This window comes from Panthera pardus, unplaced genomic scaffold (assembly GCF_024362965.1).
Source record: "Panthera pardus isolate Hobbes unplaced genomic scaffold, ASM2436296v1 HiC_scaffold_17, whole genome shotgun sequence".
NCBI classification, from domain to species: Eukaryota; Metazoa; Chordata; class Mammalia; order Carnivora; family Felidae; genus Panthera; species Panthera pardus.
The window spans coordinates 148921585-149042718 of record NW_026526732.1 but is presented as its reverse complement, the minus strand read 5'-3'; the positions used below and the strand labels follow the sequence as shown (position 1 = coordinate 149042718).

The 121134-nt window shown below is 36.6% G+C and overlaps 1 protein-coding gene across 1 annotated transcript; it reads right to left on the bottom strand.

Moving 5' to 3' along the window:
* Window positions 1–1849: 1849 nt before the first annotated feature.
* On the bottom strand, window positions 1850–115637 carry LOC109260713 (uncharacterized). The gene is made up of 15 exons (XM_053905165.1): window positions 115624–115637; window positions 106265–106285; window positions 95247–95270; window positions 92558–92578; window positions 86336–86356; window positions 85962–85982; window positions 67729–67749; window positions 55871–55891; window positions 54976–54996; window positions 48698–48718; window positions 44551–44634; window positions 42392–42412; window positions 41813–41833; window positions 39861–39878; window positions 1850–3228 (listed from the first exon to the last, which is right to left on the bottom strand). Exons 8-15 carry the CDS (start codon window positions 55887–55889, stop codon window positions 2177–2179), a joined length of 1257 nt encoding a protein of 418 aa, XP_053761140.1. The 5' UTR covers window positions 55890–55891; window positions 67729–67749; window positions 85962–85982; window positions 86336–86356; window positions 92558–92578; window positions 95247–95270; window positions 106265–106285; window positions 115624–115637; the 3' UTR covers window positions 1850–2176.
* Between the last annotated feature and the right edge of the window lie 5497 nt (window positions 115638–121134).

The window sequence follows — 121134 nt, the reverse complement described above, 5'->3', positions numbered from 1 at the left end:
AGCGTCTGACTTTGGCTCAGGTCATGATTTCATGGTTCATGGTTTTGAGCTCCACATCAGGCTCTGTGCTGAAAGCTCAGAGGCTGGAGCCTGCTTTGGATTCTGTGTCTCCTCTCTCTCTGCCCCTCCCCCACTCATGCTCTGTCTCTCTCTTTCTCAAAAATAGAACAAACAAAGATTCTGAGAAATACATAGCAGGTAAGAACAAAAAGAATAAAAACTTGAAGGAGGTCTAAAACAATTGCAAGTAAGCCCTTGGAGATATTTTAGGAGCATGATGGATAACAAATAGGAGCAAATTGACAGCAAATGAGATGGCAGTAACTGCCTAAGAAATAGTTCAATGTTAGTATAAGTAGACCTCATTTTATTTCACTTCACTTTGTAGCACTTCACAGGTACTACATTAAAAAAATTTTTTTTTAATGTTTAGTTTTGAGAGAGAGAGAGAGAGAGAGAGAGAGAGAGAGAGAGAGCTTTTTCCCCTAAGTTTCAACAAAGCACAAGTATTTAGGATTATAGTCTCCCTTCTGGAGATTTGATTTAATCCTCATTATTTGAATATCTCTTCCTTAGAAATGACCCTTTAATCTGTACTCTTAAGTGGTTCTCTCTTCCCTTCTGAGATCTAGTTTGTATCTATAATGACATCTCTCTTCAAACTGAACAATTTATTATCTTTCTCCCTGTGGATTTCCCTTCTGTGATTGGTGTTTTCATGTTATCAGTTACCAAATACCAAATTGGAGTCATCTTGAGTTTCTCCATGTCACATATATTCAGTTTGTTGTCCAAGTCAGTTCATTTCTCTTTTGAAATGTTCTCACATCTGTTCCTTTCATTTTATTCTTATTGCCTCCAAATGAGTTAGGTTGTTGCCTTTTTCTGGCTGTATTACTACAATAGTCTTCTAGCTGATCTCTCAGTCTCCTTTCTGTTGTCTAACCCACCAGATTACTCTTTCTGAAAGACAGCTCAGCTTATACCTTTGCCTATCAAATAATGGAATAAATGCTCAAGTCCCCCTAGAACTCTATTTTCTTATTCCCACCCTGTTTTCTTTTAATACCCTCAGTTTTATACCACCCCCCCATTTGTCATAGTTTTTACTATGCTAATATTTTTACTTAAAAATATTTTAATTGACTCACCTTTTAACTTAATCTCATCTTAATTTGTAATTCCAGAAATCATGGGTTTGATGGGTTGGATATACATTTGTTAATTCACATAAAAGTAAATATTAAATATTAATATTAAAATGATTACTCGGGGCCAGCTGAAATCATCTACATCAGCAGGGTCCTCATCTCCCTTTGTGTCTTTTTCCTTGGGGAAATTTGTTGCACACAGATTCTCTGCTCTACTCTCTGCCTTTAAAATAGACTTTCCATATTCTAAACTTTTACTTTTTTTCTCTCACTTCCTTTCCCAGTCAATTCAATTTAGTAAACATTGTGGTAAGCACTGAGGGTGGAGAGCATGGTAAGATATAGATTTTCCTTCAAGGAGTTTATACTCTAGTAATGGAGTTACTAATCCAGGGGCCTCAAACGACATTCAAACCTATCCATCTTCTTTTGATGCCCAGCTCAAATTCTACTGCCTGTGAAAATCTTTCATGTATTATCCCTATCCAAAGGGATTTTCCTCTTCTGAATTCTTTCTTGTTGTATTTACTGCTCTGAATCATTTTTAAAATATTTATATATTTTAAATGTTTTTAATGTTCTTATTTATCTACTTGATAAAGATATTTTTGCATGCCTTTATGGATATTGAACTTAGTAGGGACCAAGTAAATAGCTATTTGGTTAGACAGGGAAATACCACACTTCTTTGAGAAAAATAAATCTACATTGCTTTAATCAGAGTTTTAATTAATTTTTACTTAATTGTATTTTCCCAGCAATGGTTCATAATGAACATACATTTTGAAAACTTGTGTTTGGAAACTGAAGTTTGAGACAGAGATCTAAATAGAAGCAATCTCTGAAAGATCTTCTTCCAGATTACAAGCAAAGGAGCAGAAAATTTGTGACTAAAGAGAATGTAAGGAGTGTATCATTTTAACCTACATCATAGAAGACTGGGAGCTAGTTTTGAAGTTTATGAGTTAGAGCAAAATTAATCAATTCTGTTTTTTTAGTTTATGAAATCTAGTGTTACTTTTTCTTTAGTGTGATCTTTTTTTTTTACTGCCCATTTTCTTTCCATAACCTTCTTTTGGGTCTATGTTCTTCTTGTCCTCTTTACCCACTTTTTTTTTATCCTTTTTTTTCATAGAATCTCCTTTTATATCCTCTGTCTTGTCTTCATCTTCCTCCTTGGACTTGTCCTCTGTCTTGTCTGGATCTCCCTCGTCCTTGTCCTCTGTCTTGTTTTCCTCTTCTTCCTTGTCCTCATTCTCACCTTCCCTTATGTCCCCATTTCCCTTCTTGTCCCTATCCTCTGTCATGTCTTTATCTCCAATATTGCCCATGTCCTCTGTCTTGTCCTCATTTCCCTCCTTGTGCTTGTCCTCTGTCTGGTCTTCATCTCTCTTGTCCCTATACTCTATCTTGTCTTCATATCCATTATTGCCCATGTCCCCTATCTTGTCTCCATCTCTCTCCTTGTCCTCATTCTCACCTTGCTCTATGTCCTCATCTCCCTTCTTGTCCCTGTCCTCTGTCTTGTCTTCCACTCCCTCCTTGTCCTTGTCCTCTATCTTGTCCTCATATCCTTTCTTATAGTTCTTTTTGTTCTTTTCCTCTTCCTGGTATTTTTTCTCCTTTAAGTCTTTGTCTTCCTTCTTGTCTTCATCTCCCTTCTTGTCTTCATCCTCCTTGTCCTCATCTCCCTTCTTTTCCATGTTCATCCTTTCTTCTTCTTCACCTTTATATTTTTCACCACCTCCTTCCATTGATTGGGCCTTATCTATTTCTTTTTTCTTATTCATGTCCTTCTTAGTATCTTTTCTTTTGTCCTTTGTTTCTCTTCTCTCTTCTTTACTCTGAGTTTTCTTAGGAAGCTCTTCAACTTTCACTCCAGTTTTCTGTTTTTGTCTCTTTTCATAGGTCTTCTCAAGGCTACTTACTCCTCGCTTCTGCTGCCATTTAGGACCACTCTGGCTATTTTGTAAAGGGACTCCCTGAATTATCAAATAAATATCCTGTTTTGGGGTCATATTCCTTGCTTCTCTAGTGCCACTTTTTACTTCTGATTTTGAATCTTCTTTCAAATTACCTGAAAATATAATAGATAATATAATAAAAGTGCATAATTCATTCATATCTTAATTTTTCTCTATTGACATTTTTTGCTATCAAACACTTTTACTTTGTTTTAAGGTTGAGACAATAAATTTGTTCTCCCAATAATATAAAATTTGTGAAGGATACACATACAAAGGATCAGGAAAGAGGTTCTTGGAATACAGACTTTTCAGGAATTAAACCAAGAAAAGGAAAAATACAACACAAAGGAATTGGAAATTCCTCAATAGAACATGACTAGAGTGTATGATTAGAGATGTATGCTGAAAAGAAAAACTGTTTCTGAGAAGATTTATATTATTATATAATATTTATATGATTCCTTAAGGAAGCTCCACCTCCCTTTGAGTGATAAAGAGAATTACTAAGCCAGCAATTTGAGAGACAATGAGGCTGGAGCTTTCCTTAGCTATCTCATATGTTTTCAGGAACTCTGCTTTAAAAGTGATTTAGAGATAGTAGCATTACTTAAGGTGGCAAAACAGCTGGTTCTTGTAGTACCTGTGTCAATAAAAGGAATATCTATTGCTGTGTGATCCATAGCAAGCTAAAATTAATATTTTTATAGAAAGGAAAAATAGAGCACGATAACTTGTTTTATTGAAGTCCAGATTCCTTTGGTTAATCATTTCATTATTAACTTATCTTTTAATTGATTTTGAGTATTTGTCTATATTAAGTTTCAATGCATCTTTCCATATTTAATCTAGAGCAAATAGGACAAGTAGTTACCAAAATATGATAGATAATATAATTTAAGCAAGTAATAAGAGTTAGGAGTCTACCCAAATTGGGAATGGGTCAAGAGTTTAATGAGAGCCCATATGTTATGCATCATAGTGGTAACCCTTGGTAAGAATACCAGATATTTGTCACTGGACACACAGATTTATTCGGTTGTTTCTGCCCACCTATGTATGTACTCTTTAATTGGCTCTTCTCTTTGGCTGTAGTCTAGGTGGATGTTTTGAGTTTGGGTGTTGCATTATCTGTATTGGGCAACCCCCATCCACATTTCCCCCACTATCTATTCTATTAGTAAAGGAAAATTAACACTTGGGGAGCTGGAACACACAGCAACTTAAAAGTTTTGGGAACCAAAGATGTAATTTATGAAACTGGACAGGTGATGTTGAGGGTAAAGAGATGAGGGAGGATATTATGAAAGACATTTTCAACAGGGCTTCCAACCTGGATGGAATGTGGGAATTTTGGAATAGGCCTGTTGTTTTGAGAAGGCTTGTTAGACTGGATTCAGGATAACAGAGCAATCATTGGACGAGTTTAAAAATATTTGAGTTCTATTACTTATTATGTGGCCTTTGCCAGGCACTTTTAATCTTTTTGTATTTCAACTTTTTCATATGTACAATGGAGTTAATAATACTGGCCTTGTTTACCTCATAGAGTTATGCAAGGACAATGTGAGAAAAAGCACATCAATGAGCTTTTAAAATTGCTAAAATAATACACAACAAATATATTTGAGGTTAACAACTCACAACACAAGAAGAAATTCTGTCAAACATAATACAGTGGTCTTTTAACTTAAAACATTTCAGGGTTCTGTGTCCACAATATTGATTGGTATAATCATTTAAAAGTTTGAGTAATATTTCATTTATATAAACTCATAATTTTAAGCCAATGTCCTATTGATGAACATTATTTGCAAACTTTTTTGTAAAAATGATGCGATAAGCCATCGAATACATATACCTTTGAAAAGTTGTTCTTTTTTTTTGAGAAAAAAATCTATAAATATGTTAGTCAAAGTACATGCACATTATGTATTTTGAAACATATTGTCAGAAATATAAATACAACCAACCCCCCCAAAACATTATGCTTTGTAAATCTTTCTAATCTTTCACAAATAGCTTCTTTAAAAAGCTCTTATTTATTTGTATTTCTTTGATTAACTAGTATTTTTGGATTTTTAAAAAAAATTTTTAATGTTTATTTATTGTTGAGAGACAGAGAGAGACAGAGCAGGAGCATGGAAGGGGCAGAGAGAAGAGATACAGAATCCGAAGCAGGCTCCAGGCTCCAAGCTGTCAGCACAGAGCCCGATGTGGGTCTCGAACTCACAAACCGTAACATCATGCCCTGAGCCAAAGTTGGATGCTTAACCGACTGAGCCACCCAGGCGCCCCTAATTTTGGATTTTTAGCATTCATTGTTTGATATGTTTCCTGTACCTTTTGCTTTATTTCTTTTATTCCCCAGAGATCATTATATACTGAGGCTATAATATTTATATATTTATCATGTAAATTATATTAAATATTAATAATGAATAAATTTTTATACAATTATATTTGTATTATATTTGTAATATTATATTAAGTTATATAACATTATTATGTTTACACTATTTATAATTTTTAGTATTTATTTTGTCTATTCATGATTTCTAACCATTTCTTTTTTTCTTCTTTAAAAATTTAATTTAATTTATTTTTTTAATTGACATCAAAGTTAATTAGCATATAGTGCAACAATGATTTCAGGAGTAGATTCCTTAATGCCTCCTACCCACTTAGCCCATCCCCCCTCCCACAACCCCTCCAGCAACCTCTGTTTGTTCTCTATATTTAAGAGTCTCATATGTTTTTGCTCCCCTCCCTGTTTTTATATTATTTTTGCTTCCCTTATCTTATGTTCATATGTTTTGTATCTTAAAGTCCTCATAAGAGTGAAGTCATATGATACTTGTCTTTCTCTGACTGGTTAATTTCACTTAGCATAATACCCTCTAGTTCAATCCATGTAGTTGCAAATGGCAAGATTTCATTCTTTCTGATTGCTGAGTAATACTCCATTGTTTATATATAACACATCTTCTTTATCCATTCATCTGTTGATGGGCATTTGGGGTCTTTCTATAATTTGGCTATTTTTGATAGTGCTGCTATAAACAGCAGTTGGGGTGCGTGTGCCCCTTTGAAACAGCACACCTGTACCCCTTGGATAAATACCAAGTAGTGCAATTGAAGGGTCATAGGGTAGTTCTTTTTTTAATTTTTGGAGGAACTTTCATACTGTTTTCCAGAGTGGCTGCACCAGTTTGCATTCCCACCAGCAGTGCAAAAGAGATCCTCTTTCTTTACATCCTTGCCAACATGTTGTTGCCTAAGTTAATGTTAGCCATTCCGACAGGTGTGAGGTGATATCTCATGGTGGTTTGATTTGTATTTCCCTGATGTTGAGTGATGTTACATGTTTTTTCACGTGTTGGTTGGTCATCTGGATGTCTTCTTTGGAGAAGAAGACATCTATTCATGTCTTTTGCCCATTTCTTCACTGGATTGTTTGGTTTTTGGGTGTTGAGTTTTATAAGTTCTTTATAAATTTCAGATACTAACCCTTTATCTGACATGTCATTTGCAAATATCTTCTCCCATTCTGTCGGTTGCCTTTTAGTTTTGCTGATTGTTTCCCTTGCTGTTCAGAAGCTTTTTATCTTGATGAGGTCCCAGTAGCTCATTTTTGTTTTTGTTTCCCTGCCTCCAGAAACGTGTTGAGTAAGAAATTGCTGTGGCCAAGGTCAAAGAGGTTTTTGCCTGCTTTCTCCTTGAGGATTTTGATGGTTTCCTGTCACGTTCAGGTCTTTCATCCATTTTGAGTTTATTTTTGTATATGGTCCAGGAAAGTGGTCCAGGTTCATTTTTCTGCATGTCACTGTCCAGTTTTCCCAGGAAAACTTACTGAAGAGACTGTCTTTATTCCATTGGATATTCTTTTCTGCTTTGTCAAAGATTAGTTGGTCATACGTTTGTGGGTCCATTTATGGGCTCTCTATTCTGTTCCATTGATCTGAGTGTCTATTCCTGTGCCAGTACCATACTGTCTTGATGCTTACAGCTTTGTAACAGCTTGAAGTCTGGGATTGTGATGCCTCCAGCTTTGGTTTTCTTTTTCAAGATCGCTTTGGCTATTCGGGGTCTTTTCTGCTTCCATACACATTTTAGGATTATTTGTTCTAGCTCTGTGAAGAATGCTGGTGTTATTTTGATAGGGATTGCATTGAATATGTAGATTGCTTTGGGTACTATTGACATTGTAACAATATTTGTCCTTCTTATCCAGGAGCATGGAATCTTTTTCCAATTTTTTGTGTCTTCTTCAATTTCTTTCATAAGATTTCTATAGTTTTCAGTGTATAGATTTTTCACCTCTTTGGTTAGATTTATTCCTAGGTAGTTCATGTTTTTTGTGCAACTGTAAATGGGATGGATTCCTTGATTTCTCTTTCTGTCACTTCATTGATGGTGTATAGGAATGTAACCAATTTCTGTGCATTGATTTTATATCCTGCAACTTTGCTGAATTTATGAATCAATTCTAGCAGTTTTTTGATGGAATCTTTTGGGTTTTCCATATAGAGTATCATGTCATCTGAGAAGAGTGAAAGTTTGACCTCCCCCTGGCCAATTTGAATGCCTTTTATTTCTTTGTGTTGTCTCATTGCAGAGGCTAAGGCTTCCAATACTATGTTGAATAACAGTGGCGAGAGTGGACATCCCTGTCTTGTTCCTGACCTTAGGGGAAAAGCTCTCAGTTTTTCCCCACTGAGGATGATATTAGTGTTGAATCTTTCATATATGGCTTTTATGATCTCGAGGTATGATCCTTCTATCCCTACTTTCTTGAGGGGTTTTATCAAGAAAGTATTTTTTCATATGCTTTCTCTGCATCCATTGAGAGGATCATGTGGCTCTTTTCCTTTCTTTTATTGATGTGATGAATCACAGTAATTGTTTTGCAGATATTGAACCAGTGCTGCATCCTAGGTGTAAATCCCACTTGGTCATGGTGAATAATTTTTTTAATGTATTGTTGGATCCAGTTGGTTAATATCTTGTTGAGGATTTTTGCATCCATGTTCATCAGGGAAATTGGTCGTTAGTTCTCCTTTTTAGTGGGGTCTCTGGTTTTGGAATCAAGGTAATGGTGGCTTCATAGAAAGAGTTTGGAAGTTTTCCTTCCATTTCTATTTTTTTGGAACAGTTTCAAGAGAACAAGTGTTAGCTCTTCTTTTTTTAAAATATTTTTTAATGTTTATTTTTGACAGAGAGAGACAGAGCATGAGCAGGGGAGGGGCAAAGAGAGAGGGAGACAGAATCCAAAGCAGGCTCCAGGCTCTGAGCTGTCAGCACAGAGCCCAACGCGGGACTCAAACTCACAGACCATGAGATCATGACCTAAGCTGAAGTCAGACGCTCAACCGACTGAGCCACCCAGGAGCCCCAACTCTTCTTTAAATGTTTGGTAGAATTCCCCTGGAGTGCCATCTGGCCCTGGACTTTTTTTTGGAAACAATTTTGATTACTAATTCAATTTCTTTCCTGGTTATGGGTCTGTTCAAATTTTCTATTTCTTCCTGTTTCAGTTTTGGTAGTGTAAATGTTTCTAGGAATTTGTCCATTTCTTCCATATTGCCCATTTTATTGGCATATAGTTGCTCATAATATTCTTTTATTATTGTTTTTATTTCTGCTGTGTTGGTTGTGATCTCTCCTCTATCATTCTTGATTTTATTTATTTGGGTTCTTTCCTTTTTCTTTTTGATCAAACTGGCTAGTGGTTTACCAATTTTGTTAATTCTTTCAAAGAACCACCTTCTGGTTTCACTGATCTGTTCTACTGTTTCTTGTTTTTTTTGTTTTGATAGCTTATTTCTGCTATAATCTATATTATTTCCTGCCTTCTGCTTGTTTTGGCTTTTATTTGCTGTTCTTTTTCCAGCTCTTCAAGGTGTATGGTTAGGTTGTGTATCTGAGACCTTTCTTTCTTTTTTACGAAGGCCTGGATTGCTATATACTTCCCTCCTTTGCTGAGTCCCAGAGGTTTTTGGCTGTGAAGTTATCATTTTCATTGGCTTCCATATACGTTTTAATTTCCTCTTTAACTTCTTGGTTAGCCCATTCCTTCTTTAGTAGGATGTTCTTTAGTCTCCAAGTATTTGCTATGTTTCCAAATTTTCTTGTGGTTGATTTTGAGTTTCATAGTGTTGTGGTCTGAGAATATGCATGGTATGATCTTGATCTTTTTGTACTTGTTGAAGTCTGCTTTGTGTTCCAGTATGTGATCTATTCTGGAGAATGTTCCCTGTGCACTGGAGAAGAATGTATATTCCACAACTTTAGGATGAAATGTTCTGAATATATCTGTGAAGTCCATCTGGTCCAGTGTGTCCTTCAAAGCCATTGTTTCCTTTGTTGATTTTTTGTTTAGATGACCTGTCCATTGCTGTAAGTGGGTGTTGAAGTCCCCTACTATTATGGTATTATTATCAATGAGTTTATGTTTGTGATTAATTGACTTATGTATTTGGGTGCTTTCTTATTTGGAGCATAAATGTTTACAATTGTTAAGTCTTGTTGGTGGTTAGACCCATTAATTATGATGTAATGCCCTTCTTCATCTCTTGTTACAGTCTTTATTTTGAAGTCTAGATTGTCTGATATAAGTATGGCTACTCTGGCTTTCTTTTGTTGACCATTAGCATGATAGATGGTTCTCCATCCCCTTACTTTCAATCTGAAGGTGTCTTTAGGTCTAAAGTGTGTCTCTTGTAAACAGCATATAGATGGGTCTTGTTTTCTTATCCTTTCAGTTACCCTATGTCTTTTGATTGGAGCATTGAGTCTATTGGCATTTAGACTGAGTACTGAAAGCCATGAGTTTATTGCCATTATGTTAGTTGTACAGTTGGAGTTTCTGGTGGTGTTCTCTGGTCCTTTCTAGTCTTTGTTGCTCTTGGTCTTTTTTTTTTCTTCATCTTTTCTCCCCTCAGAGAGTACCCCTTAAAATATCTTGCAAGGAGGGTTTAGTAGTCACGAATTCCTTTAATTTTTGTTTGTCTGAGAAACTTTTTTTATCTCTCCTATTTTGAATGACAACCTTGCTGGCTAAAGAATTCTTGTCTACATAGTTTTCTGATGCAGCACATTGAATATATCCTGCCACTCCTTTCTGACCTGCCAAGTTTCAGTAGATAGGTCTGCTGCTAACCTGATCTCTCTTCCCTTATAGGTTAAGGGCTTTTTTTCCCTTGCTGCTTTCATGATTCTTTCCTTGCCTGAGTATTTTGTGAATTTGACTATAATATGCCTTGTTGATGGTCGGTTTTGTTGAATCTTATGGGAGTCACTGTGCTTCCTGGATTTTCCCAGGTTAGGAAAGTTTTCCACTATGATTTGCTCACATAACTCTTCTACCACTTTTTCTCTGTTTTCATTTTCTGGGACCCCTTTAAGTCTAATGTTCCTTTTTAATGAGCCACTGAGTTCTCGAATTCTTAAATTGTGCTCTTTTGCCTTAGTCTCCCTTTTTTTTCTGCTTCATTATTCTCCATAAGTTTGCCCTCTATATTGCTGATTCACTGTTCTGCCTCATCCATCCTTGCTGCCGTGACATCCATTCGAGCTTGCAGCTCAGTTATAGCATTTTTTATTTCGTCCTGACTAGTTTTCACTTCTATCTCTGCAGAGAGGGATTCTAATCTATTTTCGACTCCCACTGGTATTCTTATTATGGTGATTCTAAAATTCTGGTTTGGACATCTCACTTGTATCTGTGTTTATTAAGTCCATGGCTGTTTCTTTCTGCTCTTTCTTTTGGGGTGAATTTCTTCATTTCATCATTTTGAAGGGAGAAAAGGAATTGATGAGAAAAAAATTAAAATTAAAAAATTAAAAACAACACACACACATACAAATCAAATAAATGATGGTAGATTCTAGGTGTGTTTTGGTGGTTACTGAAAGGAGCTTGATAGATTAGGGAAAAAAGGGAAAAGGAAATAGGAAAACATTTGAAAATATGAGAAAATGAATACAATGAAGTGGAATAAAATGAAATGATGGAAGTAAAATAGAATTTGAAAAAATTACAAATGGAAAATCACAACACACATCTGGCACCAAGCTTCACCTTTAATGAACTTGTTCCAGCACCAGCAAACATGGTTGTTCTCTGGGGTCACCTGGGACTGGGTGGCCTCACAACCTCTACCAAATGTCTTTCCAGCACTGGAACTTCTTCTCCCCATATAGCCTGAGAACTTTCTGGACCCTACTCTGCTCCTGGGGATTCGCCCTTCCCACCAGAACACTGCCAGGTATTGAGTTGCAGAGTTTCAGATGCTGTTCTCCCCCTGTTTATAGGGTCTTGATGGAATTTAAACCCTCCCCTTTCTCCCTTTTTAGTTCAGTCCCTGTGGCTGTTTCCACATTTCCACTTTTCTTTCCAGCTGCTTTTCGGGTGGTGCTTTCCCCAAATTCTCCCCCTATCTCCTTCCTCTCTCCGCAAGCAAAAACAATTCCCTGCTCTCCGCAGCTTGTCTCTCCCCCAGTTCACCTCTTTGCACTGCATACCTGCTGAGTTCTGTGGTTCAGGTTGTGCAGATTGTTGTGTTAATCCTCAAATCAGTTTTCTAGGTGTGCAGGATGGTTTAGTGTTGATCTGGCTGTATTTCATGGATGTGAGATGCAAAAAAAAAATTCATTGCTATTCTGCCATCTTGGCTCCTCCCTGGTTTCTAACAATTCCTTAAGTGGATTATTCACTTTTTGGGTGTTGAGTTTGCTAAGTTTTTTATAGAGTTTGGATACTAACCCTTTAGTAGATATGTCATTTACAAATATATTCTCCCATTCTGTAGGCTGCCTTTTAGTTTTGGTGATTGTTTTCTTCTCTGTGAGAATCTTTTTATTTTGGTGAAGTCCCAATAGTTGGTTTTTGCTTTATTCCCTTGCCTCTGACTACGTGTCTGGTAAGAAGTTGCTACAGCTGAGGTCAAAGTGGTTGCTGCCTGTGTTATCCTCTAAGATTTTGATAGTTTCCTATCTCACATTTAGGTCTTCCATCCATTTTGAATTTATTTTTATATATTGTGTAAGAAAGTGGTACAGTTTAATTCTTCTCTATGTTGTTGACCAGATTTCCCAAAACCATTTGTTGAATAGACTCTTTTTTCCATTGGATATTCTTTCATGTTTTGTCAAAGATTAGTTAACCATATAGCTGTGGGCCCATTTCTGGGTTCTTTATTCTGTTTCATTGATCTATGTGTCTGTTTTTGTGTGAGTACTATACTGTCTTAATGATTATAGCTTTATACTATACATTGAAATCCAGAATTATGATGCTTCCAGTTTTGTTTTTATTTTTCTGGATTGCTTTGGCTATTCAGGGTCTTTTGTGTTTCCATACAAATTTTAGGATTGTTTGTTCTAGCTCTGTGAAAAATGCTGGTGATATTTTGATGGGGATTGCATTAAATGTGTAGATTCCTATAGGTAGTATAGACATTTTAACAGTATTTGTTCTTTCAATCCCTGAGCATGGAATGCTTTTCCTTTTCTTTATGTTCTCTTCAAATTTTTTGTATAGTTTTCAGAGTATGGATCTGTTGTTTTTAAAAATTTTTTTTTACATTTATTTATTTTACATTTTATTTATTTAGACAGAGAGACAGAGCACAAGTCGGGGGAGGGGCAGAGAGAGAAGGAGACACAGAATCGGAAGCAGGCTCCAGGCTCCGAGCTGTCAGCACAGAGCCTGACGTGGGGCTCGAACTCACAAGCTGTGAGATCATGACCTGAGCCAAAGCCAGGCACTCAACTGACTGAGCCACTCAGGTGCTCCTCAGAGTATGGATCTTTTACCTCTTTGGTTAGGTTCATTCTCAGGTATCTAGTTGTTTTTGGTGTAATTGCAAATGGAATCAATTCCTTGATTTCTTCTTTTGCTAATTGGTTATTGGTATATAGAACTGCAACAGATTTCTGTACTTTTATGTCATATCCTGCAACTTTGCTGAATTTATGTATTAGCTGTAACAGTTTTTTATTGGAGTTTTTTGGGTTTTCTACATAAAATATAATGTCATCTGCAAATAGTGGAAGCTTGACTTCTTCTTTGTCAGTTGGATGCCTCTTATTTCTTTTTATTGTCTGATTGCTGAGGCTAAGACGTCCAGTAATATATGAAGTAGTATGGTGAGAATGGGCATTCTTGCCTTATTCCTGACCCTAGGGGAAAGGCTCTCAGTTTTTCCCAGTGAAGTTGATATTAGCTGTGGGTCTTTTGCATATGGCCTTTATGATGTTGAGGTTTGTTCCTTCTATCCCTACTTTCTTGAGGATTTTTACCAAAATTTGATGTTATAATTTGTCAAAAGATTTTTCTGTATCTGTTAAGAGGATTGTGTGGTTCTTAATCCTTTCTTTTATTGGTGTGCTTTATCCCATTCATTGATTTGCAAATATTGAACCAGACCTGAAGCCCAGGAATAAATCCTACTTGATCATGGTGGATAATTCTTTTAATGAATTGTTGAATTTGATTTGCTAGTATCTTTTTGAGAATTTTTGCATCCAGGTTAATCAGGGATATTGGCCTGTAATTCTCCATTTTGGTGGGGTCTTTGTCTGATTTGGAATCAAGGTAATCCTGGCCTTGTAGAATGAGTTTGGAAGTTTTCCTTCCATTTCTATTTTTTGAAACAGTTTGAGAAGAATATGTATTAACCCCTCTTTAAATGTTTGGTAGAATTCCCCAGGGAAGTCATCTGACCCTGGACTTTTGTTTATTGGGAGATTTTTGATTACTAATTCAGTTTTTTGCTGGTTATGGTCTGTTCAAATTTTCCATATTTTTCTGTTTCAGTTTTGGTAGTGTGTAAGTTTCTAGGAATTTATCCATTTTTTCCAGGTTTCCCAGTTTGTTGGCATATAATTTCTCATAGTATTCTCTTATAATTTTATTACTTTAGTGTTGGTTATAATATCTCTTATTTCATCATGATTTTATTTGGGTCCTTTCCCTTTTCTTTTTGATAAGTTTGGCTAGGGGGTTATCAATGTTATGAATTCTTTCAAAGAACCAGCTCTTAGTTTCTTTGATCTAGTCTACTGGGTTTTTTGTTTGTTTGTTTGTTTCTATATCATTTATTTCTGCTCTAGTTTTTATTTACTTTCTTCTGCTGGCTTTAGGCTTTATTTGCTCTTCCTTTTCTAGCTCCTTTAGGTATAAGTTTAGGTTGTATATTTGAGAGCTTTCTTTCTTCTTGAGGTAGGCCTGTGTTCCAATATATTTCCCTATAATAACTGTGTTTGCTGTATTCCAAAGGTTTTGGACTATCGTGTTTTCAGTTTCATTTGCTTCCATGTATTTTTTTCTATTTCTTCTTTAGTTTCTGGTTAACAAATTCATTTTTAGTAGGATGTTCTTTTTTTCTTTTCTTTTTAGAGAGAGAGTAGAGAGAATATGAGCAGGGGGAGGGCCAGATAGAAAAAGAGAGAGAATCATCAGCAGGCTCCATGCCCATGCTGAGTCCAACTTGGGGTTTGATCTCATGACCTGAGCCAAAAGCATGAGTCAGACACTTAGCTGACTGCACCACTCAGGTGACTTTTGTAGGATGTTCTTTAACCTTCAAGTATTTGTTGTCTTTCCAAAATTTTTCCTGTGGTTGACCTCAGGTTTCATAGCACTGTGATCTGAAAATATGCATGGTATTATCTCAATCTTTTCACACTTGTTGAGGGCTGATTTGTGACCCAGTATGTGATCTATTCTGGAGAATGTTCTGTATGCACTAAAAAAATGTGTTTTCTGTTGCTTTAGGATATAATGTTCTGAATATATCTGTTAAGTCCATCCAGTCCAGTGTGCCATTCAAAGCTATTGTTTCATTGCTGATTTTCTGCTTAGATGACCTGTCCTTTGTTGTAAGTGGGGTATTAAAGTCCCCTCCTATTATTGTATTATTATCAATGAGTTTCTTTAAGTTTGTTATTGATTTATATATTTAGGTGCTCTCATGTTGGAGGCATAAATATTTACAACTGTTAGATCTTCTTGATGGATAGACCCATTCATTATGATATAATGCCCTTCTTCATCTTTTATTACAGTCTTTGTTTTAAAATCCAGTTTGTATGATGTAAATATGACTTTTCCAGTTTTCTTTTGGTGTCCCTTAGTATGAGAGATGATTCTCCATTCTCTCACTTTCAATTTGTAGATGTCTTTAGTATAAAATGTGTTCCTTGTAGGCAGTATATACATGGATCTTGCTTTTTAAAATCCATTCTGATACCCTATGTCTTCTAATTGGATCATTTAGCCCATTTACATTCAGGGTGATTATTGAAAGATATGACTTTAGTGCCATTGTGTTACCTGTAAATTTGGTGTTTCTGGGATTTTCTCTGTTCCTTTATAGTCTTTGTTGCTTTTGGGTTTTTTTGTCCCTCACTCTAAGAGTTCCCTGTAATATTTTTTGTGGGACTGGTTTAGTAGTTAGTTTTTAGTGGTTTAGTTTTTGTTTGTCTGGAAATCTCTCCTTCTGTTCTGAATGGCAGCCTTGGATAAAATATTCTTGGTTGCATATTTTTCCCATTCAGCACAGAAGTGCCCTTTTGACCTACCAAGTTTCTGTGGAAATATCTGCTGATAACATGATCTGTCTTCCTTTGTAGGTTAAAGACTTCTTTTTCCTTGTTGCTTTCAGGATTCTTTCCTTGGCTGTGTATTTCATTAATATTATATGCCTTGACGATGGCTCGCTTTTGTTGAAGTTAATGTGAGTTCTCTGTGCTTCTTGGATTTGATGTGTGTTCTTCCCCAGATTAGGGACGTTTTCAGTTATAATTTGCTCAAATAAACTTTCTTCCCCCTTTTCCTCTCTCTTCATCTTCTGGAACTCCTATGGTACAAATATTATTCCATTTTAATAAGTTGCTGAGTTTCTTAAGTCTGCCTACATGATCCATTATCTTTGTTTCCTCCTTTTTTCAGCTTCATTATTTTCCATAATTTTATCTTCTACATCACTAATTCGGTCGACTACTTCATCCATCTTTGTTGTTATGGCATCCATTTAAGTTTGCATCTCAATTACAGCATTTTTAATTTCAGCCTGACTAGATTTTAGTCAGATTTCTTTTATCTCTACAGTAATGGATTATTTAGTGTCTTCTATGTTATTTTTTCAAGCCCAGATAGTATCGTTACAATTATTATTTTAAATTCAAGTTCAGATAGCATATATATATATATATATATATATATATATATATAATCCCTGGCCATTATTTCTACTTTCTGTTCTTTCTTTTGGGATGAATTCCTCCATCTTGCCATTTTGTCCAGAACCACCCCCCCAAAAAAAAAAGCTAGATCCTAGGTGTGTTTTGGTCTGATTATTAAAATAAGCTAGGTTTTGTCTCAGGTCATGAACTCATGGGTGGTGGGATTGAGTTCTGTGTCAGGCTCTGTGCTAAAAGAATAGAGCCTGCTTAGGATTCTCTCTCCCTCTCTCTCTTCCCCTCCTTGCTTGCTCTCCCTGCCTCTCAAAATAAATGAATAACCTTTATATATATAAATAAGAAGGAATAAAAGAAAATTTTAAACAATTAAAAAAATTTAAAAAAGATAAAAAGGATGCTAGACCCTATTTCCCCTAGAGCTGAAACTTTGCAGCACTATATGATCAGTAGACAGTGCATGAGAAGGGTTTGTGCTGGTCTTCTGGGGGAGGGTTTTTTACATTGATTTTCAGGAGAACTTGCCCTCGTGCAGATGCACCCATGGGGTCCAGGGACATGGGGCTTTGTGTAAGCAGCTCGGGTCTCCAATTGGTGGTGTTATTTAGCTCAGTGAGATCAGTGCTTGATGATGGGAGTGGTGCTAAATAGTTTTGCTGTGCACTCTTTTCCCAGGAGCAGAGAGTTTGAGCCTGATACTCTTTGGGAAGCTCTCACAAAAGAGCAAGCAATCATGCCTCTTGTGTCCCTGGCTTTCCTCTGATCTTTGCCTTTGCTCTTTCTGGGTCCAAGCCATCCACTTCCAGGTGGCATCTTACTCCTGTTTTATCCCAGGCACATGACTGCATTTCTGAACTCCAACTTTTATAGCTTCCCATGGTGCAAACTTGTGTAGATCATTTGGGCGAGGGTTTACCTATACTTTTGCTATTTGCCAGCCTGTTCCAGGAAAGCAGATACACAACTGCACAGGAGTTCAGAGTTTGAGATAAAGGGGTATCCAAAATCTGGCACCTAGGCTCTCTGTACTCTCCAGGCATTCTCTGCTCCTATGCCTGTAAACAGTGCAGCATGTTGGCACCCATTCTTCTTGCAACCCAGAGAATCCTTAGAACATGCTGTCTGCTCCTGGGTATCCACCCTCTCTCTACCAGAGCACCTTTAAGCCAGGCATGGCCCCTGTAGTGGTGAACTTCTAAAATCAGATTTTGTGCACTGCTGCTTATAATACCTTGTGGTAGCTTCTGTAAGCAGGGCTCCCTCCCGTCCTCTTCAACTGCAGTTCTTATGTCCCCCAAATCAACTCTCCCCACTTCCTACCTTTCAGAAGGTGGTCACTTTTCTACTTGTAGACTTACAGTTTTGTTCTCTCAGTCCTCAGATTGATTTCTTGCATGTTCAGAATGATATGATAATTATTTAGCTGTGTTTGAGGGAGGAGGCAAGCTTAGGGTTCCCCTACTCCTTCACCATCTTAACTCCTCCTCTCCACCATCTTAGAATTCCTCCTCAATCATATTTTAAATTATAGTTTCTATATTTTATATCATTCTTAGAAAATAACTTTGTCAAGAGAGCACTGTAAAATGTTAGTTTACAAAGTAAAAATTATTTTATAATGTGCGTCAATGATCTAATAATCATTTTTGAAAAATTAAAAATAGAAATACCATATGATTCAGTAATTCTACTGCTGAGTATTTACCCAAAGAAAATAAAAATATTAATTTGAAACGATATATGCACCCTCATTTTTACTGCAACATTATTTATAATAGCCAAAATGTGGAAGTAACCTAAGTATAATCAATAGGTGAACAGATAAAGAAGGTGATATGTATGTATATATATATATATATATATATATATGTATATATATATACACATTGTATATATGCATATTGTATATGTATATATGAACATTGCATATATATAAATATTGTATGTATACATGTGTATATACATACATAGATGTATACAATGTATACATATACATATAAAATGGAGTATTATTCAGCCATAAAAAAGAATGATTTGCAACAACATGGATGGACCTAGAGGTATTATGGTAAGTAAAATAAGTCAGACAGAGAAAGACAAATACCATATGATTTCACTTATTTGTGGAATCTAGAAAATAATTCAGAAAACAAAACTCATGAACAAACAAACAACCCCAGGCTTTTAAATACAGAGAACAAATTGGTGGCTTGCCAAAGGAGAATTGTGTGGGCAAAGGTGTGAAATAGGTGAAGAGGATTAAGAGTACAAACTTCTAGTTATAAAATAAATAAGTCATGGAAGTGAAAAGTACAGCATAAGGAATATAGTCAAGAATATTGTAAGAACATTGTATGGTGACAGATGGTGAGTACACTCATCACAATGAGAACTGAGTAACATAATTTTTTATATGTTTATTTTAAAAAATTTTTTAAATGTTTATTTTTGAGAGAGAGAATGTGAGTAGGGAAGGGCAGAGAGAGAGGGAGACACAGAATCTGAAGCAGGATCCAGGCTCTGAGCTGTCAGCACAGAGCCCAATGTGGGGCTTGAACTCATGAACCGGGAGATCATGACCTAGGCTGAAGTCAGATGCTCAACTGACTGAGCCACCTAGGTGCCCCAATATTAATTTTCTTTTTAATCACGAGTGAATTTTTTTAAAAATGGCACTACTTCAGGAAAAGGGAATTATGAGTTCTCATTTTCCCTGCATAAGTGATAATAATACTAGTCTCTTAACACTGCTTTGGACCAAGGTACTTTTACACTAAGACATGGAAGAAAAAATGATTTGGCATTACTACAGACTTCTCTAAAGTGAAAATTTTCAGGCATCCAAATCGGCCAGGAAGAGATCAAACTTTCACTCTTCGCAGATGGCATGATAATCTATATGGAAAACCCAAAAGAGTTTGAAAAAACTGCTAGAACTGATTCATGAATTCAGCAAAGTTGCAGGATATAAAATCAATGCACAGAAATCGGTTGCATTCCTATACACCAACAATGAAGCAACAGAAAGAGAAATCAAGGCATTGATCCCATTTACAGTTGCATAAAAACCATAAAATACCTAGGAATAAATCTAACCAAAGAGGTGAAAAATCTATACACTGACAACTATAGAAAGCTTATGAAAGAAATTGAAGAAGACACAAAGAAATGGAAAAAGATTGGGGTGCCTGGGTGGCTCAGTCGGTTAATTGGCCGACTTCGGCTCAGGTCATGATCTCATGGTCTGTGAGTTCAAGCCCTGCATTGGGCTCTGTGCTGACAGCTCAGAGCCTGGAGCCTGCTTCTGTTTCTGTGTCTCCCTCTCTCTCTGCCCCTCCCCCATTTGTGCTCTCTCTCTGCCTTTCAAAAATGAATAAATGTTAAAAAAAATTAAAAAAAAAAGAAATGCTCCTGGATAAGAAGAACAAATATTGTTAAAATGTCGATACTACCCAAAGCAATCTATATATTCAACACAATCCTTATCAAAGTAACACTAGCATTTTTCACAGAGCTAGAACAAATAATCCTAAAATTTGTATGGAACCAGAAAAGAACCCAAATAGCCAAAGCTATCTTGAAAAAGAAGGGGCGCCTGGGTGGCTCAGTTGGTTAAGCGTCCGACTTCAGCTCAGGTCACGATCTCGCGGTCCGTGAGTTCGAGCCCTGCGTCGGGCTCTGGGCTGATGGCTTGGAGCCTGGAGCCTGCTTCCGATTCTGTGTCTCCCTCTCTCTCTGCCCCTCCCCTGTTCATGCTCTGTCTCTCTCTGTCTCAAAAATAAAAAAAAAATAAAAAAAAAGAAAAAAAAAAAAAGAAAAAAAAAAAAAGAAAAAGAAAACCAAAGCAGGAGGCATCACAATCACAGACTTCAAGCTATACTACAAAGCTGTAATCATCAAGACAATATGGTACTGGCACAAGAACAGACACTCAGATCAATGGAACAGAATAGAGAACCCATAAATGGACCCACAAACATATGGCCAACTAATCTTTGACAAAGCAGAAAAGAATACCCAATGGAATAAAGACAGTCTCTTCAGCAAGTGGTGCTAGGGAAACTGGACAGCGCCATGCAGAAGAATGAACCTGGACCACTTTCTTACACCATAAACAAAATAAACTCAAAATGGATGAAAGACCTCAATGTAAGACAGGAAGCCATCAAAATCCTCAAGGAGAAAGCAGGCAAAAAACTCTTTGATCTTGGCCACAGCAACTTCTTACTCAACACGTTTCTGGAGGCAAGGGAAACAAAAGCAAAAATGAACTACTGGGACCTCATCAAAATAAAAATCTTCTGCACAGGGAAGGAAACAATCAATAAAACTAAAAGGCCACCGACAGAATGGGAGATGATATTTGCAAATGACATATCAGATAAAGGGTTAGTATCCAAAATCTATAAAGAACTTATCAAACTCAACACCCAAAATCAAATATTCCAATGAAGAAATGGGCAAAAGACATGAATAGAAACTACTCCAAAGAAGACATCCAGATGGCCAACCGATGCATGAAAAAATGCTCAACATCACTCATCATCAGAGAAATACAAATCAAAACCACCATGAGATACCACCTGACACCTGTCAGAATGGCTCACTTTAACAACTCAGGCAACAACAGATGTTGGCAAGGATGCAGAGAAAGAGGATCTCTTTTGCATTGTTGGTGGCAATGCAAGCTGGTGCAGCCACTCTGGAAAACAGTATGGAGGTTCCTCAAAAAACTAAAAATAGAAGTACCCTACAACCCAGCAATTGCACTACTAGGCATTTATCCACGGGATACAGGTGTGCTGTTTCGAAGGGACACATGCACTCCTATGTTTATAGCAGCACTATCAACAATAGCCAAAGTATGGAAAGAGCCCAAATGTCCATCGATGGATGAATGGGTAAAGAAGATGTGGTATATATATACAATGGAGTATTACTCGGCAATCAAAAAGAATGAAATCTTGCCATTTGCAACAACGTGGATGGAACTGGAGGGTATTGTGCTAAGTGAAATTAGTCAGAGAAAGACCAAAATCATATGACTTCACTCATATGAGGACTTTAAGAGACAAACAGATGAACATAAGAGAAGGGAAACAAAAATAATATAAAAACAGGGAGGGGGACAAAACAGAAGAGACTCATAAATATGGAGAAGAAACTGAGGGTTGCTGGAGGGGTTGTGGGAGGGGGGATGGGTTAAATGGGTAAGGGGCATTAAGAATCTACTCCTGAAATCATTGCTTCACTATATACTAATTTGGATGTAAATTTTAAAAAATAAAAAATAAAGTTAAAATATATAAAAAAAAGAAAAAAATTAAGTAAAAATTTTAATTTTAATGTTTTATTCTTGCACATGGTGATTATTTAATGTTGATAATCTTCTTTTGTTAAGAACATCAGTAGTCTTGATCCCATGGCGGGTTTTAGTCCTGTCATAGATAGAACTTAAGAGGGCTGGGCAGGAGGCTATCGCTATTCCCCAACAATCACCTTTTTTCACCTCACCACCTTATTGGAAATTGATACTCTGGAATATTGTAACTGTTGTCTTACTTTAACCAATTTCCCTAAATACATCAATTAATTTCTTTCAATTATCTTATTTTCAAGTTAACCTTTTACCTCTATTCTTTTTTAAACATGTAAATACACTGTGTTAAATATTAGGAAATGCTTCTGGTATTTCTTGTTTTTCCAGTTAGTTAGATTTTAACATTTCACTTTCTAAAAATTTCTCAATGAACTATGGGACTTCTGGATAAAAAGAAAGGAAAGGAGACCGAGATATGTAAGCCTGAGTTGAAATAGGCATTTTGTGAAAAGTTCCCTGGATTCTATAGGCGATTGACATATACTACAATTGAGAGATGCAAAGGAAATTACTTGTGGGTACTGGAGTCGATCCTAAAAAACAAAACCAAGAATAATATAGTCAAAATAAAAATATACCTTTTTTGGGTATAATACACTGTTTTCTACTATATTTTTCAGAAAGAATTTTTTTTTAAGCAGGACACTTACAGAGCACCAGATCAACCTTATTTGTATTTTTAAAATAATCTGGCTATTTTGATGGGCTTAGGGGAAAGACAGTATATAGCACTTATTCTACACTTTCTTCATATATTTTTTACCATTTAACTATTTCATTAAAAAAATTTTTTTAATGTTTATTTTTGAGAGAGAGAGAGAGAGAGAGAGAGAATGAGCAGGGGGCAGAGAGAGAGGGAGACAGAATCTGAAGCAGGCTCCAGGCTGTGAGCTGTCAGTACAGAGCCTGATGTAGGGCTCAAACCCACAAACTGAGATCATGACCTGAGCCGAAGTCGGATGCTCAACTGACTGAGCCACCCAGGCACCTCTTAACTATTTCACTTTTAATTGAACTATTTATGAAGTAAAATTTTTCAACATTTGAATTTTCTTACCATCACTTAATTCTCTCAGTTTTCCTCATGTAGTCTGTTCCTTCTCCCTTTCTTAGCCTGGGGATTCATTTGACTTTTGTTTACTTGTTTGTTTCTTTGTTTATTTATTTATTTATCATACATGGGTCACAGAGTGGAAAATTAAGATGTTGCTTACAAATAGGCTTAACACATTTTCCCTGGTGATGTTATTACACACCACAGTGAATACATGTATTTTTCTATCAATAAGGAGTACATGCTTTCTGGAATTTATCAGCAATCTATGTATTTCAAAACAATTAGAAGAGCGTTCCAAGGGCTAGAAATGGCACTCCTTAGATAGTATGGAATACCAAAATATATCATAAGGAGACAACAGCAAGGGAGCCAACGAGTAACACTAATTCTCTCAAAAGAAAAACAGAACTATTTGAGGTCACTTTGTCTGGCATATATTGAATATAATTGATACTGGTTATCTTCTGTTCCTTCTTTCCTCCATTCTTTCAATGTTAATTCAAGAAATATTTGTTAACCATCCCTTGTGTTCCAGGTACTGTGCCCAGCACAAGGGACCCAGCTGTGAGTGAGAATTACAAATTTTCTGTCTTTCAGGAGCTTTTAAACAGAGGTGTCAGGCTTAAGCTTCAGGACATTTGCAGAGATTTTTCACTTCTATTTAGGGTAAAATTAAAATTCAAAGTGAAAATAGTTTCATTGAATCCATAAATGTATATTTTTGTACCTTTAATTTAGTATTCAGTTGAATGGAAAAACAAATAGGAAAACTAGCAGTATTTCAAAGGGATGAAAATGATAATATCCTGGTCTTTTATTTTAGAAATGGCTATACACAGTCAGCTGTGTTTCCATTCTGAAATAAGACCCTAGGTTATTTCATGAAGCAAAGATGAGTTTGCTCAGCACTCCTCAATAGTGAATTGAAATTCAGGCTCTCCTAAATTGAAGCATCAGTTACAGTTTTCTTCTTCCATTTGCTTTCTCGCTTCCTTCATCTTTTTCTTTATTCTTTTCATAAACTACATTTAAATGGAACATCTGCTCTTTTTATTATTATCAGTCTATTATAGGTAGCCATAGGAGAGTTACATTTTTAATTCTATATTCATTCTATTAATCAGGTCTCCCCTCCCCTTCCCCCTCGCCCCCGGCACCGAGAGAATGGTTTCTTATGAAAGTCGTCCTAAGGTAGATTTTACATCCTTCTGCTGACCTCTTTACGATCTTTGGCTTATGCTTCCTAGGATATCCCACTTTAATTCCACCCCTTTCCCATCACAAGCAATGAAACATGGTTCCATGTCAAAATCCACTTTATTTTCCATGAGAGAGGTCATCTGATCATGTAAGTGGCTGTCCTCTGAGTCTAATGACACATTTCAGAGTCATTTTTTTAAAATGCAATTCTGATCATTTATTCTTTGAAAACTTCTTCCAAGACCCAAACTCCTAGTATGACTTATGAAATCCTTCATAATTACTCCCTATACACTACTCCAGACTTCTTTCTTTCTGACACCCCCACCTCCCTCCCTTTACCAGTCTCTGAACCCAACACAGAATCAAGGGAGAGGATATTGAGAACTTGAGTACATTCAGTTTATAAAATTTTAGTGAGTGTTTCTCTCACTGAGATAGACTTAGAGCAAGACATTGCCTGACTTTCATGAAGTATATAATGTCTTTTCTCAGTAACATCCTAGATGCTTCTCTCCAAATGATCTTTACTGCCTCCTGTATCATTTTAAGTTGTTTTATTACCCCCAGGACACAGGGATTCTCAGATTTCTAACAAAACTATCCATACTTAGGATCAGATATTTGAAGTCTGCTTTCAGAGTAAGTTTATGTGATGACTAACATTATCTGCATTTCACTCATGTAGCAAATTGCCTAAAGTTCCCTAACTCTTAATTGGATTTGAACCCTAGAAGCTTGGCTCCAAAACGCTTGCCTCTGACACTGCTGTTTTATCCCCATCTTCTCCCCAACTCCATGTTGACTCCTTTGACACTTTAATCCCTGACTTCCAAATCTCTTTCTTTGAATTTTACTTCTCTGACACTTTTTCTGTACATGATTTTTAATTTCTCTCTCTTCTTCTTTCTGTTCTGTTCTGCTGTCTGGCATTCTTTCAATCCAGAGAGGATTGTTAACCTCTCTTTAGTAAAAAACAAAGAGGTGATAAATCTGTTCTGGGAATCCAGGTTTGACTACACATCATTCTACCTCTTTCTGAGATTTATAGGCAAATGAAAAGAACGTAATTTTCTTCTTTCTCTAAAACAAATGCTTAAGTGTCTACCATATTGTATGTGGTAGTATAATATATACTGGGGATGGAGAAATGAACAGAAGAACACTGTTCCTGTACTTGCAGATATAACAGTTAAGTAAAGGAATAAGCAACATTAAAAAATAGTTTCACCAAAGTGAAATTCAAACTAAAGGAACACTCAATCTATAAGGTATCAAAACCCTTAAGGAATTACTAAGATCCTTTATGGAAGACAGCTAGTGTGCTGGGATATCTGTCTTTAGTGGCCAGTCTTTGGCATAAGAGCATTAAGAGGTATATTAAAATCCTAAATGTGGAGATAAAACTTTAAATATAATAAAATAAAATTGTGGAAAACACCTCTAATGGTGTTGTGTGGAGCAAAGTCTTTCTTTGAATCCCCAAAACACATAATGTGAAAAAACAAGTATATTTAACTCCAACAGAATTGTTTCTGTTTAACCAAGAACACCATTAAGTTCACAGACATGTAACAAATTAAGAGAAGATATTTTCAAAGTATAAAAAATAGTAAAAGATTATATCCACAATATGCAAGAGGTGCCTGCCATGTAAAAAGAAAGAACTGGAAACATGAATGGAAAAATGGGCAGAGGATATGAATAGGCAACTTAGAAAAGGAAAGCCTGAATGGCTAGATATACAAACTCACCAGTAGACACCAGAAAGCAAATTAAAATAACAACAAGGAGCTTTCTTGTACCAACCAGATGGCCAACTAGGGAGATAGATAAAATGAAGTGCTGTACAAGATGTGAGATGAAGGGAACATTCCTCCAACAACTAGTGAGAGTATGGATTGTTACATTAGTTCTGGAAAGCAATCTAATGATGAAATTAAGTATCTGTACATCTTATCAGTGGAACTACTCCCAAGTATAACTTCTAGAGAAATAACTCACAAGATATAAAGAGGACACACTCCAGATCACTGATGTGAGCTGAGAGTTGTAGAGACCATGCCATCTGTGGAAAAAGGAGTGAATAAATACACTGTGGTTGATGTATATGGGGCAGTAAATAGTATGCAGTACTTAGAAACAACTAGTGAGTCCAAGGATAGATTTTTGAAAATATAGTTCAAAGCAACTAACAAAGTAATTATAAAGTGATATAAATAGATCTCAAAAATAAAGTGATAAGTGAAAAAAGTAGGGAATTAGACTAGTTCTCAATCAACATACTTTTTTTAAAATGATCAAAACCACCTTTGATCCCCAAACAAAACTACCTATTTTAAAGTGATAGTTGTAGGGCAGAGTTAAGATTGTGAAGAAATAGGGGGACCCTGGGCTTTCCTAGTCCCTCAAACACAGATGTATTGAGGTCAGATCACTTGAAACACACAGGAAATTGATCTGGAAAAAGAATCTCTATAGTTGGAGGGGAAGAGTATCAGGTGCAAGGTACAAGAAAGTCCAATGGGGGAGAGAAAAACAGTAGTGCCATGGAGAGGAGGAACGCTTTCCATGGAAAGACAAAAGGGAGAGAAAGAGAGAGGCTTTGATGTAGTGCAACATTGAATTAGCACAAGAGGAAAACCTCTCTGGATCACAGACTGGGAGTCAGAAGTATTGAATGTCCCAGTTCTTTTTTGCAAACAGATTTTGGAGCTCAAACTATGAGGTTTTGGAAATGCATGACTTTCTCTGGAGTGGAGCTGTGGGGAGTGCTCCTGCGGAGGAGGGAGCTGGCCCCTGAGTGCATAGCACAGTGTAGCTATCTCAGGGGTGCATTGGGAGAGAACTTTCCCCTTTCTGCAGTACTTTTGGAAGAGGATATATTCCCTTCCCAAGGACAAAAGGCCCCGCAGGTGCCAGCCAAAGGCCTTTCATCAGCAGGGGACAGAGGCACACTCAGAAGGAATATAACCTTTGCTGCTTTTAGTGGTATTACATCATCAATTCCATGTACTACGCTGGCTTGAGACGGTTTTTCAGGGACAAAGGACTTGAGACAATTAATGGAGAGGCTCTACTCCAAAGAAAGAGGGGGGTGGATCCATTAGGTTCTGGGCACTTTAAGGCTTCAAGTTTTGAGTGCCAGCTACATGCCACAGAAAAACACCAGAGAATTGAGGCACAGGGTGAGATGACTATTCTGTGAAGGCTGCCTGAACAGTGGAGGGTGTGAGATCCCCTGTCCAGAGATGGAGGTTGAGGTAGCACCATTGTCTCCCAACACCAACATGGAGGGATGTCAAAAAGCAACACAGCAGCCCCCAGTGGGGGCAAGATGCGCTTACACAAAATCCCAAATCTCTATGCCTGCAACTAATTATTTGCTGGGGCAAGACTGACTCTGAGCCAATGCAGCAGGCCTCTCCTCCAGAACAGCCAGGACACCGCATGCACCAAGGGTACTGAAAATCCAGTGCTTCAAAATGACACCTGCAGTTTTTGTGGAAATAGGACCAGGCTTTCATTCTTTTCTTCTTTCTTTTTTTTTCTTTCTTCTTTTTTTTTCCTTTGCAATTAGGCTTATAGTTTCTTGTTTGTTTTTTTCATTTCATTCCTCCCCCCCACCAACACTGCCCCCGTTCAGGCTTCTTTGTCTTTACTTTTTCTTTTCTTTTCTTTTCTTTCTTTTCTTTCTTTCTTTTATTTCCTTTCTTTCTTTCTTTCGGAATCAGCATATAGTTTTTCAATTCTCTGGGTTTTTTGTTTCTCTCTCTCTCCCTCTCTCTCCACATAGACAAACAAACTTTAAAAAATTAAAAAAAGGAAGATCCAACATTTGTAAATATTTATGTCCCCAAATTGAAAACACCCGAATATATAAATCAATTAATAACAAATACAAAGAAACTCACTGATAATAATACCATAATAGTACCCCACTTACAGAAAAGGACAGATCACCTAAGCAAAAAATCAATAAGGAAACGATGGCTTTGAATGACACACTGGACCAGATGGACTTAACAGATATATTCAGAACATTTCATTAAAAAGCAGCAGAATTACACATTCTTCTCAGTTGTATATGGAATATTCTTCAGGATAAATCACATACTGGATCACAAATCAGCCCTCCATGGGTACAAAAAGATCGAGATCACACCATGCATATTTTCAGATCACAACATGCTATGAACTTAAAATCAACCACAAGAAAAAAAATTGAAAACCATCAAATACATGGAGGTTAAAGAACATCCTACTAAAGAATGAATGGGACAACTTGGAAATTAAAGAAGAAATTAAAAAAAAATACATGGGAGCCAATGAAAATGAAAAAAAACTACAGTCCAAACCCTTTGGGATGCAGCAAAGACAGTTCTAGGAGGAAATTATGTTGCAATTCAGTCCTATCTCAAGAAGCAAGAAAGGTCACCAAAACACAATCTAATCTTACACCTGAAGGAGCTAGAAAAGGAGTAGCAAAAAAACCTAAAGCTAGCAGAAGAAAGGAAGTAATAAAGATTAGAGAAGAAATAAATAATATAGGGACAAACCTAAAAAACTCTGGTAGAACAGAAAATGAAACTAAGAGCTGATCTTTTGAAAGAATAAACAAAATTGATAACCCCCAAGCCAGATTTATCAAAAATAAAAGATAAAGAATGCAAATAGATAAAATTACTAATGAAAGAGGAGAGATCACCAACAACACCATACAAATACAAGGAATTATAAGAGCATACTATGAAAAATTATATGCCAAAAAAACTGGGCGATCTGGAAAAATGGTCAAATTCCTAGAAACTCACAAACTACCAAATTGAAACAGGAAGAAATAGAAAATTTGGACAGATCCATAACAAGCAAAGTAATTGAATCGGTTATCAAAAATCTCCCAACAAACAAGAGTCCTGGGCCAGATGGCTTTCACCAGATATTTAAAGAAGAGTTAATACCTATTCTCAAACTTTTCCAAAAAATAGAAATGGAAGGAAAGAAGGGGTGCCTGGGTGGCTCAGTTGGTTAAGTGTCTGACTTTAACTTTAGCCCAGGTCATGATCTCACAGTTCGTGAAATCATGCTCTATGGTGGCAGCGTGGAGCCTGCTTTGGATTCTGTCTCCTTCTCTCTCTGCCCCTCCTCTGCTTGCTCTTTATCTTTTTCTCAAAATAAATAAAACTAAACTAAAAAAAAAAAAAAAGAAATGGAAGGAAAGCTTCCAAACTCATTCTATGAAGCCAGCATTACCTTGATTCCAAAACCAGACAAAGACCCCACTAAAAAGAATTAAAGGCCAATATCCCTGATGAAGCTGGTTGGAAAAATTCTCAAGATTCTAGCAAATTGAATTCAACAGTACATTAAAATAATTATTCACTATGATCAAATGGAATTTATTCCTGGGATGCCGGGCTAGTTCAATATCTGCAAATCAATCAACGTGATACACCATATTAATTTAAAAAAAAGGATAAGAACCATATGATATTCTCAATAGACGCAGAAAAAGCATTTGACAAAATACAGCATCGTTTCTTGATAAAAACGCTCAAGAAAGTAGGGATAGAAGAAACAAACCTCAAGATCATAAAGGCCATATGTGAAAGATGCACAACTAGTATACTTAATAAGGAAAAACTGAAAATTTCCCCCCTAACTTCAGGGATATGACAGGGATGTCCACTCTCACCACTGTTGTTCAATGTAGCATTGAAAGTTCTAGCCTCAGCAATCAGACAACAAAAAGAAATAAAAGACATTCCAATGATCAAGGAAGAAGTCAAACTTTCACTCTTCACAGATGACATGATTGCCTACATGGAAAATCCAAAGACTTCACCAAAAAACTGCTAGAGCTGATATGTGAATTCAGCTAAGTCGCAGGATAGAAAATCTATGTACAGAAATCAGTGGCGTTTCTATTACCAGTAATGAAGTAGCAGAAAGGGAAATCAAGGAATTGATCCCATTTACAATTTCACTGAAAACCATAAAATACATAGGAATAAACTTAGAGGTAAAAGACCTATATGCTGAAAACTATAGAAAGCTCATGAAAGAAAGTGAAGAAGATACAAAGAAATGGATAAAAATTCCATGCACATGGATTAGAAGAACAAATATTGTTAAAATATCTATACCACCCAAAGCAACCTACACATTTAATGCAATCCTTATCAAAATAACACCAGCATTCTTCACAGAGCTAGAACAAACAACTCTAAAATTTGTATGGAACCAGGAAAGACCCCAAATACTCAAAGTAATGTTCAAAAACAAAACCCAAGCTGGAGGCATCACAATTCTGGACTTGCCCCTGTATCACACAACAGATGCACGTAGGGGAAGGGAAGGAAAAATAAGATAAAAAAAAAAAAGAGGGGGAGGCAAACCATACAGACTCTTAAATACAGAGAATAAACTGAGGGTTGCTGAAGGTAGGGGGATGGGCTAAATGAGTGATGGGCATTAAGGAGGGCACTTGTTGGGATGAGCGCTGGGTGTTACATGTAGGTGATAAATCACTGAGTGCTACTCCTGAAACCAATACTACACTGTATGTTAACTAACTTGAATTTAAATAAATAAATTTAAAATACTAGCAAACAATATGTTTAAAAAAAATCATTCAACATAATCAACTGGGATTTCTTCCAGGGTTGCAGGTATGGTTCAATATTTGCAAATCAATCAACATGATAACCACATTAATGAAAGAAAGGGAGAGAATCATGTGATCCTTTCAAGAGATGCAGAAAAAGCATTTGACAAAGTACAACACCCACTCATGATAAAACCCTCAACAAAATAGGTTTAGAGGAAACATACCTCAACACAATAAAGGCCATCTATGAAAAACCTACAGTTAACATCACTCTCAATGGGAAAAAACTGAGAACTTTTCCTCTTAGGTCAGGAACAAGACAGGGATGTCTGCTCTCAGCACTTTTATTTAACATAGTACTGGAAATCCTAGCCTCAGCAATCAGACAACAAAAAGAAATAAAAGACATCCAAATCAGCAAGAAAGAAGTCAAATTGTTGCTATTTGCAGAGATGACACGATATTCCATAAAGAAAACCCAAAAGACTCCACCAAAAAAAACTGCTAGAAATTATTTAACAAACAGTAAAGTTCCAGGATACAAAATCAACATACAGAAATCTGCTGCATTTCTGTACACCAATAATGAAACAGTAAGAGGAGAAATTAAGGAATGAATCCCATTTATAGTTCTACCCAAAGTAATAAGAGGCCTAAGAATAAACCTAACCAAAGAATTGAAAGACTTGTACTCCGAAAACTACAAAACATTAATGAAAAATTGAAGATGACACAAAGAAATGGAAAGACATTCCACACTCATGGATTGAAAAGACAAATATTGTTAAAGTGTCTATACTACCCAAAGCAACCTGCATTTTTTTTTATGTTTAAAATTATTTTTGGGGCGCCTGGGTGGCTCAGTCGGTTAGGTGGCTGACTTCGGCTCAGGTCATGATCTCACGGTCCGTGAGTTCAAGCCCCGTGTCGGGCTCTGTGCTGACTGCTCAGAGCCTGGAGCCTGTTTCAGATTCTGTGTCTCCCTCTCTCTCTGACCCTCCCCCGTTCATGCTCTCTCTCTGTCTCAAAAATAAATAAATGTTAAAAAAAAATTTAAAAAAAATTATTTTTTAATTTTAAGTTTATTATTTAATTTTATTTTTTAAAATACATGATTTATTGTCAAATTGGCTAACATACAGTGTGTAAAGTGTGCTTCTGGTTTTTGGGGTAGATTCCTGTCCAACAAGTGCCCTCCTCAATGCCCATCACCCATTTTCCCTTCTCTCCCACCTCCCCCATCCACCCTCAGTTTGTTCTCTGTATTTAAGAGTTTCTTATTATTTGCCTCCCTCTCTCTCTGTAACTATTTTTTTCCCTTCCCTTGCCCCATGGTCTTCTGTTAAGTTTCTCAAGATCCATATATGAGTGCAAACATAAGATATCTGTCTTTTTCTGACTGACTTATTTCACTCAGCACAATACCTTCCAGTTAAATCCATGTTGCTGCAAATGGCATGATTTCATTCTTTCTCATTGCCAAGTAGTATTTCACTGTATATGTAAACCACATCTTCTTTATCCATTAATCAGTTGATGGACATTTAAGCTCTTTCAATAATTTGGCTATTGTTGAAAGTGTGGCTATAAACATTGGGTACATGTGCCCCTATGAATCAGCACTCCTGTGTCCTCTGGATAAATTCCTAGTGGTGCTATTGCTGGGTTGTAGGGTAGTTCTATTTTAATTTTTTGAGGAACCTCCACACTGTTTTCCAGAGTGGAAAACATTCCCACCAACAGTGCAAGAGGGTTCCCATTTCTCCACATCCTCGTCAGCATCTGTAGTTTCCTGAGTTCATTTTAGCCATTCTGACCAGTGTGAGTTGGTATCTCAGTGTGGCTTTGATTTGTATTTCCCTGAGGATGAGTGACGTTGAGCATCGTTTCATGTGTCTGTTGGTCATCTGGATGTCTTCTTTGGAAAAGTGTCTATTCATGTCTTCTGCCCATTTCTTCACTGGATTATTTGTTTTTCACGTGTGGAGTTTGGTAAGTTTTTTTAAATATATTTTGGATACTAACCCTTTATCTGATATGTCATTTGCAAGTATCTTTTCCCATTCTGTCGGTTGCCTTTTAGTTTTGTTGGTTGTTTCTTTTGCAATGCAGAAGATTTTATCTTGGTGAGGTCCCAATAGTTCATTTTTGCTTTTAATTCCCTCGCCTTTGGGGATGTGTTGAGTAAGAAATTGCTGTGGCTGAGGTCTAAAAGGTTGTTGCCTACTTTCTCCTCTAGGGTTTTGATTGATGGTTTCCTGTCTCCCATTTAGGTCTTTCATCCATTTTGAGTTTATTTTTGTGAATGCTGTAAGAAAGTGGTCTAGTTTCATTCTTCTGCATGTTGCTGTACAGTTCTCCTAGCACCATTTGCTAAAGAGACTGTCTTTTTTTACATTGGATACTCTTTCCTGCTTTGTCAAAGATTAGTTGGCCATACATTTGTGGGTCCAATTCTCGGTTCTCTATTCTGGTCCATTGGTCTATGTGTCTGTTTTTTGTGCCAATACCATGCTGTCTTGATGATTACAGCTTTGGGGTAGAGGCAAAAGTCTGGGATTGTGATGCCTCCCACTTTGGTTTTCTTCTTCAATATTATTTTGGCTATTTGGGCTCTTTTGTGGTTCCATACAAATTTTAGGACTGTTTGTTCTAGCTTTGAGAAGAATGCTGGTGCAATTTTGATAGGGATTGCATTGAATGTGTAGGTTGCTTTGGGTAGTATTGACATTTTAACAATATTTATTCTTCCAATCCATGAGCACGGAATGTTTATCCATTTTTTTGTGTCTTCTTTAATTTCCTTCATAAGTTTTCTATGGTTGTCAGCATACAGATCTTTGCCTCTTTGGTTAGGTTTAGTCCTAGGTATTTTATGATTCTTGGTGCAATTGTGAATGGGATCAGTTTCTTTATTTCTCTTACTGTTGTGTCAGTATTGGTGTATAGAAATGCAACCAACTTCTGTACATTGATTTTGTACCCTGCAACTTAGCTGAATTGATGTATCAGTTCTAGCAGCCTTTTGGTGAGTCTTTCAGGTTTTCCATGTAGAGTATCATGGCGTCTGTGAAAAGTGAAAGTTTGATGACTTCTTTGCCAATTTGATGCTTTTGATTTAATTTTGTTGTCTGATTGCTGATGCTAGGACATCCAACACTATGTTAAACAACAGTGATGAGAGTGGGCATCCCTGTCACGTTCCTGATCTCACGGAGAAAGCTCTCAGTTTTTCTCCATTGAGGATGATATTAACTGTGGGCTTTTCATATGTAGTGTTTATGATTTTTAAGTATGTTCTTTCGATCCTGACTTTCTTGAGGGTTTTTATTAAGAAAGGATGCTATATTTTGTCAAATGCTTTTTCTGCATCTATTGACAGGATCATATGGTTCTTATCCTTTCTTTTATTAATGTGATGTATCACATTGATTGCTTTGTGAATATTGAACCAGCTCTGCAGCCCGGGAATGAATCCCACTTGATCATGGTGAATAATTCTTTTTATATGCTGTTGAATTCAATTTGCTAGTATCTTGTTGAGAATTTTTGCATCCATGCTCATCAGGGATATTGGCCTGTAGTTCTCCTTTTTTGTGGGGTCTTGGTCTGGCTTGGGAATCAAAGTAATGCTGGCTACATAGAATGAGTCTGGAAGTTTTCCTTCCATTTATAGTTTTTGGAACAGCTTGAGAAGGATAAATACTAACTCTGCTTTAAATGTCTGGTAGAATGCCCCTGGGAAGCCATGTGGCCCAGGATTTTTGTTTGTTGGGAGATTTTTGATAATAGTCCAAAGTGTTGGACTATTCATGTTCATTTGTTTCCATATGTTTTTGAATTTCTTCTTTAATTGCCTGGTTGATCCATTCATTCTTTAGTAGGATGTTCTTTAACCTCCATACATTTGGAGGTTTTCCAGACCTTTTCTTGTGGTTGATTTCAGGTTTCATAGCATTGTGATCTGAAAGTATGTATGGTATGATCTCAATTCTTTTATATTTATTGAGGGCTGTTTTGTGACCCAGTATGCAATCTATATGGAGAATGATCCATGTGCTCTCGAGAAGAATGTGCATTCTGCTGCTTTAGAATGAAAATTTCTGAATATATCTGTCAAGTCCATCTGGTCCAGTGCATCATTCAGGGCCATTCTTTCTTTATCAATTTTCTGTCTAGATGATCTGTCCATTGTTGTAAGTAGAGTATTAACCACATTCTTACTAATAAGATTGCTTATGTGTGTGATTAATTGTTTTATATATTTAGGTGTCCCTGAATTGGATGCATAGACATTTGTAATTGTTAGCTTTTCTTGATGGGTAGACCCCATAATTATTATATAATGCCCTTATTCATCTCTTGTTATAGCCTTTAGTTTAAAATCTAGTTTGTCTGATATAAATATGGCTACTCCAGCTTTCTTTTGACTTCCAGGAGTATAATAGATGGTTCTCACCCCCTCACTTTGAATCTGAAGGTGTCCTTAAGTCTGAAATGTGTCTCTTGTAGACAGCAAATAGATGGATCTTTTTTTTTTTAAATCTATTTGGGTACCCTATGTCTTTTGATTGGAGCAGTTAGTCCAATTACATTCGGTGTTATTATTGAAAGATATGGGTTTAGAGTCATTGTGTTATCTGTAGATTTCATGTTTGTAGTGATGTCTCTGGTCTCTTGTGGTCTTTGCAACATTCCACTCACAGAGTCCCCCTTAGGATCTCTTGTAGGACTGGTTTAGTGGTGATGAGGTCCTTCAGTTTTTGTTTGTCTGGGAAAACCTTCTATTATCTCTCCTTCTATTCTGAATGACAGGCTTGCTGAATAAAGGATTCTTGGTTGCATATTTTTCCTATTCAGCACATTGAAATTTCCTGCCACTCCTTTCTGGCCTGCCAAGTTTCAGTAGTTAGGTCTCCTACTACCCTTATGTGCCTACCCTTGTAGGTTAAGGTCCGTTTGTCCCTAGCTGCTTTCAGAATTCTCTCTTTATCTTTGTATTTTTCAGTTTCACTGTGATGTCATGCAGAAGATCAATTCAAGTTATGTCTGTAGGGTGTTCTCTGTGCCTCTTGGATTTCAATGTCTGTTTCCTTCCCGTTTGGGGCAGTTCTCAGCTATGATTTGTTCAAGCACAACTTTGGCCTCTTTGTCTTCTTCTGTAACTCCTATGATATGGGTATTATTATGTCATTGAATCACTTAGTTCTCTAATTCTCCCCTCATGGTCCAGAATTTTTTTTATCTTTTTCCTCAACTTCATCTTTTTCCATAATTTTATCTTCCATTTCACTTACTCCCCTTTGCCTCTTCAATCCTCACTTTCACCATCTCTAGTTTATTTTGCACCTCACTTACAAGCATTTTTTATTTTTATTTTTATTTTTTCAACGTTTATTTATTTTTGGGACAGAGAGAGACAGAGCATGAACGGGGGAGGGGCAGAGAGAGAGGGAGACACAGAATCGGAAACAGGCTCCAGGCTGTGAGCCATCAGCCCAGAGCCTGACGCAGGGCTCGAACTCACGGACCGTGAGATCGTGACCTGGCTGAAGTCGGACGCTTAACCGACTGCACCACCCAGGCGCCCCTACAAGCATTTTTTAATTCATCATGACTATTTTTTAGTTCCTTGACCTCTGCAGCAATAGATTCTCTGCTGTCTTCTATGCTTTTTCCAAGCCCATCAATTAATTTTATGACTATTATTTTAAATTCTTGTTCAGTTATACTGTTTATATCTGTTTTGATCAATTCTTTAGTTGTCATTTCTTCCTGGAATTTCTTTTGAGGAGAATTCTTCTGTTTCATTATTTTGGCTAGTTTTCTGTCCCTCATGCATTTTAAAAGCTTGTGATGTATCCTGCACCTGCAAGCACTACTATATTAAAGAGGGATCATACACTGTACAGGGCCTGGCCCTCCAGGAGGTGTTTTTTGGAGTGTGTTACTTGTTCTCTGTTGGTGTGACTCTGGTTGCTTTATCTCTGTACTGGTAGTGATGTTTTGAACCCTCCACCTGGTGTGCTTTGATTTGATGATTGAAGTAGCCCTGGAAAAGAAAATAAACATACAAAAACAAAACAAAACAAAACAGAAAAAACCAAAAACACCAACTACAGAAAAACAACGGGGTGGGGGCATTGTTGATGGAAGAGGCCTTATCCCATACAAAGAGAGAAATGACAGGGGCTCAGAAAAAGACAAGATCATTGACCAGGCAGAGAAACTATATGGTTTAATCCAGAAAGAGAGAGAGAGAGAGAAAGAGAAATAAAGAAGGAGTTATAGAACAGAACAGGTATAAAGAGAATAGATTAAATATGTCTGCTTAAACAAACCAATAACCAGAATAACCAGACTAGGAGAGGGAAGAAATAAGAAGGATAAAAGGGAGAAAAAAATATATATGTATAATAAGAATTGTCTGAGAATTAAATCAGAAAATGCAAAACCGCTGGGTGCCTTGCAACTTGTGGCAGTGCTGGTCTGGAGGAGGGGCTGTCTGGTTTATCAGTGTCCATTCCATTCCACTAGACATGAAGTTACCAGGCAAGGAGGGGTGTGGTTTGGTGTAAGCGGGTCCCACCTCTATTGTGGGCTCACTGTCCCTTCCCTGAAGCCCCGCCTTACTGGTGATGGGGAGAAAAATGGCAACACCCCACTCTCCTCCATGAACCAGTTGTCCCAAACTATTCTGTACAGGCCATCCTCACAGTGCCCTGGGCACGAATGAGGCGGTTTGTCTCATTCCGACCACTCCAGTGCCTCCCTGGTGCTCAGCTGGGATGTAAATCCCGGATGTCTTAAAGGGTCTCACACTGTGCACCCTGGTTCCGGAGAAGTGCTGCTCCATGCCGCTGATATATGGCTTCTGGCTGGCGGGCACAGGCAGTCTTGCCCTTTGAACCGTTATATACCCTCTTCCCACAGTACTCCAGAGAAGGGATTGCTTTTTCCCACTGTGGACTGTGCCTCTGAACTAGTTAGCCCAGACTGGCTCCCCTCCTCCTCAAAGGTGGGAACAGGGCAGCCAGCCCCAGTCCGGAGCAAGCCCCTCAGTTAGATAATGGATCTTTGTCCATTCCGGTCAGTGGTTTTTCTTTTGTCCAGATACAGTCCTATACTCCCCCCAGCTTCTCTTTCTCTTCCCTTTGTCTCTCCACAGAAGGGGATCCCTCCCATCTGTGCTTCTGCAGCCCATTTTATCTCTACCCAGTTTGCAGTCATGTACCTATGGCCTGCCAGATTGTCCCCTTGGGCTCCTGGAGACATCTTTGTCACTCTGCAGCCTGGACTCTTGAAATTCAAAGTTCTTTGGCCTCAACACTGCTGTGTTTGAGGGACCAGGGAACTTTGGGTCCCCCTACTTCTCTGTCATGTTGTATCTCCTCATAATCTGCATGTTTAATTCAGTCCCTATCAAAATACCAACAGCATTTTCTATACAAATTTTAGAAAAATTTCTATGCACATTTTAGAAAAATTTGTATAGAACTTCAAAAGACCCCAAATAGCCCAAGCAACCTTGAAAAAGAAAAGCAACTCTGGACGCATCACAATTCCAGACTTCAAGTTATATTCCAAAGCTATAGCGATCAAAATAGTACAATGCTGGCAGAAAAATAGGCATACAGGTCGATGGAACAGAATAGAAAACCCAGAAATGAATCCACAACTGTATAGTCAATTAATGTTCAACAAAGCAGTAAAAAATATACAATGGGAAAAAGAGAGTCTCTTCAACAAATGGTGTTATGAAAACTGGACAGCAGTATGCAGGTTCCTCAAAAAGTTAAAAATGAAACTACCTTATGATCCAGCAATTGCACTACTAGGTATTTACCCAAAGAATAGAAAAATACTAATTCAACGGGATACATGTACCCTGTTTATAGCAGCATTGTCTACAATAGGCAAATTATGGAAACAGTTCAAACTGATGAATGGATAAAGAAGATGTAGTATACATACACAATGGGATAATACTCAGCCTTTGAAAAGAATGGAATCCTGCCATTTCAAATGACATGGATGGAGTTAGAGAGTATTATGCTAAATAAAATGTCAGAGAAAGATAAATACCATATGCTTTCTCTCATATGTGGCATTTAAGAAACAAAACAAACAAGTAAAGGAAAAAAGAGAGAGAGGCAAACCAAGAAACAGATTCTTAAGTATAAAGAACAAAGTGATGGTTACCAGAAGGCAGGAGGATGGGGTGATGGGTGAAATAGGTGATGAGGATTAAGGAATGTCCTTGATGTGATGAGCACCAAGTATCACATGCAAGTGTTGAATCAGAATATTGTACACCTGAAATTAATATTACACCATATGTTACCTAACTGCAATTTAAATACAAACCCATCCTGCGAGGGTCCAGAAGACCTATCTTTCACCAATACTTCAAGAAATAAGTTTGCAAGGGGTGCCCCAGCTAAAAAAAAGAAAATGTGGTACACACACACATGCACACACACACAGAGGAATATTATTCAGCTACAAAAAAGAAGGAAATCTTGCATTTGCAACAACATGAATGGACTTTCAGGGCCTTATGCTCAATGAAATAACTCAGAGAATGACAAATAATGCATGATCTCACTTATATGAGGAATCTAGACAAACAAAAACCTGAACTCTTGGATACAGAAAACATCCTGTAGTTGCCAGCGATAGTATAGAGAGTGGGTAATATGGGTGAAGGTGGTTAAAAACACAAACATCTAGCTATTATTAAATAAAGAAGTCAGGGGGGGTGTGCCTGGGTGGCTTCTGTCAGTTAAGCAACAGACCCTTGATTTCAACTCAGGTCATGATCTCACAGTTCGTGAGAAGGAGCCCTGGGTCAAGTTCTGCACTGACGATATGGAGCCTGCTTGGGATTATTTCTCTTTCTCTCTTCTGTCCCTACCCTTCCTCCTCTCTCTCTCTTTCAAAATAAATGAACCTTAAAAAAAAAAAAAAAAAGGAGTCATGGGTATGTAATGTACAGAATGATGACTACAGTTAATAATACTCAGGTATATTTGAAAATGCTAAGAAAGTAGGTCTTACAAGTTTTCATGACAAGAAAAAAGATTTGTAACTATGTATAGTGATCAATGTTAACTAGACCTATTGTGATCATTTTGAAATATGTAGAAATATCCAATCATTATATGGTATACATATAACTAATATCATGTTAAATATTAATTATTTCTAAATAAAAAACTATTGGCATAAATTCTAGACTATTATTTAAACTGAAAATATAATAATAGAGGAAAAGGAAAAAAAACCTTACCAATTGGTTCAGCAAATCCTGATTCAGAGAAAAAACTACTGTCAGTTCTAATTATAATGTCATATATTATCATATTAACAAACAATTCTCCTGTGGCTAAGTGTCTGGACTCTTTTTTAGATTTTAGCCATATTCATTGCAAATATATTTTCAGAAATTATTTTCCTTTGTTTTATATTATTAATAATGCCCAAATTGGAATTTTGGGCTAAAATATATGCATAATTAATTATTTTAAAGACTTGTTCCTTAAAAAAATTTTTTTTAATGTTTTTTTTGAGAGAGAGAGACAGAGTGCGAGAGGGGGAGGGGTAGAGAGAGAGAGAGAGAGAGAGGGAGACAAAGAACCCGAAGCAGGCTCCAGGCTTTGAGCTGTCAGCACAGAGCCCAATGTAGGACTCAAACCCACAAATGGTGAGATAATGACATGAGCTGAAGTCGGATGCTTAACGACTGGGCCACTCAGGTGCCCCAAGTTGTTACTTGTAAATCTAGAGGTAACTAAATCTAGAAACATACATACAAAAACATACATTTTTTTGTCCGATAACCTCTCTGATCTGTTTATGCTCATGAAATACAAATTAAGAAACATATCAGAGTAGTTACAATTGGAATTCATTTAGTGACCTTTGAGGCTTGGACATTCTCCAGATATTTAGTTTGACTTTTCTGTTGGGTGAGTTAACTGTACATGTTCTACTGTTTCTCAATAGGAATGTTGCTAACCTATAAAAATGACACAAACATTTTTGGTAGGTCAAACTTGCACTAGCATCTACAGTATTATTTCTACATAGTTGGTGTTGTTGGTGTCCCTGCTGTGTTCTAAGGGAAGATCTGGATGGTTAGGGTTAGGGTCTCCTTACTCTGGTAGAAGAACAAAGCAAATGGTCTTTCTGGAGCCTATTAAGCTCTTACATTATTGCCTATTACAACAGGTTTATATCATTTTTGAGCAAGTCAAGAAGTTATACCTCTTAGTCTCTATTCTTATTATATTTTTTGTTAACTTTCCCCATCTGTTTGCTTATGTTTATGAATATCACATTGGATTTGGTATCAAAGACAAGTTTGATAATGGCATTTCTTTTAATATGTATGATCTACTAATTTTTATTCTTAATTTTTTACAATATCATTTATTATTTATCACTATCACACAGAGAGGAAGAGTAGAGAAATACTAGAATTGAGTTTTAGACCATTGACATGGTAATAGCAATAGGGAGTAAAACTAGTTTACATTCTATGAATTTTAGGATTTCAAAAGGAACTTACTAATGGATGATGCAGGTTCTTTAAAACAGAAGGGAAAAAAACAGAAAAATAAAGACATAAATAAGGTGTAGTATATGAAAATATATCCAATAAAGGAATTTCTCTACGTTTTGAGTCAGAACAAAATTGTTACTTATGCAATTTTCAGAGGGTGCCTCCAAAAAGAAATGCAAAGGGATTTCAAAACAATTGAAACTACTTGTGTTTAATGAAAGATTATTTTAATACATGATTAATCCTGGACATTTGAATGTTCTGTTTGAAGGACCTCTGTTGAGACAGACTCTTCTTTGTGTATTTCATCTTTCTTATCCAGGGCAAAGAAATATTCAAATCTTTTAGGAAGGTGGGATGATGTTACAGTAGTATCTATCACTCTATCTTTTTCTTTCAAAACTGGACTCTTGTTTTCTTTACCGATTCCTTATACATTTTGTTTTGAAAAGGATTTTTATTTGCTTTGTGATCTTTAGTCATATAATAAATGCTTTTAAGCTTTCCTGCAAATTATCAGTAATCTCTAAAAAAGGCTCACTAATGTGAGAGGAATACAGGAAGTAAAACAATAACATTAAGATTTGCAAAGTGGATTATGGCTATGCCAGACTTATTTATCAAAAGATCTTTAGGCACATATTTTTCCAGATAGTATCCACATAAAAGTAACTTACTGGAAATGTTCTCAATGGTTCCTGAAAAACAAAAACAAATAAGGGAGATTGGTTTGACCTACTATCATAGGCCTCCCAAAAATACTCCTTTGTGTTGTTTTAACATCTAGCTTCTAAGCCATCTACGATAACCTTTCATTTTGGAATTTCTTGCAGAAACATAGGTCTGTGGACTATTCTTGTATTCACCTCCTCCTCAATGTCTTTACTGACGTTTACTGTACTGTATGTAAAGTTTATTTATCTCTTTAATTCCTTCTTTCTTCCCTCTCCTTTAATTCAAAGACTAATTTCCTTCCCTGTGTCCATTGCATTTCACCTAAAATGTTGGTATTTTTTTCTGTCCTAGTATGGACATTTAATTTTTTTAAATATACAAACCAGTTCTCTTGATATAAAAAGAACAGTGTATTTCTCAGTTTATTCTTTCTACAAACCAGTTGTACAAACCAGTTGTTAATCACTGATGACTCTAAATTAACTTTTGATCTTCTGAAAGTGAAAAATCTATGAATAAAATGTTATGCACGTTGCAGGAGTCTAGTACATACGGGTGTTACAAATAAGACAAAAACTTACTGGGAAGTGGTACAGCTCTACCTGAAATACAAAACAAGTAAACATTAGCCCTTTTCATTAGCTTATTATTGGACTTAAACACTTGGGTATCTTTTGAAATGATGTGCCAGAAATACCAAAACTACTGTCATCTTGTCCTTGTAAATCCAGAGAAGGAAGCTGTCTATTAGGGGTGTAAAATACACAGTCCTGGGATAGGAAAGAATATTAGAGGAATGAAGTCTGTGTGCTCAAAATATATTTAACTCTCTCCCCCCCCCCCCTCCACACACACATCACAGTGACTGATTAAGTTTTTCTTCCCAGCCTCTGAGAACTTTCAGAGACTGGAAAACCACTGCTTATCTAACCTTGGTTGTTTGCTATTTTAGTGCATTTATTTTTTCATTTCCTTTTTTATTTTCCTTTTTTTCCAGGTGTCCTCTATTATTTTGAATTTAAAAAGTGGACTAATACCAAAATGCTTTTAGTCTGTGTTTCATTTCTCCCTTTAAGAACTAGTAGACTTTTTTTCCTTGTCAGGAAAAATTCAATGGGGGATGCTTGGAAGTTGGAATGGAAGTCAATGAAAATTAGATCTGTTTCTGCATAACATAATCATGGAATATAATGCCAAAGTAATCAGTTTTGACTCTTCTTTCAGCTTGAAGCACTCAATAATTAAAAAAAAAAAAAGCCAAACAAATGACGACTTGTTGGCTGATTCAGAAAATCTTAATTTATAGAAAAACAATTGCCATTTATTATTAAAATATAATATTTTATTACCTTAGCAGGCTAGCTATAGTTTGCTACTTGGGACTTTTCCTAAATTATGCTTAAAACATCTCATGCAGTTGCAAATAGCTTGCTACAATTTTTTTCTTTTGTACTATTTTCTTGGTTCATGTTCAGTGAGTAGCTAGAGGTTAATGATTTTGAAGTCTTGTTAGTTACCTTGAAGAAAAACATAGAGTCTTTCCTACTCCTACAACATTTTTAGCCTTGCTCACTTATTTTTTTTTTATTTTTTTAATGTTTATTTATTTTTGACAGAGAGAGAGACAGAGCATGAGTGGGGGAGGGGTAGAGAGAGAGAGAGACACAGTATCTGAAACAGGCTCTGAGCTGTCAGCACAGAGCCTGACGCAGGGCTTGAACTCACGGACAGCAAGATCATGACCTGAGCTGAAGTCGGATGCTCAACCGACTGAGTCACCCAGAGGCCCCTCACTTATTTTTTTAATGTTTATTTATTTACTTATTTATTTATTTATTTATTTATTTATTTATTTTTGAGAGAGCATGAGTGGGGAAAGGGTACAGAGAGGAGTCAGAGGATCCCAAGTGGGTTCTGTGCTGACAGCAGTAAGCTTGATGTGGGGCTCAAACCAGGGAACCTTGAGATCATGACCTGAGCTGAAGTCAGATGTTCAACCAACTGAGCTACCCAGGTGCCCCTAGTCTCACTCATTTAATAAGCACTAAATCATAAATTAATGAAGTTATAAATTGCATTTATTTAATGCTTAATGTTTATTCTTGAAATTTTTCTCTTGACTGATTTCAGGGCTCATGTTCATTAACTACATGAATCTCCATATGTTCCTTGTTGACATACAATGACAACATTTGAGATTCCAAATGGACTGAATCTGGCTTCTCACAGATAACATGCTTTTTTCTTCTGAATATGATTATTTCATGGTCTCACTTTTGTGGGGGAAAAAAAGTGAATTTTCTTTCTGGGGACCATTTAATTTATATTCTTCACCTTTTGCTGTGGCTAAAAACCACTTAGGAGCCTAGCAAAAATCTTATTTAGATTCCCTGCTCATTCCACTTTTATTCACTTTGAATTCAGGATTAAATTATGTTTGATGTTGATAAGAAATTTAGTTGATTAGAATTTCTCATAACTCATATCATCCAATAATCAGTATGCTTAATTCAGAAAATGAACAGCCTCATGGATGGGTGTTTCAGGATCTTCTCAGATACAAAGAAAACATAACAAAAAATGTTACTTGTCTAGGACACGAATGCCTTCTTAGAGGCATGGTAGGTTTCCTGGATTAAAATCAAAGTTACTATTTTTTCACTTCCCAGAAGATGTCTTAGAATACAGAAAACGAGAGTAGAGTGAAAGCTCTTTTTACTACTTGACCCATTTTACTGACCTTTGTGTTCTTTGTTGGAGGACATCTGCTGAAACCTCTGTAGAAGTGGGCAAATTCCTTTGGGTGCCCTTATGTCCCCATCTACTGCAGGAAGAAGGTAGAAAAGCTATTAGAAAAGTAGTAAGTTGTTTAAACATTTCAATTTTAAAAACAAAAACAAACTTCTTATGTCTCAAATTGGACTCTCTCTATAGATTCCAGTATATAACAGTGAGGCAAGGTTTTATTTTTATTTTGCATGGATGTGTGTTTCTGTTAGTTAACCTGGTATTTAAACTCTCTTGTAAACCCTCACAATCTAAAAAGTTCTGATTAATAGATGTGTAACCTAAAATGGAAAGTAATATTATGATTTGCAAAGTGATATTATACAGGTCTTCATATACTTGTTTTTGAAATATTCAGATTGAGATAAATGAAAATGACTTACTGTAGGCTTCTTAGAGATTCTTAAAATACAAAAACAAATAGAAGAGTGTGGTGGATTGACTAATGGTCTCCCTATTGTGTTTTCCAAGGTGAGCTTTAATATCTAATTCCTTAGTGCCCCACAGCTTGGAGTCCTGCTGTCATGGCCAAGTAGGGACAGAAATATTGCTTTACACTTAGGTGTATGCATTATGTTTATGTTAGTTGTTAAACTTTCTTGCTAATTACAAAAACAAAAGATCTTAGTATGAAGGAAAGGCAGAAGGAGAAATAAAACATGGATATATATAAAGCTGGACATCTTAGGAGCTAGCATTAACAAAAGCAAATCATATAACTAAGAATTAATTCCAACTTTTCTCAGCTCTTCCTAAGTTAAGGCAGAAACACATGCCTGGGAGGAGACTTCAGGTTTTGATTACACTGGCCTTTAGCAAAAGTACAGCATAAAATCATAATAGTTAATTTTATAAATCACTTGCTAAGTGTTGTTCTACTCTTCACAACAATCCTATTATTCTTCCCATTTTACTGATAAGAAAACTGGGTCCAGTAAGGTAAAGTAAGTTGCCTGAAGTCACACGGTTTTTAATTTGAGCTAAAGCATCCAAGCCTCTGTGAGCCTGCCTTCCAGCATGCGGAACTGCTTCCCTGCATCCCAGTTAGCTGTGTCGGTGCTATAATATTGCAGCTTTGTCTTTCCTTTTTGAAACACTTTATTTTGTAGATGTTTAAAAGTCACACTTTTGGGGCATCTGGGTGGCTCTGTTCGTTGAGTGTCTGACTCTTGATTTCAGCTCAGGTCATGATCCTGGGGCCAGGGGATCCAGCCCCATGCCAGACTCCATACTGAGTGTGGAGCCTGCTTAAGACTCTCTCTCTGTCTGGGGCCCCTGGGTGGCTCAGTGGGTTGAGCGTCCAACTTCGATTCGAGTCATGATCTCATGGTTCATGGTTTTGAGCCCCACATTGGGTTCTGTGCTGACAGCTCAGAGCCTGGAGCCTGCTTCAAATTTTGTGTCTCCCTCTCTTTCCCCTTCCTCTACTGTTCACGCTTTGTCTCTCTCTCTCAAAAATAAATAAACATTAAAAAAATAAAAAAAGATTCTCTCTCTGTCCATCTGCCCTCCTCTCCCCCACTTACACACACACACTCTCTCTAAAATAAAAAAAATAATAAAATAAAAAAGAAAAGTCACGCTTTCTCCCTCATTTTTATTTTTAAAATTAAATGGCCTTTTGGCCTCTTTTGGCCTTTCTGAGAGGCCACAGAATTGTAAACTAGGAGCCTGTCAAACCTAATTAATGCCAGATCTGGGATTGAAATTGGGTTTGTTCTATTCTTAGGTTTCCCCCATGTTTCTATCCCTCTTCAAGCTTTCTAGTAGTGGGAAAAGTGAGAATGGTAAGCCTCTGCCATTTCACAAATGTTTATTAAGTATCTGCCAAGGTCCAGGCACCATCCTTGGTACTGAAAAGAGTAGAGCAGAGTGAACCTACCCTTGAAGGACTTGATAGTGTCATAAAGTTGAAGTCGGCAGTTATGTTAAATGATTACAGAAATGTGTAATTACTTTATTAAAGTGTGGAGCAAGGTACTAGTGGAACACTAAAGAGGACCCCAGTTAGGATATCTTTTAAGACCACTTCTTAGGTAGGAGAGCCCGGTTCAATGTAAAGATGCCTTGGGGCTTAGTGCAGTGGAAAGAGTATGAATATATGGCATAAAGACACGAATGTGGAAGGTGAAACTGCGGCAAAAAAGAAAAGGTGGACGCTCTTATTGGTCTTGAAACTTTCTTAAAACTTTCAATCACAAACAGTATTATGAAAAGTTGATGTATTTGACCTCAGGATTTTTGTTCAAGACCGTTCACTTTAGATAAAGTTCAGGGACACATGATTCATTGGGAGAAAATATTTTCAATGTGTTAAGAATCACACAGAATGAATCCCTGGAATGCATAAAATGCCAGAAAATCAATAAGAAAGGTTCCAGAAATGTAATAGGAAAATGGGCAAAGGATGCGACTGGATTACTTTTAAAAGGTAAAAGCCTGAGTGGCCAATAAGTACGTGTAGAGAAGTGCTTCACCTCGGAAGTGGTCAAGGAAATGTAAATTAAAACAACCAGGAAGGAGGAAGTACCCATCAGAAAAGCAGAAATTAATGTTCCTGCACCTGCTATTTTCACTCTGACCACCAGAGTTCTGTACTTCAAACTGTTTTACATCTGTGGCATTCCTAAAGATCATTGATGATTTTTTAAGAAAATGAAAACCCCAAGGAAAAAAATATGAGATTACTTATGGTGGCTTTCTATCCAACAAAACAGTAAGATGTGTAAAAGATGTGGGGTGAGGGACACTTTCTCTTACAGTTGGAATATGTGTAAATTGTTGCATTCTGCAAACAACTGGAAATAAAAAGACTGTCTATTGGTATAAATTCTAGAGAAATCCCTCCTGGACACATGAAATGACAAGGGCTAGATGGTTGACCTCTGTGTTGTTTGGGACTTCAGGGATTTGGTGCCACCTTTGGAGTCTATCATTGAAGGGAAAGGACGAGGACAAAGTATTTTGGTAGGCAAAATCTCTATTCTTTTAATTCCTTCCATATACACTGCAAAGTTCAGGCATCCTAATGATATTATCAACATTAAATATTTGTAATCTTAATTTCTATTTCTTTTTTCTCCTTGCTAATTTACTTACTTAACCTTTTAATTTTTTGTACCCCATGAGTATTGTTCTTTATTTGATGTGAACTTTATATATGTTACTGACCTATTATTGTTCCTCCTTACTTTCAGTATAGTTTATATTTCCCCATAATCTTTAATAATAGATTCTGTAACAAAAAGAGTGGGATTGAATAATATGAATTTATCTAGAATTGAAAATGCCAGGGAGAGGGAACATTCTGGCAACTGGAAAATGTAAAATAAACCAGAAATTGGAAGTTGAAAACAGTTTACTATATGCTGGAACATTTTGTATAATTCAAAGACAAAGAAGCACGTTACTTTTTTCCCCTTGTGAGTTGTAGAACGTTATCACTGATAGCCCTCTGGGGAAGGAGATTGTATCCGTCTGCTGCACACTAAACCTTCTATTAGCTGAGATGAAAGAGCCATCCTCTCTCCTTTTCTCTGAGATTCTAACAGAAGAAGTACTTTAGAAACTTATCAAAGCTCACTTGGTTTCAACCTTGCTACTACCTTCACCTCCTATATTTTACTCTCCCTGAATTCTTATTCCTCTATAATGAGAACCAAGTAATTTGGAATTCCTGGTGGAGATACTGTTAATGGTCAATTCAAAAATTCACTCCCCCTGCTGTCTAGCTTTTTAATAGTAATACATTAGGGTGCTACATTTAGAGTTTATTGGTTGCTTCCACAGTTTACTTTTCATGACTTATTTCTTGTTTTTTGCCTCTTTATTTCCCTGGCTAGCTTCCTTTTCCTGCTTCCAATTCATCTCACCCAAAATTTCATGGTTTGTATCTTTTCCCGGGGTGAACCTTTTTTGACACTGGAAAGAGAGTTGATTTAACAAAGTCCTCAATTTATTCAGTAAGATTAAATTTTAAGCACATCATTAAAATTTGGTACAATGTTATCTTTTATGCTACTGAAAAGGAAAACTCAGTTTAATAAAAGTCTGTAATACTGCAGTATATATGAAAATTACAAAAAAGATAATAAACTTACTTAAGAGTGGAGCTGATTTTGCTGAAATACAAATACAAGCAAAAACATTGTCAGTCTTTTGTGTGTACAATACATTTACCCATTGTTAATCTTTCTCCAGGGGTCTTTTAAATACATTTTAAATATTCATTTGTTTTTGAGAGAAAGAGCACATGAGAGCACAGGAGGGGCACAGAGAGAGGGAGACAGAGGATCTGAGGTAGGCTCTATGCTGTCAGCTCAGACCCTGATGTTAGGTTCAACAGACACGGGGCTGGAACTCATGAACTAGTGAGATCATGACATGAATGGAAGTCCTACGTTTAACTGACTGGGCCATCCAGGTGCCCCTCCCTAGGGGTCTTTTAAAATAATACCCAATAACCATCAAAACTGCTGCATCAATTACTTTGCTTTTTTAAAAAAATTTGTTTAATGTTTATTTATTTTTGAGAGACAGAGAGAGACAAGCATGAGTGGGAGAGGAGCAGAGAGAGAAGGAAACACAGAACCTGAAGCAGGCTCCAGGCTCTGAGCTGTCAGCACAGAGCCTGATGTGGGGCTCCAACTCATGAACCTTAAGATCATGACCTGAGCCGAAGTCAGACCCTCAACCGACTGAGCCACCCAGGAGCCCCTGCATCAATTACTTTGATGCTTTAACCCAAGGAAAGGGATTCTTTTATAAAAAAATATATTCTGTCTGGAACTGGAAGGCATGCTAGGTGTTCATGATCTAGCTACTAAACTCCGTTGCATCCCTCTGGAGAGTCCCCACCAAGTGAGAAGCTTATGCTTGTGTCTCTATCAAAGGGAGGCTCATTCCACTCAATGGTCACCATTTTTTCTTGGGCCTAGACTGGTTAACACAAAGTTCATAAATAAATGTTGGAGTTTCTTTCTGTTCTCTCTGGGACTAGAAAACCTTTCATAACTTGGAAAAACACTAGTCATTTAAACCTGACAGCTTTACTTTTTCATTCTCTTCACTGTTCTTGTTTCCTGCTCCCCTACTTTGTTTCTCTAGTTACTTTTATTCCACAATCTTCCAATAATTCAAATACTAAAGTATAAGTAATGTCAATCTTTGTCTTTCCTAATCTTTTTATTTACTTTTTAAACTGGTAGTCTTTTCTTATCTTCAGGTTGATTTTTGTTATTTGGAACGAAAAGCAATTAAAAAGAAAATCAGTTTTTGCATACAGAAATTTAAAAAAAAAACATTGAAAAAATGAATCTCACATTCATCTGGAGCTAACTGACCTAACAAAGTGAGAAACAGCTAAATAACTTATTGTCTAGTCCCACAACTTCTAATTTAGAAAGGAAAAAAATTGACATTACTAATTGTAATTTATTGCCTTATTATGTTAACAGCCCAATTATTTCTCCACGGGTGAACATTTGGCTTCTTTCCTATACCTTAGGCTATATTTATAGCTTATTTTTATTTTTATTTTTATTTTTGTTTCCCCTTGTGTTATTTTCTTGACTCCTACATAATGTGTGGTTACTTGGTCAAGATATCTAGTCATTTTGTGGACTTCCTGTTATCCTTAGAAATTTGTCTATTTGCTTTTATAACCTTGCTATTGAGGCAGGAGGGAAGGGAGGTTCAGGAGATAAGCTGACCAAAGTAAAGCCATTTTGGATTTTAGGCTGACCTTTAACCTAAAAGTCAGCAGGTCATAAAAAGAGTCACAAGATATGACTCGTAGAAAACTACAAGACCCCACTCCTTCTGGTAGTAAAAGCCACATAGATTGGACATTCTTGAAATCACTCCCTATGGGTAATTCTATAACCCTAAGACCATGGAAAAACTAACTGCCCAATGGGAGTGATATACCCAAAGTTAAAAAGTAAGCCTCTTCTCTGTATGATTAGCTAATTTAAAAAAACATATAAAACCCTTTGTTAGAAGCAAAAAGGGGTCCTCTTCCTTACCTGGGAGGAGAAACTACTACTTTGTTTATAAAGTGTCTCCTTTTTTCACTTCTATAGTTAATAAATCTGCATCCATTTCTCTAAAAGGCTTACTCTTGAATTCTTTCTTGGGCAAAGCCAAGAACCCTCTGAAGCGCTCCCTCTTGGGGCCTTGGCCGGTTTGGCATCACCAACACTGAGTTTTATCTTTAATCATCTGATTTGTGTGCTTCTTTGTGTTTCTAAGCTGGGCCCCAAGCTCCACAAACACAAGGACTTTGTGTTCCTTTGTTTAGGACCCTGCTCTATGTATCTTTTCATCTGGCTGTTGACTTTTTTCTTTTATCTTATCCTTTAGTTAACTGGTAAATGTCTGTAAGTGTGTCTATGAATTCTATATGCTGAGGTAGCAAATTAATCAAACATGAGGAGGAGGTCACTGTAGCTGGTGAGTCTGTAGCTGTCTGTAGCTGGTGGGTCAGGAGCGCAGGTAACAGCCTAGGCTTACGACTGTGGGGATAGGGAGCACTCTTCTAGGACTGAACCCTTAACCTATAGAATCTGATGCGATTCTTGGGTAGGTAATGTCAGAATTAAGTGTGGGGGAACACCCCACATTGGAATTGGGTCCAGGAACCCTAAAAGAGGAATTGATTTAAGCCTCTTCTCTTCAAACATTGCAGTGGGTTGAAACATTGCCTATATGTTGCAGTGAGTTATATTTGGAAGTCTTGGAAGAAGTCATGCCATTTAAATTCCCTACTTTCCGTTATACTATATTTTCATTAATTTAATGAAATTGTTTCATTATTTGTTTAATATTCTTTGCTTAATACTTGTGAATTCCACCTGTTAGTATTTTGTTTTTGTTTGCTTTTGACAAGGAATTTTTTTAATGTTTATTTATTTCTAAGACAGAGAGAGATCGAACATGAGTGGGGGAGGGGCAGAGAGAGAGAGGGAGACACAGAATCTGAAGCAAACTCCAGGCTCTGAGCTGCCAGCACACAGCCCAATGCGGGGCTTGAACTCACAAACCATGAGATCATGACCTGAGCCGAAGTCAATCGCCCAACAAATTGAGCCACCTAGGCGCCCCGTTTTTGGCAAGGAATTTAAACTAAATTTCGAACAGTATTTCTTTTAAAATATGCAATCCATTAATTGATGTGGTTTATTGGGTTCTTGTCCATTATTTCTATCTAAACTCTCCTATATCAATTTGTCTTTTGGGGGAAAGATTATTTTTATTTTGGTTATTTGTTTACTTAATTACTGCATTTAAGTTTCCCCACAAACTGACAATACCCTCCAAAAATGGTGATTAATGGAAGGAGAATACAGATTTTTAAAAAATATTGGGATATGCAAAGCTGGGTTTTGTAACAGGCTGATTAAGCAAAAATCCTTCATGCACTTGATTGCCCCAAAATTGCTTTAATTAAGAAATGTAAGAGGTTTTGGAGGTTCCTTTGGTAGTTTATAAAATACCCACACATCCATCTAAATATCTCTCTAAAATACATCTTCAGGTTGAGTTTCAATATCTCAGTTCATTATAATATAGAGTCTTCCACCCTTGCTACAATGGTATAACAAGAAAATATATGTAGGTGTGTGGTTTGATCACATTTGTCATTAAAAAAACCCCAACTTTGTAGTTAATTTTTTTGTTTTGTTTTGGGTTTCTTAAAATATTCTTAGGAGGGAAGAAAGAAGAAAGAAGTTTATATTGCCAGTGGTGGATATTGGTAGCATTCAGGGAGAGAAAAAAAAATCCTTACTATAAAATATTATAGAATACAGAGATAAATAAAAAGCCAGCTTACTCTTGCTTCTCCTATATTAGTCAACATAAGCCAGAAACAAGTGAATGTCTTTGGTTGATTGGAAGAAATCTAAATTCTTTATAGTACATTTGTCTGGGCCTTTAGTTCCTTTATAGAATGAACGATAATAGTAGTTAATTTATATTGACCACTTTCTAGTCCCCAGGCATTATTCTTAGAGTTTTTTAATTCAAAGAGTACTCCTATCTTACTAATATTATCTCTTTTTTTTGTTTGTTTTTTGTTTTTGACAGAGACAGAACACCAGTAGGGAGGGGCAGAGAGAGAGGGAGACACAGAACCTGAAGCAAGCTCCAGGCTCTGAGCTATCCTCACAGAGTCCCATGCAGGGCTAGAACCCATAAACTATGAGACCATGACCTGAGCTGAAGTCAGACACTTAACCGACTGAGCCACCCAGGTGCCCCTCACCTCATTTTTATCACCAAAATCACACAGCCAAAATCCCACCAGAATTTGAAAATCAAGCAACCTAGTTCCAGAGCAAACCCCTTTCTGCATTATGTTGTCTCCTCCTCAGAGTTCCATGCTTGCAATGTATTACTAGAGCTCTAAATATCTTTCTTTAAACTTTACTTCCTTGACTTTTTTCATTCACTTTATTACTCCAATTTTCTTCATTTTCTCTTACACTGGCTTTGCCATTCTTTAAGGCAGAAGAGGACTATTATCCTAGCTCAGTAACAGACCAAATAAGTGACAGATCTGGTACTGGAGTCTAGGTTTGTTTGACTCCACAACATCCTATCTCATTCTAAGTTGTACAAAAGTAATAAGAAAAAAACAAGTGTCCTTTGCATGTCTGCCATGATTCAGATACTCAGATGCTGCAGATGTGCAGTGAGTAGAGCAAGGCTTTGCTTCTCTTAAGGACTCAGCAGTTGACTTGTCACATTAACAAACAGTTATATTTGTGTCAGAAGTTTTACAGGATTACTGAGGAGGAAGCGATACTCCTCATTCTCCTTGATCTTAGGTCTCTCTACAGAATCATTGGGATCTTCATGTATGAAAGAAACCTGGTAATGGCTTAATATGTCTTTATTGAAATCAGCATGGTGCAGTGGGAAAAATATGGACGAATAGATTCAAGTCCTAAGTTTCAAAGACAAAGCTATAATAATAATGGAAGAAATTGTGTGAAATATTTCACGACCTTGAAGGTAGGGAAGGACTTTTTAATATTCTCAAAACAAAAAACTGCATGTGAACAACTGAATAAATATAAATTAATTATTTATTTTATGAAAGGATCATAGATAAATTTCAAAGACATATGATAGACCACAAAAAGGTATTTGTAGTGTCTAAAAATCACAAAGGATTATTAACTAGATTATACAATGAATCCCTGAAAATCCACGAGAGTCAGGAAACTCAATAGAAAAAGAGATAACATGAATTAAAAAAATTCACAAAAGGAAAACAGATATATGCAGAGATATTTGACATCTCCAGTAATAATGGAAATAATGTTGAAAGTATAAAGTATCTCTTTGATACTGAACAGTGTGGTAGCACTTGGAAAATACTAAGTGTTGAGGATTTGGACGAAAGGTTAATATTGGCTGTCTTCTATTAATCTCATTTCCTTCTATGGCCTTTGAGCTTGTTCCCTTTCCCTGGAATACTTTATCGCTAGGTGTTTTCATGACTTTGTTTAGGTCTCAGGTCAAATGTAGCCTCTTCATGCCAAGTCAAGATAAATTAACTCCAATCATATTTTAAAATAAAGGATTGTATTTGTTGTATGTATTTATTCTTTTAGTTAATCAGTGCCTACAACTTTCCTTTCAATAGCTTCCAAAATTCTGATTAATGGGAGAGTAACTAAGAATGCAAGATAAGAATTTTAAGAATTTTGAAAAAAAAATAATTTTGAGGTTTTCAGAGCTGGTTATCTTCATGTACTTAGGTATCATAAACCACTCAAATTGGAGGAGAAGAAATTGAAATTACTGATAAAGTCTATATCAGTCTCTAAGATAAATAAATAGTATGATTTGATAGGAGATTAAGACTCATATTATTATTCTATGAGTTGTTTCAATGCCTAATATTTGAAGATCCTTTAATTTTCATACCTAATACTGTAGATGAGCAGAGAAAAGCCAAAGCAGTGTTTGGCTGTATTTATTTATTTTTATCGGTGAGTTTTAAAATTTCCTACAAATTAATAGGATTGTGACTATGGAAGAGAGAAAGTGTGAGTGAAGAGTTAATCACTCCTACCTTAGCATTTTCTCCTTTGGCTTCTGGGACACCACTCTCTACAGAGACCATATGTTCTCGCTCACTGGCTGCTTCTTCTGGTCTCCTTTGCTGTCTGTTCTTTTAGTTCTCAATTTTTGTGTTAGAAGGCTTTAGGACTTAGTTCTCTCTCTTCTCTACCTACACTAACATCCTAGATATTCTCATTTTGGTCATAAGGGTTTAAGTACCATTTGTATGCTGACAAATTCCAAATTTTTCTCTTTGGCCTAGATTTCTTTCTTGAATTAAATAATAGAAAAATGAACTCACCTGTAGATTTTACAACTTTTCCTAAAATAAAAGACAAGGAGATGAATGTGGTTGGGTTTACCTCTGAGGACACTAAAGATCTTAGTATTGGTTTTTCCTAGGTTCTAAAGTACTATCTGTACTCTAATATATTTGTTTTTTCCTGAGCTCTAATGGTAATCATAATTACCATTATCATAATGTCTAATTATATGGCAGACATTGTTCCAACTATTTCTTGTCATTTAACTGATTTAATCCTATAGATATGGAACTATTACTACCCCAATTTTCTACAGCAAGAAACTGATCACGGAAAGATTAAATAGTCTAATTTATGACACAATTTTGCACAGTTGATAATTGGTAGTGACCCACATCACCTCTGTTGTTCAGTTCTTATGTTATTTCCACACTGTTAACATGGATTTTCACTTAGGCTTATTTCTTTTGTTATTTCTTTCCACCTTTACTTTCAAATCATAATCACAAAATGTACTGATTTTGGTTGCTAGGCCAAATAACCAATCCCAGGACACTGCTGAAATAAACATATTACTCCTTCCCTATACCCTGTGCCCTTCCCCACTGGACTTTTCACTCTCTAAAAATTCAGGTCAAAACAGAAGTCTCAAAGTTTTATAAATATAAATAAAAAGAGAAAGTGCAGGAAAGGGTCTTAGAGTATTTGAGAACACTATAAATGAGATTAAAAATACTTACCAGGGGAGGGGTGCCTGGATGGCTCAGCCTGTTAAGCGATTGACCCTTGATTTCAGCTCAGGTCATAATCTCATGCTTCTTGAGATGGAGCCCATGATGGGCTCTGCACTGACAGAATGGAGCCTGCTTGGGATTCTCTCTCTCCTCCCCTCTACCCCCCTCAAAAATAAATAAATTTAAAAAAATTACTTACCAGGGGAAGGAGAAGTCATGCCTAAAAATAGCACAGTGAAAAAATTTACACAATAATAATCCAGTTTAATAACACAATTCCTAGTTATTTTTTTCTACAGAAACATTACAAATGTTTTTACTTTCTTAAGGTAGAGCACAAACTCCCAAGTCACAGATTTGGGGCAAATGCACCGGAGTTTTAGCATTCTCTGCTTTCCTGTGAGAATAGCTCTAATTCTTTGATTTCTGTCAACATTCAATTACAACCCCCCCCCCCCCCCAGGGGATTGGGATGGGACATTCCATTACAGTTTTTTTTTTTCCTCAACTTTTTTTTATTTTTTTTATTTTTTTATTTTTGGGACAGAGAGAGACAGAGCATGAATGGGGGAGGGGCAGAGAGAGAGGGAGACACAGAATCGGAAACAGGCTCCAGGCTCCGAGCCATCAGCCCAGAGCCTGACGCGGGGCTCGAACTCACGGGCCGCGAGATCGCGACCTGGCTGAAGTCGGACGCTTAACCGACTGCGCCACCCAGGCGCCCCTCCATTACAGTTTTTTACTTATCTCTGAGCTCTAAGCTCCCTTTAAGAAAATTACTTACAAATATCTAATATATCCCTTCTTCTTGCTATTTATCTTTGTCATTTTCCAGCTATATCTTCATTTTTCTTTCTGTCACCGAATAATTTTGGTATAAAATGTGAATTTAACAATTTAACATTGGTCTGTTAAAGCAATGGAAATTTTACTTTCTGGGAAATCAGTAACAAAATGAGAGGATTTCACATATTATGAAGTCTGAGCCTCTGGTCATGTAGAGCCATAACCTCAGACTTTATGAGAGACTGAAATATATCAGAAATAAATAGGGAAAAAAAATCTTACTTTTAAATTCTGAAATTCTTTCTTTGTGAAGAAAACACAGATATGCAAGTAAGTGTGCATGCAATGTATTTGCATTGGGTTCACTGGATTAACAACCGCTTCTTCTAATATTGTCCTAGGAGGAACATATTAAGTGCCTTTATAAGAAGACACACCAGACTATGCTCTCTCTTTCTCTGCCTTGTGATGACATACTGAGAAGGCAATCATCTGCAAGCAAGGAAGAGGGCCTTTTTTGGAACTCCACTATGCTGGGACCCTGATTTTAGACTTCCTGCCTCTAGAACTATGAGAAAATAAATTTCTGTTGTTTAAATTACTGAGTCTAGGGTATTTTGCTGTGCAACCCTAGCTGACAAAGATAGGAGGGGTTGGTAGAGGGAGATTATTCTGTCCTTCAATTTCTTCCCCACCTGTTTCTAGAGAAAATCTTTCTGGAACAGGTACGATTCTCAGTGTATAAAATTGCCTTCCTTTGTCTTCATTCCATTTGTTTTCTTGAATTCTTTTTCATCCCTTCTACATCATTTATATCTCTAAGATGTCGTCTTTCTATGCTAATGTCCAACCTCAAATACATTTTCCAGAATGGAAAGTCTTCTTTGTCACTGATATAAAAATTTTTAATTGTTTCCCCAGGACAATGTTACTTCATACTATTCTTCCTGTTAAAAATTGTCATTGGTATAGGAAAATTCTAAGTAATGATGGGAAACAGAAAAAAAAGAAGTATCAAGATTTTCAAAGACTGGAAATGATAACCCTCAGGTATTAGGAAGATTGGGGAATGTTATAGAGACGAAATAGCCAAGGAACCAATGAATTATAATGTTATTCCTTCTAAAATAGAAACACAAATATTTCAGTGCAATTCGTGTATAACATATTAGTTTGTATTGACAGCCTTCCCCTTCATTCAGGCATTCATTTATCCTGCAATGAATATTCATTTATCTTTCAGTGAATATTCATTCAGGATGTTCCGGGCACTGTGCAAGGCACTGAGGGTGCTGCAAGAAACAAAATCAACACTGCCTATGTTCATAGAGATTATAGATCCAGGGCAAGGGTATTAGAAATAGAATCCTTTGAGAAGTACAGTGGTTTTTCCTTTGTTTCATGCAGATTTTGAAGAATGATCAAAGGACACAATCTCCCTTGTTTCATTTTCCTCTCAGCTGCTATGGCAAGGTGAGCAACTTTTCTTTTTCTATGAGTGCAATTAAGAATAAAGTATTTTTCCATTTAATGTTTTGAATTGGAAAATAAAACACATATCCTGAAAAGTGCATGAACTGTAAATGTATACATTAACAAGTACAAAATAAACATATATATTAATATCATCTAGGTTAAGAAATATTATTTTGCCCGCATCCTCTCTTCCCACCACTATGTATCGTAACTCCTTTCCTCTACTCTGAGGTAACTGTTTTCTTGTTTTTTTTTTTTTAATGATATTCTTGCTTTTTAATGTTATCACCTAGTTGCAACCTCTAAGCAATATAGCTTAAGTTTGGCTTATTTAGGAAGTTACATAAATTGAATCATACTGGATATATTCTTTTGTGTTATGCTTCCTATGAGCCACATTATGCCCTTATGATTCATTTGTATTGTTTTATTGCTCTAGAGAGTTTATTGTATGCTTATGCCACAATATTTATTTATTTTATAATTAGTTGGCATTGGGATTGTTTTTGGTTTTTGACTATTATGACTAGTGCTGCTGTGCATATTTTTATACGTTTTCCACACATGCATGAATTTCTCTGTAGCATTTTTCTGAATGGAATTACTAGGTTGTAAAATATATGTATCTTCAACTAGATAATAACAAACCATCCTCCAAAATGGTCATACCAATTTACATTTACTGTTAAAACTGTGAGTTCCCATTACTCCATCTCCTTGCTAGCAGGTTGATCATACTTTAACATTTTTGCCAATCTGGTGAGTAGATACTTACATTTTATTATAATTTTAAATTGACATTTCCTTGATTATTTATGAAATTAGACACATTTTAATATATTTATTGGCTGTTTTATCAATAAAATTATTGTATATTTTATTATTTTGCAGTGTGTGCTATATATCCTATCAATATAATTTGTTAAACATACACACACGCACACACACACACACATATGAACATGCACACAGAGCCAGCTGTTACCAATTTGCTAGCATGCATTGACCTAAAGCAATTAAGACTCATATCAGAAATGCATAAATATTTTACTTTTCCATATCCCTGCCAAAACTTGACATTATCCAGCTTTCTAATTCTTGACTAGTCACTATCTTTAAATGATATCTTAATTTTTTCCCCCTCTTTGGGTGAATTTTTCTTAAGTTATTATTTTTAAGTAGCTTTTGTTTTACATAAGAGTTATAAAGATATTACAGACAGTGGATTTTACCCAGCTTCCCTTAATGCTAACATCTTTTTGTTCTTCTAGACCATAAATTGGTCTTCTTTTTGAAATACCTGTTCAAGAATATTTTTTCTATTGGGCTATCCATCTTCTGGTAATTGATTTGTAGGAATTCTTTATTTTTTACTTTTTTATTTTTTTAAATTTATTTTTAAAAATTTATATCCAAGTTAGTTAGCATATAGTGCAATAATGATTTCAGGAATAGAATCCAGTGATTCATCCCCTACATATAACACCCAGTGCTCATCCCAGCTAGTCCCTCCTTAATGTCCATCCCCCATTTAGACCAGTCCCCACCCCAAACCCCTCCAGCAACCTTCAGTTTATTCTCTGTATTTGTCTTAGGTTTTCTCCCCCTCCCAGTTTTTATATTATTTTTGTTTCCCTTCCCTTACGTTCATCTGTTTTGTATCTTAAATTACACATATGAATGAGTCATATGATATTTGTCTTTCTCTGACTGACTAATTTCACTTTGCATAATACACTCTAGTTCCAACCATGGTGTTGCAAATGGCAAGATATCATTCTTTTTGATTGCCAAGTAATCTTCCATTGTATATATATATCACTTCTTTATCCATTCATCATTTGACGGACATTTGGACTCTTTCCATATTTCTGTCAATACCTCTGCTATAAACATTGGGGTGCATGTGCCCTTCAAAACAGCACATCTATATACTTTGGATAAATACCTAGTAGTGCAATTGCTGGGATGTAGGGTAGTTCTAGCTTTAATATCTTGAGGAACCTCCATATGGTTTTTCAGAGTGGCTGCACCAGTTTGCATTCCAACAGTGCAAAAGGGTTCCCTTCTCTCTATATCCTGACCGATAGCTATTATTTCCTGAGTTGTTAATTTTAGCCAGTGTGAGGTGGTATCTCATTGTGGTTTTGATTTGTATTTCCCTGATGATGAGTGATGTTGAGCATTTCTTCATGAGTCTGTTAGGCATCTGGATGTCTTCTTTGGAGAAGTGTCTATTCCTGTCTTTTTCCCATTTCTTCACTGGATTATGCCAAAAAACTTTGGGCATTGAGTCTGATAAGTTTTTTATAGATTTTGGATAGTAACCTTTTATCTGATATGTCATTTGCAAATATCTTCTCCCATTCTGTCGGTTGCCTTTTAGTTTTGCTGATTGTTTCCTTCTCTGTGCAGAAGCTTTTTATTTTGATGAGGTCCCAGTAGTTCATTTTTGCTTTTGTTTCCCTTGCATCCGGAGACGTGTTGGGTAAGAAGTTGCTATGGCCAAGATCAAAGAGGTTTTTGCCTGCTTTCTCGTCAAGGATTTTGATGGCTTCCTGTCTTACATTGAGGTCTTTCATCCATTTTGAGTTTATTTTTGTGTGTGGTGTAAGAAAGTGGTCCAGGGTCATTCTGCATGTCGCTGTCCAGTTTTCCCAGCACCACTTGCTGAAGAGACTGTCTTTATTCCATCGGACATTCTTTCCTGCTTTGTCAAATATTAGTTGGCCGTATGTTTGTGGGTACATTTCTGGGTTCTCTATTTTGTTCCATTGATCTAAGTGTCTGTTTTTGTGTCAGTACCATACTGTCTTGATGATAACAGCTTTGTAATACACAATTCCGGAAATATGAGGCCTCCAGCTTTGGCTTTCTCTTTCAGTGTTGCTTTGGCTATTTGGGGTCTTTTCTGGTTCCATACAAATTTTAAGATTGTTTGTTCTAGCTCTGTGAAGAATGCTGGTGTTATTTTGATAGGGACTGCTTTGAATATGTAGATTGCTTTGGGTAGAATTGACATTTTAACAATATTTGTTCTTCCAATCCATGAACATGGAATATTTTACATTTTTTTTGTGTCTTCTTCAGTTTCTTTCATGAGATTTCTATAGTTTTAAGTGTATAGATTTTTCATTTCCTTGGTTGGGTTTATTCCTAGGTATTTTATGGGTTTTGGTGCAATTGTAAATGGGATTGATTTCTTGATTTCTCTTTCTGAGGCTTCATTATTGGTGTATAGAAATGCAACTGACTTCTGTGCATTGTTATATCCTGTAACTTTATTGAATGCATGGATCAGTTCTAGCAGTTTTTGTGTGTGTGTGTGCGTGTGTAACTTTTTGGGTTTTTCACATAGAGTATCATGTCATCTGTGAAGAGTGAAAGTTTGACTTCTTCCTTGCTGATTTGGGTGCCTTTTATTTTTTTGTGTGTGTTGTCTGAGTGCTAAGCCTGGGATTTCCAACACTATGTTGAGTAACAGTGGTGAGAATGGACATCCTTGTTGTGTTCCTGACCTTAGGGGGAAAACTCTCAGTTTTTCGCCATTGAGGGTGATATTAGTGGTGGGTCTTTCATGCATGGCTGTTATGATCTTGAGGTATGCTCCTTCTATTCCTACTTTCTTGAGGGTTTTTATCGAGAAAGATGCTGTATTTTTTCACATGCTTTTTTTGCATCTTTTGAGAGGAACATGTGGTTCTTGTCCTTTCTTTTATTAATGTAAGGTATCACATTGATTGATTTGTGGATATTGAATGAGCCCTGCATCCCAGGTATAAATCCTACTTGATTGTGGTGAATAATTATTTTAATGTATTGTTGGATCTGACTGGCTAGTATCTTGTTGAGAATTTTTGCATCCATGTTCATCAAGGAACTTGGTCTTTAGTTATCCTTTTTAGTGGGGTCTTTGTTTTTGGAATCAAGATAATGCTGCCCTCATAGAATGAGTTTGGAAGTTTTCCTTCCATTTCTATTTTTGGGAACATATTAGAAAGAATAGGTGTTAACTCTTTAAATGTTTGGTAGAATTCCCCTGGAAAGCCACCCAGCTCTGGACTCTTGTTTGTTATGAGACTTGATTACTAATTCAATTTCTTTACTGGTTATGGGTCTGTTGAAATTTTCTATTTCTTCCTATTTCAGTTTTGGCAGTTTATCTGTTTCTAGGAATTTGTCCATTTCTTCCAGATTTCCCATTTTATTGTCATGTAATTGCTCATAATATTCTCTTATTATTGTTCGTATTTCTGCAGTGTTGGTTGTGCTCTCTTCTTTAATTCTTGATTTTATTTGGGTCCTTTCCCTTTTCTTTTTGATCAAACTGGCTAGGGTTTTATCAATTCTGTTAATTGTTCCAAAGAATCAGCTCCTGGTTTCGTTGATATATTCTACTATTTTTTTGATTTTGAGATCATTGATTTCTACTCTAATCTTTATTATTTTCCATCTTCTGCTGGTTTGGGGCTTTCTCTGCTATTCCTTTTCCAGCTCTTTAAGGTATAAGGTTAGGTTGTGTGTTTGAGACTTTCTTCCTTCTTTAGGAATGCCTGGATTGCTATATACTTCCCTCTTATGACTGCTTTTGCTGTATTCCAGAGATTTGGGGCTGTCGTGTTATCATTTTCATTGACTTCCGTGTACTTTTTAACTTTCTCTTTAATTTCTTGGTTAACCCATTCATTCCTTAGTAGGATGTTCTTTAATGTCCAGGTATTCATGGTCTTTTCAAAGTTTTTTTGTGGTTGATTTCGAGTTTTGTAGCATTGTGGTCTGAAAATATGCATGGTATGATCTTGATTTTTTGTATTTGTTGAGGGCTGATTTGTGTTCCAGTATGTGATCTAATCTGGAAAATGTTACATGTGCACTTGAGAAGAATGTGTATTCTGCTGCTTTAGGATGAAATGTTCTGAATATATTTGTTAAGTCCATCCAGTCCAGTGTGTCATTCAAAGTCATTGTTTCCTTGTTGATTTTCTGTTTAGCTGATCTGTCCATTGGTGTAGGTGGGGTGTTTAAGTTCCCTATTATTATGGTATTATTATCAATCGGTTTCTGTATATTTGTGATTAATTGCTTTATATATTTCAGTGCTTCACATTAGAGGTATAAATGTTCAGAATTGTTAGATCTTCTTGGTGGATAGACCCCTTAATTTTGACAAAATGCCCTATCATCTCTTGTTAGTCTTTATTTTAAAATCTAATTTGTCTGATATAAGTATGGCTACTCCGGCTTTCTTTTGGCGACCATTACAATGATAGATGGTTCTCTATCCCCTTACTTTCAGTCTGAAGTTGTCTTTAGTCTAAAATGGGTCTCTTGTGAAATGGGTTTCTAAAATCATGTTTTATTATCCATTCTGATACTCTATGTCTTTTGATTGAAGCATTTAGTTAATTGACATTTCTAGTGTGTACTGAAAGATATGAATTTATTGCGATTGTGTTGCCTGTAGAGTTGGAGTTTCTGGTGGTGTTCTCTGGTCCTTTCTAGTCTTTGTTGCTTTTGACTTTTTTGTTTTGTTTCATCTTTTCTCCCCTCAGAGAATCCCCCTTAAAATTTCTTGCAGAGCTGGTTTAGTGATCATGGACTCCTTTAGTTTTTGTTTGTCTGGGAAACTCTTTATCTGTCCTATTTTGAATGACAGCCTTCCTGGATTAAGAATTCTTGGCTGCATATTTTTCCAATTCAGCACACTGAATATATCCTGCCAGTTTTCCGGCCTGCCAAGTTTCTGTGAATAGGTATGCTGTGAACCTGATCTATCTTCCCTTATATGTTGAGGACTTTTTTCCCTTGTTTTTTTTCATATATCTTTCCTTGTCTGTGTATTTTGTGAATTTGGCTATGATATGCCTTGTTGATGGTCAGTCTTCATTGAATCTAATGGGAGTTCTCTGTGCTTCCTGGATTTTGATATCTGTGTCTTTCCCCAGATTAGGAAAGTTTTCTGCTGTAATTTGCTCACATAAACCTTCTACCATGTTGTCTTTCTCTTCATCTTCTGGGACTCCTATGATTCAGATATTATTCCTTTTTAATAAGTCACTGAGTTCTCTAATTCTTGTATTGTGCTCTTTTGCCTTAGTTTCCCTCTGTTATTCCTGTTTCATTGTTCTTCATAATTTTGTCTTCTTTATCACTGATTTGCTGCTCTCCTTCATCCATCCTTGCTGCTGTGGCACCATTCAAAATTGCATCTTGGCTATAGCATTTTTAATTTCATCCTGACTAGATTTTACTTCTTTCATATCCTCTGAAAAGGGTTTTGTGCTTTTTTCAACCCCAGCTAGTATTATTATTGTGATTCTAAGGTGTGGTTCAGACATCTTGCTTATATCTGTGTTGATTAACCTGCTGGCTGTCATTTCTTCGTGTTCTTTCTTTTGGGGCAAATTCCTTAATTTTGTCATTTTGCAGGAAGAAAAAGAACTAATAAAATTAAAATTAAAATTAAAAAAATTTAAAAAAACACACAAAAAATCAAATAAAGAAAGCTAGATCCTAGGTGTGTTTTGGTCGGATTGTTGAATGAAACTTGGTAGAATAGAGAAAAAAGGAAAGAAGAAGAAAAAAAGTAAGAAAAAGTTTAAAATTTAAAAAAATTATACAATAAAATAGAATAAAATGAAATGAAGAAAGTGAAATAGAATAAAAACATTTACAAAAATAAAAAAATAGTAAAAAGAAATTTAAAAAATGGAAAATAAAAATAAAAATAAAATTTTCTCTTTCTGTATCCAAGAAAAAGGAAGGAGGGAAAAAAATTTAAACGAAAGCAAAAAAAGAAAGAAAGAAAGAAAGAAAGAAAGAAAGAAAGAAAGAAAGAAATGAATAGATGGACCAGCAAACAGAATGAAATCCAAAAGAAATTACATCCAGTTTCCCCTAGAAGTCAAACTATGAAGCACTTTATAGTTTGTACACTAAGCAGGCAGAGGGGTGTGTGGTGGTCCTCTAGGGCATGTGCTTGGTGGGTACAGTTGGGCAGGACTTGGTGTGATGGCTTCGTTTTCCACTAGTAAGCTGCTTAGCTTACTGAGGTGGATCAGTGTGGCACATGTGCACTTGCGCATGTTTGTGCATGCACAAGAGAGGTGAAAATGGCTTCACTCAGCTTCCCAGTCTCTGGCACAGGAACTCAGCTCTCACTTACTGGTAATCAAGCACCTCTCTTTGTCTCCAGCTTCCATCCACTCCCTGTTTCTACACTGTGTCCAAGCCATCAGCCTGCTAGGCGTCACCTCTCTCCTGAATTTTATCTCACATAGGGCTATGTTTCCAAACCTGTAACTTCTGAGAACCTTGTGGCTTGGACCTGCTCTGACCCGTTGGGGAGGGCCTCACTGAGCAGTGGCTGGGTACTGGCTTGCCCCAGAGAACATTACTGTGATGGCGTTCATGAGATTGCACTGTAGCAGAGGTTCAGAGATTGTGGCCGGGTGCCAGCTTGCCCCAGCAAAAATTCATGTGATTGCACAGTGGCAGCAGTTCAGAGATTATGGCAAATCACAACAAATAACTGGCGCCAAGTTTCATCACACGCTGCCATCTTTGTTCCAATACCAGCAAATGTGGCTGTTTTCTGGGGTCCGCTGGGACCTTTGCCAATGGGGAGGCCAAACGGCCTCTTCCAAATGTCCTCCAAGCGGGGGAAATCCTTCTCCCCAGGTGGCCCACTGACCCCTCAGACCTCATTGCCTCCTCCTGGGGATTCACCCTTCCTCTCCACTTGAGCACTGCCAGGTATTGATTTCCAGAATTTCCGACTCTACAGTCTCCTATTTATAGAGTCCTAGTGGTATTGAAATCCTCTCATTTCTCCCCATCAGTGTTTTTAGGGAACAGATTTCTTGTTCAGTCCTTTGTGAGCGTCTCCACTCTTTTTCTCTCCAGCTACTTTTGGAGGAGTACTTTTTTTGTACTCTCCTGGTGTGCCACACTCTCCCCACCTTTCTCTGTCCTGTCTCCACAAAAACAGCTCCCCACCCTCTGCGGCTTCTCTCTCCCCCAGTTCACCTCTCCACACTGTGTACCTGCTGAGTTCTGTGGCTTAAGTTATGCAGATTGTGGTGTTAATCCTCAGTACAATGTCCTAGGTGTACAAAATGGTTTGGTGCTGATCTAGCTGCATTCAGGGATGAGAGAAGCCAAGAACTTCATGCTGCTCCACCGTCTTGGCCCTTCCAAATTGTTTTCTTTCTGTGGGAATTCTTCATATTCTGATACTAGTCTTAAAATGTTTTTTATTTTTTTATGTGTTGTAAATATGCTTTTCTACTTAATGTTGCCTTTTCACTTTGTGGCATTTGATGAACAAATGTTCTTGATTATGAATCCCTCCCACATGTATCATGTTATTTTCTTATAGTAAGTAGGTTTTGAGTGTTTTTAAAGAAATCTTTTTGTACTCCAAGTTCATGGTGATTATTTCTATATTATTTTATAAAAACTATTTTTTGTCTTTCATATTTATATGTAATTCACTGGAACTGAAGTTTGATGTGAGGTAGGGATATGCTTTCTTCCTTTCTTTTCTGTATGGTTATCTACTTGTCACAAAGTCATTTATGAAAAAGACTTTATCCACTGTTCTGCAGGGAAGTTTTGCCATATGTCAACATTTGTGAACATTTACGATTATGTGAACATGATGTGAACATTTGTGTAATGCATTTCTGAGTTTCTCAAATTTCTTTATCATTCTGTTCATCTCGGTATTTGTTAACATAGCCTTACAGAATGACTTGGGTCTGTACCCTCTTTTTCTATTTTCAAGAAAACTCCATGCAGGATTTGAAGTATTTTTTCTTTGAATATTTGGTAGAACTCATCAGAGAAGACATCTGGTTATGGAGAAAGATTTTTTTGATTACTGATTCCATATCAATTCATATTTTTAATTTTTTTCTTTATTCATTTTCATAAGTTACTCTTCTAGGATTTCAGGGACTATAGTAATAAAGGAATTGGTTTATGGGATTTGTGACAAAGTATGTTACATTTATTTTCTGAAATTCTTAAAATCTGCCCTTTAAAACATATCTACCCAGGTAGATATGTTTGATATTTGGTTTTCTTTCTTTCTTCTTATTTAAAAAATATGTAAGCTCATGTGATCATTTTCCCTAGGTACTCATCATTTTCACTGATTCATACAATTTGTCTCAGTTGGAACATGTCCAGAGAAGCAGTTTTTAAACTTCTCCTACTGGAAAACTATCCTCAGTTTATTTTTTGCAAACTCTACTTTTTCAGTTTTCTTCCCTACCACTTCTTTTACTGTTTATCACCACCACCACCACCACCACCACCACCATGTTATTACTTTTCTTAATTTCTTTTCTCTATTCTGTTTTTAAATTATTATCTGTTAATCTGAAGGATCATAAGCATATCCAACCTTCTTTTTCCTTCCTCATAATGTTGCCCAGCCTTTCAACAACCCTATAGTTACTGTGCATAAGATGTATTTGTTCTTTTCAAAGTTTTATTTAAACTTTATTTTCCTTTATCTCTGCCTGGATTCTGAGCCCATCTTATTTCCTTAAATACTTTTGTATATGTTTCTTCTTAGTAAAAAATTCTAATTTATTATTGACAAGTCAGTTGACTTAATTATCAATGTATTCTCTGGAAATCAGTGGAGTTAAATATCAAAGGTGTTTTTAATAACTCATTGAAATGCTTAGTTTTTGCACAGTTATGAATGAAAATAGCCAGTGTGACTAAAATCCTTTACCACACATTTGTACTTTATAGTTATTAAATAGTAAAATAACTTACCAGTAGGTGGTGCATTTTTTTCTGAAACACAACACAAAAATATGTTTTTAGTTAATCTTTATATATACATCATAATGTCTATCAATAATTTTTTCTAAGATGCACTTTGAAAATGACACTAACAAGGTGCCAAAATATTTGCATCATTTGACTTGAAGCTGTTGACCAGATAAGAGTCCTTCATGTATTAATAGACATACAAAGAGTGGAAATGACCTTGAGGAACCCAAATGTTATTTTGTCCCCTGTGTAGTATCTGTACCAAGTGATAAGTCTATGCATGAGATCTAAATGAAGACATATAATTCCCCTTAGCCATGCCTTTCTATCCTTAAATAGAGCTGAGAGATATAAAATTAATATATATGCATTTAAAATTCTTCCATTTCAGTTTATGCATACGTTTTATTTATATTTATGTTTTGCTCTGGGAAAAACTCTTTCATTTTTTTTTAATTCTTACTTTTCTCTTTTCCTATTCAGTCACTTTACTTCTTCTTCTATTCTTTTTTTTAATGTTTATTTATTTTAGAGAGAGAGAGAGAGTGAATGGAAGAAGGGCAGAGAGAGAGGAAAACACAGAATCTGAAGCAGTCTCCAGACTCTGAGCTACAAGTACAGAGCCTGATGCAGGGCTCAAACCCACAAACTGTGAGATCATGACCTGAGCTGAAATTGGCCACTCAACCAACTGAGCCACCCAGGTACCCCCATCTTCCTCTTCTATTCTGGCTACACATTATTGGTTTGGAAATTTATTTTTTTTTAGTGGATAGAATATTTTTTTCCAGCTCCTAATCATTTTTGTTGACCAGTGTTTTCTTTTCTAAATAGAAATATAGTTGACATACAATATTGTATTAGTTTCAAGTGTACAACATAGTGATTCATCAATGATATATACATCACAATATGCTCACCATAAGTCTAGTTACCTTTTACCATTATATAATGTTATTATAACACTATTGACTATATTCCCTATGCTGTACTTTTCATGCTATGTGTATAATTGATATAAAATATCATAGACATTTCATGTAGACATTAAGTGTTTGGAGATAAGTATACACCAATGAAGGATCATCACAATCAATGCCATGAAATTATCCATCACCTGCAAAAGTTTCCTCCTGCACCTTTTGCTATTTTCTTTTCTTTTTTTGCATTCTTTTTAAAATTTAAAATTTTTAAATTTTAATCACCTGGTGCTCCTCATGACAAGTGACTCCCTAATCTCCATCACCTATTTTATCCATCTTCCCACCCACCTCCCCTCTGGTAACTATCAGTTTGTTCTCTATAGATATGAATTTGTTTCTTGGTTTACCTCGCTCTCACTATCTTTATTTCCTTTTCCTCACTTGTTTCATTTCATAAATTTCACATATGAGTGAAATCATATAAGATTTGTCTTTCTCTGACTTATTTCTCTTAGCATTATACCATCTAGCTCCATCCATGTTGCAAATGGCAAGATTTCATTCTATGGCTGAATAATATTTGATTGTATATATATGCCATATCTTCTTTATCCATTCACGAATCAATGGATGCTTGGGCTACTTCTTTATTTTGGGTATTGCAAATAATGCTGCTATAAAAAACATACGGTGCACACATCCTTTTGAATTACTGTTTTTTAAATTTATTTTTTACTGTTTTTATTTATATTTGAGAGACAGAGAGAGATGGGGGGGGAGGGGCAGAGACAGAGGGAGACACAGAATCCAAAGCAGGCTCCAGGCTCTGAACAGTCAGCACAGAGCGCAATGCAGGGCTTGAACTCATGAGCAATGAGATCATGACCTGAGCCTAAGTTGGACACTTAACTGACTGAGCCACCCAGTCATCCTGAATTAGTGTTTTTGCATTCTTTGCGTAAATACCCAATAGTGCAATTGCTGGATTATAGGGTAGTTGTATTTTTTACTTTTTGAGGAAACTCCATACTGTTTTCCACAGTGGTTGCATGATTTTGCATTCCCACCAACAGTGCAACAGAGCTCCTTTTTCTCCACATCCTTGCCAACACTTGTTGTTTCTTGTGTTGTTGATTTTAGCCATTCTGACCAGTGTGAGATGATATTTCATTGTAGTTTGTTTTGCATTTCTCTGATTATAAGTGATAATGAGCATCTGTTCATGTGTCTGTTGGCCATCTGTATGTCTTCTTTGGAAAAATGTCTTCCAGTTTTACCAACACTATTTGTTGAAAAGACTGTCTTTTTCCCATTGGATATTCTTTCCTTCATTGTCAAGATTAAGTGACTATATAATTGCGGGTTTATTTCTGAGCTTTCTGTTCTGTTCTATTGATTTATGTGTCTATTTTTGTGCTAGTGCCATACTGACTTGATTACCACAGGTTTGTAATATAACTTGAAGTTGGGAATTGTGAGGCCTCCAGCCTTGCCCCTTTTTTTCCAGACTACTTTGGGTATTTGGGGTCTTTTGTGGTTCCATACAAATTTTAAGATTGTTCTATTTCTGTGAAAAATGTTGGAAAAATGTTGGTATTTTGGTAGGGATTGCATTAAATGTGTACAATGCTTTGAATAGTGTGGATATTTTAAAAATATTTGTTCTCCTAATCCATAAGTGTGGAATGTCTTTCTATTTCTTTGTGTCCTCTTCAACTTTGTTCATCAATGTTTTATATTTTTCAGAGTATAGGTTTTTTACTTTTTTGATTAGCTTTATTCCTAGGCATCTTATTATTTGGGGTCCAATTATAAATGGGATTATTTTCTTAATTTCTCTTTCTGATGCCTCATTATTATTGTATAGAAATGAAATAGTTGTCTGTACATTGATTTTGTACATTGTGACTTTACTGACTTCATGTATCCGTTCTAGCAAATTTTTTGGTGGAATCATTCAGGTATTCTATATAGAGTATCATGTCATCTTCAAATAAGGTAAGTTTTCATTCTTTCTCACCAATTTCCATATCTTTTATGTCTTTGTGTTGTCTGACTGCTGTGGCTAAGACTTCCACAGCATAAATGAATAAAAGTGGGGAGAGTAGACATCCTTGTCTTGTTCCTGACCTTAGGGGGAAAGTTCTCAGTTTTTCCCTATCAAAGATGATGTTAGCTGTGGGTTTTTCATATATGGCCCTAATTATGTTGAGGTAGATACCCTCTAAACCTATATTGTTGAGGCTTTTATGATACATGGATATTTTACTTTGTCAGATGATTTTACATCTATTGAAAGAACCATATGGTTCTTATCCTTTCTCTTATTGATGTGATGTATCACGTTGATTGATTTGAGAATGTCGGACCACACTTGCAACCCAGGATTAAATTCCAAATGATTGTGGTGAATGGGTGAAGATTTCTTTAATGTATTGTTGGATTCTGTTTGCTAGTATTTTGTTGAGGATTTTTGCATCACTGTTCATCAGAGATATTGGTCTGTAGTTTGTTTGTTTGTTTGTTTATCAAGTCTTTATCTGATTTTGGTAACAGAGTCATGCTGGTTTTAGAAGGTTTTTTTTTATAACATAAATTTAGAAGGTTTTTTTTTTTCTTTTTTTGGGGGGGGGATAATTTTTGAAGAATATGTACTAATTCTTTAAATCTTTAGTGGAATTTGACTGTGAATCCACCTGGTCCTGGACATTGGTTTGTTAGGAGGTTTTTTTTTTAATGTTTATTTATTTATCTTGAGAGAGAGAAGGAGTGAGAAAGAGCAGGAAAGGGACAAAGAGAGAGGGAGAGAGAATCTCAAGCAAGCTCTGTACTGTCAGTGCAGAGCCTGATGAAGAGACATGGGGCCCAATCTCATGAACCAAGAAATCATAACTTTAACTGAAGTCAAGTATTGGATTTATAACTGATTGAGCCACCCAAGCACTCCTGTTGGAAGTTTTTCGATTGTTGATTTAATTTCTTTGCTGGTAATTGGTCTGTTAAAATTTTCTATTTCTTTCTGCTTCAGTTTTTGTAGTTTGTATATTTCTAGGAATTTATCCATTTCTTGGAAATTGTGTAATTTTTTGGCATGTACTTTTTTATAATATCTTATAATTCTGTGGTATTAGTTGTTATTTCTTCCCTCTCATTTGTGATTTTATGTATTTGGGTTCTTTTTCTCTACAACTTTATCAATTCTATTGATTTTTTCAAAGAACCAGCTTTTGGTTTCATTGATCTTTTCTATTGTTGTGTTTTTGTTTTTGTTTTTTGTTTTTTTTTTGTTTTTTTAGTTTCTATATAATTTATGTCTGCTATAATCATTATTATTTCCTTCCTTCTTTCTTTCTCCTGGCTTTAGGCTTCTTTTGTTTTTCTTTTTCTAGCTCCTTTATGTGTGAGGTTAGATTTTTGTGATTTTCTTGATTCTTGAGGTGAATCTGTATTACTATAGACTTTTCTCTTAGAATTACTTTTGCTGAATCCAAGTGGTTTTGAATCATTTTTTTCATTTTCATTTGGTTCCATTAGTTTTTTATTTCTTCTTTGATCTACTGGTTGACCCATTTTGTCACTTATTTTCTGGTTGTTTCTGAAGATTCTCTGATCCTTTCTCATCTTTCTTGCTCTCATGGTTTTATGTTTTTCTTTAGTGATGTATTTGGATTTCTTTCTCTTTATTCCTTGCATATTTATTGTGGTTTTTGATATAGGTTTACCATTAGGTTTAAGTGGCATGTCATACAACCTCCATGTCATTTAACCTCCATGTATTTTTGGTTTTCCAGCCTTTTTCTTGTGGTTGACCTCTAGTTTCATAGTGTTGAGGTCAGAAAAGATGCATGGTATGACTTCAATCTTCTGAAATATGTTGCAGCTTCTTTTGTGGCCTAATATGTTATCTATTCTGGAGAATGTTCCACCTATATTTGAAAAGAATGTGTATTCTGCTATTTAAAGATGAAAGGTTCTCAATGTATCTGTTAAATTCAAGTATTCCAGTGTGTCATTCAAAGCTATTATTTCTTTGTTGATTTTCTGTTTAGATGATCTGTCCATTGCTGTAAGGGGAGTGTTAAAGTCTGCACTATTATTGTATATTTTTTTCTTTCTTTCTCTTTCTTTCTTTCTTTCTTTCTTTCAAAAAGAGAGAGAGAGAGAGAGAGAGAGGGAGAGTGAGCAAGGGAGGGGCAGAGAAAAAGAGAGGGAGAGAGAGAATCCCAAGCAGGTCCCACACTGTCAGTGTAGAGCCTTGATACAGGTCTCGAACTCATGAACCATGAGATCATTAACTAAGCTGAAATCAAGAGTCAGATACTTAACTGACTGAGTCACCCAGCTGTCCCTACTATTATTGTGTTATTGTAGATTAGTTCCTTTATGTTTGTTATTCATTGTTTTGTGTATTTGGGTGTTTCCGCATTGGTTGCATACAACTTTACAATTGTTATATCTTTTTGTTAGATTGTTCCTTTTATTATCACTTAGTGTCCTTCTTTGTCTCTTGTTTCAGTCTTTGTTTCAAGGTCTTGTTTGTTTGAAATAAGTATTGGTACTCTGGCTTTCTTTTGATACCCATTTGCATAAGTGTTTCTCCATCCTCTCACTTTCAATCTGCAGGTGTCTTTAGGTCTGAAACAAGTCTCCTGTAGACAAAATACAGATGGGTCTTATTTTTAAATCCATTCTGCCACTCTCTCTTTTGATTGAAGCATTTAGTTCATTTAAATTCCAAGTAATTATTGATATGTATTCATTGCCATTTTATTACTTATTTTGTGGTTGTTTCTGAAGATTTTCCCTGATCCTTTCTTATCTTTCTTGTTCTCATGGTTTTCTGTTTTTCTTTAATAGTGTGTTTGGATTTCTTTCTCTTTATTCTTTGCATATTTATTAGTGGTTTTTGATACAGGGTTACCATTAGGTTTGTATATAACCTCTTTTGCATATAATAGTCTGTATTAAGTTGATGCTCATTTAAGTTTGACTCCATTCTTTTCTCCTCTCCTCTCCACATTTTAGGTATATGTGTCATATTTTACATCCTTTAATTTTGTGAGTTCCTTGACTGATATTTTTAATGGAAATATTCATTTTTACTGCTTTTGTGTTTCTTACATCCCTACTGTCATTTCCGGTCTCTCATTTCCACTTAGGGAGTCCCATTTAATATTTCTTGAAGGGGTGGTTTAGTGGTCATGAACTCTAATTTCTGTTTGCCTGGGAAACTCTTTAATCTCTCATTCCATGATAATCTTGCTACATAGAGTATTGTTGGCAGCAAGTTTTTCCCATTTAGCACTTTGAATATATTATGCCACTCCTTTTTGGCTTGGAAGTTTTTTGCTGAAAATCCCTGATGGTCTGTGGGGTATCCTTTGTATGTAACTGTCTTCTTTTGCTTGCTGGTTTTAATATTTTTTCTTTATCACTACTACTTTCCATTTTAATTACAATGTCGTGATTTGGATCTGCTTCCACTGATTTCAATGGGGACTGTCTGTGCCTTCTGGATCTGGATACCTGTTTTCTTCCCCCAGATTTAGGGATGTTCTTAGCTACTATTTCCTCAAAACATTTTCTGCCCCCTTTTCTCTCTCTTCTTCTGGGATTCCTATTGTACAAATGTTATTACATTTGATGGAGTCACTGCATTCCCTAAGTCTATTCTCATTTTGCATAATTCTTTTCTGTCTCTTTTGTTCAGCTTTATAGCTTCCCTTACTATGTCTTCTAGGTCACTGTTTTGTTTCTCTGCGTCTTCAAACCTGTTGTCCATTTCATCAAGCATGTTTCTCATTTTGTTTATTGAGCCTGTCATCTCTGCTATGTTATTTCTTATGTCTGTGTTAATGGTCTCACTGATGTTCTCCATGCTTTTTGTAAGTTCAGCGAGTATCCTTATTATTGCTTTAAATTATCTATCAGGCATATTACATATATCTGTTTTACTTAGTTCTGTGACCATGACCTTGTCCTGTTCTTTCACTTGGTACAAATTCCTCTGTCTTCTCATTTTGTCTAAGTGTCTATGCCCTGTAGTCTCTGTGTTAGGGAAATCAGCTTTGTCTCCTATTCTCAAGCACAAAGACTCGGAAGAAGAGGTCCGTAGTGCCCTGAGGTGCAGTATACCCTATTCCACAGGGCCTGGAACTTCTGGGAGTGTCTCCAATATATGATGTGTGTGCTCTGTTATGTCCTAGCCACTTTATCCTTCAGGCCAGTCATCTGCAGAGGCTTTTTTTTTTTACCTGTTGTGAGCAGTGTTTGGTCCCTGGTCTGAATGTGGTGTGTTTTTAACTAGGTGTGCTCTGGTCTGCTTATGAAATTAGACTTGTCACTATTGCCACCAAAATGGAGGCTCAACAAAACTCCCAAGTCAGGAGATGCATGTTGGGTAGGGTCTTCTGGGGCAGGCAGCCCCCATTGCTTGGACTGAGGCAAGCATGAGTGGGAAGGGCAGTTCTACCAGTGCATGGGAGGGGTGGCAGGGCTTTGTATAACCTGGTTAGGTTGTAAGTGTTGGTGCTGTGCTGGTTACTTTAGGTGTATTTATGCTGTATTTATGTATTTATGCTGAGGATAAGGGGAGGAAAATGGTGCCTGCCAGTTCCTTTGTTTCTGGAGTTGTTTCTCTGTGAATGTTGCCTTCTGGGACATGCTCCAAGTCAGGCAACTAACCTCCCCACTGTGTGCCCCAGGTGCTCTTCAGATTACTGTTTCCATGCTATACATCCGTGGATTGTTTGCACTGCCTTTTTCCAAGAGCAGCCCAAATGCCCTCTGAGCTCTCACACAGCCAACACACTGACCTTTAGAACTCTGGTTCTAAAGGACACTGGTGCAAAAACTCATAAAATTTGATCCCTCTAATTTTTGCAAGCTTATTGCTATGGGGATTCTTCTTCCACTATTGGCTCCCCTGTGTGCTAGCCGGTCTTTCACCCTTCTCTGTGACCACAACTCCCTCTCCACCACAGTAGCCATGATCTGTTTCTCACTTAAGGTATGTCTCTGCACTTCCTACCTTCTTTGATGTGGCTTCGTCTCTACCTTTAGTTGTACAGTTTGTTCTGCCAGTCTTCAGGTTGATTTCTGGGGTATTTAGGATGATTTGACAGTTATTTTGTTGTATTCATGGGAATAGGTGAGCCTAGGGTCCTCCTAATCTGCCATCATCTTTCCCTTCTCTCTTTTGTTTTCTGGTGCTATTTATTTTCTATTTTATTTTATTTTTTTTATATTCGAGTTAGTTAGCATTCACTGTAGTCTTAGTTTCAGGAGCAGAATCCAGTGATTCATCTCTTACATATGACACTCAGTACTCATCCCAAAAAGTGCCCTCCTTAATGCCCAGTCACCCACTTAACCCCCCCCCCACCACTAACCCCCTTTTCCAACAACCCTCAGTTTGTTCTCTGTATTTAAGAGTCTCTTATATTTTGCCTCCCTCTCCATTTTTATTTTATTTTTCATCCGCTTATGTTCATCCGCTATGATTCTCCAATTCCACCTATCAGAAGAATCATGATATCTGTCTTTCTCTGACTGACTTATTTTGCTTAGCATAATACCTTCCAGTCCCATCCATGTTGTTGCAGATGGCAAGATTTCATTCTTTTTCATTGCTGTGTATATATATATATATACACATACACACACACACACACACACACACACACACACACACACATATATGTATATATTCTTTTTCCATTCATCAGTGGTGGACATTTGTGCTCTTTCCATACTTTTGCTATTGTTGATAGTGCTGCTATAAACATTGGGGTGCATATGCCCCTTCAAATCAGCATTTTTGTACCCTTTGGATAAATTCCTAGTAATGTAGTTGCTAGGTCATAGGGTAGTTCTCTTGAAAATTTTTGAGGAATCTCCATATGGTTTTCCAGAATGCCTGCACCAGTTTGCATTCCCACCATCAGTGCAAAAGTGTTCCCCTTTCTCTATATCCTGGCCAATATCTGTTGTTTCCCGAGTTGTTAATTTTAGCCATCTGACAGGTGTGAGGTGGTATCTCACTGTGGTTTTAATTTTAATTTCCCTGAGGATGAATGCTGCTGAGCATCTTTTCATGTGTCCATTAGCCATCTGGATGTCTTCTTTGGAAAAGTGTCTGTTCATGTCTTCTGCCTATTTTTCCACTGGATTACTTGTTTTTAGGGGAATGTTGAGTTTGGTAAGTACTTTATAGATTTTGGATACTAACCCTTTGTCTGATATGTCATTTGCAAATATCTTCTCCCATCTGTCGGTTGCCTTCTAGTTTAATTGATTGTTCCCTTTGCTGCGCAGAAGCTTTTCATCTTGATGAGGTCCCAATAGTTCATTTTTGCTTTTGTTTCCCTTGCCTCCAGAGACATGTCAAGTAGGAAGTTGCTGCAGCTTAGGTCACAGAGGTTGCTGCCTGTTTTCTCCTCTAGGATTTTGATGGTTTCCTGTCTCACATTTAGGTCTTTCATCCATTATGAATTTATTTTTGTGTATAGGGTAATAAAGCTGTTCAATTTCATTCTTCTGCCTGTTGCTGTATAGTTCTATCAGCACCATTTACTAGAGTCTCTATAAACTCTTTTTTCAATCGGATACTCTTTCTTGCTTTGTTGAAGATTAGTTTGCAGTATATTTGTGGGTCTTATACAGGGTTCTGTATTCTATTCCATCAATCTATGTGCCTGTATTCATGCCAATCCATACCGTCTTGATGACTAAAGCTTGGTAATATAGGTTAAAGTCCAGGATTTTGATGCTCCCAGTTTTGGTTTTCTTTTCCAACATCATTTTGGCTATTTTGGTCTTTTCTGGTCCCATAAAAATTTTAAGACTGTTCATTCTAGCTCTGTGAAGAATGCTGGTGTTATTTTGATAGGGGTTGCATTGAATGCATTGAATTGCTCTGGGTAGTATCAACATTTTAACAATATTTGTTCTTCAGATCCATGAGTGTGGGATGCTTTTCCATTGCTTTGTGTGTTCTTCATTTCCTTCATAAGATTTCTATAGTTTTCAGCATACAGATCTTTTGCCTGTTTGGTTAGGTTTATTCCTAGGTATCTTATGGTTTTGGGTACAATTGTAAATGAGATCAATTCTTTGATATCTTTTTCTGCTGATTCATTATTGGTGTATAAAATGCAACTGATTTCTGTACATTGATTTTACATGCTGCAACTCTGCTGAATTCATGTATCAGCTCTAGCAGTTTTTGGGTGGAGTCTTTTGGGTTTTCCACATGGAGTAACATGTCACCTGTGAAGAGTGAAAAGTTTGACTTCTTAGTTGCTGATTTGATGCCTTTCATTTCTTTTTGTTGCCTGATTGCTGAGGCTAGGATTTCCAACACTATGTTGAACAACAGTGGTGAGAGTAGATTTCCCTGTCATGTTCCTGATCTTAGGGGAAGAGCTCTCAGTTTTTCCCCATTGAGGATGATATTAGCTGTGGGCCTGTCATGTATGGCTTTTATGATGTTAAGATATGTTCTTTCTATCTTGACTTTCTTGAAGGTTTTTATCAAGGATGCTATGTTTTACTGAAAGCTTTTTCTACATCTATTGAAAGGATCATATGGTTCTTATCCTTTCTTCTATTAACATGATGTATCACATTGATTGATTTGCAAATGTTGAAGCAGCCCTGCATCCCAGGAATAAATTTCCCTTGATCATGGTGAATAATTATTTTAATGTACTGTCAAATTCAATTTGCTGGTATCTTGTTGAGAATTTTTGCACCCATCTTCCTCAAGGACCTTGGCCTATAATTCTCCTTGTTAGTGGGGTCTTTGGTTTTGGGATCAAAGTAATGCTGGATTTATAGAATGAGTTTGGAAGCTTTTCCTCCATTTCGATTTTTTGGAGTAGTTTGAGAAGAATAGATACTAACTTTCCTTTAAATGTCTGGTAAAATTCCCCTGGAAACCATCTGACTCAGGACTCTTATTTGTTGGGAGATTTTTGATAATCAATTCAATTTCTTTATGGTTATGGCTCTGTTCAAATTTTCTACTTCTTCCCATTTGAGTTTTGGAAGTGTATGAGTGTATAAGAATTTTCCATTTCTTCCATATTGTCCAGTTTGTTCGCATATGATTTTTCTTAGTATTCTTGTAATTCTTTGTATTTCTGTATTATTGGTTGTGATCTTTCCTCTTTCATATGTAATTTTATTTTGGGGGATCCTCTGTCTTTTCTTTTTGAGAAGTCTGATTAGGAGTTTATCAATTTTGTGTATTCATTCAAAAAGCCAGCTCTTAGTTTTATTGATATGTTCTACAAGGTTTTTTGTTTTTGTTTTTTTGATTCTATAACATTTATTTCTGCTACAATCTTTATTATTCATCTTCTTCTGCTGGCTTTGGGCTTTATTTGCTGCTGCTTTTCTAGCTCCTTTAGATGTAAGGTTAGGTTGTGTATTTGGGACCTTTCTTGCTTCCTGAGATAGGCCTGAATTGCAATGTATTTTCCTCTTAGGACTGCCTTTGCTACATCCTAAAGGGTTTGGGCTGTTGTGTTTTCATTTTCATTGGCTTCCATGTATTTTTAAATTTCTTCTTTAATTTCCTGGTCAACCCATTCATTCTTCAGTAGGATGTTCTTTAACCTCCATGTATTTAGGGGCTTTCCAAACTTTTTCTTTGGTTGATTTCAAGTTTCATAGTGTTGTGATCTGAAAATATACATGGTATGATCTCAATCTTTTTGTACCTGTTGAGGGCTGATTTGTGGCCCCATCTGTGATTTATTTTGGAGAATGTTCCATATGTAGTCAAAAAGAATGTGTATTCTACTGCATTAGGATTAAATATTCTGAATATATCTGTTAAGTCCATCTGGTCCAATGTGTCATTGAGAACTGTTGTTTCCTTATTGATTTTTTGCCTAGATGATCTTTCCATTGCTGTTAAGTGGAGTATTAAAGTCTTCTACAATTATGGTGCTATTATCAATAATTTTGCTTATATTTGTGATTAATTAATTTATATATTTGGGGGCTTCCACATTGGGTCACAAATATATAATTGTTAGTTTTTCTTGATGGATAGACTCCTTAATTATGATATGCCCTTCTTTATCTCTTGTTATAGTCTTTGTTTCAAAATATAGTTTGTCTAAGTATGACTATTCTGGCTTTCTTTTGACATCCAGTAACATGGTAGATGGTTCTCCACCCCCCTCACTTTCAATCTGCAGATGTCCTCATGTCTAAAGTGAGTCTCTTGTAGGCAGCAGCATATGCATGGATCTTATTTTTGCTTATCGATTCTGCTGCCCTATGTCTTTTTATTGGGGCATTTAGTCCACTTACATTCAGAGTGATTATTGAAAGATATGAACTCAGTACCATTGTGTTATCTGTAATTTCATGTTTCTGGTGATATTCTCTGGTCCTTTGTAGTCTTTGCTGATTTCCACTCAGAGAATCCCACTTAGGATCTCTTGCAGGGCTGGTTTAGTGGTCACAAACTTCATTTTTTCTTTGTCTGGGAAAGTCTTTACCTCTACTCTATTCAGAATGACAGCCTCTCTGGATAAAGGATTCTTGGCTACATATTTTTCCTATCAGCACATTGAATATTTCCTGCCACTCCTTTCTGGCCTCCCAAGTTTCAGAGGACAGGAATGCTACTAACCTTATGTGTCTACCTTTGTAGGTTAAGGTCTATTTGTCCCTAGCTGTTTTCAGAATTCTTTCTTTACTTTTGTATATTGCCACTTTCACTATGATATGATATGTCATGTGTTGACCTGTTTTTGTTGATTTAAAGGAAGTTCTCTGTGCCTCTAGGACTTGGATGCCTGTTTCCTTCCCCAGATTAGGGAAGTTCTCAACTATCATTTGTTCCAATAAACCTTTTGCCCCTTTCTCTCACTCTTCTTCTGGAAGTCTTATGATACAGATAATTGTTTTGTTTCATGGAATCACTTAGTTCTCTAAGTCTCCCCTCATGATCTAGTAATTCCCTTTCCCTCTTTTTTTCAGCTTCATTATTTTTCATAATTTTATCTTCTCTTTCACCTATTCTCTCCTCTACTTCTTCAATCCTGCTGTCACTGTACCTAGTTTACTTTGCATCTCAATTATAGCATTTTGAAATTCATCCTAACTAGTTCTTAGTCTTTGATCTCTGCAGTAAGAGTTTCTCTGGTGTCTTCTATGCTCTTTTCAAGACCAGCTAGTAGTCTGATGACTGTTATCATATATTGTTGTGCAGATATATTAATTTTATCTGTTTTGAACAATAAATCAGTGGAAATCAGCAAAGACTACAAAGGACCAGAGTACATCACCAGGAACATGAAATTACAGATAACACAATGGTACAGAGCAACAATCTCTGGCTATGATTTCTTTTTGAACTTTCTTTTGGGGAGAATTTCTCCATTTTGTAATTTTGGCTACATTTCTCTCTTTTGTGTGTTTTAAAAGTGTGTTATGTGTCCTGCACCTTAGAGTACCTTTATATTAAAAATGGGTCATATACTGCCAGGGCCTGGCACTCATAGAAGTGGTTTTGGTGTATGTGGTATGCACTTTGTTGTTGTGTTTTGGCTACTCTATCCCACTGCAGAGATCTGCAGAGCTCAGTCCTCTGCAGAGCTCCTTCTTGCTTGTAGTGGTGGAATGTTTGGACCTTCACAGATGTGCTTTAATTTGTTTGTTGAAGTAACCCTGGGGAAAAAAGGAGAGGGGAGTGGGTCTGATCCCATAAAAAGAGAAAAATAAAAGGGGAGAAAAGAAATCCACATAGAGAATCAAAAAGATATAAGGCTAAATCAAGATAAAGAGGGAGGAAAATAAAGAAGAAGAAGAAAGAAGGTGGAGAAAGAATAGAATAAAAATGCTTGATCAAAAAAATTATATATATAAAATTTATTTTCTATTTTCATGGTTAAAGCACTTAACATAAGATTTACCCTCTTAGCAAAAGTTTAAGTATACAATAGCTATTGTCAATAATAGACCTTAGGTTATACAATAAATTTCTAGAACTGAATTATTTTGCATAACTGAAACTTTGCATCCTTTGATGGACACCTCTTGATTTTTCTCTCTCTTTCTCACCACTTCTTCTTTTAAAATGTTTATTTATTTTTTAAAGAGAGAGAGTGTGGAGGAAGGTGCAGAGAGAGAGAGAGAGGTGGGGGGTGACAGAGGCTCCAAAGTGGTTTCCATTTTGATAGCAGAGAGCCCAATGAGAGGCTCAAACTCACAAATAGTGATGAGCTGAAGTTGGATGCTTAACCAACCCAAGCTCCCCTCTTTCTCACCACTTCTATTTAACATAGTACTAGAAGTCCTAGCCAGAGCAATAGAAAATAAAAAGAAATGGAAAATGTCCAAATCTGAAAGGAAGAAGTAAAATGGTCTCTGCTTGCAGATGATATGAGCTAATATGTCGAAAACCCTAAAGACTTCACAAAACCCTTCACAAAACTATTAGTATTGATAAATGAAGTCAGCAAAGTTACAGGATAGAATATCAACATGCAAAAATCAGTTGCATTTGTATACACTAATAATGATTTACCTGAAAAGGAAATTAAGAAACTATATCAAATAATGATTTACCTGAAAAGGAAATTAAGAAACTATATCATTTACAATTGTATCAAAAAGATAAAAATACTTAGGAATAAACTTAATCACGAAGGTAAAAATACTTATATAGTGAAAACTTTAAAACACTGATGAAAGAAATTAAAGAAGACACATATAAAAGGAAGGATATTTATTTTCATGAATTGGAAGAATTAATATTGTTAAAATGTCTGTATTACCCAAAGCAATCTGATCTACAGGTTCAATTTAATCCCCATCAAAATCCCAATGACACTTTTTTTCCCCCAGAAAATAATGCTAAACTTGATATGGAACTACAGAAGACCTTGAATAGCCAAAGAAATTTTGGGCAATAACAAAGCTGGAGGAATACACTTTCTAATTTCCAAATATAATACAAAACTATAGTGTGATACTGGTATAAAAATGGATATACAGACCAATGGAACAGAAGAAAGTCCAGAAATAATCTCACGCATATATGGTTAACTGATCTTTGACAAGAGTACCAAGAACACACAGTGGGGAAAGAATAGTTTCCTCAATCAGTGATGTTGGGAAAAGTGGATATCCACATATTAAATAATGAAGTAGTTTTCACCAACAAATTAGGAGAAAATTTTGCCAATTATGTATCTGATAAAGGGTTAATGTCCAAAATATTAAAGGAACTCATACAACTCAACAACAATAACAACCCAAAATAAGCAGATTAAAAAATAAACAAAGGCCCTGGACAGAGATTTCTCAAAAGAAGACATACAAATGGCCAACATGTATGAAAATGTTCTCAATGTCACTAATAATGTATACATATATATATATATATGAAGGGACCCTTCATACACTGTTGGTGGGAATGTAAATTCTACAGCTACTATAGAAAACACAATGGAGTTTTCTCAAGAAGCAAAAAATGAAACCACCAAATGATCCATCAATCCTAATTCTAGTATTATCCAGAAAATTGAAATCAGTATCTCAAAGAGAACCCTGCACCCCCATGTTTACTGCAGCATTATTCACAGTAGCCAATTCATGGAAGCAATATAATGATAAATGAATGGATAAAGAATATGTGGAATATATACACAACTGAGTATTATTCTGCCTTTAGAAGACAATCCTGCTGTTTGTGACATGAATAAAATCAGAGGACATTATGCTAAGTGAAGTAAGTTAGACATAGAAGTACAAATACCGCATGATCTTAATTACATGTAAAATCTAAAATAGCCAAGCTCATAATAGCAATAGTGGAATGGTGATTGCCAGGGGCTAAGGAGGGAGAAATAGGGAGATATTAATTAGTCAAAGGGTACAACTTTTGGTTATATAAAATGAATAAGTCCTAGAGTTCTGTGCAGCATAGTGCCTATGGTCAACAATATTGTATTGTATGCTTCAAAATGTGTTTCAAGGGTAGATCTTACATTAAGTGTTCTTATTACCAAAAAGAAAAAAAAAAGAGATTGAGAGAGAGAGAGATAAAGAAGAGAGATGAAACTTTTGATGGTTAATGGCATATATTGTGGTGATGGTTTCATGGATGTATACTTATCTCCAAATTCATAAGTTGGGTACATAAATTATGTACAGCTTTTGGGATGTCTAAAAATTTAAAATAGAAAAAACAAATACCATTACAGATAAATAATAAAATCAGTAAAAAAAACAAACAAAAAGAATATAGTAGAACATGGAATATTAAGAAGTAATTCTAATGAGTCAAATAGCTGCTGTAGGAAATTGATGTACCTTACTATAATTCCATAACATTTTTAAATTATGTATGTAATTGGTTGAACAATAAAAATATTAGAGGAAAGCCCCAAATATCAGTAATTTTAAAAATCTTTTGTATGAATTCACAATGTAATAAAACACGATAAGATTTCCAAAGTTTATAAAGACACAATTTATTCCATGTCTTCTTTGTCCATTCATCAGTCAATGGGTATTTGGCTATTCCATAATTTTGGCTATTGTTGATAATGCTGCTATAAACACTGGGTGCATGTTTTCCTATTTTGATTACAGTGTACACATACATTTAAGTTCTTTTCTACCTTTTATTACATTGTAGAGTCTAGACTTAACCATCTTCACAATTGTCATTCCTAATTATAATATAATAGTAAGTTGGATTATTTAACTACATTCTGCTTAGCTATTCCTCTAGAGCTATGTGTTTAAGATCTTTGCTAGATTTTGTTGTAGTATACAGTATTTTCTCTTAAAAACATGAATATATCTATTTCCTTATAACCCCACCAACACTGAGTTTTGTTAATCTAAAAATGATAGATATTAAGTCATTGCATATTTAAGTCATATTTCCTTAGCAAAAGTAGAGACTTAATAGTTCTATTTCTGTTAGCATTTTCTGTTATATGAATTAACTACCTAGGACAACACTTCTCTTATTAGTACCATCTATTAATTAGTACACTTTAATTTTTCCTTAAGATTTTGTTCTATTTATTGAATGCAGAGATTGCTAAGGAATAAATAATTTTTTTCCCAATAGGAACCAGAAACAGAAATAAGGGGAAAAAAAGAAATTCAAATCTAATGGACTTTGGAAGGTAATTTACTAATGGATGATCGAGTTTCTGGTAAGAACTAAAACCAAAAAGAAAAAAAAAAACTAAAACCAAAAAGGAAAAAAAAAAAAGAATATGTTTAGGACATGGGAAGGTATAAAATAAAGGAATTAATATAGGCTTCAGGATTAGAACAAAGTTGTCAGTCATGGACTTCAGTGGGCACCTCACAAAAGAGATATGCAAATAATTTTTTTAATGGGAGAAAATTATGTTTTTTAAAAGATAATTAAAAGAGTTGAAAGCTTCCTATCATTTAAAAGTTGACCCATTTGGTGGCTTTCACTGTGCTTTCTCTTTCTGCTTTTGAAGATATAAGCTTTAGCACACTTTTGCATTCTATCCAGTGCAAAGATAAGGTTGAAATTAGGGAAAGTGGTAGGTAGAACATTATGCTGTTTTCCATCACCCCTTTCTTTTTTCTCCAAACTGGACTCTCTTCATTTATAGTATATAGAATATATATTTTTATTTATTTAAAAAAAACTTAAGTTTATTTATTTTGAGAGGGAGTGAGCAGTGGAGGGGCAGAGAGAGAGGGAAAGAGAGAGAATTCCAAGCAGACTCTGCACCATCAGCACAGAGCCTGATGTGGGGCTGGAACTCATGAACCGTGAGATCATGACCTGAGTGGAAACCAAGAGTCAGATGCTTAACTGACTGAGTTATAAATTTTTTAATGTTTATTTTTGAGAGAGAGAGAGAGAAAGAATGAGCGGAAGAGGGAAGAGAGATGGAGACACAGAATCTGAAGCAGGCTCCAAGCTCTGAGCTGTCAGCATGGAGCCTGACGTGGGGCTTACACTCATGAAAGGTGAGATCATAACCTGAGACGAAGTTGGAAGCTTAACCGACTGAGCCACCCAGGCACCCCTAGAATGTATATTTTTTAAAATGGCTATTAAGTTTTCTGTTGTTCTCTTAGTTAATCAATGCAATTAAATTTTCCTGGATACTATCAGTAATCTACAAAATGCTGACTAATGGGAAATAGTGTGGAATGAGAAGTAATACTAAGATTTGCAGAGCTTGATATGCTAATGATCAGATTTTGCTAAAGGTCTTCATACATTTTGGTGCTCAGAAACCATTCAAACTGAGAAATAGGAATGGAACTTACTGAGGATGCTCTCAATATTTCCTAAAATACAAAGACAAATAAATAAATTAGGGTGGTTTGACTGATAGAAGATTAAGGATCTTCTTAACATTCTTATCTCTGTCAAGAATAACACTCCAAACCTTCCAATACTTGGTACTATGAGCCAATGGCAAGAAGTCTTTATCTTTACAGTTAGATTGTATTTATTCTTTTTCATTTTATGAGTACGATTAAAATTTTATGCTAAATAAGTTTCTGAGAAAGGAAGAGAGAAGTTAAAACAAATAAGCACTCTTATATGTGAAAAGCTGAAATTATGTAAGGTAGAGTCTGCAAAAGTTTCTCATAATTCTAAATGGTAAAGGGCATTAGTTAATGAATGCAAAACTTACCTGTTGTTGCTGAATATTTTCCTAAAATAAAACATAAGAGAGTAAGTGTGGTGTGGTTTGCTAGCATGCTTGATAAGAACTTCATTTAGGCTTAAATTATCTTGGGGCACTAATATCAGGTCACTTATATTGATTAAATTCCCATGTGCCAAGCACTTGTATAAGAGATTTATGTGACTGAAATTATTTAATCTTCAGCATCCCTATGATGAAGATTCTGCACATAGAGGTTACCCAAGGTCACACAGCTAATAATTAGTGGAGCCAGAAGCTGCCCCCAAGAATCCAGGATCTAGTCTTGCTTTGAAAATTACTTTTTGGTCAATTTGGCATCATTATGTCAGTATTGGTCTGAGTCTCTTAGACTTTTTTTTTTTGTAATGTTATACTCCCATTTCCTTTATTGTTATTTTTAAGGGTAAACCTGGAACTGGTATCTAGGTTTGTTATACTCTAGAGTCTTCATGTAATTCAATCTATTTCCAATTTTTTTCAAGAGGAGATTTCTACAAAAGGAATCAGCCATCTCAATAAATTATTACATCAGTGTACTAAATACTCTAATACAATTGTGGACAGGGTGCTTTAGGAACACAGAGGAAGAAGTGGTACTCTTACACCTTCTTCTCAATCTCTCTTAATGTGTTGATACATTTTGGAAATTTTTGAGCTCTTCTCTTACGGAAGACAGCTTGGTTATAATGAAAGGATATTTCGTTAACAAGGGATAGGGAGGGGATACAGCATGGTACAATGGGAATGGTATTGGTAGATGCATTAAAGTCAAAATGAAAGGTAAAAGTAATGGAAGAAATTGTACAAGAATATCTTCATGAGGTTTAGGTTGGGTAAAAAACCATAATGTGAAAAACTGACATATATGATTATATCAAGTTATGAATGAACAGGTTAACCAGGAAATTAAAGAAGAAATTAAAAAATACATGGAAGCCAATGAAAATGAAAACACAACAGTCCAAACCCTTTGGGATGCAACAACAGGAGTCCTAAGAGGAAAATACATTGCAAGAAAGGTCCCAAATACACAACCCAACCTTACTCCTAAGAAGCTGGAAAAGGAGCAGCAAATCAAGCCCAAAGCCAGCAAAGGAAGGGAAGTAATAAAGATTAGAGCAGAAATAAATGATACAGAATCTAATAAAACTAAGAGCTGGTTTTTTGAAAGAAGAAACAAAAATGATGAACACCTAGCCAGACTTCTCAAAAAGAAAAGAGAGAGGACCCAAAAAGATAAAATCAGGTATGAAAGAGGAGATATCACAATCAATAACACAGAAATACAAATAATTATAAGAGAACACTATGAAAAATTATATGCCAACAATCGGACAATCTGGAGGAAATGGAAAAATTGCTAGACACTCTCACACTACTAAAACTCAAACAGGAAGAAATAGAAAATTTTAACAGTTCCATAAACCATAAAGAAATCAAATCGGTTATCAAAAATTTCCCAACAAATAAGAGTCCTGGACCAGATGGCTTCCCAGGGGAATTCTAACAGGCATTTAAAGAAGAGTTAATACCTATTCATCCCAAACAGTTCCAAAAAATAGAAATGGAAGGAAAGCATCCGTACTCATTCTATGAAGCCAGCATTATCTTGATTCCAAAACCAGACAAAGACCAACTAATAAGAACTACAGACCAATATCCGTGATGAACATGGATGCAAAAATTCTCAAAAATATTCTAGCAAATGTTCATTAAAAGAATTATTATCCGGGGAGCCTGGGTGGCTCAGTCGGTTAAGCCTCCGACTTCAGCTCAGGTCACGATCTCACGGTCCATGAGTTCGAGCCCCGCATCTGGGCTCTGGGCTGATGGCTCAGAGCCTGGAGCCTGCTTCCGATTCTGTGTCTCACTCTCTCTCTGCCCCTCCCCCATTCATGCTCTGTCTCTCTCTGTCTCAAAAATAAATAAACGTTAAAAAAAATTAAAAAAAAAAAGAATTATTCTCCATGATCAAGTGGGATTTATTCCTGGGCTGCAAGCCTGGTTCAATATTTGCAAATCAATCAACATGGTACACCACATTAATAGAGGAAAGGATAAGAACCATATGATCCTTTCAATAGATGCAGAAAGAGCTTTTGAAAAAATACAGCATCCATTCTTGATAGAAACCCTCAGGAAAGTAGGGATAGAAGGAACATACCTCAACATCATAAAAGCCATATATGACAGGCCCACAGCTAATATCATCCTCAATGGGGAAAAACTGAGAGCTCTTCCCCTAAGATCAGGAACATGACAGGGAATTCTACTCTCACCACTGTTGTTCAACATAGTGTTGGAAATCCTAGCCTTAGCAATCAGGCAACAAAAAGAAATGAAAGGCATCAAATCAGCAATGAAGAAGTCAAACTTTTCACTCTTCACAGGTGACATGTTACTCCATGTGGAAAACCCAAAAGACTCCACCCAAAAACTGCTAGAGCTGATACATGAATTCAGCAGAGTTGCAGCATATAAAATCAATGTACAGAAATCAGCTGAACTTTATATACCAATAATGAATCAGCAGAAAAAGATATCAAAGAATTGATCTCATTTACAATTGTACCCAAAACCATAAGATACCTAGGAATAAACCTAACCAAACAGGCAAAAGATCTGTATGCTGAAAACTATAGAAATCTTACGAGGGAAATGAAGAACACACAAAGCAATGGAAAAGCATTCCACACTCATGGGTCTGAAGAAAAAATATCGTTAAAATGTTGATACTACCCGAAGCAATTCAATGCATTCCATGCAACCCCTATCAAACTAACACCAGCATTTTTCACTGAGCCAGAACAAACAATTCTAAAATGTATTGGAACCAGAAAAGACTGAATAGCCAAAGTAATGTTGAAAAAGAAACACAAAGCTGGAGGCATCAAAATTCCAGACTTTAAGCTGTGTTACAAAGCTTTAGTCATAAAGCCAGTATGGTAATGACACAAAAACAGACACATAGATCAATGGAACAGAATAGAGAACCCAGAAAAGGATCCACAAATATATAGCCAACTAATCTTCAACAAAGCAGGAAAGAATATCCAATGGAATAAAGACAGTCTCTTCACCATATGGTGCTGGGAAATCTGGACATGGACATGCAGAAGAATGAAACTGGATCAGTTTCTTACATCATACACAAAAATAAATTCAAAATGGATGAAAGACCAAAATGTGAGACAGAAAACCATCAAAATCCTGGAGGAGAAAACAGGCAGCAATGTCTTTGACCTCAGCCACAGCAACTTCTTACTTGACATGTCTCCAGGGGCAAGGCAAATAAAAGCAAAACTATTGGGATCTCATCAAGATGAAAAGCTTCTGCACTGCAAAGGAAACAATCAACAAAACTAAAAGGCAACTAACAGAATGGGAGAAGATATTTGCAAATGACATATCAGATAAAGAGTATCCAAAATCTATAAAGAACTTATCAAACTCCACACCCGAGAAACAAATAATCCAGTGAAGAAATGGGCAGAAGACATGAATAGACACCTTTCCAAAGAACACATCCAGATGGCTAATGGACACATGAAAAGATATTGAACATCACTCATCATCAGTGAAATACAAATCAAAACCACAATGAGATACCACCTCACACCTGTCAGATGGCTAAAATTAACAATTCAGGAAACAACAGATGTTGGTGAGGATGCAGAGAAAAGAGAACACTTTTGCACTGCTGATGGGAATGTAAACTGGTGCAGCCACTCTGGAAAACAATATAGAGGTTCCTCAAAAACTTAAAAATAGGGCTACACTACAACCCTGTAAATGTACTACTAGGTATTCATCCAAAGGATGCAAAAATGCTGAGTTGAAGGGGCACATGCACCCCATTGTTTATAGCAGCACTATCCACAATAGCCAAATTATGTAAAGACCCCAAATGTCCACTGATTAATGAATGGATAAAGAAGATGTGGGATACACACACACACACACACACACACACACACACACACACACAATGGAATACCAGTCAGCAATAAAAAAGAATGAAATCTTGCCATTTGTAACAACGTGGATGAAACTAGAGGGTATTATGCTAAGCGAAATAAGAAAGCCAGAGAAAGACAGATATCATATGATTCCTCTGATATGTGGAATTGGAGAATCATAGCAGATGAACATAGGGGAAGGGAAGGAAAAATAAGATAAAAACAGAGAGGGAGGTAAACCATAAGAAACTCTTAAATACAGAGAACAAACTGAAGGTTGCTGGAGTGGAGGTGTGTTGGGGGACGGGTTAAACGGGTGATGGGCGTTAATGAGGGCACTTTTTGGGTTGAGCACTGGGTGTCATGTATAAAAGGTGAATCATTGGTTTCTACTCCTGAAGCCAAGACTATACTGGATGTTAACTAACTTGAATTAAAAATAATTAAAAATAAAAGAATGATGTTCGTCCACCCAACATCCAGGTGCCTCTAGCCGTGTTCCTTCGCTGATTGCATTTTATCCCCCCATTATACCTCCATAGCTCTTGCTTGTATTAACCATCGTCCTGAATTTTGCTTCAATCCTTCCTGATTTACTCTTCATTTTTTTTATGAGTGGGATTTTCATTTGCTAAACATTTAGAAATAGTCAAATGAAATTCTGGTTATGTGTAACCAAAACAGGGTAAAGTAAAATAGGGTAAATAAAAATTTGAATCTATCCAGAAGTGAAAATAGAAAATTCAAACAATTCCCCAAAAAGTTTTGAGAAAACCATGTTTGAGAATGAAAAACAAAACAAAACAAAATAACAACAAAAAACAACAAAACTTACTATCAGATGCTGAAGCTATGCCTAAAAGTAAGGCAAAGAAATCAATAAGGTTTTGTTTTCTGGATCAGTTACCCACATCTTATCTAGTCTTTGCCTGGGAAACATGTCCACCTTCAGGGAGTGCCTCATCTTCAGAATTACTTGGTGGTAACAGCATGCTGAGGGCAGCGTCTCTGACTATAACGTAAGAATTGCTCTAATTCTTGACTTCCTATGAGCACTGAGTTTGGTAGACCCAGAAGTGAGATCAGTGGGGGCAGTTTTTTCTAGTTTTTCACCTTGGTTTTTTTTTAGCCCAGAGTTATAACACTTTACAACGAACTGAAAACATTTAGTGTATCTCTGCTTCTCACTGTTTTTTCTATCATCATCAATTTCTTTGTCTTCTCTCTAAATACAGGAATGTATGTAGTGCTTATTTTTATTGTTTAGGAACTATTTTCAGCTTTATCAGGGAATGTACCCTTTCATGTCAGAGATGTTTTTACTTTCTAAATGTATCAATTACATGTCAGCAGAAAGAGGAGACTTGCAATCTAAATCTTTTGTGTGACAATGTTGGTTTTTCATACAATGTTCAGAGTATTCTACTATGTACATCAATAGAGAAAGGGAAGTTATTGGGAGTTACTACAGATATTTTAAAAATAAAACACTTTAAAAAATCTCTTCCATCTAAAACATGGTGAAAATAGTATGTGTTGACAATATTCTTTTCATAGGACCATCAAATCCTTCACTACAGAGTCTGTGGTGTTATAGTCTCTACCAGGAAAGAGAATCATCCTTCTCTTTTTTTCTTTCAGGTTTTGAAGACTGTTTATTGACTGTTAAAATCTGTCTCACTTAAAAATCTTCTCCCCTTGTTTTTTATGTCTCTCTTTTTCTTCTCTTATTTTTAAGTCCTATCTTCTTTTTTTCTTCCTCATTATTTTATTTTTCAGTCAATTAATAACCCATTTCAATCAACCTTTGGAGAGGTTTCTTTTCTTAATTTTTTTTTTTAAAATTTTTTCAGAGAAAGAGACACACACACAGTGTGAGCTGGGGTGGGGCAGAGAAAGAGAGGGGACACAGAATCCTAAGCAGACTCCAGGCTCTGAGCTGTCAGCACAGAACCCGATATGGGGCTTGAACCCACAAACTGTGAGATCAGGACCTGGACTGAAGTCGGATGCTTAACTGACTGAGCCACCCAGGCACTCCTGGAGAGATTTCTCTTGCATCTATTCTTTTGTTCAGTCATTGTGATTTTGTCTTTCAAATTCAAAATGAGTACAGATGACTTTATATAATATGAAACCAAAGGAAATAGAGAACCATGTGTCAGATTATTCAGAGCCAGACTAGAAAATGGTTAGGATGTACATTGGTTCTCATATGTTTCAAAAGAGTAAGAATTGAGCAACTTACTGCTGTATGTTGAACAAGTTTCTGAAAGAGAAAACAAATACACAGGAATTAGCCCAGAAAGATTAGTGCTGTATTTTGTGGGTTAGTAACTACTTTTTGTAATATTCCTCTGGTAGAAACATAAAAAAAGGGACATTTACAGAAGGTCAATTTCTTCTCCATGAGTGACCGTGACATCGTAAGAGATTGGTACCCCATGTAATTCTGAACCAACCCATTATGGGATTCCATGGTCCTTAGCCTGGAAAAACTACAGTCAGGAAGAATAAATGGTTAGAGTTCATTTCATGGGGAGAAAAGCCTTCACTTTTCTCCATCTGCCTAGTAGTCTCTTTCATATCCCTAAAATTTTTCCCCTTTATGATTTTTTTCTATTTACACACATTTGTTTCCCAAATGGCAAGTGTTGGTTTATACTGACTTTCTTAAGAATCCCTTTTACAGACCAATGTTATTCCACACTGTTTTTATAAGTAAGAAATAATTACATTTAAAAATATTAACAATACAGCAGAATTCTGAGGAATGAGGAGATAGGAGTGAATATTAAACATGTGGAAGGTTAGAAATGAAAGCCTCTTGGGGCACCTGGGTGGCTCAGTTGGTTGAGCATCTGACTTCGGCTCAGGTCATGATCGCACAGTTCGTGGGTTTGAGCCCCGCATCAGCTCTGTGCTGACAGCTTAGAGTCTGGAGTCTGCTTGGGAATCTGTGTCTCCCTCTCTCTCTGCCCCTCCCTCATTCATGCTCTGTGTGTGTTTCTCCCTCAAAATAATAAATAAACATTAAAAATTTTTTTTAATTAAAAAAACAAGAAATGAAAACCCTCAGACACTGTAGAAGATCAAAGTATACTTGGAAAGGAACTTTCTCTGGGTTCCTTTGTATTTGCTGAAATACAATACTTAAAGATATAGGTGTTTTTGTTCTAAGAGGAGATTAGACTTTTTCCTAAATCCTTTAAAAATACAATAGATTAAAACTTCACCTGATTCTAAAAGTTAATTTTATGAAAGTAATATATATTTTAAAACTTCATTTCATTTTATAAACATAAGAAATACTGCAATATCCTGACCCACCCCTTTTTTTTCCAATTTTTCACTTTTGAAAGGAACCACTTTTAACATTCTATTATTATTTTCTTGAGTTTTTATGTCTGCTTTTCTAAATAACATATTTATAGAGCTTTGCATTGCTTTATAAAATTCTGTCTTAATTTTTGACTTCTTACCAGGCTTGAAATTTTTAAAATAATTTTAGTTCCAGGGGTGTCTTGGTGGCTCAATCGGTTCAGCTTCAGACTCTTGATACCTGCTCAGGTCATGATCTCATGGTTGGTGAGACTGAGCCCTGTGTTGGATTCTGTGCTGACAGTGGAGAGCCTACTTGGGATTCAATCTCTCTCTCTCTCTCTCTCTCTCTCTTTCTCTCTCTCTTTCTCTCTCTCTGCCTCTCCCCTGCTCTCTCTCTCTCTTTTTCTCAAAATAAATAAATTTAAAAAATAAAAATAAATTTTAATTCCAGTATAGTTAACATACAGTAGTATATTAGTTTCAGGTGTACCACCTAGTGAGTCAACAATTCTATACGTTGCTCAGTGCTCATCACAATAAATGTACTTGTATTCCCCTTCTCCTATTTCACCCATCCCTCTACCCACCTCCCTTCTGGTTATTATCAATTTGTCCTCTATAGTTTGGTGTTTGCCTCTTGGTTTGTCTCTTTTTTCTTCGTTCTTTTGTTTTATATCTAAATTCCACATATGAATGAAATCATATGGTATTTTGTCTTTCTCTGACTTTCTTCACTTAGCATTATAGCCTCTAGGTCCACCCATGTTGTTGTAAATGGCAATATTTCATTGCTTTTGATGGCTGAGTAGTATTTCATTGTATGTGTGTGTGCATATATGTATTCCATAATTAAGCTATTGTAAATAATGCTACAATAAACATAAGGGTGCATGTCTCTTTTTGAGTTAGTGTTTGTATTCTTTTCTTACCAACTTTTTAAATCTTACTGTCTCCTCTTTCCCCTACCATGCACATTCCCTCCTCCAATCCTCCCAATATGGTTTGTCATGATTTTTGATAAATTAATATATCCAGTGATACATTGTCATAATGTATCACCAGCATATCTCCACAGCTAAGGAATATACTGCATTGTGGTTATATTGTGCTTAATGTACAACTCTTTGTATTGCCAATACTTAATCTTTTCCTTTTTTTTTTTTTTTTAACAGACTGCTTAATTGGTCCTTTGGGTTTTATGCCATTTTATTGCCTTAGCTGTCACTTTCTGTGCTCCTAGGAGTGGATGAAATGAATGTGCTTGAATTGTTTCCTCCTGAAGCCCACTTTAATACTCTACTCTTCTGTGGTTTTGCAGTTGGAGATGGTAAAAGCCTGAGGGTGCAAAAAAAGCCTTTCCCATCATCAGTAGACTAAAGCACATTAGAGATAAAAGTTGAAAAAGGAACTGAGTAATGGATTGTGGGGACTTAACTAAAGTGCAGACAAAAATAAAAGACTAAGCATAGTCTGATTGAAAGAAGACTTTCTTTTCTTCTGAAGAATTATTTTCAGGGTAATTTTTAAAACCAGAAATAATGATCAGAGAGAGCAAAATGATTTTCAAACAACTAGGAGACCAATATAATATGAGAAACAGAAAAGGAACTTACTTATGAGTGGTTCTTTAGTTTTAACTGAAATACAAATACAAATAAGGTAAATAAATGTTATTCTATGAAGAGGACAATACAGGTATCTTGCTAGTCTTTTTTACAGCAAAATATAAAATTCACGTGAAAAAAAATTTTTTTAAGTGTTTTGCTGTTTATTTATTTTTGAGAGAGACAGATAGTGTGAGCAGGGGAGGAGCAGAGAGAAAAGGAGACACAGAATCTGAAGCAGGCTCCAGGTTCTGAGCTGTCGGCACAGACCCCATTGTGGGGCTTGAACTCACAAACTGTGAGATCATGACCTGAGCCGAAGTTGGACGCTTAACCGACCTACCCACTCAGGTGCCCCACATGAAAAAATTTTTAAATCGAATTTTTCATACTAAATGTATATAGGCTTTAAAAATTAAAAGTTTCCTTGGCCCATTATTTCCTAGGCCCATTTCCCGTGGCCATGATTTCATATCCCCAATTCCCTCCCCGTGGAGGAGAACACTTCCAAATCTTTTAGATGTTGTTTTGTTTTTTTGATATCACTTTCATCTTTTTTAAAATTCTTAAATTGCTATTTCTTGATTCTTCAAATTTACAGATTACTTATTGATTTACTATTATGCATTGATGTGTCTTTAATCTTACTCTACCTGCCACTCATGTGCTCCTCTCTCTTTTTCTTCTGGTGTCACCTAGTCATAATTTTTGGTTAAGTCAATAGTCAGTGTTAGTGCTCTTTTGTCTATGTAAATACCCTTCACTCTTGAGCCAAAAAAAGTATACTTGGTCACATTTCCTTATTTCTTTTACTAATTTTAAAAATTTTTGTGAAGTTTATCTCTGCCTCTCTCTCTCTCTCTCACTCTCTCTCTTTTTCTTTACTTGGTTTATCTGTATGAATTTATGGCCCATTATATCCTTCTACTATAATAATTTTAGCAAGGCTTCAGGATGGAGGAGAGGAAAACATATATGTTTAGAGTGCTAAAGTAAACTTGAATAACACTTTAATACTTTTCCAGTTTTATGACTGAAGTTGGTAATGATCAGAGTTCAAAATTCATGTACACAAATCTATAGAATATCAGAGATAAGGAACATGTGGCTATGTTCTGAACTAAAACATAAACACAAATAAATAGAATATTTTAAGTTTCCCAAGGATGGAATATAGTTTTCTCTGGTGATAATTTATGGTAAAAATTATGAAGTACATTATAAACTTTACGTGGATTTCTAAATTATTTAGCTTTTATTTCTGTAATAGTAACAAGTGTAAAAGTTTTTAAAATGTGTTTTGTAGTAAACATCTCGTGTAATTCCATCTTTTAAAAAACTTCTGTATAGGGGCGCCTGGGTGGCTTAGCCAGTTGAGCGTCCGACTTCAGGTCAGGTCACGATCTCACGGTCTGTGAGTTCGGGCCCTGCATCGGGCTCTGTGCCGATAGCTCGGAGCCTGGAGCCTGTTTCGGGTTCTGTGTCTCCCTCTCTCTCTGACCCTCCCTGGTTCATGCTCTGTCTCTCTCTGTCCAAAAAAATAAATAAACGTTAAACAAAAATTTAAAAACTTCTGTATTTAAGTATAAATACAGAGAGAATAGTGCCCACATCAGAAATATCTATTCTTTCTATATCTGTGCCTATTCTATCAATGAAGTATCCCAGTGTGAGCATACCTATGTAACCGCCACCCATATTTAGAAATAGAACAATTAATGGTAGTTCATCTTTCAGGCATCTTCAAATCACTGACTCCACTCTCCTTCCTCCAAAGGTAATAATAGTTTGACTTCTAAAACCATAGGTTTTGAACGTTATATGACTGCAATCATGGAGTACCCATTTTCCCCCTTTGATGTAGTGTCTTTCATTTGACATTAGGTTCATGAGATTCTCCTGCTATTGCTTTTTAGTATAGTTTATTTTCATTGTGATATAATATTCCATTGTACGAATATACCACAATTTATTTATCCTTTCTACTGTTGGTAGACATTTGGGTCATATATATATATATATATATATATATATATATATATACATATATATATATAATAAAATATAATGTTTATTTATTTATTTGGAGAGAGAGAGAGCATACGTGAACAAGCGGGGGAAGGGCAGAGAGAAAGGGAGAGAGAGAATCCCAAGCAGTTTCAGTGCTGTCAGCCTGGAGCCCCACGTGGGGCTAGATCCCACCAACCGCAAATCATCAAATCATGACCTGAGCCGAAATCAAGAGTTGGTGATTTAACCCACTCAGCCACCCAGGCAATCCTGGGTTATTTTTAGTACTTGACTATTAAGAATAATGCTACTTTGATCATTTCTGCCCATTTATCTTGGTGTGCAATGTATATAGCTAATAAGCTTTGGATAAATCTAGAAGTAGAGTTTCTTGGTCATAAAGTGGTTTAACTTTAGTGTATGGTATCATACCTTTTTTCCCCCCAAAATAAATATATCAGTTATACTCCCATTAGCAGTAGTTTCTACTGCTTCCTATTCTCAGCAACACATGGAATTGTTCATCTTTTTAATTGTAGCCATCCTCGTAAGTGTGTAAGGTATCTCATTGTGATCAATATTTGTATTTTCCTGATGGCTAAGCTACTAAGCACCTCTCCTTTTTATATACTTTCTTTCATTTATTTTCTTGAGACCATTTGCATATTCCTTTTAGTAAAGTACATTTTCAAACCTCTTGGTGATTTTTCTATTGAGCTATCTATCCTTTTCATACTGATTTATAGAATCCTTTGTTTTGTGGATATTGGTGCATTTTCAGGTGTATGGGTTATACATATTTTCTCCAACTCTGTGTCTTCCCCTTTAACTGTGGAAGTGCTTTTTGATGAACAGTTCTTACTTTTAATATATATCAACATCACTTTTTTAGGGTTACTGCTTTTTGTCTTCTGCTCTTACCTAACCTAAGGTCATCAAGCTATTCTATGTAATCCTTCTGTAAGCATTTTTGTTTCACTTTTCACATTTAGAGCTAATCTGGCTAGAATGGATTTTGTGTATGATGTGACTTACAGATTGAGTGACCATCCCAGTTAGCCAGGAACTGAATGGAATTCCTAGGATGCAAAACTTTCAGTGCCAAACCAGAAAAGTTCAGAGCAAATGAGACAAGTTAGTTACATTAATGAGGAGTCAAGGTTTATTTTCCCTATTGATATTAAATTGATCCAGTACTATTTATTGAAAAAAGACTTTCCTTGTCTCAATACTATGAGGCAACACCTTATTCATAAAATTGTTTTCAGTTATTCATGGAATTGTTTCTGAATCCACATTTCTGTTCCCCTGATCCATTTGTCTGTCTTCACCCCAATATTAGTCTGTTTTAATTACAGTTGCTTTATAATAAGACAATACCTGATAGAATCTAAGTTTTCCTGCTTGCTTTTCTTTAAGTCTTGTACTCCATGATTCTTTGCTTCCCCTTAAATGATACTTTTTGATAAGTATGTTTTAGAATCCGTAATTTTTGACAAAACCAAACTTCTTTGGTTTTTGATTACCTTGAATCTAGAGTTTATGCTTTGATAAAATATTATCATTTTTATAATACGGAGTTTTCCAATTGATGAATAGGACTACTATTTATTTAAGTCTTCTTTAATTTCTCTTAGTGAAGTGTTGTAGTTTTCTATGTAGAGGTTATGCACACCTTTTATTAGATTCACATCTAGGTATTTATTACTTTGATGCTACTATACATGGTATTATTTCTTAAAATTTCATTTTCTAATTTTTCTTTACATGTGTATAAAAATAGTAGTTTGTTGATAATGACTTTGTATTTAGCAACATTGTTAAACTGTCTTATTCATTCTAAAAATTTATCTGTGGAGTCTTTTGGATTTCTTATATGCATAATCATATTGTCTGAAAAAATGAGGTTGATTTTTTTTTCTTTCAAATGTCAATGCTTTATATTTCATTAAAAAAATCTCATTGAATGGTTCAGACCTCCAGGTCTACTTGGTTAGAAGAGATAATACTGGGCATCCTTGTTTTTTATTTCTGAGAAGAACTTAAAAGTTTTTGAAATTAAATATGAGATTGCCTGAAGTTTTTAAAAAAGCCTTTTCAGATTAAGGAAGTCCTCTTCTATTTCTGGTTTGCTAAACAAGTTTTTTTTTCCCCCAATACACCAATCTGTGCTATATTGGTTTCTTACTGCTTCTGTAACAAATTGCCACAAATTTAGTGACTTAACAACCCTGAGGTTCTGACTCCAAAGTCAGGCTTAGTGGGCCACAATCATGTCATTGACAGGGCTGTGTTCTTCTGGGGACTCTAGGGGAGAATCTGTTTCCTTGCTTTCTCTAGCTTCTAGAGACTACTTGCTTTCCTTGTCTCATGGCCCCTTCTATGTTCAAAGTGCATCATTCTGTGCCTCTTCTCTGACTCTGATCCTCCTGCCTCCCTCTTATAAGGATTCTTGTGATTACATTGGGCCCAGCTGGATAACTCAGGCTAATCTTCCCATCTCAAGATCCCAAATGAATCACATCTGTACAGTCCTTTTTGCCATACAAGGTATCATAGGGGTTCCAGAGATCAGGACATGGATGTGTTTGGGGTAAGGGGGAGTATTATTCTATTTAACATATGTGGTGAATCACATTGATTGATGTTGGATGATAAAGCAATCTTGGATTATTAGAATAAATCTAAGTTGGTGACATATGTAAGAGAAAAAATACTTTGTAATTTTTCCTCTGAAAATTGTTGAGACTTCATCTATGGTGTAGCGTATGGTCATTTTTTTAATGTTCTGTTTCTATTTGAAAATCATATACCTTCTGCTGTTGTAGGATGTAAGATTTTATATACACTTACAGTATCAAATCTGTTAATCATGTTAAAATCTTTCCTATTCTGTTTGTGCCTGGGTGTACACATTTTATCAGTCAGTGAAAGAAAAACATATAAATCTCCCAAATGATTGTGGATTGCTCTCTTTTTATGCTTTCATGATTTGCTTTATATATGAGACTAAGCTATTATATATACAGTTGAGTCTTGAACAACACATGTTTGAACTACAATGGGTCCACTTACACATGGATTTTTTTTTTTTTGCTATTGTTAAAAATATTTATTTTTCTAAAAGATCACACAAAAGTTGGGAAGAGAAAGAAGTATGTCAACTAGCCTACCGTCAAAATTTGGGCTGAGGAAGGACAAAGAGCTGCCTAAAGAAACTGATAGCTGGAGCAAAGTGTAGAAATTGAGACGGCAATGGGCCAATGGCACCAGAAGTCTGGGTCAGCCACATGGATGAGCACCACCGAGGTGCCGTGTGGACATCAAAGCTGTTGGTCCCAATTATTCCTCCTTTTCAGTAAAGGAGAAGCAGGAGCTCATTGTTTAGACATGAGCTTCATGGTCTTGTGGCCCTTTCTGTATTCTCCCAGTTTCTACTATTGAATTTCTCAGTGACCACACTCTGGGTGGTGCCCCCATCTGGCGTTGTGGGGCGACTGGGAAACCTCCAGGGTCTGAGTGGTGAGTGCAAAAGCTCTGAACGTCACATCTGTTACACAGAAGGTGTGCTGCGCTTTGAGAGTGCCGACTGTGTATGTAGTTACTATCCGGGCTCCCCTTCAGGAGCTGGGACAATGAAGTGTGTATCCTGCTTCTCGCAAATACTGCAGTTGCAGTGAAGGTGTGCAGGTGCGCTGAGGCCAAAATTTCAGAGGACGGCTCCGTAGTGGTAGCCTCCTGTGCGCTTCACCAGTCTCGGTAATGCAAGACGTCCAGCGACAGCGTGGCGGCGCCCTCCAAGCTGAGCCTCGGCCGCTTGCGGCGCCTATCCCGGCCCTCTCCCTGGGAGCGTGGCTACCAGGGTCACCCGGGTCGCTGGGGCTGCCGCGGCGGGAGAGGCGCAGCGAGGGGCGGGGCCAGCTCGGCGCTGGCTGCAGGCCGGGCCTTCTGGGCGCGCGCGGGGGGGGGGGGGGGGGGGGGCATGAGTTCCTTCATCGCCGCTGGTTTACTGCTGCCACACCGCCCGCTGAGCCACTGCTCTGCCCTCGCCTGGTAGGTGGGGCTCCGAGCGAGGTTCCCAGGGAGGCCCCGGAGTTGGCTGTTTCTGGCCTCGTGGTTTGGCAGCGGCTCTGCTCCTCGCCTGCCGTGGCTCTATTCCGGATTTTTTAGGGTACAGTATTGTACACGTTTTTCTTTTCCTTCTGGTTTACTTAATAACATTTTCTTTGCTCTAGCTTACTTTTGTTGTAAGAATATAGTATATAATATGGAGTATACAAAATATGTGTTTGGTTATTTATGTTATCGATGAGGCTGCAGCTCAACAGGTTATTGAGTTTTTAGGGAGTCAAAAGTTAGAACCAGATTTTCTGCCGCGCAGGGTCTGCAGGTGTTCAAGGGTCCCCTGGTATACAAGTTTAGAATTGCTGTATTTTTCTGGCCAGTTGAACCTATTATCGTGTAATGTTTATCTTAATCGCTAATGCTTTTTGCCTTAGATTCCTGAAATTAATATATCAATAGCTACTCTCTTTAGATTAGAGTTTCTGTGGTATTTTCCATCTTTTAAATTTAACCTTTTGCCATCCTCATATTTTAGATTTGTCTCTTGTAAACATGTGTTTTAATCCAGTCTGATTATCCTTGTGTTTTAAATGGAATCAGTTGATCCATTTGTAATTCAAGGAATTATTGGTATAATTGACTTTAAAATTTTTTTTTTTCAACATTTTTTATTTATTTTTGGGACAGAAAGAGACAGAGCATGAACGGGGGAGGGGCAGAGAGAGAGGGAGACACAGACTCGGAAACAGGCTCCAGGCTCCGAGCCATCAGCCCAGAGCCCAACGCGGGGCTCGAACTCACGGACCGCGAGACCGTGACCTGGCTGAAGTCGGACGCTTAACCGACTGCGCCACCCAGGCACCCCAGGTATAATTGACTTTAAAACCATCTTACTACATGCTTTCCATCCATAATACCTGTAATATTTCTCTCTCCTTCCCCAGCTTTGTTCCCTCCCTCCCTTACTGGTTAATTCCTCCTCTTTCCTGTCTTCTCTTCTTTTACTGGTGGACTGTCTAATTTTTTCATTTTCTGCCTCTTTAGCTTTATATTTTATATTACTGTAGTATTTTTCTAGTTGTTACTATAGAGAGTACAAACTGCAACCTTGGTTTATCAAAGTCTGATAAAATTAGTATTTTTATCTCTGTAGAAAACAAGCATACTTTATTTATCCTTGTCTCTGCTTATATGTTATTACTCATTTATTTTAATTACACACAAATATAAACATTAGCATCTATGTTAAAAACCCTCAGGATGTTATTGTTTTGCAGTCAGTAGTTATTCAGATTGTGTATTTACCTTTTCAGGTTTGATATGCCTTACAGCAGTTTTGGAACTTTAATCTAGGAGATTTAGAAGGAATTTTGTAATTAATTTTACTTTTTTTTTTGGCCTGGAATTGCTTTTATTTCAGCTTCATATTAACAATATTTAGGTTTTGTATGTAATTAAATGTTGGCAGTTTTTTTCTTTCAGTATGTTGAAGGTTTCATTTTCTTTTATTCTGGTTACTGTTGAGGAGAGAGCTCTCAATCTTACGGTTTATCAATCTGAAGGTATACTCTGAAGGTTTTAAGACCGGCTTTTTAACTTTCTTAGCAGTATTATTCTGGTATCCTAGATCTTATTTTGTTTTTAAATTTATCTAGTTTGGAGTTTATAGTGATTTTTACCAGATGCGGTAGCGTATCTTTCTGGTATTGGGAAATTCCTTCTTACAGTATTCCCCGGTCCCTGTTCTTTCTCTTTTCTCCTCTGGCATATCAATTATGCAGATGTTTGATCTTTTCTCTGTAACTGGTATTACTCTGATATGCTTTAATTTATTCTCAATATTTTCTTTTGGCCCAAAATTGGTTCTTTGAAAGATGACTAAAGAAGGTATTAACCCACTGGCAAGAATGCTAAAAAGAGAACACAAATTTACCAGTATTAGGAGTGAAAAATGAGACATCTCAGTAGGTTCTACATGATGCCGTGTAGCTCTGTTTTTTGAACCTACCACACCATATGCTTCACTTTTCTCATTTTGCATATCACAACTTCTGCTAAAAATCATTGTTCTGTGTTTGCTTACTGTAACCAGATAAATAGTATTAAAGTGCCACCAACTTATCAGTAAAGAACTTCAGCTCTTCAAAAAGTTTTAGCATTACCGAGAATTTATATTCTTTTATTTTTTCATTTAATTTTCTTTGCAGTAATCACTAATGTAGCTCCAAAATCAATGCCTGAAGTGTATAGTCTTTTAATTTGTTGAAACACATCTGAGCATCTGTCCAGTTTCTTGTCTTTCAAAGACATCTTCCATAAATTTCTCAGTATTTCAACAGGACTGTTCAATCTTTTGCAGAATAATAGTCATTTTGGGATTTTTGTCACTAATGAGCTGGGAAGACACAATTTAACCTTTGTATTGAATTGCATGTGTTTTGGATCTCTTGAGTTTCTCTTCCTTGGATTATATCTTTGTTTTCATGGAGTACATTCACCTGTTTCTTCTGAATAAGGAGGCCATGGGAGATGAAAATTTTATGACCTTGCATTTATGAAAATAACACCATTTGACCACATTTGTTTGATAAGATTATGGGGGATACAGAATTCTCCATTGGAATTATTTACATTGGAATTTGAAAACAGTGGTCCCTTGTTTTCTAATTTTGACTGTTGCTATTGAGCAATCTGATGCCATTCTGAATCCTGATCCCTGGTATTTGTGAACTTTTCTTTATTTTCAGTGTTCCAAAAATACATGATGCGATGTCTTGGTGTGTGCCTTTCCCCACTTACTGTGAAGAGCCCTGGTGGACTCTTTCAATTTTAACTTTCATGGTATGAAAATCTGGGTGACTGTTCTCTCCCCAACCCCCAACAAAAATGGTTTGTTTTGATCAAAAAAATGTTTGCTCTATGACTGGTACTTTTGTTAATGTGGAGTAAATCTTCCTAAATTGTTCTTTTCTTTTCTCTTAATTCCTATTTTCTGTCTGTTTTTTTTTTATTCAGTTGACTTTGTAGAATTTTACTGACATCATTTTCCAAGCATTGTACGGAATATTACTATTTAGTTCTTTCATATTTTTAATATCCTACACCTCTTGTTTTCTTCTAATATGCTTTTCATACCACTCTGTTGTTGATTCACAAATGTCCTGCTCTCCTGTTAAAGAAGAACAGATCTTTTGGAGCCATTACTTTGTTTTATTCCCATCTTCTGTGTTTTATTTCATTTGCCTCTCTGGACGTTTTGTGTTGTGTTGTTTTGTTTTGTTTTGTTACCAAAGACTGCTCCTTTGTTATGTCACAGATTTGCAGAGGCAATGTTAATTTCGGATTTTTTTCTCTTAATAACAATGCTGGCTAAAAGGATTTTTCAGGTACATGTTAAGAAATCTTATCCACACTACTCTCCTCCTTACTAGTAGCCACTTGGAATTGAAGAAAAATCTATTCCCTCAAGGAGTTACCAGTCTTGTAGTATCCTCTGTAATGAAATTGTATCTGCTGGTGCATGTCCCCATTGAATGGAGATGATGTCTGGATGAAAGAGACATGCAGGGCAAGGTATGTGGGAAGGGGCCCACTGCCCTTCCTGCGCTTCTTCCTTGTGTTCACCAACCCACCAGAAGCTCTTAAAAATATGTGTATCATGTTACAGCCATTTTATAGATTATTGTGTCACTTTTACCTTTAATATCCTACCTCTCTTTTTCCTTGAATGTACTTTATATCACCTTACTCTTGATTTATGAGCGAATTATCTCATGTATCTTAAATATATTTTTAGGTCAACATTTTTCTCCAAACTTTCTTGATTTCCCTGATTTCCTATTTATTTTATGATGGCTTAATTTTGGTCTTTTGGTTTAAAGTCTGTCTTACAGAGTCTTATGATCCTTGGGAGTCCATTTATATTAAATGTGCGCATGGCTGCAGATCACCACCTGGGCTAGTTAGATTTCTCTGAACAACCCTTCATATAAGAGTCAGTTTTGGGGCACCTGGGTGGCTCAGTCGGTTAAGCATCTGACTTTGGCTCAGGTCACGATTTCATGGTTTATGAGTTTGAGACCCGCATCTGGCTCTGTGCTGTCAGCACAGAGCCCACTTCAGATCCTCTGTCCCCCTCTCTGTCTGCCCCTCCCCCGTTCACGCTATATCTCTCTCAAAAATAAACATTAAAAAAAAAAAAAGAATCAGTATTTTCCCTGTGGTAGTTCATTTTCTCCAAACATGGGTTATCTATACTTTCTGAGTTTTCTGAGTACATTGGGAACAGGTGTAGGACCTGGCTCTTACTTTGTCCCTCTGTTGTCAGATATCATCCTGATTTTAAATGTATAGAAACTCCCTGTATCCAGGGTTCCTTTGATCTAACCTCTCTTGAGCATACACCATTTTTCTTCTCCTCTGCAGTGTGGGACCAAAGTAGAAGCTTGATTGAGAGGAATGGAAGAGATGATTTTATAGAGTTATTTTAACATATTACCAGCTGATCATCCACCTTCTTAATAGGTGGATAGTCTTAATATCCACCTTAACATGCTTGACTGAAATGTTACCTGGTCCCAGGAAATCCTGAGCCTTCTCATTCTACTGTCTACCATTAGCCCTCTTGAATTTGCTTAGGATTCATGTTTTGTGGATAGTTTAATTATTACTCATCTGTCTGCTCTTCAGCTGTAATAGTTTTGTTTCAAATTTTCATCTGCTTGTTTCTGTTGCTATTTCTTAGATATCATAGTTTTGCCTTAAAAAATATTTTCTTTCAATTGAATGTGTTTCCAAGAGTGCATGGAGGAAAATGGAAGTTTTTCAGTACCCCAGTAATACTTACAATGACAGGATTTAAACTGTTATGACAGTCGCTATCAGAGCAAAAATTTTTTCCATTCCTTAGATACCAAAGTATACTAGCAATAAGAGATAGAAAAGGAACTTACCTGTTTGTCCTGAGATCGTCTCTACAGAAACAAACAAAAACAAACATATGGGCTAACTTAAAGATGTTATTACTGTTTTTCTCTAATTCTCTAAACAGCAAATTTACAAAGCTATTAAGGATGATAGCCAAAGTATACAAGAATCTCTTGTAGGATGTTATGACAGCATAGAATATTTGAGATTTGAAAGAACTAACTGACAAGTTTTGAAGTCACAACTGAAATAGAAAACAAAAATATACATTGATTGTCTATTAGAAGATTAGCTTTCCTTAATATCTTTCTAAAATCAATCTGTAGAATGCAAAATTTACATGAATTTTTTAATTTCTTTTATATCAAAGTACATGTAATTATTTTAAAAGTCAAATTACTTGATGTAAATAAAACCAACAGTTCTCTGACCCATCCCTTCTTACTTCCTGTTTCCTTTTAACTTACACTTAACTGGGGGGGGGGGGGGGCTCTAGAACTAATATTTAGTTGTACAATGTCTGTATGATACTTCATGATTCCTCAAATTTGGATAATGGATGTTGGATTTCAGCTATGGGCAGTAAGTATTTACCTCCTTTTATACCCTTTCTCAATTCACTTCCCCTCTCCCTATTTATCCAATAAGCCTGGCTCAGTTTTTATGGTAAATCAGTATATTGTGTTAGCAATATAACTATGTACATAATGTTGACCATGTAAATAATGTTCATTATTGAGTAATGTATTATAAGAGCTTTCCTACTCGAAGTTTTCTTTTCTCTCCAGTTGATTCTTGACATTTTGGGAGACTTCGTTGAGCATTTTTTCATGTTTATGCCTTTTATTATTCTTTGCCAGTCATTTTAGTGGATTTCTGAAGGAAAGAGAATAAAATGCCCACTTTCTTTTTTTTTTTTTTTTTTTTTACAGAAAAAAATTCTTTTTATTTTTTATTTTTTTTTTATTTTTATTTTTTTTAATTTTTTAATATATGAAATTTACTGTCAAATTGGTTTCCATACAACACCCAGTGCTCATCCCAAAAGGTGCCCTCCTCAATACCCATCGCCCACCCTGCCCTCCCTCCCACCCCCCATCAACCCTCAGTTTGTTCTCAGTTTTTAACAGTCTCTTATGCTTTGGCTCTCTCCCACTCTAACCTCTTTTTTTTTTTTTTTTTTTTTTTCCTTCCCCTCCCCCATGGGTTTCTGTTATGTTTCTCAGGATCCACATAAGAGTGAAACCATATGGTATCTGTCTTTCTCTGTATGGCTTATTTCACTTAGCATCACACTCTCCAGTTCCATCCATGTTGCTACAAAAGGCCATATTTCATTTTTTCTCATTGCCACGTAGTATTCCATTGTGTATATAAACCACAATTTCTTTATCCATTCATCAGTTGATGGACATTTAGGCTCTTTCCATAATTTGGCTATTGTTGAGAGTGCCGCTATAAACATTGGGGTACAAGTGCCCCTATGCATCAGTACTCCTGTATCCCTTGGATAAATTCCTAGCAGTGCTATTGCTGGGTCATAGGGTAGGTCTATTTTTAATTTTCTGAGGAACCTCCACACTGCTTTCCAGAGCGAAAATGCCCACTTTCTTTCTTTCTTCTTTTAGTGACATACACTTAACATGCAGTGTTACATTAGTTTCAAGTGTACAATACAGTGATTCAACAATTCTGTATATTTCTCAGTGCTATTAAGTGTAATTTAATCCTCTTTGTCTGTTTCAGCCTTCCACCCACCCACCCACCTCCCTTCTGGCAACCATCAGTTCGTTCTCTGTATGTAAGCGTTTTTGTTTTTGTTTTTGGTTTTGGTTTTGGTTTTGGTTTTGGTTTTGGTTTTGGTTTGTCTCTCTGTTTTTGTTTGTTTGTTTTTCTTCTTAAATTCCATATGAGTGAAACTATATGGTATTTGCCTTTCTTTCTCTGACTTACTTTGCTTAGCATTTTACCCTCTAGATCCATCCATTTTGTTGCAAATGGCAAGATTTCATTCTTTTTCATGGCTGAGTAATATTCCGCAGTGTGTGTGCCTATCTGTGTGTGTATTTATATGTGTGTGTGTGTTAGAGCCTTATTGTAAGCCATTGGTTTATGTGATTGTGTGGGCTGGCTTGACAATTCTGAAAATTTAAAGCTAGGCCATCTGCTGGGGGTGGCTGAAATACTTAAGCTCAGCCTGAGATTGTTGTCCACTGGGGAATTTCTTTTTCATTAGGGAAGCCTCAGATGGACTCTTAGGGCTTTTCAGCTGATTGAATCAGGCCCACTCAGATTTACTTGGAATTAGATTATGAACTTGAACCACATCTACAAAATACTTTCCCAGCAATACTTTGCTTCATGTTTGAATAATTTGGGACTGAAGCCTCAAAAGACAATTGCAGTCCATTCCTTGTCATTTTAGCACCAATACACATTACCTTAAACTATACTTAATCTCCTACTAAAGATAATAACAAGGTTATATATTTCCAGTTCACATGATACAACTTGCATACAACCAAAAACATGCTCAGTTTTCCCCAGAAGAGTGTGCAAGGTCCTTGGGTGTAGTTCACTCTTCTTTGATATTAAATTCTGTGAAATTAACTTAACTTTGTTAATCTATCTTGTATTAGATGTTAAGTGGATAAGATAAAAAATAAAAATACTTGGTTAATGTGTATATAAATAAACATAAAAAATAAGGAAAAAATACTCATAATCCTTGTTTCTGCAACTGGTTACATGGTTGTAGTTATTGTGGGTATTGATAACTACCTTATTCCACCACTGATTCCATATTTTCTTTGCCTTCAGCAAACAGTTCAAATGGTCTTTGTTCTTTTCCTGGCCGGGTGACCCAAATTTTCATTTTTAGAGTTCTGGGCCATTATCAGTCCTGCTTCCATGGAGTTGTTTTAGTTTTCCACTGACTTAAATCAGAGGGTATAGTAATACTAAGAGATACCTAAGAGATCTTTTTACCGCCATTGCATTGTAGCAGCCTGGTTCCCCCTTGGTAATTGGGATTGGTCACTCCAGCCAAAGTAAATAATCCGTTTGTTTGCTTTTTGATTCAAAGGCATGAGGAACCCAAAGTAGCTCTCTAGTTCCAGTATTCTCTAGTTCCAGTATTCTCTAGTTCCAGTTCGGTGGAATTGTTGTATCCTTGTGGAAGCATTTTTTTCCTTTGGATCTATGACCTCTAGACTAACAAAGCCCAAGTTCATGGTGATGGAAGGCAAACTTTTTGCTCGTGGATCACTAGGACTAATAGTCAGTGAAGCCAATTCCATTTAATTCCTCGCTGTATATTGGACAGTGATTTAGAGTATGTATAACATCCTACAGGACAGTACCTCAGCCAGACCAGGTATTGTCATCTAGTTGGCACTGTAACTGAATCCTCAAATACCTTAAACTCCTCTGTCAAGCCAGCTGCATTAAGATGATGGGAAACATGAAAGGATATGTGACTTCCCTCAGAAGGGGCCCATTGTTAGACGTCATTTGCTGTAAAGTGAGTTTCTTGATCAGAAACAATGCTGTGTGGTAACCATGGTGGTGGATAAGACATTTTGAAAATCCACTGTTGGTGTTTTGCATACAGAGAAGGACAAACCATATCCAGAGCGGTTATCTATTCCAGTAAGAACAAAGTGCTACTCCTTCCATGATGTAAGCAGTCCAGTGCATTTAACATGCCACCAGGTAGCTGGCTAACCCCCCCATAGCATGTTGTCATATTATAGACTCAGTGCTATTTTCTCCTACTGGCAAATTGTGCAGCTGGCAGTGGCTATAGCTAGGTTGGCCTTGGTGAGGAAACATCCATGTTGCTGAGTCCATGCATAACCTGCCATCATGATCCCTTTGTTCATGATCCTACTGGGCAAAAAAGGATAACTGGTATCCACAGAATGGTTCACTCTATCCATTTTATTAAGATCCTTGTCTGATGAGGTTACTCTTGTGATCATTCACATGGGCCATAAATCTTTTTATATTATTTTCCCATTCAGAGACATCTATCCACATACTTCTTTCTCACACTTTGTTATCCGTTTCCCAGTGTTCCTTCCAAATCCCTGATCATCCAGCCAAACCATTGGCCACAGCCTACGAATTTACATAGACTCTTATATCTGGCTATTTCCCTTTTCAGACACATTAAACAATCAGGTGTACTGCTCGAAGTTCTGTCCACTGGAAGGACTTCCCTTCATGTGCCTTCAAATACGTCTCAGAAAGGGGATATAGGGCCATTGTGCATGTCCAACTTTATGGCTTGGTGGTTCAGACAACAAACAGCCAGTTCATGATTGGCAGCTCAGGTCTCATGGCACCTTGGTAGCCCTTGGTTAAATATTCGGTCTCTACCAAGATTTAGTGGCAATCCAAAAGCTTTTTCTCAAAATGAGAATAGTACTTGCAGAGGATGGCAGATATTTACTTTAAAATCCTAAGGGCTTGCCAAAGGCTCCAAACAGCATTTTCTACCACTAACTACCACTACCACTTCAAGCACATCATATCTGCTGGATCATACAGCCTAGGTGGCTGAGCAACTTGCATGGCATGTTCCCTGTGCAAGTTGCCTGAATCTGTCGCTTCGCCTTTACTTGTTCTGGGGCCCACTCAAAACTAGCAGCTTTTCAGATCACTCTGTAAGTGAGCTGAAGTAGCCCACTCAAATGGGTATCAGGTTGCCTTTGAAATACAAAGAGGGCCACTAGGCATTGTGTTCTGTTTGTTTGTTTTTTTCCCATTGGTAGGAGGGTCCAGAGGCAACAACTTAGCCCTTGCCATGGAAGATCTATCTTGACATGCCCACAATGCTGCACCCCATCAAATTTTACTGAGATGGAAGGCCCCTGAATTACTGTTGGATTTATTTTCTACTTCTGACCTACTTATGTTTTATCTACAGTAGTTCCTTCCCCTTATTTGCTAGGTCTAGTCAGCATGGTGTCACCAATATAACGAACTACATTAGAGAAGGGAAAAGTGATGACAGTTCCTGCAGACTAAATTATAATACAGGGCTGTAGAGTTGACATGAACTGAAGTAGGGCAGTGTAAGCATACTGATTATCTTGTCAACTGAAAGCAAACTGCCTCAGGTGGTCCTTACTAAGAAGTACAGAGAAAAAGAATTACCTGGCAGTTTGGTAGCTGCATGGTAACAGGGATGTGTTGGTTTGTTCAAGCAATGAAACCATAACTGGAACAGCATTGCAGTTTGAGTCATTATTTGATTAAATTTATGATAATCTACTTCCATTTTTCAAGACCTGTTAATTTTCTGCATAGGCCAAATAGGTGAGTTAAATGAGGATCAAGTTTTTGGCGGTGGCAACAATGACTGCTATCCTCTGGGAATGTGGTACTGCCTTTGGTTTACCATTTTCCTAGGTACAGCGAGCAGTTTTAGTAGGTTCCACTTGGCCATTGCTAGCATAATAGTCCTTACTCCACAGGAACCAATATTGTAATTCTGACAAGTTTTTAAATATATCTATTCTCATTGTGCATTCTGAAATTGGATAAATAACCATAGGATGGATTTGGGGACCCATTGGTCCCACTGTGAGATAGACCTGAGCTAAAATCCATTAATCCCTTACCTTCATAAGCCCCTACTCTGACTGATGGACCATAGTGATGTTTTGGGTCTTTAAGAATTAGCGTCAGTTCAGAGCTAGTGGACAGTAATCCCTGAAAAGTGATTATTTCCCTTTCCCTAATATAGAGTATTTCTGGAAATTGGCCCTAGGTCCCTTTGTGAAAGGCTTGAGGAAAGATTAATATTAAACACTTGGCAATATAGCAAGGTCTGTCCTCAAGGGGATCTGGTCTCCACTTCATTCTCTGAATTCTAGATCTGCAAACTGGCTCCTGTCTGAGAACTCATTGAGGAGCTTTGCACTTTAGTGATTCAAGTTGGACTTCTATTCGCTAGACCTAGAACTCTTACGTTAATATAGATAAAGTAAGAATCCAGAAAACTGTCCATTTCTTTTCTAGGGACACCATTATCAACTAGCCAAGGTCTTAGATCTGTGAGAGTCAGACTGTTCTGATTCCTGCTTTGGCTGTCATTCAGCTGTGCTCTTAAAGGCCATCCAACTGATTGAATCAGGGCCACCCAGATTATCTAGAATAGTCTCTCTTATTTAAAGCCAACCCGATTACAGACTTTAATCATATCTACAAAGTATCTTTACAGCAACACCTAGAGTAGTGTTTGAAGAACTGGGATTATCCCTAGCCTATTTGACATCAAAAGACCATAACAATTGGGAATCCACATTTTGACCTTCTGTACTAAATTGCATGTTTTTAGATTTCTTGATTTCTTCTTCCGTGGTTTACATTGTTTGTTTTGATGGAGTATATTCTCCAGTTTTTCCTGGAGAAGGAATGCATGGAAGATGAAAATTTTGAGACCGTAAATCATTCAATGTTTACATTTGCTCGATAGATTTCTTGGGGGTTCAGATTAACCCGTTGGGAGTCTTTTAGAATTGAGAAGCATTTGCTCCATTGTTTTCTAGATTTCGTGGTTACTCTTGAGAAATATGATGCCATTGTGATTGCTCTTTTATATGTGTCAATTTTTCTTCATTCCTTGCATATTTTGAGAACACATGCTGTAATTTGATGTGTGCCTTTTTTTCACTGTTCATTGTTCAGGGACCTTAGTGGGCTTTTTCAATTTTGATTCTTGTGGTATTAAAATCAAGGTGATTTTCTCATACCTGTTTTTCCTTTTTTCTTCCCACCATTAAAAAAAAATCTCTTGTCTGGCACTTCTATTATTGTGCAGTACATCCTCTTGAACTGATTTTTTTTTTTTAATTTTCTTTTTATTTCTATTTTCTGCTTTAAAAAAATATTTTTTTGCTTCATTTTGTTTTCTGGAAGTTTCTTTGACATTATATTCCAACCATTTTACAGAATATTATTAAGTCACCTGCTTCTATTTTTAATATTCTGTAGCTCATTTTTGTTCTCTGAGTGTCACTTTTTTATATCATCCTGCCCTTTTTCCAAGATCAGTATCTGCTTAGGTGTCTAAAATGCTTTAAAAAATCTTTTCACTGTTTTGCTGAATTTTCTTGGTTTCCTCTAATTACCTATATTCTGTATAATTCATTCTTCATTTTTAAGGTAGAGTCTGTTCTGCAGTATCTAGTGATCATTGGAAGTCCATTCATATTGAAGAATTTAATTCTAAATAGCTGATCATGTGCGCATGGATAATGATTGTCACCCAAATCAGTTGGCTTTCTCTGGGTAACCCCCAATATCAGAATCTGTAGGTCTTTCTTCTAGGGTAGTTCACTTTCTCCTTTGAAGAGTCATGTATCCTCCTTAGGTATGGACAATAAAACTGTCAAAGTTCTTTCAGTACATTTTGTTTTCTGTTATCAGGATGTTTCTCTGTTTTTACCTGTACATAGAGGCCTTGTAGCCAGAGTTCCTTTGATTCAACCTGTCCTTAGGATTAACCCCTTTTCTTCTACTCTGGTATGTTATAGGTACCAGAGTGGAAGCCTGGTGGAGGAGATGATTTATATAGATCTACTTAAACAATTTTTTCAAAATTATCCTTTCCTTAGCCACATCTTTACATCTCTGGCTTAAATCTTACCTGGTACCTGATAATCCTGGGTCAGTCTGGTTTGTGCTGTTTATGATTAGGCCTCTTGAATTTACTAAGGATTGGTGTTTTGTATATCATCTATAAGTTTTTTGTGTATCATATATAAGTAATAACTAATCTAGCTGTTTACGCTTTAACATTTTTTTTAACGTTTTTATTATTGAGAGACAGAGAGACAGAGCATGAGCAGGGGAGGGGCAGAGAGAGGGGGAGACACAGAATCCGAAACAGGCTCCAGGCTCCCAGTTGTCAGCACAGAGCCCTATGCGGGGCTTGAACTCATAAACCGCGAGATCATGACCTGAGCCGAAGTTGGCCGCTCAACCGACTGAGCCACCCAGGCATCCCAATGCTTTAACATTTGTTTTAAATTTTCATCTACCTATGGTTTATGTCACTTTTTTAGACTTTTAAGTTTTGCCTTTCAAAACTATACTTTCTCTCAATGTAGAGTGATTTCAGAATTCAGGAAGGAAAATTAAGTTTTTCAAATTTTCATGTGTAACTTCAATCTCACAATTATATTTTTTTAATGAACGTCTTGATAAGACTGTTACACTCAATTTCTGGAGAAAAAATACCTCTTTCTAAGAAACCAAGCGTACTAGAGATAAGGGACAGAAAAGGAGCTTACTGCTTTGTTCTGAGCTGTTTCCGGGAAAACAAACACAACAAACATTTAGCTAAATTAGAGATGAGATTGCCATTTTCTTTGTTTCTCTAAAATAAGAATTTACAATGGTAGACATGACGACAGCCAGAGAATGCAAGACCCCCATGTAAGTTGGTAATAAATGCACATAGTATTTGAAAATCAACTTATTGACACATTTGGAAGACATAACTGAAACAGGATGGCAAATAAGTGTTAGGTGGTGTTTGCTCATTAGAAGCAGATTAATTTTGCTTTATATCTTTATAAAGGTATGCACTAGAATGTGAAATTTATATGAGTTGTATTTAAGTTTAATTTTTAATGTATCAATATATGTACTTATATTTAAAGTCAAATTGTTTTATGTAAATTAAATTCACATAAATTAAAACACTAGGCTTCTGGCCCATCAAATCTTATCCTCAGTTTCCTTTTCATGATTTGTGTGTTAAGGGGAGGAAGCTGTTGACAAATATTTAGTTCTAGAATCCCTACCTAATATTTTATGATTTCTCCAATTTGGACAAGGTACACTAGTTTCCTCTTGTGGGAACCAAGGTTTCACTTCTTTTTCTACCCTTTTCCCCCTTCTTTCTCCTTTTCCTATTTCTCCAACAAATAGAACATGTCACATTTAAAAAATATATTAATATGTTATTAATATCATGCCCATGTAAGTAATCTTTAGAGCTGTGTTATATGCCAGCTTTTCTGTGTAAATTTTTCTTTTCTCTGCAGTTAGTTTTTGCAGTATTTCTTGTTTTCCTAGACGGTTTTACAGGTTTGTGCTGCTTATAATTTTCTTAGCCATTTAACCAAACTCTAGAAGGGAGCCTACAGATTAGAAACAGAAAGACCCTGATAGGTCCAGGGTCTTTCCTAGAATATAAATAATAACCTAAGTGTAATTTGGCTGAGAGGAGATTAACATTTTCATTCTCTAATCTAGTCTAGAGGAACGAAAAAACTGTAAATTTAGTTTGACAACCTGCAAAGGGGGAAGGCTTCTTTCTATCTGGGAGACTGAAGCCTATGTGAAAGTTTGAAAATTGGCTTACCACTGGATTCTGGAGTCTTAACTGAAACACAAAACAAACACAAAATTGTTATCTGATCCTGCAAAAAAAGACTAGTTTCTCCAATAGACTTTTCATAGTGAGTACAGTGCAGCATCGACTTAATCAGATGTATTATTAATTAATACATTTAATACATTTATTTAATTATTAATTAATTAATTAATTTAATACATTAAATAATTGTTGTAATCAAAGTGCTATATTTTCAAAATTTAAAACTGGTTAATTGTATTAATCATGCCTCTCTATTTTCTGTATTTCTGATGCTTAGACATCTGGGGACTTGGTGACTGTGGAAAAACTGCCCCTTCTGTGTCTAGCCAATTCCTAAGGATCTTAAAATTAATTCTCCTGCCAGCACACTTTCATCTGCAAACTAACAAATCCAGAGCCTGTTCCCTTATTGGGCTCTTACACCCTGGCCCACTATTTGTGTGCCCTAATCTCCCGGAGGCCAGGACTTAGACAATTAGTGGCAACTACTATACCCTGCAGCCTGCTGAAATTATTCAAACAAACCTACACAATTTTTTATAGGTTTGTGCCTTTTATATTTTTCCTAAACCTGCTTAGCTTGCTTTCCACATCTTGCTCATTTCCTCCCCTGAAAACCATAGTAAAGACTCTTGTCCACCTTCCCCCGTCACTCCTTATGCCCTCTGAATGACCCTGGTGCTTCCCCATGTGGCCCTGCCTGGCATGGCATGCCCTCTCTTCATGGGCACTGAGAAGCTGTGAGAAACAAACTGTTTTCAATGCAGTCATCTCTCGTCTTTACTATTGGCATTACCATTCATGAATAATAATAAAACCTACATTTTAAAACACTAACGTGGCATGCTTATAACAAAAAACATCTGTTCCTCACCTCAGCCATTTGCAATCAGATTTGTTCTCCTGAATTATATCTATTTCATATTTAAATGTAGGCTCTTTCTGCAGTAAATAGCTTTTTTAAAATGTGATTTCTTGACTTTAGGTTTTTGATTTTTTATTTTTTAAAATGTTTATTTTTGAGAGTGAGAGAGACAGAGTACAAGCAGGGGAGGGGCAGAGAGTGAGGGATACACAGAATCTGAAGCAGGCTCTAGGCTCCTAGCTGTCAGCACAGAGCCTGATGCAGGGCTTGAACCCATGAACGTGAGATCATGACCTGAGCTGAAGTCAGATGCCCAATCGACTGAGTCATCCAGGCACCCCGACTGTAGTTTTATATCGTATCTACTAACTTTAAACTCTGAAAGATGAGGCCTTCCTATTCTTCCACTTAATACTTCACCTCCTTTTCCTTCCTGTGATAGGCAGAATTCTGTGATGACCCCTAAGCAGTCACCCATTCATTGTTAAGTGCCCTCCCCTTGAGTGAGGGAAGAACCTGGAACTTGCTTCTGGCAAAAGAACATGGACAGTGCAACAGTGTAGTCACTTGATAATGTTACATTGTTAAGACTCACTGTTGACTGACTGGAATGATAGATTCTGGCTTTGGAGAAGCTGCCTGGTTGTGAATCACATGTGGGAGGGCTATGGGGCAGGGAACCTAAGTATCACTGGGATATGAGTGTCTGCAAGTGACAAGTGTAAGACACAAGAGACCTCAGAAAAGAGTATAGGAGACACATGGGGTGTGGCAAAGTCATGTAACAAATAGGAAATTTTAGTCATAGAAGGATGAGAGTGATATTGGGGAAAACACTAAAGGAAATGTTGAGGTAATAAAAGTAAAAATGTCTGATGGAAGGATGGAAATACAGAATGGAATGAAGGTAACAGAAAAGTAATATGTGGCTGAACTTAAGCAGATAGTGACTGACTAAAATGATGATGATGGTGATGGTGATATATCGAGGGGTTAAAGTAAATGCAGTTTTAATGAGCATGACGAGAACGTAGATACGTAAGAGAAAAGAATGTTCAAATGTTCTTCTTTTTAATGTTTACTTATTTTTGAGAGAGAAGAGACAGAGAGAGAGAGAGAGAGAGAGAGAGAGAGAGCACGAGTGTGGGAAGGACAGAGAGAGAGAGGGAGACACAGAATCCAAAGCAGGCTCCAGCCTCTGAGCTGCCAGCACAGAGCCCAGCACAAGGCTTGAACCCATGAACCCCGAGATTGTGACCTGAGCCGAAGTCAGACGTTTAAATGACTGAGCCACCCAGACGCCCCCTCAAAGGTTCTTATAGCTTTTAAATCATCTTGTTAAATTGCAGTGTTAAATGTAGTAATTTATATTAAAGTTTTATAAGACAAGGATGAATGTTGTCATCTCTATGGTAATCCCTAAAAGAATTATAAGATAATGTGTAGCTAACATGCTATGAGATGAGGAAAATAGAATTATAAAAACAAATCATTTCAAAAGAAGGCAAAAAAGAAAAGAAACAAGACAGAGCATTAGTAAACTGTTAGCAACATGATTTAAAAAGTACAAATATATGAACAAATGGTCTAACTATTTAACTGCATGCAAATGGTCTGATTATTTCCATTAAATGGAAGTATTTTCAGACTAGATTAAGAAATAAAATCCAAATATATATATTTTTTCATTCTTATTTTTCTTTTTGCTATTCTGATTGGTTGAATTCCACTGCCCTGTCTCTGAGTTGACTGCTCCTTTCTTCTGCTTCATCTGACCTGCTTTTGAACTCCTCTAGTGTATTTTTCAGTTCAGTTATTGTGTTCTTCAGTTCTGTCCTTCTCTCTGAAGTTTTCACTTTATTCATTCATTCTCTCAAGGTTGGAGACTATCTTTATGAATTACTTTGAACTCTTTATCAAGTAAATTATCTGTCTCTGTTTCATTGTTTTTTCTCCTGAGGTTTTATCTTTTTTCCCCCCTGAGGTTTTTTCTTCTTTCATTTGAAACATATTCCTCTTTTTTTCTTCATTTTGCTTTGACTCTCTGTGTTGGTTTCTAGGCATTAGCTACTTCTCAGAATCTTGAAAGGTTTGCCTCTTATGCAGGAGATGAACCTTATCACTCCATCCTGCTTTGGCTCTTGGTTGTCTCTCAAGCCTTTATGATTGTCCAAGCAGACTATTTTACTTTTAATAACTCCCAGTAATTGAGGGTGTGCCAAGAGTAGTCAGTGTCCCAAAGGGGAGGATCTCAGTCAGCACCTAGAGTCAGGCTGATTGGAAGCCAGACCCTCACAGAGCAGCTTTTAATGAATGCAATTATGTACAGTCTTGTGGGACTACAAGACTTCCAAAGCCAGGTGATCTGGAGGTGTCCCCTGGACAGCAGTTGTGAAAATCACTGGTCTAGAGGAGTGTATAAGCTCCCTTGTAGGAGATAATGGTTAGGTGTAGTGAGGTAGAAGGAGACTGCAGAGATGGTATTGTCTGGCTTAAGTTTCCTGAGAGTGCCTCTGTAGCCTCTAGATGTGTGCCAGAGGTGATGTCCACCCCTAAGTCTGAATCTCTAGGACATGCAAATAGGCCTCTTTCCCACAAAGGCTGGGGTTGTGTTTCAGTGCTGTCCGTGCAATACACTGGGGTTATAGCCTACCAAGAGCTATCTCTGAATGTTACAGTCTCATGGGACCCAGGAAGGCAAGCTCTCTTGGCCCTCAGAGCCAGGTGACAAACAGGTGTCCCCTGGGCACTGGATGCAAAAACCAGGGCACCAGATATAAAAAGAGGGACACTAGGCATCTATAGAGCTCCCCACTGAGAGATGCTACTACTCTGAAGATAGTGCTTACCTGCTGAAGTCTCAGGAAAGGTTTACAGTCAGCTCTTAGATATATGTTTAACTAGCATCCTGTCCCTCTCAATCTGTCACAGAAAGATGAAGCTCCTGAGTTTGTTGCTCTGCCTTGGAGGTAGTAGCTGTTTAAGAGCCCTTTCTTCATTGGTTACAACCCTGTGGGACTTGTGTGAATGGGCCCTGCTGGTCCCCAAAGCCAGGTGATGTAGAAGTGTTCCCTTGTAGCCGCAAATATCCGGGTACCAGAGAAGGGTATAGGCTCCTTTCTGTAAGATACCAGTGAGCTGGAGCAAGGCAGAGGGAAAGCACAAAGATTATATCCACTGGCCTCCATTCCCTGAGAGCACCTCTGTAGGCTCCTAAAGTATATCAAACTAGAGCACGTCCCTGAGGCCAAAGCTCCTGAACAAGCAAATAAGGCTCTTTCTCGGAAGGACTGGGGGTATTATTTCAGTCTGCTGTCTCTGCAGTGCCTTGGGCTTGGTAGTCTGCCTCAAGCTGTTTCTCCAATTGTTAAAGTCTCATGGAACCCAGGAAAGCAAGCCTCCATGGTCTCCAGAGCCAGGCAAGCAGGTGGCATCCTCTGGGCAGCAGTTGCAAAACCTGGGTCACTAGGTAAAAAACAAACTGAAGCACGAGATGTGTGTAGAAACTCCCCTCTGGTAGATACTGGCACTGTAGTGTGCCAGAGGGAGAGTGCAAAGATGGTGTCCATTGGCTAAAAGGGACCAAGGGAGGGTCATAAAAAGAAAAAAGAAAAAAGAGATTAAAAAAAGAAGAAGAAAGGGGCTCCTGGGTGGCTTAGTTGGTAAGCATCAGACTCTTGATTTCGTCTCAGGTCATGATCTCATGATTCCTGATATCAAGCCTCACGTGGGGCTCCAGGCGGTTAGCCTGGAGCCTGCTGGGTATTCTCTCTCTCTCTCTCTCTCTCTCTCTCTCTCTCTCTGTCTCTCTCTGCCCCTCCCTTTCCCGTGCAAGTGCTCTCTGTCTCAAAATAAACAAGTAAACATTTTTAAAAAAAGAAGTAAGAGGGGCGCCTGGATGGCTCAGTCATTTAAGTGTCCGACTTCAGCTCAGGTCATGATCTCACGGTTTGTGGGTTCGAGCCCCGAGCCCCACGTTGGGCTTTGTGCTGACAGCTCAGAGCTTAGAGCCTGCTTTGGATTCTGTGTCTCCCTCTCTCTCTGCTCCTCCCCTGCTCACACTCTGCCTCTCTCTCTCTCTCTCTCAAAAACAAATAAACAAAAAAAAAAAGAAGAAAGAAATAGAAAAAAAGAAAAGGAAAAAATGGGAAGAAGATGGTACCCACTGACTTTAGCAAGATGGGAGGAGAATAGGAAGATGGTAGTCACCAGTGTCCATCCCCAGAGAATATCCAACAGGCACATGCACTTTAGGTCAATGCTTTAAAATTAAGAAATTAGTCTCTTTCACATAATGGCTGGGCACATTTCAAAACGGCTGTAAAAAAAGTGTGATGTTGGTGCAAAGGTAAAAATTTATTGATCAATGGAACAGAAAAGCCCTGCAGTAGACCCACAATTGATTTGTAACAAATGGTGCAATACAGAACTATGGGTTAGAAAAGTCTTTTCAAATGATGTTGGGTTAACTGGATATCTGGGAGAAAAAAAATTCTAGTTGGATTATAGATCTAAGTGTATTGAAGATAAGACAATATAGCTTCTTGAAAATAGTGTATGAGCAGATCTTCATGGACTAAGGGTAGGAATATCTTTCTTGAATATTACACAAAAAAACATTAATAATAAGA

Coding starts and splice junctions, on each gene's coding strand:
- LOC109260713 (XM_053905165.1), bottom strand. Junction 48,719..54,975: donor AAAAGTTGTAAAATCTACAG/GTGAGTTCATTT, acceptor TTTGTATTTCAG/CAAAATCAGCTCCACTCTTA. Junction 42,413..44,550: donor CTCCAACAAAGAACACAAAG/GTCAGTAAAATG, acceptor TTTGTATTTCAG/GTAGAGCTGTACCACTTCCC.